The 144,179-nt window shown below is 41.0% G+C and overlaps 1 protein-coding gene, 1 long non-coding RNA gene and 1 other non-coding gene across 6 annotated transcripts; 1 reads left to right on the top strand and 2 right to left on the bottom strand.

Moving 5' to 3' along the window:
* The first annotated feature begins 32,229 nt into the window (after nucleotides 1–32,229).
* LOC106995713 (uncharacterized) lies at nucleotides 32,230–106,655 on the top strand. The gene is made up of 3 exons (XR_013412701.1): nucleotides 32,230–32,332; nucleotides 106,222–106,297; nucleotides 106,511–106,655. It is a non-coding gene; the product is annotated as an uncharacterized LOC106995713 (long non-coding RNA).
* Nucleotides 106,656–113,509: 6,854 nt separating this feature from the next.
* Nucleotides 113,510–120,864, bottom strand: LOC106996411 (melanoma-associated antigen D4). 4 transcript variants are annotated; one of them, XR_003726019.2, is made up of 14 exons: nucleotides 120,798–120,864; nucleotides 119,637–119,877; nucleotides 118,549–119,382; nucleotides 117,934–118,137; nucleotides 117,767–117,830; nucleotides 117,493–117,572; nucleotides 117,014–117,105; nucleotides 116,310–116,389; nucleotides 116,182–116,224; nucleotides 115,728–115,790; nucleotides 115,205–115,350; nucleotides 114,669–114,783; nucleotides 113,917–114,347; nucleotides 113,510–113,721 (listed from the first exon to the last, which is right to left on the bottom strand). XR_003726019.2 is itself a non-coding variant. In XM_015129476.3 (13 exons), the coding sequence occupies exons 2-13, from the start codon at nucleotides 119,844–119,846 to the stop codon at nucleotides 113,712–113,714; spliced, it is 2,226 nt and encodes a 741-aa protein (XP_014984962.1). In that variant the 5' UTR covers nucleotides 119,847–119,877; nucleotides 120,798–120,864; the 3' UTR covers nucleotides 113,510–113,711. The 4 variants fall into 4 exon arrangements, 2 of the variants coding, with proteins under 2 accessions (XP_014984962.1, XP_014984963.1); XR_013412700.1 differs by having other exon boundaries at nucleotides 119,637–119,847; XM_015129476.3 differs by lacking the exon at nucleotides 115,205–115,350.
* LOC114675244 (small nucleolar RNA SNORA11) lies at nucleotides 115,029–115,156 on the bottom strand. The gene has a single exon (XR_003726331.1). It is a non-coding gene; the product is annotated as a small nucleolar RNA SNORA11 (small nucleolar RNA).
* Nucleotides 120,865–144,179: the final 23,315 nt, after the last annotated feature.

Here is a 144,179-nt window from a genome sequence, read left to right as displayed (position 1 = left end):
TAGCTGGGACTACAGGCGCCCGCCACCTCGCCCGGCTAGTTTTTTGTATTTTTTTAGTAGAGACGGGGTTTCACCGTGTTAGCCAGGATGGTCTCGAACTCCTGACCTCGTGATCCGCCCATCTCGGCCTCCCAAAGTGCTGGGATTACAGGCTTGAGCCACCGCGCCCGGCCACATGTGGAAGTCTTAACCCCTAGTACCTCAGAATGTGACTGTCTTTGAAGAGGTAATTAAGTCAAATGGGGTAATTAGAGTGGGCCCTAATGCAATATGCCTGGTGTCCTTACAAGAGGAAATTGGGACACAGACATGTAGGTAGGGAAAACTATGATTGAGACACAAGGAGAAGACAGCCATCTACAAGGCAAGGAGAGAGGCCTTAGAAGAAACGAACTCTGCTGACACCTTGATCTCAGACTTTTCGCCTCTAGAATTGTGAGAAAATACATTTCTATTGTTTAAGCTACCCAGTCGGTGGTAGTTTTTGATGGCAGCCTTAACAAACAAACAGAAATACTTTTAGTGGCCTTCAGGAGGTATTATTATATCTATTATGTGTGCTAGCACTCCTCTTCCTCCTACTAATATAATGACCATGTAATGATGCCTGTATCTGAGCAGCTGAGCAGTGATGAGAAAACCTTAAAACCTTCTAAATTATTTTACCTTAAATCCATGACCATAAGAGCATAGCTTTTCACTTTCACTCTCATCCTACCTCCACCACTACAATACTCCCCGATAATGCTAGAATCTCTTCTCCATTTGAATGACTTCCTCTAATAATTCATTGAGAGGACAGAAGAAATCTGCTGGGAATTCTCAGAGCTTCCCAAATCCAGTCTACCCATGCCTGCTCTGGCATTCTCTGCCATCCTTCTGCATACAGTGCTCCTAACTGAAGCCAGTGGCCTCACCTCAGCTCAGGATCCCATGCCTCCCACCTTCTCAGGAGCTTTGCTCCTGCAATGATCACTCCTGCTCCTGAACCATCAATGGCCCCCTCTATATTGGATCATTCCCCAAGCTAAGGAGGAAAAACCTCATCCCCTTCTCATATGTCCTACTGCAGCTACTGACACATATATTTGGTTCCCTTCAAAGGAAAAACTGCTTCGTTGTGCTGAGACCATTCTGTCTTCAACCTACTTCAATAAAGCTGCTTCTCAAAACTGTACAGAAAGGCAAAGGAACTAAAATACCAAAAACAATTCTGAAGAAGATCAATGATGAAGAATTCACTCTACCTGATTTTAAGACTCACTATAATCCTACAGTAATCAAGAGGATGTGGAATTAACTAGGTGTGGTGGTGCTTGCATATAGTCCCAGCTACTCAGGAAACTGAAGCAGGAGTATTGCTTGAGCCCAGGAATTTGAGGCTGCAGTGAGCTATGACCATGCCACTGCACTCCAGCCTGGCTGACAAAGTAAGACTCCCATCTCTTAAAAAAAAAAAAAAAAAAAAAAAAAAAAAAAAGAATGTAGTAGTGACAAACAAAATCAGTGAATAGGGTCTAGCAATAGACTCATTTAATCAAATGATTTTCAACAAAGGTGTAAAGGCAATGGGAAAGACAATCTTTTCAACAAATACTTTTGGGGTATTGGATTTCATAAGAACAAGAAATGAACCTTTACTTATAATCCACACCACATACAAAAGTGAACCTAATTTGGACCATGGAGCTAAAGTTGTCACCAAAAGGAACAAAACTTCTAGAATAAAAATATATAAGATATTTGTGGCCTTTAGTTAGTGTTCACCTGAATGCTCAGAATGTGACCTTATTTGGAAATAGGATCTTTGTAGAATTAATTAGTTATGTTAAGATGAGGTCATGCTAGATTAAGATGGGCCTGAAATCCAATGAGTGCTACTCTTCTAAGAAAAGAATAGAACACAGAGAAACACAAAACACCATCTGAAAATGGAGGCAGAAATTGGAGCAAGAATTTCCACCAGAAGCTAGGAGACAGAAATGGAACGTATTCTCCCTCAGAGCCTCCAAAAGGAACCAACCTTGCTCACACCTTGATTTTGGACCTTTGGTGTCTGAAAGTGTAGAGAATACATTTCTGTTGCTTTAAGCCACCAATTTTATGGTAATTTGTTATGACAACCCCAGAAAATTAATAACGTTAGGCAAAGATTTGTTACATAAGACACCAAAAACACCATCTATGTGAAAAATACTGATACATTGAACTTCAACATTAAAACTTTGAAATTCAACATTAAAAAGACAAAATTAAGAGAAAGACAATACAAGCCACATAGAAAAAGAAAATATGTGCAAAACACATATCTGATAAAGTACTTGCTTTCAGAATATATAAAGAACACTCAAATATCAATAATAAGAAACAACCCAATTGAAATGAACCAAAGATTTGAACACTTCACCAAAGAAGATATATGGATGGCAAGTAAGCACAGGAAAAGATATCGATATCATAAATCATGATGGAAATGCAAATGAAAATCACAAGTACCTATTCTAAAAGCTAAAATGAGAAGAAAAATTTAAAAAGAACTTTGACAATATCAGTTACTAGTTAGGATACAGTGCAACTGGAACTCTCACATTGCTGGTAGGAATGCAAAATGATACACCCACTTTGGAAAACATTTGGCAATTTCTTATGAAGTTAAACATATGCTTACTATATGAACCAGCAATTCCGCTCCTAGATATTCATGCAAGACAATTGAAAAGTTATGTTCCACAGAACCTGCAGATGGACACTTATGATGGCCTTATTCATAGTGACCCAGAACTGAAAACAATTTCAAATATTTCAACTGATAAATGGATAAACATACCATATTATATCCATACAGGGAAATATGACTCAGTGATAAAAGGAATGAAATACTGATATGTGCAACAGCATAGGTGAATCTCAAATGTATTATGCAACGTGAAAAAAGACTCAAAAGGTAATGCATTTTATAACTTGATTTATATAACATTCTGCAAAAGGCAAGACTAGAGGGATGGAGAACAGATTGGTGGTCTCCAGGGACTGGAGCTTGGAGGAGTGGTTGAATAAAAAAGGAAGGGGGAAATTTGGGGAAGTGATATAACTATTCTATGTCTTATATAACTATTCTATATCCAGAGTCTTGGATACCCTGCTCACAGAGTTTTAATTTTCCTGCTGAGTCTCTTCCATTTTTTCTATTTTGTACTTAAATTCCTTTTCTGTTTATATGTCTGTCTGTTCCACCATAGTGTGATATGACCCCCATGTCAAATACTGAACACCTTTGGTCTTTTCATTTCTAGCATCCCAGATATTTCCTGAAACATGCTGTTGTAATGATCTTGGCAGTAAAATCATCTCCTCCATTTAGGAGTCACTATTGTAGATATTATGTTTGCAGGTACCACATATACAGCTTTTCACTTTGTGCCAGATGTAGAAGAGTGGCTTTGCCTTGGTGCCCTGGTGACATTGCATGTCCCCACATACGCCACATCAGCAAGGATTAACTGTACACTGACTAGAATCCTGTCAAACATGCAGTGGTTCCTCTTGGGGCAAGGGGGAATAAGCAACCTAGTGAGGAGTTGCCACAAGGAACTTTTCCACCTGCTTCCCTATTTTGCTAGAAGCTGACACAAGGTCATTAATCATAAGCCCAGGACATTCCTCCTTGCCCCATTTTAAGGTACAGCTGTGAGGTATAAAACTGCTTACCACCTTAGGGTACAGCTGTGTGCTCCTCACTGGTAGAGCAACCTACTATCTGTGCTGTCACTGATTCAGTGTCAAACTGTGGAACCAGGGAACAAGGGAGCTGACACAATGCTGATCTTGCTTTTGCTGTGTCTGTAATATACTGTTTGGATCCATTTGGGCTCAATTATCTTCTTACTGGCCGAATCTATGGAAGTGTGGCAAGCCAACCTAACAATTGCAGTAGTGATCCTTGTGGCCCTGTTAGCCACTGCAATGCTGCTTAGAAACTGACTGATCACTTGGAAGCCAGAATATTTTATTTTCCTTGACATCACACAGAACAAGAAGTTCTCAGCACATATCATGACTTAGGGAAGACTTCACCAGACTTTGGTTATTAGAATAGATGCCACGTCCTACACCAGCTACATTGCTATTAAATTATTTATTTAAAGTTTATGAACTCAAATTCATTTAAAAAGGTAACCTTATATTCCTACTCAAAATTCAAAAGCAGTATGACCTGTTAGAGATCTAACTGTGAAAGTAAATGACATAAAAATTTTTTCAAAATTTAAATGAAGTCTACGGTCTTACCACGTTACTGATCTCATCTGAAAATCTGAATGAAAAAAAAAAAGAAAACTAAAGGATGTGAAGGGTAGAGGGAAGGGAAGGATAGGGAGAGCTGTGTTAAAGGATATAAAATAACAGCTTGATAAGAGGAATAAATTCCAGTGTCCTATACCACTGTAGGATGACTATAGTTAACAAAAACATATAGTTTCAAATAGCTAGAAGGAGGAAGGAGAATTGTCTTGGGCCACACATAAAATATATGAACACTAACAATAGCTGATGAGCTATAAAAAAATCGCAAAAAAAACTCATAATGTCTTAAGAAAGTTTACGAATTTGTGTTGGGCTGCATTCAAAGCTGTCCTTGGGTACATGTGGCCATCAGGCCACAAGTTAAATAAGCTTGGTGTATCCCACAAACATGTACAGTTATATGTCAATTAAAAATTTTAAAAAAAGAAAAATGGAATAAAACAAGTCCATCTGCAAAGTAGTTCCTACTTCAAATGTTAACTCATTTATTCTTCACAGTAATCCTTTAGTGTAAATATTCTAATTTCTACTTTAAAAATAGGGAAACAGACCCAATGAATGTATCCTTCCCACCATCTCAAGGTCAGTGTGTCAGAGCCAGAATGGACACCCATGGTTATTTCATGTCATAGCTTATAGGCAGACAGTACAGCTAGGACCCAACTCGTTTTGCTTTAGCAAGTTGCCCTGGTTGCTTTCCCCTTTCTTCTACCTAGGCCCTAATTCTTTCATCCAGCTCAACAGCCTAGGGACTTCTCATATACTTTGTGGCAAACAGGATCCCCTACAGTTAGTCTCACTTTTTATTTGAACCCTAGCTTTTCAGTCCTTTTGGATCAGAAAACATTTTAAAATCTCTGTAAAAGGGAGAAATAATTGCTGCTTATAATCCCCTTCCCCTCCCTAAGCAGTGCAGATTCTGAGTAGGGCCTTTTGTTGCAGAATTATCTTTTGGGGGGGTGAGGATACGAACAGAGCTCAGAGTTGTAACTCATGTATTATCAATAGTAAGAGGGATATCAGGCTGGAATCAGGCAGCTGCAGGAGCTTCTGAATGAGATGTGGTGACTTTCAGGCTGATGGAATTATGTAGACGGAAAAAGAGGTTTGGTGCTTCTCTTTCTCCACCTCAAAGTTTTTAAAGAAAGGTCAGACATATTTGCAGATGTGTCATTTTTCCATGTGAAGACTGTGATATCAGTTGTTTTTTCCGAGTCCTCACAAACAGTTCCAAATGGCTTTAGTGTATTCTAGTTATATTTTCTTGTAACACAGTAGAAGATGTCATTATTTTTTTAAAAAATTAATGCTTGTTTTTGTACCATACATCTGGGAACCCATGTGAGATCTGTGTACCACATTTTGGGAAACCTTTCAAGAGATGAATAAACCCTTTTATGTTAAACAATAAAAAATAATATCAACTACCATAAATTTATGTGAAAACATCAGATTACCACTAAAGTCAACATATACAACCTCAGTTCTGCATTCAGCACTTTCAGAAGTATTTACTTTGAGAAAGAGCAAAGGCTTTGAACTTAGATTTTGAATTCCCATATCTGCTTCTTACTAGAGTTAGTTATTGTAAATTTTATGAAAACTCTGACTCACTTTTTTAAAGGATTAAATGAGATCAGAAAAAATGAAACCTCATACTGAGACATGGCTAACAGATACTACACAATAAATGTGAGTTATTATTCCTGTTATTAGGTAAAGAAACGAATAAATGGAGCTATTGGCATAACTATACACAGCTATAGGGTTGGTCAGCCCATCCATTCACAACCACATACCACAGATCAAAATTATGTAAACAAATTATTAGAGTGGCCATTTTTAACTTTCTGTGTACAGAAGTTAACATCTCTACAAAAACAAGAGCAGGTAGTTTTCAGAGTGACAGCATCATTGGAGGCATCTTGTAGGGAAGATAGGCACCTTACAAAGTTTGAAGGCATAGGAACCTAGAGGTGCTCCATCTGCCTCTTTAAGTAGGGTCCAAAGCTTAAAAAAGAGATGCAATCCAGAAACAAATGAACATGGAAAAACTTAGCCCTAAGTTATTCGTAGTCTTACAGAGACTTCAACTCCAAAGAATAGAAAGATGTTTTATATCCCAATTCATTTTGTAAAGCTAGTATAACCTTAATACCAAAGTTCAACAAAGAAAATACATGAATAAAAGCATAGGATGATGTCACTGATGAGGATATACATAAAATCATAAACAAATTATTAAGACATAGATTATTTAAAAATGATAATATGTCATGGAATCAACCTAAATGTCCATCAATAGATTAATGGATAAAGAACTGTGGTATATGTACACAATGGAACATTATTTGGCCATAAAAATGTATGATCTCACAGAGGTGGAGAGTAAAATGATAGATACCAGAGCATGAGAAGGATCTGTGGATGGGGAAGACGGATGAAGAGAGGTTGGTTAATGGGTATGAACACACAATTAAATAGAAGGAGTAAGTTCTAACATTCTATAACAGAGTAAGGTGACATAATTAACAGCAATGTATTGTATACAGGAAGTATGTATAAGTGTAGATATGACAAATACTTGAGATGATGGATACACTAAATACCTTGACTTGATCATTACGTGTTCTATATGCATGTAACAAAATATCAGAAAAAAAACCAATGGGCTTCAGGGAAGAAAAGAAAATATACCACATGCGCCCCATGAATATGTACAAAAGCTATGTATCGATTTAAAAGCCCCAAAGAATAATGTCATGACCAAATTTTCCCGTAAGGATGCAAGGTTGGCTTAAACATAGCAACTCACCAATGTAATTCACCATACTAACAGGCTAATGGAGGACAAAATTCTATGATCATTTAAATGGATGCACCACAAGTGCTGTTGAAAGTCAAGATATTCAAGATAAGTATTCTTAGCAAACGAGGAATAGAATTGAAATTCTTTATTGCGATAAAATATATCTACCAAAAAAGCACAGTAAACAGTGATATGTTTAAAATTGTCCATTTCCTAGCAGGCATAAGACAAGGATGTCCGCCAATACTCATTCTATTCAATACTGTACTGGATGGGTCCATCCAGTGTTGTAAAATGGGAAAAGGAAAAAAAGCATAATGTTTCATATGTCAGAAACAAGTTGTTATTATTAAAAAATCATATGATTTTACACGTTGAAGTTCTAAAGGGATCTAGAGGTAAATTTGGAATAGGCATATTTAGCAAGGTTGCTGGACAGAAAAGTGGTATCAAACATTATAACTAGACAATATCAGCTTGGTCAAAATAGGAAAATTTTTTAAATGATACAATTTTCAGTGGTATCAAATACCTAAGAATACATTTAACAGATGATGTACAAGACTTTTTTGGAGAAAAATTGTGAAACTTTATTGAGATAACTTTAAATCTCAAATATACATTATGAGAACACTTTGCATTGTTTCAGCTTGTCTTCATTTAAACCTGTGGTTGCCCTTCACCTATAATATAAACATAACAGGTGAGAACATTACTAACAAGAACTTTATTCAGATGACATTAAAGACATACAAAGGACACCAAAATTTTGGTTTTATAAAATGAACTAAGGCCAAAAGCCTAAGAGACCTCTGTAGAAACTTTGAAGACAGACTTCGAACCATATACAGTATCAATATTTTTGAAAACACCCTGCCTTCTAGTGGTACAAGGAAAGCAAAAGACTGCCTGAGGTCAGAACAGAATAAATCAAATGAACCTATTAAAAGGTGGTTTAAAGTAGAAAGCAAAAATTTTGTATAATTTAACTGAAAATCTAACCAACACACACAATCTTGGAAACAAAAGAAATTCGCGAACAAATGTATACTTTAAATGTTTTGACTTGAAATAATGCTCTGAATATAAGATAGGTAAAACAGTTAATTTTTTTATTATTATTATACTTTAAGTTCTATACATTTGCACAATGTGCAGGTTTGTTACATAGGTGAACATGTGCCACGTTGGTTTGCTGCACCCATTAACTCATCATTTACATTAGGTATTTCTCCTAATTCTATCCCTCCCCCACCCCCCACCTGCCAACAGGTAATCTTCCCTGCCCTGTGTCCAAGTGTTCTCATTTTTCAATTCCCACCTATGAGTGAGAACGTGCAGTGTTTGGTTTTCTGTCCTTGTGATAGTTTGCTCAGAATGATGGTTTCCAGTTTCAACCTTGTCCCTGCGAAGGACATGAACTCATCCTTTTTTATGGCTGCATAGTATTCCATGGTGTATATGTGCCACATTTTCTTAATCCAGTCTATCATTGATGGACATTGGGGTTGGTCCCAAGTCTTTGCTATTGTGAATAGTGCTGCAATAAACATATGTGTGCATGTGTCTTTATAATAACATGATTTATAATCCTTTGAGTATATTCCCAGTAATGGGATCACTCAGTCAAATGGTATTTCTAGTTCTAGATCCTTGAGGAATTGCCACACTGTCTTCCACAGTTGTTGGGAACAGGCCCCCCAAAATCTGGCCTTAAATTGGTCCCAAAACTGGCCATAAACAAAATCTCTGTAGCACTGTGACATGTTCATGATGGCCATAATGCCCACACTGGAAGGTTGTGGATTTACTGGAATGAGGGCAAGGAAGACCTGGCCCATTCAGGGTAGAAAACTGCTTAAAGGCATTCTTAAACCACAAACAATAGCATGAGCGATCTGTGCCCTAAGGACATGCTCCTGCTGCAGAAAACTAGCCCAACCCATCCCTTTATTTTGGCCCATCCCTTCGTTTCCCATAAGGGATACTTTTAGTTAGTCTAATATCTAAAAACAACGCTAATGACTGGCTTGCTGTTAATAAAAATGTGGGTAAATCTCTGTTTGAGGCTCTCAGCTCTGAAGGCTTTGAGACCCCTGATTTCCCACTTCACACCTCTATATTTCTGTGTGTGTGTCTTTAATTCCTCTAGCGCCACTGGGTTAGGGTGTCCACGACCGAGCTGGTCTCAGCACACAAGGGTTGAACTAATTACACTCCCACCCACAGTGTAAAAGCGTTTCTATTTCTCCACATCCTCTCCAGCATCTGTTGCCTCCTGACTTTTTAAGGATTGTCATTCTAACTGGCGTGAGATGGTACCTCATTGTGGTTTTGATTTGCATTTCTTTGATGATGAGGGATGATGAGCATTTTTTCATGCATCTCTTGGCTGCATAAATGTCTTCTTTTGAGAAGTGTCTGCTCATATCCTTTGCCACTTTTTCATGAGTTTTTTTTTTTCCTGTATATTTGTTTGAGTTTTTTATAGATTCTGGATATTAGCCCTTTGTCAGATGGGTAGATGGCAAAAATTTTCTCCCTTTCTGTAGGTTACATGTTCACTCTGATGGTAGTTTCTTTTGCCATGCAAAAGCTTTTTAATTTAATTAGATCCCATTTGTCTATTTTGGCTTTTGTTGCCATTGCTTTGTGTTTTAGTCATGAAGCCTTTGCCCATACCTATGTCCTGAATGGTATTGCTTAGGTTTTCTTGTAGGGTTTTTATGATTTTAGGTCTAACATTTAAGTCTCTAATCCATCTTGAATTAATTTTGTATAAGGTATATAAGGAAAAGATCCAGTTTCGCATTTTTACATGTGGCTAGACAGTTTTCCCAGCACAATTTATTAAATAGGGAATCCTTTCCCCATTTCTTGTTTTTTTCAGGTTTGTCAGATCAGATGGTTTTAGATCTGTGGTGTTATTTCTGAGGCTTCTGTTCTGTTCCATTGGTCTATATCTCTGTTTTGGTACCAGCACCATGCTGTTTTGGTTACTGTAGCTTCGTAGTATAGTTTGAAGTCAGGTAGCGTGATGCCTCCAATTTTGATCTTTGTACTTAGGATTGTCTTGGTAATGTGGGCTCTTTTGGTTCCATATGAACTTTAAAGTAGTTTTTTCCAATTCTGTGAAGAGTCACTGGTAACTTGATGAGGATGGCATTGAATATCTATAAATTACCTTGGGCAGTATGGCCATTTTCACGATATTGATTCTTCCCATCCATAAACATGGAATGCTCTTCCATTTGTTTGTATCCTCTTTTATGTCCTTGAGCAGTGGTTTGTAGTTCTCCTTGAAGAGACCCTTCACATCCCTTGTAAGTTGGATTCCTAGGTGTTTTATTCTATTTGTAGCAATTGTGAATGGAAGTTCATTCATGATTTCATTCTCTCTTTGTCTGTTGTTGGTGTATAGGAATGCTTGTGATTTTTGCACATTGATTTTATATCCTGAGACTTTGCTGAAGTTGCTTATCAGCTTAAGGAGATTTGGGGCTGAGACGATGGGGTTTTCTAAATATACAATCATGTCATCTGCAAACAGAGACAATTTGACTTCCTCTTTTCCTAGCTGAATACCCTTTATTTCTTTCTCTTGCCTGATTGACCTGGCCAGAACTTCCAACACTATGTTGAATAGGAGTGGTGAGAGAGGGTATCCTTGTCTTGTGCCAGTTTTCAAAGGGAATGCTTCCAGTTTTTGCCCATTCAGTATGATGTTGGCTGTGGGTTTGTCATAAATAGTTCTTGTTATTTTGAGATATGTTCCATCAATAACTAGTTTATTGAGAGTTTTTAGCATGAAGGCTGTTGAATTTTGTGGAAGGCCTTTTCTGCATCTATTGAGATAATCATGTGGTTTTTGTCATTGGTTCTGTTTATGTGATGGATTACATTTATTGATTTGCATATGTTGAACCAGCCTTGCATCCCAGGGATGAAGCCAACATGATTGTGGTGGATAAACTTTTTAATGTGCTACTGGATTCAGTTTCCCAGTATTCTATTGAGGATTTTCACATCGATGTTCATTAGGGATATTGGTCTAAAATTATCTTTTATTGTTGTGTCTCTGCCAGGTTTTGCTATCAGGATGATGCTGGCCTCATAAAATGAGTTAGGGAGGATTCCCTCTTTTTCTATTGACTGGAATAGTTTGAGAAGGAATGGTACCAGCTCCTCTTTGTACCTCTGGTAGAATTCTGCTGTGAATCTGTCTGGTACTGGACTTTCTTTTCATTGGTAGGCTATTACTTATTGACTCAATTTCAGAGCCTGTTATTGGTCTATTCAGAGATTCAACTTCTTCCTGGTTTAGTCTTGGGAGGGTGTATGTGTCCAGGAACTTATCCATTTCTCCTAGATTTTCTAGTTTATTTGCACAGAGGTGTTTATAGTGTTCTCTGATGGTAGTTTGTATTTCTGTGGGATCGGTGGTGATAACTCCTTTATCATTTCTTATTGTGTCTATTTAATTCTTCTGTCTTCTTTATCAGTTTTGCTAAAGGTCTATCAATTTTGTTGATCTTTTTATTCATTAATTTTCTGAAGGTTTTTTTGTGTCTCTATCTCCTTCAGTTCTGCTCTGATCTTAGTTATTTCTTGCCTTCTGGTAGCTTTTGAATTTGTTTGCTCTTGCTTCTCTAATTCTTTTAATTGTGATGCTAGGGTGTCGATTTTAGCTGTTTCCTGCTTTCTCTTATGGGCATATAGTGCTATAAATTTCCCTCTACACACTGCTTTAAATGTGTCCCAGAGATTCTGGTACATTGTGTCTTTGTTCTCGTTGGTTTCAAAGAACATCTTTATTTCTGCCTTCATTTCGTTATTTACCCAGTAGTCATTCAGGAGCAGGTTGTTCAGTTTCCGTGTAGTTGTATGGTTTTGAGTGAGTTTCTTAATCCTGAGTTCTAATTCGATTGCACTGTAGTCTGAAAGACAGTTGGTTGAGATTTCTGTTCTCTTACATTTGCTGAGGAGTGCTTTACTTCCAATTATGTGATCAATTTTAGAATAAGTGCAATGCGGTGCGAGAAGAATGTATATTCTGTTGATCTGGGGTGGAGAATTCTGTAGATGTCTATTAGGTCTGCTTAGTGCAGAGCTGAGTTCAAGTCCTGGATATCCTTGTTAACCTTCTGTCTCGTTGATCTGTCTAATATCGACAGTGGGATGTTACAGTTTCCCATTATTATTGTGTGGGAGTGTAAGTCTTTTTGTAGGTCTCTAAGGACTTGCTCTGTGAATCTGGATGCTCCTGTATTGTAATGGCCTTCTTTGTCTCTTTTGGTCTTTGTTGGTTTGAAGTCTATTTTATCAGAGACTAGGATTGCCACCCCTGCTTTTTTTTTTTTTTTCTTTTTTTTTTCTTCTTCTTTTTTTTTTTTTTCCATTTACTTGGTAGATCTTCCTCCATCCCTTTATTTTGAGCTTATGTGTGTCTCTGCATGTGACATGGGTCTCCTGAATACAACACACAGATGGCTCTTGACTCTATCCAATTTGCCTGTCTGTGTCTTTTAATTGGGGCATTTAGCCCATTTACATTTAAGATTAATATTGTTATGTGTTAATTTGATCCTTCCTAGCATTGATGGTCTTTACAATTTGGCATGTTTTTGCAGTGCCTGGTACCAGTTGTTCCTTTCCATGTTTAGTGCTTCCTTCAGGAACTCTTGTGAAGCAGGCCTGCTGGTGACAAAATCTCCCAGCATTTGCTTGTCTGTAAAGGATTTTATTTCTCTTTCACTTATGAAGCTTAGTTTGACTGGATATGAAATTCTGGGTTGAAAATTCTTTTCTTTAAGAATGTTGAATAATGGCCCCCACTCTCTTCTGGTTTGTAGGGTTTCTGCCAAGAGATCCACTGTTAGTCTGATGGGCTTCCCTTTGTGGGTAACCTGACCTTTCTCTCTGGCTGCTCCTAACATTTTTTCTTTCATTTCAACCTTGCTTTATCTGACAATTATGTGTCTTGGGGTTGCTCTTCTAGAGAAGTGTCTTTGTGGTGTTCTCTGTATTTTCCTGAATTTGAATGTTGGCCTGCCTTTCTAGGTTGGGGAAGTTCTCCTGGATAATATCCTGAAGAGTGTTTTTCAACTGGTTCCATTCTCCTCATCACTTTCAGGTACAACAATCAAACATAGATTTCGGCTTTTCACATAGTCCCATATTTCTTGGAGGCTTGGTTCATTTATTTTCCCTCTTTTTTCTCTAACTTGTCTTCTTGTTTTATTCATTAATTTGATCTTCAATCACTGATATACTGTTTCTTCCACTTGATCGAATCAGCTATTGAAGCTTGTGCACGCATCAAGAAGTTCTTGTGCCATGGTATTCAGCTCCATCAGGTCATTTAAGGTCTTCTCTACACTGTTTATTCTAGTTAGCCATTTGTCTAATCTTTTTTCAAGGTTTTTAGCTTCCTTGCAATGGGTTAGAACATGCTCCTTTAGCTCGGAGAAGTTTGTTATTACCGACCTTCTGAAGCCTACTTCTGTCAACTCGTCAAAGTTATTCTCCATCCAGCTTTGTTCCATTGCTGGCAAGGAACTGCAATCCTTTGGAGGAGAAGAGGCACTCTGGTTTTTAGAACATTCAGCTTTTCTGCTCTGGTTTCTCTCCATCTTTGTGGTTTTATCTACCTTTGGTCTTTGATGTTGGTGACCTACAGATGGGGTTTTGGTGTAGATGTCCTTTTTGTTGATGTTGATGCTATTCCTTTCTGTTTGTTAGTTTTCCTTCTAACAGACAGGTCCCTCAGCTGCAGGTCTGTTGGAGTTTGCTGGAGATCCACTCCAGATGCTGTTTGCCTGCGTATCACCAGCGGAGGCTGCAGAACAGCAAATATTGCTGCCTGATCCTTCCTTTGGAAGCTTCATCCCAGAGGGGCACCCACCTGTATGAGGTGTCTGTCAGCCCCTACTGGGAGGTTTCTCCCAGTTAGCTACACGGAGGTCAGGGACCCACTTGAGTAGGCAGTCTGTCCATTCCCAGAACTCAAACGCCATGCTGGGAGAACCACTGCTCTCTTCAGAGCTGTCAGGGACATTTAACTCTGCAGAAGTTTCTACTGCCTTTTGTTCAGCTATGCCCTGCCCACAGAGGTGGAGTCTATAGAGGCAGTAGGCCTTGCTGAGCTGTGGTCGGCTCCGCCCAGTTTGAGCTTCCTGGCCACTTTGTCTACCTACTGAAGCCTCAGCAATGGCAGATGACCCTCCCCCAGCCAGGGTACAGCCTCACAGGTTGATCTCATACTGCCACACTAGCAGTGAGCAAGGCTCCATGGGCATGGGACTCACTGAGCCAGGCACAGGAGAGAATCTCCTGGTTTGCCAGTTGCTAAGACCATGGGAAAAGTGCAGTATTTGGGCAGGAGTATCCCGTTTTTCCAGGTACAGACTGTCACAGCTTCCCTTGGCTATGAAAGGGAAATCCCTTGACCCCTTGTGCTTCCTGGGTGAGGCAATGCCCTGCCCTACTTCAGCTGGCCCTCCCTGGGCTGCATGCACTGTTCAACCAGTCCCAGTGAGATGAAACAGGTACCTCAGTTGGAAATGCAGAAATCACCCGTCTTCTGGTTTGATCTCTCTGGGAACTGCAGATTGGAGCTGTTCCTATTTGGCCATTTTGGAACAAAAACCCAAAACCAGTTAATGTTACATTTGGAATTATGTAAGTGAAAAAAAAAATAGAAAGGTCAGCACTGCATTTCTTCTTTTCTCTATTTTGCAGAAATGCAAAAATATTTCTCTGGGCTAGTATAACCCTTTTTGAGTCTTTAAAGTAGGGTAACCATTTGTCCCCAGTTTTCACCTATAGTCCTGTTGCAATTACGAGGAGTGCTTCTTTTTACACTTGAAAGCATTCCAGTTAGTGTAATAAATCATATGGTTACTACCATCATTTTTAACATAAAATAATGTGGAGATATATACCATGTCTCACAGTATGGCCAAAAAAAAAAAAAAAAAGAAAGAAAGAAAAGAAAAAGAAAAAGAGAAAAAGAGAAAAATAAATTAAATGAAGGAATGAATGGAGGGAGGGAGGGTGAGGGAAATGGATAGAGAGAGTAAGACACCTGCAAAAGCCAAGTATTTGTTCCTAAAAGTCAGTACTTTTGAAGAACATCTGACAAATTTCAGAAGTTCTTCCATGACACTTGTGATATTTAGATATTCAGGTATTACTGGATATATTACAGACTGTAGGCTTTCCTAGTATATCAATCATTTCATCCACATTTTGAAAATATTAGAGTTCAAGAATGTATTCACTTTCAATTATACCATACATTCAATATCTGTTAACATCTTGTTCATATTCCATGTTGGGTTTTTTCCACTTTCTTCAAGATTATGTAAATGACTGAATACTCTATTTGTACCTATTTTTAAAAGGAGTAATCTTTTTAAAATTTACCAGTTGGATTACTTTTCTTTTTACTAATAATTCATACCTGTCTTTTATTAAGTACCTCTTTCCTTTCCCCTTAGGTTTATTCTGTTGCTACTATATCATTATTTTTATATTGGATGTTCATGTAATTTATCTATTTTAATAACATACACATTTAAAGGCTATGATCTTCCTAACAGTGCATTTTAGCCATGTTCAGAATGCTGCTTGAAGTGGTCTGAAAACTGTCTTTTAATGTAAGTCATCTAATGGAATGGTTCAGCAGTGTAGAGCAAAAACATTTAGAAGACTAATACAAGGTAATTTTTTCCCTAAACATCAAATGCTTCCTTTAAATGCAGAATCTTTTGTAATGAGCAGTCAGCAATTTGGAAAACATGCAACACATACTTATGTTGACCACTCAGGAATTACTATGTTATGGTCTTTGAATCTCAAATCCTATCAATGGATGTCTCAAGGCAGAAACTTGTAATATGTAACATATGATATGGTTAGAGGTGATTATATCGTATACGTGTCTATAGTCTCATTAGAAATAGTAGCTCATAAAGACAGACAGTAGAGTAGGGAGTGTGCTTAGTACAGATATCTTGCACCCACCTTGGGCCTTACTGACCTCCATTCACTCTTCCTAACTCATCAGTGACAGAAACTAAAAACGAGACTATCTCTTGCCATCTGATTATTTGGTCATTTGAAGCTTCATTGGGGGAAGAACTTAAAGGGCAATTATTATTTAAGAGCCAGAGAATTCAAAAGTTGTTAAGATCCAAGAACAGTCATTCATGTCTCCATACACAAAAACAAACATCAAGCAGAGTGTGCACTCGTTTTCTTAGGAGCAATCAAATCTCAATTCAGATAGTATACCTTGCCTCAAGCTGATATTTTATGATAAACCAACCACAGAAAATGGAATATCTTTGTATTCTATCCAAAAGAATCAGAGAATACAGAAATCAGTATTGAAACTGATTTTAAAACATCTGGTTTGAATTCATTATTTTCAAAAAGCACAAAGATGGGTGTATAATTTATGGGATTCATCCAGAATCTCACAAATTATGGTGGAGCTAGTACTAGAATCTCCTTCAGGGCTCAGCATATTTCACACAAACTGGTAGTACAAATGCATTCTGTGTTTGTTAAAAGTAGAAATAATAAAATAATCTGAAAATTGTTAACTGTTAAACTCAAAGGTAAGAAAATGGTTGCATATTTTATGACTCAATATGGCTTTGATCCTATTTGTTTCTGTATGTGGTAGTGTATTAGTTATGTAATCAGGCATTTGGGATCAGAATTACCTTTCAAATACCCTTTGTAATTGAACTCTGTTACTTTGAAGTAGCAGTGCCATTATCAGTATATTATTATATATAATCTTGTAGAAAACAAATTCACATAAATTTGCATCTTAATGAATAGTGTGCCTGCTCCTGGCACTTGAGCAGGCTCTATATTTGACACAAACTCCCTCTTTATATCAGTACCATCTCCATGATGACCTGCATTCATCATTTGGGACAGTTCCTCAAGATTGGCTTCCAGGTCAGGTTCTTAAAAATGAAAAGATTATCAGTGACCATACTACCAAAAGTGATCTACAGTTCAAGGCAATCTTTATTAAAATATCAATTACATTCTTCATAGAAATGAAAAAAAAAGTCCTAAAATTCATATGAAACCAAAGAAGACCCCAAATAGCTAAAACCGTCCTGGGCAAAAAGAACAAAGCTGGAAACATCACACTACCTGACTTCAAAATATTCCACAAAGTCAGAGTAACCAAAACAGCATGGTGCTGGCATAACACCATGCCACACACAGACCAGTGGAACAGAATAGAGAACCCGGATTTAAATCCACATATTTAAAGCCAACTGATTTTTCACAAAGCAGCAAAAACATTCAGTGGGGAAAGGAAAGTTTCTTCAGTCAGTGGTGCAGGGAACACTAGATATTCCAGTGCAGAAAAATGAAACTAGACCCTTATCTCTTACCATATACAAAAACCAACTTAAGTTGGATTAAATAATTTAATATAAGACTTGAAACTAAGAAAATACTAGAAGACATTGGGAAAATGCTTCAAGACATTGGTCTGGGCAAACATTTTTTGGTTAAGACCTTAAAAGCAAAAACGAAGCACAAATAGACAAATGGGATTATATCAAGCTAAAAATCTTCTGCACATTCAAGGAAACAATCAACAGAGTGAAAAGGCAACCTACAGAATTGGAGAAAATATTTGCAAACTATCCACCTGACAAAGAATTAATAACCAGAATTTGTAAGAAACTCAAACAAGTAATCCAATTAAAAATGGCAAAAGATCTGAATAGAAATTTCTCAAAAAAAAAAAAAAAAAAAAAAAAAAAGACGCACCAACAGCCAACAGGAATATGAAAAAGTGCTCAATATCACAAAATGTCACAGGATCATTGGGTGTCACGTTTCCAGATGGAAACTTCTGTAGCCAATGGCACTTTTGTCCAAGTTTTGCTTGGGCCTGCTGAGGCTCACTCTGCCCATTTGGCCTGGGAGGCTGTGCTCAGCTCACACTACCAGCCCAGATTCCATGCCTGCCAAGGGCAAGACAGGCACAGAGCAGTGAGGGGTGCATGAGCAAGTGAGCACAGGGTCCGGCCACTGTGCACAATGCAGCAGGGGAGGCAGCACCAGTCGCCAGCACAGGTGCTAGCTCCATGCAAGCCTGCAACTGGATCAGATGCACCACAAGTGGCTTCTGCTGCAGGCACCTGTGTCTGCATGAGGGGAACACAGTGGCACCTGGGAGTTTGGAGATGTCAGAAACTGCAGAGTCTCAAAGAGGGTGTCATAGCCCTGGCTTGGCAAGCACCTAGGTCTGGGCTCCCCGAAGGGCCACAACTCTTCTCTCCTTCTTGTCACCCACAATGTGGCAAGTGGAAGGGCATGTTTCAGCCCTGTTTGTGTTACAATTTTTTCAGTCCCACCATTCAGCGGGTGGATCCTGAGTTCTTGTCCCATGTCCAGGAATAACAAGGTACACAGACAACTCAAGGGTGAGCAAGGCAGAGAGGAGTTTTACTGAGTCACAGAACAGCTTTCAGGAGAACCAAAGTGGGTAGCTCCTTTCTGCCAGCAGGTCATCCCAATGAGTTTCCAGCTTTCAGTGGAGAGGAGACCCATAGTGGGTAGCTTCTTGCCACAGGCAGGTAGTTCTGATAAGTGCAGCCCTCAGCATAGAGGAGACCTGGAGTAGGTAGCCCCTATCCACCAGCAGGTCGTCCCAACAAGTATCTAGCTAGTGGCAAGGAGACCCAGGGTGGGCAGCTCCTTTCTACAGACAGGTCATTCCAACAAGTGTCCAGCTCTCAGAAGAGAGGAGACCCATATTGGGTAGCTCCTTTCCACAGGTAGGTAGACCTGACAAGTGCAGCCCTCAGCAGAGAGAAGACCTGGAGTGGATAGCTCCTATCTGCACACAGGTTGTCCCAACGAATGTCCAGCTCTCAGTGGAGAGGAGTCCTATAGTGGGTAGCTCCTTTCTGCAGGCAAGTAGTCCTGATGTCCATATGAGTCTGGCTGAGTCTAGGGTTTTTATGAGCTCGGAAGGGAGGAAGCATGTGCAGACTGGTCCATGGGCAGTCATGGGCAGGCCCAGAAAAAGCACCATAAGTTCTCATTCCAGGCCACAGACTCCACCCAGAATGGGCAGCCTGGCCCCCAGGCTTCAGGCCACCTATGGCTTGAAAGTAGGACTTCACAACAGGCCTGCCCCTTTCTGCCCAGGAGCCTGTCTGCCTCCTACTGCCATCAACATGCCATCCATGCTGCCCAGGCTATTTGTGCTTAGGGGACTGTTCGGTGCTGCAGGCCTGCACCAAGCCACCCTCAGCACCCCTGGCCTCCCTCCCATTCTCATCAGTGCCCAAAGTCCAAAGAGGCCTGGGGGAGCAAGGTTCCTGCCCATTCCCAGCACCAACCGGCTCTAGGGAGTGCGCAGCCATTGCTGAGCCTTCCCTGTTGCAGCCAGTGTTTTCATAGCAGCCACTCCAGATGGGCTGCCACTGCCATCACAATCATCAGAGAAATGCATATTAAAACCACAATGAGATATCATCTCATCCTAGTTAAAATGGCTATTATCAAAAAGACACAAAATAGCAGATGCTAGAGAGGATGCAGACTAAGGGGAAAGGTAGTACACTGCTGACGGTAATGCAAATTTCCACTATGGAAAACAGTATGGAGGTTACTCAAAATAGAAAAAATAGATCTACCATATGATCCAGCATTCTCAATACTGGTATATATCCAAAAGGAAGGAAATCAGTATATAAAAGAGATACCTGCATGTTGATGTTTATTGCAGCAGTATTCACAATGGCCAAGATATGGACTCAAACTGAGTGTCCATCAATGGACAAATGGATTAAAAAAAATATGGTATATATACACAATGGAATACTATTCAGCCATAAAAATAAATGAAATCCTGTCATTTACAGTAACATAGATGGAGCTGGAGGTCATTATGTTAAATAAAATAAGTTAGAAAGAATAAAAAAGATCCAGTATTTGACATTACAACAGGGTGACTATAGCCAATAATAATTTAATGGCATTTTAAAAATAACTAAAACAGTATAATTAGATTGCTTGTCACACAAAGGATAAATGCTTAAGGTGATGGATACCCCATTTATCCTGATGTGATTCTTACATATTGTATGCCTGTATCAAAATATTCTATATACCCCCCAAATATATGCACCTACTATGTACCCACTATTGGGAGAACCCGCCGCCGATAATCCAACGTTACTTCATGTAGGTTCTTTTCGATTTCCCTAAGTGTCGGCCGGTCTGAGAAATAAAGGGAAAGAGTACAAAAGAGAGAAATTTTAAAGCTGGGTATCCGGCAGAGACATCACATGTTGGCTGGTTCTGTGATGTCCCCCAGGCCACAAAACCAGCAAGTTTTTATTAGTGATTTTCAAAAGGGGAGGGAGTGTATGAATCGGGTGTGGGTCACAGAGATCACATGCTTCACAAGGTAATAAAATATCACAAGGCAAATGGAGGCAGGGCAAGATCACAGGAACAGGGTGAAATTAAAATTAGTAATGAAGTTTCAGGCACGCATTGTCATTGATAACATCTCATCAGGAGACAGGGTTTGAGAGCAGACAACTGGTCTGACCAAAATTTATTAGGCTGGAATTTCCTTGTCCTAATAAGCCTGGGAGCACTATGGGAGACTGGGGCTTATTTCATCCCTTATCTACAACTGTAAAAGACAGACATTCCCAGAGCGGCCTCCCACTAGGAACGCATTATCTTTCAGATATGAGGTTTCAGAGACCTCCCACTAGGAACGCATTATCTTTCTCAGGACTGTTCCTTGCTGAGAAAAAGAATTCAGTGATATTTCTCCTATTCACTTTTGAAAGAAGAGAAATATGGCTCTGTTCCACCCGGCTCTCAGGCAGCCAGACCTAATGGTTATCTCCCTTGCTCCCTGAACATCGCTGTTATCCTGTTCTTTTTTCAAGGTGCACAGATTTCATATTGTTTAAACAATTTGTGCAGTTAATGCAATTATCACAGGGTCCTGCGGCGACATACATCCTCAGCTTACGAAGATGATGGGATTAGGAGATTAAAGTAAAGACAGGCATAAGAAATCACAAGAGTATTGATTGGGGAAGTGATAAATGTCCATGAAATCTTCACAATTTATGTTCTTCTGACATGGCTTCAGCTGATTCCTCTGTTCGGGGTCCCTGACTTCCTGCAACAACCCACAAAAATTAAAAATTTTAAAAAGTCATATTTAAGTCCAAAAGCCCTATAAGTAACATTTCATAAATGAATTCTATGTGAAACAAAGTACCAGAAATAACAGCAAAATTATTTGTGACTAACAGTGAATTTACTGTCTTAAAGTGAGAATAAAGTAGTAGAGTGGGAATAAATTAATGGGCGTTGTTGTCAGTCATGTTTTGGAAACTCCTTAACAGTGAATTGCTAAAATAATCCATGGACCAAATTATGTAAATGTTTAATTTGGAAATACTATATTTTGAGGAAATAATCTCTGTTTCATGATAATCTTATGATACTTTTGATTTTTCTAATTATAAAAGTATTTAAACAACTTTTAAAAAGCCTCTTAAAGTCATAGTGATATAACTGCTTATAGGTCAGTGTCTTGAATTATCCAACTTTTACCAAATTTACCACAAAAAATATCAACCAAAGGACAATGTACATCATTCATTGAGCTCTTTTCTGGAGTATCTTCATTGAACTGTGTCTTTTCCTGAGCCAGTACTGAGCTACCTTACAGTGCAGACACATTTGATTATTAAGCATTTTAAGCAAAACCATTCACTTTTTTCTTACAAAAACATAGAGGGGAAAAATACTATTTAGGGGATGAAGCACCAATCTGTCCCAACCAGTCAAGTGCTCTTTAGTAAGACACAATCTCAGAGCCTGAGTTGTCTTGTTTAGAAAGGAGTTAAAAACCCCATGTAAACAGGCCTTATCCTAGGTGTTATAAGTGTGTTGACTTGGTACTCTATACGTTTTATTAAAAGATGCTTATGTTTTTCATGCAATGACTAAGAGATAGTGCACAATTTTATGACTAATATTAAACATTGTTTTCTTGGATTTGCTAATGTAGAACACTGATGAGAAAGGTATTTTCAAACACAGAAAATAAGTCTCAAGGAAAAAGGGAAATTCTTTATAGTGAGGGACTGCACAAAACTGCATAGTATACACTTCACTTTTCCAGCCAACTTTCAGGAAATGTTTGAGATCCCTTCTTAATGTTTTCTTTCCTCCTGTTACCAGTTATGGCATAATGCAGGATGCACATACAGGCCTCCTCCCACTCCACCACAGACATTCCTTCTTTTCCTTCCCAGCACCTTGAATCTCAGCTGCACCCTGATCTTCTCTCTCACTGGGCTCCTGGGACTAGAGGGGTGTGTGTGTGTGTGTGTGTGCGCGCGCACACGTGCACGCATGTGCAAATAGAAGGTTTTGTTATTAAGACATGTCAATAATATAAATATACAGAATATATAGATATTTCTAATCCTAAGTAAGTCTAAAGACATTTCTTCAACATGATTCCATATGATGGCAGGTGTGGCCCATCTGGAGCAGCAGCTGCCATCATACTGGCTGCAACACTGCTCGGCCTCCTGTTCCACAGAGCAGGCAGGAGCCCTGCCCCCTGTATGGCTGCAACTGCCCTACTGTGGCTCCAGATCTGGGTGTCTCTGTGCTCTAGGGGGCCAAGGAAGGGCCCTCCCCACCGGCAGGTTTGAAAGTGCCTCCCTGACAGGTTTGGAAGTACCTGCTTCCACTGCCCGGTTTCTCCCCACTGTCAGTGCCCACTCCAATCTCAGAGGCATGGCCAGGGCTGCACACTGCATGAAACTGGTGGGAACTGAGGACTATTGGGAGCCAGGGACAAGTAGGAGTCCTACCCCTTCCAAGTTGGTGGGACAGGAGCTGCCCAGGTGCAGCTGCAGCCTGCTGAGCTCAGCTTTGGACCCAGGCATCTCTGTGCTCTTGGGGGACCTGGAAGGCCCCTGTTCCCCTGCTCAGAAGTGCCTGTTCCCACTGCCTGGCCTCCCCCTACTCCCAGTGCCAGCTCTGATTGAGGAGCAAGGTTGGGGCCTCCTGGGCACTGTCACAGCCTGGCTGGGTGGATGCATGCTCAGGGTAGTGCTGACCTGCCAGACACCTGCTGCCTGAGTTCCCCAGGCTTTAGGCACCAATGAACACAGGATGGAAACTGAGTGGGGGGTGGAGGGAAGGAAGCTCAGCACTAGCCTGCAGACACCCCTTGGCACAAACAGTCTGGGAGCCATGAATGGTGGTGGGAGTCCGACAGGCTCCTGGGCAGAAAGGGGGTCCCTGGTGAAATGCCACCTTTAGGCAGGGAAAGGCCTGAAGCCTGGGATCCGGGCTGCCATTCCTGCAGACTGGAGGGGGAACTCATGGTGCTTTTTGCCCATGGCTGCCCATGGACCAATCAGCATGCACTTTCCCCTTGAAGCCCATACAAACCCAAGACTCAGCCAGAGCAGCAGATGTCAGGACGACCAGTTGCAGAGGGGAGCTACCCTCCTCAGAGCCTTCTTTCCGCTGAGAGCTGCAGACAACAGGATAACAAGCTGCAGAGAGGAGCTACCCTCTCTGCTGAGAGCTGAACACTCATCAGGACGACCTCTAGGCAGAGAGGTGCCACTTACTCCAGGCCTCCTCTTTGCTGAGAGCTGAACACTCTAGGATGGGAGGAACTACGTACAGAAAGGAGCTACACACTGCGGGTCTCCTCTGAGCTGTTCTAACACTCAATAAAGCTCCTTTTCATCCTGCTCACTCTCCACTTGTCTGCCTACCTCATTCTTCCTGGACACAAGACAAGAACTTGGGCAAAGATGCCACCAGTCACAGAGGTTTCTGGCCAGAAAAGCAATACCCCAAAGATCCCATAAGACATATGCTTATTCTTCATAAAGTTACTCTTCCCATGGAGAGGTTACTCTAAGACAGAGACAGGGCTTTAGAAGTCATTTCAATCTCTGTTGGAATAGATGTGCGCAATCTGTTATCATTAAGCATGAGGAGGGAGTCATGGGCAAAATCTGGGAAACACAAGATCGTTAATCCAGGCAAAGCCAGAACATAATCCTCTTAGATTAGTCTTTCCTTCATGAGATGCCATGATCATTTTTTATCAGCATGGAAGTGTATCTATACTAGTTCAACAACACTATTACAAAAAGAAATTTCAGCTACTAAGAAAATATCAAATGTTAAAGTACTCACAACCACAGGCCTATCAGGCTGAGAAGATTCTTGTCCATTTCTTCTTGGTTTAGGCCTATTATGCTAATCTTTCTCACCCACTCACATTTCACACTGCAAACAGAATAATATGATTTGGAAAATGCACTTGAGAGGATAGTTATATTTGACTACTTCCATGGCCAAAGGTTAACCTGTAATTTTTTAAAACTTTGGAAATACTTTTGAAATAAGTCCCAGGTTAAGTATAAGTCTCTATACCTTCTGAATGTTTGCAAAGCCACTTAAGTTGGTCAAGCTGACAGAGCAATGTCTTAAGGCTCATGGCAAGAGACATAGGACATAGGACCAACAAGATTTGGTTTCACAACACAACGCTCTATATGGAGACATTCAAGAAAATATGGCTAGGGAATTAAAACTAGAGTGACCATTGCTTTAATCACACACTCATTTCCTAGGCCCATTTACCCCTTTAGACCAAAATCTGTTGAAACACACAGCCCCGCTCATTCAAATTACCATAGTTGAGTTGAGAATTCCCCACAGAGCATCGAGCATGCTCCTAACTGGACACCTCTGCAGTTACTCTACAGACCCTGGGGACGTGGTCACAATTCTGCAGTGTTCCCAGTTTTCCAGGCCCCTTCCTTACCATCTGCCCCATTTCTGCCTCAGTCCGCACTGAGGAGTCTGGAATTTGTACTTTATCAGGGGTTCCAGGCACTTTCAGGACGCCAATACCTCTAACAGCACCCTCAGCACTCATCCTATCTTCACCTGATCCCGCTCCATGGCCCACCTTCATCCCTCATCTAGCCCCACCAGGATGACAAGGCTCAGGGTGGAGGAGCCATGTGAGGACAATGACCCTGAGGCCCTTCCCTCTACTAGGCCACCAACCAAGGCACCCAAGCTACCTGAAGCCTGCTGGCTCCTCACACTTATGCACACTTTAACTTCAGGGAGGATTAATCTGTGGACCTACCAGCTGAGTCTCAGGTGGCCAGAAAGGGTCCCAACTGTAGGAATGTGACCAGCACCCACACACCTCATAGTACAAAAGGGGCAACTGAAAAATGCCCAGTGATAAGGCACACTGAGGTGGAGCACCCACCATGCATGCACACTGAGACCACCACATGCCTCATGGGAAGTGGTGCCCCAGTCCACCTTCTGTCTCCACCTTGGTCCCCACTGAGGACTCCGGAATCTGTTCTCTATGGGTGGTTTCATATGCCTCCAGGACTCAAATACCTCATATTGTATACTATTGTATCCCCCTCTAAAACTCACACCATCTTCAGGTGACCCTCCTCCCCTCAATGGCCCACGTTTCTTCCCCATCCGAGCCCCACCACAACTACAAGGCCATGGTAGTGTGGCAGTGTGTTAAAAGAACAATGACCTCAAGGCCCTTCTTTGTAGGAGGCTAGAGACTGCACACCCTGACTCGTCGAAAGCCCACTGGCTCCTCCTCACACTCACTCACATTTAAACTCCTGGAGGCCTGTTCTGCAGACCTACTGGCTGTGTCTCAGTCTGCCAGAAAGAGTCCAGACCTCAGGAAGGCGACCACACTCTCAGAGCTTGGTGGTGTTCACTATGCCATGCAAAGGGATAGATAAAAAGACATAACCAACTCCATCTTAGAAAAGGACTCCATCTTATATTTCACAGTGTACTTCGCCAACAAGAATAACATGTTTAATAAACAAATAAAGAATAAATACTGCATCCAACCAGATAAGGACACAAACAAGCACTCTTTAACTATGAGTTCTCACCAGAGGACTCCGTGACTATGAAAGTTTACACCTTCAGCAGCTCAAAACAGCCATCTTCACTGATACCTTCTTGCAGTCATTTATGATACGAACTTGGTGTCTGCTGCCAAAGGCTCTGGAACCACAAACACTCTTCCTTGCAAGACCAATGGACGGGCTGGCCCAGACCAGGATTCCTTTTGTCTTCTTCATTCCACCTAGACAGTTTCCTTAATCCTTTATCCTATCTCTTTTTCTTCTTGATGGTAAATTTTACTTTGTTTGTTGTGGAGTGTTTAACCTACAACACTTGTATATTGATTTGGCATACTGTTATGTATGGTTTGCAATACTGACTGACTTGTGGAGTGGCTTGAGTTTGTGTGCCTGTGGCTCTGACTACTAAGTGAACAGGAAGAACTAAGGAGAAGTGTCTCCTTGGGAACTCCATGTAGTTTGTGGCTTTTGTGATTGGATAGCATCAATAAAAGCCTGATATTATGGAAAGACACAAGCATGCGTGGACCTGGTTATTTCTAATCCAGTACTGCTCATGATAAGCTAGTATAGTCAGCTTACTGGGCACAACTGGCACAATTGGCTTACTTGGTATAATTGGTGTACTCAATTTTAAGTCCAAAGCCCCCACTAAAACTTCCATTAGAAATCATGCCATTTGACAAAACAAACTGCCATGCTCTCTGAGAACAGACATAATCTTGTCTCACCTTGAAAGCCTGGCTACTTGAGGAAAACCTTGGGTGATAAGACACCTTGCCCAAGTTGTGAAGATCCAATGGCTGACAAGGTCTTGATTGATGCCAAGCTAGGAAGCTAGTAGAACCAGGAAGGCTCATATTGAGCAGGTCTCAATTTATGGGATGCTGACTGGCAAAACAAAATTTTAATTTGGCCAAAAGAAGTCAATTATTACATAACTTCCACTCAGACAGTGGGTTAAGGTTGGAAATTGAAATATTATTAAGAAACTATATAAAGTAGCTACTAATATGGCATAATGTGGGTTCTAGTTAAGAAAATTAAGCAGGCATGCCAGAGGGCTCATCGCCCAAATACAGTACTTAGTGTTGAGAATCCTTGGTACCCAACAGAGTTGGAAGTCAGAAATACTCCCTGTAGGATCCCCTGAGGATGTATGGCCAGACTTGAGGGACCTGACAAAATGTTAAGCCTTTAATTACCAGAGCTCCCAAACAAGAAATCCCTGCACTTTTTTTTGAGACATATACAACTTTATTTAATAATCTGTAAAAAGTCATACTCTGGCAGAGTGATGCATTCCTTATCTCAGCAGAAAGCAAACAATGTGTCTGACAAGCCTCTTTCCAAGATTCAAAACTGTAATTCTGAGCTTACATTTCAATGCTCCCAAGAGCTGGGCTTTTGAAGAAATTCCTGCACTTTTAATGCAAAGTAGCTCACAGATAGACAGGGGTCCTCAGAAAGCCAAAGAGCTAGCTCACAGAATTTTAAGGAAAAGTAAATCCCTTTCAGATGTAACTTTTAAGGAGGAACCCCCGGGTCCTAAGGACCCCCATCTAGTGGACCTGGGAGACTATAATGATCTGGGGTGGGGGGGGGGGGTTGATATATGCAGCAAGACCTATAATAACTAGAAAAAGAGTTATAGATGATAACAATGGAAATGGCAGACCTCAGGACATCAGTGAGGACAGAGAATACACCACAGCAGAATTACAAAAACTAAGAATAAATTTTTGCCAAAGACAGACCACAGATGCAGACTGACTGCTTCCATTATGCAATAATGAAGCAAAGAACACAGCACTATCAGGCACAGAAATGCATCAGATCAATACACTAGCAGAAAACCCATTACTAAATCAGAAATTATTAGAACTAACAAAATGTGTCCCATCCATCTGGGACTGGATTACATTAGCCTGATATCTATCTAGCCAATATTTAAACCCAACAAAATTTGGAGATGGACTTAAATGGACTGATCTAACACAGGCACAAAAAGATACAAGAAAATTAGTTATTTTAGGAATGATAAATGATGGATATAATCAATACAGCATTCCATCTGAAATTCCAGCTACAAATGAAACTGAAAGAGCACTTGTAGGAGCACCACTTAACCTAAAAGTCTCCTACATGAATGCTCTTTCAGCATGCAGAACCATAGAAAGTATACCAGAAAATTTTCAACTTTCTGCCAAATTATCAGGAACTCACAAGGTAACATTTATGGCAAACCTAATTTAAAAAATACCAAGAGATAATCTCAGGAAGGCACCAAAATTCTTTACATTTAATAAAGTCTGAAGGTTTATTCAAAATAGACCTGGAGGACCTTGGGAAAAAAAAACCAAGGCAGACAAGTTGGCAACCCAGGCAAAATAATTGGCAACTAAGGACATGAGGACCAAACTGGTGTTAGGTACAGTAAGTTCCTCTTCAAAAAGTCAGCTTGTTCAACTTCTTTGTTCTTTGTTCTCTATTTTCAAAGCCTAACGTCCTCATTCTCTGTGCCTCCTTGCCCCCTAGCTACAGTAAACAACCTTCCCACCTGTTCTAATCAATAATTCACATCTGTTCCCTTGGTTACCCACTCTGCAACTATTCTTCCCACCAAAACCACCAGTCCCAGCCTGTAACTCACATCCCCCTTCCTTTCCCTTCCCTTATTTGGGAAAATATTCACAAATAGCCAATTGAGTCACCTTAGATTGTGCAGTCTGACCCCAGACCATGGGGGAGTGACATAGAGGTAGGCAGAGTGTTAGGGATAAAATCCCCTTCCCTCCTTTGTTCGGTGTGCTCTCACAGCAGCCAGAGGTGCAAGCAGCACCCTTCTGCATAAGGCTGTAAGGCAGAGTACTTCCTGAACAGGGTCTTAGTGGAGTCTCAGAGGTAGAAGGATTTGAGGGACACTTATTCATATTTTGAAATCTGGTGTAAAGCAGGTCTTTCAATGTAGGGGAAGGATGTGATTAGGATTGGGTGGGAATAGTGATATGCTGGTTTTAGGTTTGGTGAACACAGCAAGTCAAGGATTTTAAGGCAAGTGGTTCAAAGAGTCTTGAGGTTGTAAAATATCATTTGGCACTTTTTACTGAACAGTGGATAGGCCTTTTAAGCAGTTCCTAGAATTAGTAATAAAGTTATGTTTAACTTTTATCTTTCCAGGCAAGAGATTCTTGTAGTAATAAAGTTATGTTAATGAAGCCAGTGGAATAGTAAACTCTTGTTCATGCAGACAGTAAGCTGTGTGCATGGTTTCAGTTCTCATTACTTACTTTTAGATAACTTATGAGTGTGGTAGGTCATATATGAAAGGGAAGGAGAGGAAGGGGGCTTTGAGCTAGTAGCTTTTTGTTAGTAAATTAGGACATGTGTGTGTGTGTGTGTACATATATCCAATTCATACATAATTGTACATATTCACAGGGTACAGTGATATTTTGATACACATACGCAACGTGTAATGATCAAATCAGGATAATCAGCATATCCACCACCTCAAACATTTATCATTTCTTTGTGTTGGAAACATTCAAAATCCTCTTTTATAGCTATTTGAAAATACACAATAGATTATTGTTAACTATAGTCATCCTACAGTATTAGATGGACCACTAGAGATTATTCCTCCTATTTAATTTTGTATCCATTAGCTAAACTCTACCTGTTCATCCCCCACCCTTCCCAGACTCTACTGATCTCTATTCCACTCTCTACTTCTATGAAATAAAAGATTTTAGCTTACACATATCAATGAGAACATTCAGTATTTATCTTTCTGTGTCTGGCTTATTTCACTTAATGTCCTACAGGCTCACACATTTGAAGCCCATACGTGTTTCCTCAAATGATGGGATTTCATTCTTTTACATGACTGAATAGTATTCCATTGTGCATACATACACCACTGTAAATTAGATTGTATTTTGTTTACTTATTTCTTTTTTATTGATACATAGTTGTACATATTTATGGGGTACATGTGATTCTTTGATACACGTATACAAAGGATAATGATTAAATCAGGGTATTTAGGATATCCATCACTTCAAATTTATCATTTATTTGTGCTGGGAACATTTTAAATCTTCCCTTCTAGCTATTTTGAAATATATGATAATTTATTGTTACCATTAGTCACCCTACTGTGCTATCAAATAGAAGTTATTCCTTTTACTTAACTGTATGTACCCATTAACCAACTTCTCTTCATCCCACCCACCCCTGTTCCTAGCCTCTGGTAACCAAAATTCTACTCCATTAGATCAAAATTTTTAGCTCCCACATATGACAGACAAAATGTCTTGAACTCCTAAGTTCAAGCGATCTTCCTGGCTCAGCTTCCCAAAGTGTTGAGATTATACATGTGAACCACCGATCCCAGCCTCTGTTTTCTTTTAAGATGTACGTTAAACTCACATTTGTTAGTTTTCTCCTTCAGCCAGAAGAGGAACACTGACTCTTTCATCTGCCACTGGGAGGTAAATTTTTCTTTTTAAATAAACCATGACTCCATTGAAATTCTTATTTAAACCAAGTTTATGAAACAATGTCTCTTTCAAATTATCAGGACTGTATTATGGGAAGCTTTAGAAGATTTGAAGCTCCTCCAACCCCAAACCAACTGAACCTTATTTGGTGACCTGAACCCTCACCTCTCTTCTGATTAGGCTATTTCTGCTTTGGTTGAAGATGTTCATGGATCCTGCAAGGAAAATTCAATTTCCCTAATGTCTTGACATTTCCTATTATTACGAAACTTCTAACTATAGTGGATCCTACTCAGGATAAATGTGCTTTTAAGTTTACATCCTGTCGTAGGTTATTATATAAAAAATAACTACAGGTATTTGCTAATTATATCTCCATTGTCTAGGTAATACACTTGGGAGAGGAAAAAAACATTGCTTTTCTTGTTTTTAGAGTGCTGGCCTTCCTCCCTCTGGCTCCCCTTGAGCAAGGGATGAAGCCATTTCTGGGGTTTGGCAAGTTAGCCTTATGGGCAGGGCATGTGGCTATTTGCTCATGCGACGTGACACTCCAGTAGGGTTGAGTTTAGCTGGAGTCTGGGAAGACCATTTTATAAGGGAGTCTCCGTTGCCGATTCAGTTTTAAGGAGAGCTTCTTCCACTGTGCAGGGCATAACAGGGTAACTGGCTCTACCCCAGTAAGGGCTTCAGTTTTAAGAAGTGCCCAGTACACTGCCACATGGTGCCTCGCTCATGGTGAATATATTTGGGCTTATGCTGGGAGCCACTTACAGCAAAAGCTGGTGGGTAGGTGTTTGCCTATCCATTTGGTCCAGAGGCGCCTGGAAGCAAATTCGGCATGGCAGAAAATTCTCATTGTAAGTCATGCCTTTGGAGCACATGAGAGAAGTAATAGCTTCCTTTAGTTTCTCTATTGTCTGTTGCTCAGGTCCCCACTGGAAAGCAGAAGACTTAAGGGAGACTCCATAGATAGCATCCAGCAAATATTGGATGTGAGGAATGTCATGGTGCCAGAATCCAAAGATTCCTACCACATGTTGGGCTTCCTTAATAGATTTGGAAGGTTGGAGCTCTAGGAACTTGTGTTTCTACCATATTCGAAATAGTTTGCCTTATGAGTTCTAAATGTAGCTCCCAAATTCAACCGTTGAAGAGGTGTCTTGTACATTATGGAGAAGCAGTTGCCTATACCCTCACAGTGAGGTGCTCACTCATGGCTGCAAGGGTCTGTGGGACAGCGTCTTGTTTATGTTCAGTGAAGAGGATGTCATTAATATTATACGTTCCATGCTTTTCATGATCTGTCATGTGCCTACATTCCCACCTCATCCTCTGCCTCCCCAGTGTGTACCTTTGCCGTAGTCACTGTGCTCCTCTAGGGAGCAATGAGTGCTACTGAGCAAACACATATACACGTGTCTCTGCATGTGCAAGGACCCTTGTGACAAACACATCTATTGAGAGTCACGATTCCATGTCTGTGGGTGGCCTCCCATGATAATCCTCTTAGTTTCCACTCTTTTGTTTGCTATTCTCTGGAGTCAGATGGATAAAGGTTGTTTCCCAGGTAACCAACCATGGATCTGAGCTGAGTGACCCAGTGCCGATGTGAAGAAGAATGTTGCCAAGACAACAGAATCCATACCCCTTTCCAGCACCGAGGCCCTCCTCCCTCTCCCTGCCTGCTTGGATCTCAGGTGAGAATGGGAATTTGCTGTGGCTAAGAGCGAGGGGACAGATGTGTGACAGAGGGTTCCAGGAGAGAGGAGAAATCTTGGGATCCCCTCAGAAGGGACTGGAGGAGGGACAAGTCACCAAGAAAGCCTGTTGCTGGGCACTGAGATCCTAGGAGACAATGATGACTATGAAAATGCAGTGTTTCTAACATATGGTTCTGTGATTTTCTCTAGCAGTACACAGAGCTATGAATATTTTCTGACTCTAAGCTCCAGGACATAGACCCTGGGAAAGAATTTGTGTCCATAAAGGGCAGTGGATCCTGGTATCACTTGTGGAGGGCAGCTGCAAGCCTAGAGGAGGCCCTGCTCACCTCAGCAATAACTCTCATCTGTTACTCCACTCTGTGTCTCTCTTCTGGTCTTCTCTTTCTGTGCTCTGTTGTCAGGGTCAATTTATAACAGGTTAAAATTGTCCTGGGTTAAAGGAGAAGAGGAGGCAAGGATGTCCCAATCCTCTCTTCCATGAACTGATAAGACAGTGGGCAGAGGGGGAACTGAAAGAGATGGTATGCAGAGACCACAAATTAACTTGCGCTTCTCAGACCTGATGGGGGTTTGGTGCGTTTACTTGCTAATGCCGATCTGATCTTCATTATGAGTGCATAACCTCTGTACTGGACAGTAAGGTGAGAAAATACTGGAGTTATGTCTAATCTGGTGTCAGCTGATGCTATCACGTGAATGGTCCATTTGTACAAATGCTCAGCCTGTTTTGCTGAAAATGATCAGTCTCCCAGATTTCTGCCCCATCTCCCTACTCCTTTCCAAGATGATTAACGGTGTGTATGGCTTTCGAGTCTTCATAGTGATAACGAGAAGGGGTTGATGACATCTTATGTTGATGGCAGTGTTCTCGGTGGTTTGTAAGGGAATCTGGTGCTCCCGGGCTCATTCGGCCTCGGCCCACCCATGCTGGCATCAGCAGGCCCCTCTGAATCTGGGTCTCATCTCCCTCCCACATCTGGGCAGGGCTGGCCACATCACAGCCTCAGCTGCAGGGTCACCAAGGCTCTATCTGGCTTATGCTTGTTTCATGGTAGCTCCCCAGGCTCTTGAATCAGCCACTTCCACAGTCCCCGTCTCAGAGAATGTAGCTCACTGCAGGAACCAAGATCAACTCCAAAAATAGAAATTCCTAAACTCCAGCCATTATTCTAACCAAGGAGCTCACTATTTCATCCTGCAAAAGTAAACTTCTGAGTCCTAAATTTCAGTTGGGAAAAAATCTCTTTATTTGGAACTCCCTTCCACTTCTCTGACACACCTGTCACATGTAAAATAAGGCCCATAGAAGAGAGACTGGGATGAGAGTCTCTTACCTGCATCTGACACTGTCTCCATGCCTTCTACTCCCCCATGACTGGAACAGAACAGTTGTTTATTTGCCTTATCTTTCATCTAGACATAAGGATTCCCATAGTAAATCCAGATCATAAAGGGAAGTCTTTAGGATTTGTACTTTCTCTTGTAGAATTCAAATTCATTCGGAATGTTTGAAGGAGATTGACTAACAGATAAAGAAATACAAAGTGGAAGGGATTACCAAATACAAGTCAATACACCATCAGTAGCAGGACAAGCTCTCTGTAAAAGTAAACTTGGAGTTCAAAGGGAGTTGTATTAGTCAGGGTTCTCTAGAGGGACAAAACTAATATATATATATATGGGAGTGTGTTAAGTAGTATTAACTCACACAATCACAAGGTCCCACAATAGGCCGTCTGCAAGCTGAGGAGCAAGGAAACCAGTCCGGGTCCAAAGCTGAAGATCTTGGAGTCTGATGTTCGAGGGCAGGTAGCATCCAATATGAGAGAAAGACGTAGGCTGCGAGGCTGAGCCAGTCTAGTCTCTTCATGTTTTTCTGCCTGCCTTACATTCTGGCCGCACTGGCTGCTGATTAGATGGTGCCCACCCAGATTCAGGGTGAGTCTGCCTTTGCCAGCCCAATGACTCATATGTTAATCTCCTTTGACAACACCGTTACTGATACACCCAGGATCAATACTTTGCATCCTTCAATGCAGTCAAGTTGACACTCAGTATTAACCATCACAGGAGTCATCACGCTTTAAAAGGGGCCTACAAGGTGCTGCATCAGCAGTTTTAATATGTGTGTCCAGAGAGCGTCACTTCTAAGCTCTCTCTCCCCACCATTGTCTGGCAACTTCTGAGATTACTTGAGCATCAGAGACAAACTATCCTGAAGCTTGTGGTGTGTTCGTGGAGTTACGGGGGCAAGCTTAGGTGTATGTTCATGTCTGTATTAGTCCTGAAGCTTTGTGGAGGCCTACATGACCTACTCATTAGCTAACATCTTCCTCATTCTCCCTCAAATTTATTGTATTTATGCCACCTAAAACATCAATAAAATAATTTTATGATTAAGAAGAAAAACAAGGCAGGGCAAAGAGGAGAGAAGGCAGGGAGCGAGATAAAGAAGGAGGGAGGAGAGTAGGCTTTGAGAAGGAGGGAGGTGTCACATGTACTGAAGGCATCTAGACATAGTATAAAAGGATGAAGATGTGATCATAGGGTTAGGCAATATGAAGGCCATCGGTGCCTTTAACAAAAGCACTTTTCTGTTGGGAGGTGAGCAGGTAGAAGCTGCATTGAAGAGGTTTGTAATGATAATGATTATAGAAGAAGGGAAGACAGATTTGCTGCTTGGAGCATCAGGGAAATGTGTCATTACCTTGGAGAAATATGGGATAAGGAACGGCTTTCTGTTTTACTACATTTTGTATAAAATGTCAGAAACAAGAGCAGGTTTGTAGATGACAGAAGAATTTGGAATAAATAATGTGACAATTCAGGAAAAAGGGATAATCACTACAAAAGTCCCTACCTTGAGAAGGTAGAGGGCATAGGATTCAGGTGAAGGGCCGGCCTCAAGTAGGATCCTGTCACTTCCTCCATTGGGGCAGCTGAGATTACAAGTGCAGGCCCACTGCTTTTGGGAAGTGGTGAGAGTTTCTCTCCAATCGCTCCTGTTTTCTCAGGGGAATATCAAGGAATATCATGAGAAGAGTTGGTGCTGGTCCTTGTGGGGGCTATTGTAGGGAGAGGACAGAGAAGGTACACTTGTGGAGGGTGCACATTGTCTGTCTACTTGGTTTCGGGGGGGTGGAGGGGGTTGCCAGGAGAGTAGGGAGGAGGGAAAATGAAGAGATGCGTTTGAGGAGGGAGAGTTACTAGTTTTGGGTAAGCTGGGTAAGGAAGGTGAATGGTGAGGAACGCGGTTGGGGTCGGTGGAGAGGAGGCCTCCTTGAGGCTGAAGGCCGTGGATGCTGGAGCATTGGAAGGAGGGAGCTATTAGGACTGGATTGGGTGCTGCCCCTGGTGAGATTGCGGGATGCAGGAAACAGACATCCTGAAGGGGCTTGGTCTTTCCTGAGGCCCAGAGCATTACCGCGCGGAGGAGACTTAGGTGGGGAGGAGGAGGCCCCCTCAAGACGGAGGGGAGCCGGCCGTGGCCTTGTCAGCCCCGGGGGCGCTGAGGTCGCTGGGGGGGGATCCGCGGTGTGAGGGGTGAGAGGATGACAGAGCGTGTGTCACATGAGAAGCGTGTCCAGGGGCTGGGTGGGAGGAGAGTGTACATGGGATTGGCACAGGTCTCGAACCTGAGGCGGCTGGGGCAGTCGTGTAGACCCTGGCCCTCAGCGGTCGCGAACCTGAGCCATCAACTGTCAATAGCAAGGAAGGAAGCCTGTGGCTGACCCTGAGACAGAGACTGGCGCCGAACTCCCCGGACTCCGATGCGCAGGCCCAGAGCCCGTCAATCCTAGGCCAACCCCGCCCGGAGGGCTGCTTTTTCCGATGGCGCAGGAACTTCCTGCTGGGTTGCTATGGCTCCGAGGGCGGGACTATGGGAGGCTGCACTCTACGGCTGGTTAGTAGGGGCCTGCCTGACCGGTACTAGTCTATTCTCTTGTCCTCATCTTCATTCCGCGTGGCTTCCTCAGGTAGCTCTACCAGCTCTTGGCCGAAAAGCAGTAGAAAGGATGAATTTTCTTTCGTGGTTGGTAGCGCTTCGTTCTCGTGGCCTGCAGGTGGCAATGTTGCTCCGTGGCTACACCCTACTCGCCTCTCCCCCCGCCCTTCTTGCTTGAAAAAACTGCCGCGGAACCTTTTTTGAGAGAAGAGGTTGGTTCTTAAACCTTCCAAGTCTTGCTTCTGGGGCTGCCTGTTTTTTAGGGGGTGAGGCGGGGCGGGTGGCATCCCTTAAGAAAACTCAGAGCTGATGAACAAAAACTTTTTGCTTTTGAAATTGGCATTCCTCTTGAGATGCTGCCTAAGTTCCTTAGCAACTTGTATTTTGACTTCTCTCAATCGTCTTGTCATTCTCTGTCCCCAGGTTGTACTGGGCTTTGTGGACCTGCTTTTATATTGATAAATACACGCATTCTTTTATTATGGAAGTCACTCAACCTCACTATAGAAAATTTGGAGGACAAATACAATGTAATAAAGAAAGCCAGTCTTACCCTCAGTCCCATCACCCAGAAATGACCACTGATAATATTTGTTTCCTTAGAGTTTTTCATTCCCAAAGGTGCATTTTAAACACGAGTTCATATTCCATCGTTAGTTCATCTTTTTTAAACTCAGATTTTTAGTGTGAGTTACCGTGCCCTAAAAATCATTTGAAAAATGCTTGAAAATTTTTACTCATTTCTCATTCTAAAACAATACACAGTCTAGATGCGTCGAAAAAATACTTAGTAACTGAAATGGAAAGCAAAAATAACCCTGACCCCCTATCTCATCGGTAAATGTAATCATGTTACCTTCCTAAGAACAGGAACTATGATTGTTCTGCTTTGTTTTTGCTCAACATTGCCTTTTCGGCAAACTGACAAGACTGTACAGGAGTGTTCTCAACATACAGTTTTGAATAAATGAACAAATACCTTATTTCTTCCAGATGTTTATCTTTGTAAATACAGTGTATTTTTTCATAAGCTTAGATGATACTGGATGAAACAACGTGGCTTCCCCCTCACCCTTCCATTTGGCACTTTATTGTGAGCATTAAATTATTACCATTTTGAAAAAAGTTTTGCTGGCTATTTTACACTCTACCCAGTTTGTCTTTTATTTCATTCTTGCACTGGAGGCAGGAAAGCATTGTGTAAACCGTGTATAATCTTATGTATGATAGACCAATGACCTCAACGCCAGTGCCCTCTTTGAGGAACTCCAAGAACCTTGGCAATTTACTGCTTCTTCCTGTATCACAGTTTCCATGTGAGTAAAATGAAGGTTATAATAGCACCTGCTTCTTGGAGGATGGTGGTCACCGTAAATAGCACAACAGGTTCTTAGTTCCTGGCAACTGTAGACATATAATTATTGTTGTCGTTGTCTCCAGTATTTGCAACAATGTGTGTATTAGGATTTTCAATCCATGAGACTGAGTTTGATAAAATTTACTCTTCAGATTTACATAGAGCTGAAACCTTTCCCTCAATTTCCCATTTCTGCCTTCTAGTAGAAAATTCATGCTACTAGTTTTTAGGGCGATTCAGTCAAGGAAATGTGTACAAGGAAAGCACATTGATAGATTTTCTTAAAGTTTATCCCGTCATTAAATGACAAGAATATTTTTGCACACATATATTTTTTACCATCTCTGATTATTTATAATAGATTTCCAAAAATAGATTTACTGGTTTGAAAGGCATGAACACTTTAACTCTCTTGGTGCATTGCAAGAAACACAATACCCATTTATATTGCCACTGACATTATGTGAGAATTCTTGTTCTTTTATACTCTAACTAGCATTTATCAATGTTTTAAAGATAATTATCTAATTATCTTATTGATTGTAAGTTATATGTCAAGATACTGATCTTCCATTCTGTCACATACATTGCAAATACTTTTCCTGGTTTTTGCTTCCTAAATGTGTAGTTTTAAGATGCATAGATAATTGTATTTTTATGTAGTCCTCTCAATCTTTTTTTGTATAACTTCACTTTATTATTAATAGAAGGTTGAAAAGGCTCCCAACCACCTGTCCTGTTACTTATTTTTATCCCCATTCTTTGTGATTTCAGTTTCCTAAGTTACAATTGGCCTCCGACTACTTGGCAAAATCTGAAAGGATTTCTTACTGACTAAGAGGCTGACTGAAATGGCTTCCAGATTTGTATTAGTTAACACACCTTTTAGTAGAACCAGGAGGTGCCAGAACCTGGTGTGACAAGGCCAAATGGGTCAACACAAATGAGGATTTAGGCTAACCTTGATGCCTTAGAGATACAAGAAGGTCTTTTAAATGGTATATTGAAGTTTATCCCTCTCACAGTTGCTGGGGAACAGTCTAACCCTATTGACAGGGATGGAATGAATCTTTATTATAAATCACTTTAAAGAATGCTCAGGGTTGGGCATTAATGCTAACATCACCATTGAAATTACCACCTTTTTGGTTAATAGCCCTAAGCCTGAAATATCAGCTGCTGTTCAGAAGCAGAAAATAGGCTGGCATGCCATACCCATTCATGAGTCACAACAATTAGTCCAGCATTTTGAGGATACCCTGAAAAACAAAGACAAAACTACATCCAGAAACTTGCAACACTACAACTTAACTTGAGGGAAACAAAAGACCCTCCACAAATACAACACAGATAGGCAAGAATACTTGCATATATTGGGAGGGGGATGTCACTATGCCTACAATTTTATTGCTTTGACCAGGACACAAGCAGCCCCAAAAGCTGCTCGATTAGAAACAATATGACTCCCAAGGAATCTGTCTTTAGTGTCTCCAATTGCTTTTGATTTAGCAAGGAGAAATAACTCTGTTAGTAAATGGCCATTGTATTAATCACGATTCTCCAGAGAACCAGAACGTGTGTGTGTGTGTGTGTGTGTGTGTGTGTGTGTGTGTGTGTGTATTTTAAGGAATTGATACATGATTGTGATACTGTCAAGTCCAAAATTGCAGGTAGGCCAGCAGGCTGGAGACCCAGGGGTTGACCTTGCAGCTTGTGTCTGAAAGCTATCTGCTGGCAGAATTTCCTCTTCCTTGGGGAACATCAGTCTTTTTTCTATTAAGATCTTCATCTGATTGGATGAAACACACCACCTACATTATGCAAGGTAATCTGCTTTATTCAGTCTATTGATTTAAATGGTTAATCTCATTTTTAAAATATCATTATAAAAGCATCTAAAGTAGTGTTTCTATGGCCTAGCTAAGTTGGCATATAAAATTAACCATCACAGTCATCTACTTTTTTATAGACATTGGAGCCACAGTCTTCACTGATAATTCCTCCCAATTTCCTTCCAACTTACCTTGAAGTAATAAAGAGATTTCAGTGGTGTGATTTACCAGTTGAATATATTCTTTCTCTTTACACCTTTCCCCACCTGTTTAGGTCACTTCACATCTTAACATGCCTTTCTCCTCAGTCTTTCCACCCAGTCCAGCCTATCAGGATAGGATGTTTTAGCGTGATGAGGAGTCATGATTAGGTGCATATCTGAAAGATTTTTTCTTGATCTCCCTGAATGGGATGACCCAATGTACCATCCTATGGTGACCTCCCTTTTCTATCCTGCACTCTGTTTCCAACTCTCTTATCCCTAGAATAACCTCAATTTTCTGATTTGCTTTTTTCAGTACCCCATATTTTCTGGTCCACATCATCTGCAGACATGGAATAAGTAAGTAATATTAAAGCCATGCAAGTCAATACTGACACCATAATTCTTCTGCCTAAATTGTCCCAGTATCTCCTAAAACTGTAAGTATTGGAAGGAATACAGCCCATTGTTGTAGATTTCATAGCTAAGGGCTTACTCATTCCTTGTACTAGTCTCTGCAGCACCCCTATCTCCAGATAAGAAGTCCAAGTGAATGTGAGTAACTCTATGAATAAAGATTTAAGGGATATAAGTTACATAATATACACATTTCCCTTAGTCCCCAATGCAAATATTATCCTAGCTTTTCTATCTCAAAATTGAACATAGTAGTAGGTCTCTCTTTAGCCTTTTTTAGTATTCCATTTTCCTTACTCCCACTGTCTTTTTGCTTTCACATAGAATAAACAATATGCTTGGACTGTGATGCTTCAAGGCTTCACTGAAGTTCCCTGATATTTCTCTCAGGTTTGTAAACTCAGATACATATAAAGAAGGGAAAGGCATCAGAGAAGAAATAAGTGAAGGTAAAGTAACTTTATTTTCCTTATTGATTGGTCGAACAGATAACAGTTTGTTCAAAATAATAATACCAATAATATAACCAGTTATGTATGCTTATATGTAAGCACATATGCTTATGTGTGCTTATGTATAAATGAAATGAGTGATAGCTATTATAGAAGGAACCAGAGGAAATAATTAGAATATTTTATTATTATGAGGTATTCAGACTACCCATGAAGCAGTATAGTGTTATTTGAAAGTGGACTTGTATTAGTTGTAAGTACATATTGCAAACTCTCTGGCAACCAGTAAAAAAAGTTACAAAAAAGAAATATAGCTGATATATTAGGAAAGGAGAGAAAATAAAATCATATAAAATGCTCAAAGCCACAAAAAGTAGTAAAAGAGTGGAAGACAAAAATCAGAACAAAGAACAAGGGCAAGGAATAGAAAACAGTAGCAAATATGGTAAATGGTAATCTAGCTATATAAATAATCCCTGTGAACATCAACCTTCGAAATGCACCAATTAAAAGACAGAGATTAACAAAGTGGATCAAAAAACAAGATGCAAATATATATTGTCTCAAGAAATCCCCAATGAATATGATGACACATACAGATTAAAAGGATGGAGAATTATATGCCATGCTAACACCAATCAAAAGAAAAGAATAACTATTAATTTCAGAGAGTAGACTTTAGTGCAAGGAAAGTTATCAGGAATAAAATGGGTATTCCAAATTATGAAGGGCCAATTATTCCAGAAGACATAACAATCCTTATTATGTATGTGCCTAACAAGAGAGCATCAACATATGTGAGGTGAAAACCAATAGAATTGCAAGGAAAAATAGATGCATCCACTATTACAGTAAAAGACATCAACATCTCTGTATCACAACTGACACATTCAGCAGGCATAAAACCAGTAAGTGTATAGGTGAAGTCAATAACACCATAAATCACCTGGTATGGTGGATATCTATAGACTACTTAATGTAACATTAACAGAATATACCTTCTCAAATTTTTATGAAACATTCACCAAGCTAGACTCCATTATGGACCATAAAACATGCCTCAACAAATATAAAAGAATAGAAATCATACAAAGTATACTCTTAGACCAAATGGAATTAAATTAGAAATTAGTAACAAAAAAGCTGGAAAATCTTCAAGTACTTGGAGAATAAATAACATAATTCTAAATAACACATGTATCAATGAAGAAACATCAAAGAAATTTAAAAATATTTTAAATTATATGAAAATACAATGTATGAAAATTTGTGGGATGCAGTGAAAGCAGTGCTCAGGGGTAATTTGTAGTATTGAATGCATGTATTAGAAAAGAAGAAAGATCTAAAATCTATAAGCTTTCACTGTAGGAAACTACAAAAAGAGGAGTAAATTAAATCCAAACTGAGCATTAAAAAAATAAAAAGTAGTACAGAAATCAATGAAAGTGAAAATAGAAAATCAGTGGATAAATCCATGAAGCCAAAAGCTGGTTCTGTGAAAAGATCAATAAAACTGACAAGACTCCAGCTAGGCTAGGGAAAAAAAAAAGAGAGGAAACAAATTACTAAAATCAGAAATGAAAGAGGGACATTGCTATAGATGCCATGGACCTTAGAAGAATAATAAAGAAATACTATGAACAACTCCACGCCCACAAATTTGATAATCTAGAGAAAATGGACCAATTCCTTGAAAGATACAATTTGCCAAAACTCACAGAGGAAGAAATAGACAATCTGAATAGGCCTATATCTATTTTAGAAACTGAATCAATAACAACCTTCCAAAACTAAAGCATTAGATCAAGTTGAGTTCAGCAGTGAATTCTGCCAGACATTGAAGAAAGAAATTTTACCAATTATTTACAGTATCTTTTAGAATATAAAAGCACAGGGAATACTGGATAATTCATTCTATGAGGCCATCATAAACCTAATACCAAAGACAGACAAAGACATTACAAAAAAGAAAATTAAAGACCAATATGTCTCATAAACATAGATGCAAAAATTCTGAAATTTTTCAAATTAAATCCTACAATGTATCAAAAGCATTATACATCATGACCAAGTGAGATTCATCCCAGGTATGCAAGACTGGTTCAACATTCAAAAATCAATTAACGTAATTCATCGCATCGACAGGCTAAAAAAGAAAAACCGCACAATCAAATCAATAGACAAAGAAAAAGCATTTGACAATGTCTAACACCCATTCATGATTTTAAAAAAAACTCTCAGTAAACTAGGAATAAAGAGTAATTTACTCAGCTTGATAAAGAACATTCACAAAAACCTGCAGCTAACATCATACTGAGTGGTGAGAAACTACAAGTTTTCCCACTAGATCAGGATTAAGGCAAATAGTTCCCCCTTATCACTGCTTTTCAACATCATACTGGAAGTCCTAGCTAATGTAGTATGACAAGGAAAAGGAATAAAAGGTTTGCATAATAGGAGAGAAAAATAATTTTTTTGTTCACAGATGACATGACTATCTCCGTAAAAAATTTAAAAGAATTGACAGAAAAACTTCTGGGACAGCTAAGCAATTATAGCAAGTTGCAAGATAGAAGAAAAATCAATCACTTTCATATATATCAGCAATAAACAAGTGGAATTTGAAAATAAGAGCACAATATAACTTACATTAGTATCCATAAAAATGAAATGCTTACATATAGATCTAGCAAAATATGTAAAAGATTTATATGAGGAAATGTACAAGTCTCAGATGAAAGAAATCAGAGAACTAAATAAATGTAGAGATTCCATATTAATGGGTAGGAAGACAATATTGTCAAGATGCCAGTTCTTTTCACCTTAATCTATAGATTCAGTGCAATTCCAATAAAAATCCCAACAGGGCGATTTTGCTGGATTTCCATGGAAACTGACAAATTAATTCTGAAGTTTCTGCTGAGAAAAAAATGTTGGAAGACTACCAAACTTTAAGACTTACTATAAAGCTGCAGTAATCAGGACAGTGTGGTATTGGTAAGAGAACAGACACTTAGGTCAATGGAATAGAACAGAGAGCCCAGCAGTAGCTCCAACACAAGTATATTCAATTGATCTTTGACAAAGGAGCAAAGGCAATACAATGGAGTAAGGTAGTGTTTTCAGCAAATGGTATTGAAACAACTGAACATCTACATGTAAAAAATGAATCTATATACAGAAACTACACCTGCCACAAAAATTAACTGAAAGTGAATCACCAACCTAAAAGTAAAATGCAAAATTATGAAACTACTAGAAAATAACATTGAAGAAAATCTAGATAACCTTGGATTTGGTGATGACTTTTTAGATATAATGCCAAAGGTACATTCTATTTAAAAAGTATGGGTAAGCTGAACTTAATTAAAATTTAAAATTTCCGCTCTGTGAAAGACACTTTTAGTAGAATGAAAAGATAAGCCACAGACTGGGAGAAAGTATTAGCAAAAGAAACATCTGATAAAGTAATGTTATCCAAAATATATAAATAACTCTTAAAACTAAACATTCAGAAAAGAGACAACTCTATTAAAAAATGGGTGAAAGACTTTAGCAGATACCTCGCCAAGAAGATACATAGATGGCAAATGAGCATATGAAAAACTGCTCAACATCATATGTCATCAGGAAAATAAAACTTAAAACAACAATGAGATGTCATTATATACTTATTAGAATGACCAAAATCCAGAACATTAGCAACACCAAATGCTGACAAGGATGTGGAGTGATGGGAACTCATTCATCGTTGTTGGTATAGCCTTGGTAAGGCAGTTTGGCAGTTTCTTACAAAATTAAACATATTCTTACCGTATGATCTAGCAATCAGACTTCTTGTTATTTACTCAATAAGTTGAAAACTTATGCCCACGTAAAAGCCTGCACATGGATGTTTATAACAGCTTTATTCATAATTGCCAAAAGTTGGAATCAATGAAGATGTCCTTCAGTATGTGAACAGATAAACTGTGGTACATCCAGACAATGAAATATTATTCAGTACCAAAAGTGAGGTATCAGGCCATGAAAAGACATGATGAAGGAAGCTTAAAATGCATAAAACTAAGTGAAAGAAGTCAATCTGAAAAGACTACATACTGTATTAGTTTAAATATTTGATAGTCTGGAAAAGACAAACGAAGGAGACTGTAAAAAGGTCAGTGGTTGCCAGAGGTTAGAAGGAAGGGATGATAAATAGGCAGAACACACATTTTTAGAGCAGTGAAATTACGCTGTATGATACTATAATGGTGGACACATGTCTTTATACATTTGTCCAAACCTATAGAATGTACAACACCAAATGTAAAGCCTAATGTAAATTGTGGACTTTGGGTGGTAATGTGTCAGAGTAGATTCATTGGTTGTAACCAATGCATTACTCTGGGAGGGGATATTAATAGTCAGGGAGTCTGTGAGTGTGTATACAGAGTTCTTCCTGCTCCTTTTTGCTGTGTACCTGAAACTGTTCTAAAAAATAAAGCTGGTTAAAAAAAGTCACATACCATGAAGTTTTAAGTTTATCATGTGGGTGAGGTTTGAAAGAATTCTGATGGGAGTATGTTTTTAGAAAATTCCTAATATCACTCTGTAAGGAACAGACAAGAATTATGGAGACTTCCTCTTTCAGGTAGGGAATATTATAAACTGCTTTATTTGTCATTGCTAAAATGTTTATCTTGGGAATCTTTTGAATATTTCTTGATGAAGTATTCATGCCTTTTTCTGAGACACTGGAATGTTATCAGATCCCTTCTCTTTAGCAAAATTACTCATGCTCATATTTTTAATTTGTTGGATAAAAATCTACTAAATAGGCAACTTGCATTTAGGAGCCATGAATGTCTTAGTCCCCTGGCACAAGAAAATATTATCAACTCTAACCATTAAACACTAAGGTGTGTGTTAATAAAATAAGCTGCAATATGTTGTGAATGTTTCTCAAGTTATATGTTGTGTATATTATACTGACTTCACCATGAGTCAGTATAGTTAACACAGTCTGATATTGAGTCTTTTAGCCAAGTCTTTCTTGCAGTATTCAGATGAACTTAAATAGAAAAATGCATCCCATCCAGAAACCATTTTACCACATCTAAAGTTTGTCATGAGGTCTTTCGTTCTCATTTTCTGAGCATGTTTTATGGAATACTTAGTGTATTACCATTTCACTAGGGTTCAATTTGAGTGATGGCACCATGTGGTATGAGTATGATCTCAGTAGTGAATTTATTTTGGGATGGCAGATGAATGTGGGCGTGACCAGAGCCTATGGGAACAGAGAATTGATTTTCCAGTGGTGAACAAACTGTTATGGAGCAGGCAGCTTAGGATGGATTATAGAGACTGTAGAGAAGACACCACCTGTTCATGTGGAGGCATATTTGGAAACTGATCACCAAAGAGAAGCTTATCTCATCCTATTTTGACTCTATTCACAGTTGACATTGACGTGCATGAGATTTTGTGACAAGGAAAAAATTATTTATCTAATCTCTCTATCTACTTACCTACATACCTATCTTTATGTATCTATCAATTAATCATCTATCTATATTGGTAAGTGGTAATGATAATACAGGACACCTGGGATACCTCTAAGTAGGGAGAAAATTTGAAATACAAACTTAGTGATAGCTGGAAGGCATTTCTTAAAAGAGGAGTAGTGAGTGATATATGTTTTCTATGTGAAGGCAATTGTAAAATGTGAAGTACATAAAATAACATTGTATGCAAGGAAAGATGATGATTATTTAGATATGGGGAAGTAATTACTGAAGAGGACCGTAAGTGGCCAATTCCAGCAGAAGCCAGTGAGTCAGCCATGGGATGTATTTGCAATTTGGATCATGTAAATGTCAAGATCAAAGTTCTGACAGCTTAAAGGAGGCGCAAATGAGGACTGCCTGTTTTTGTGATATCAGTTTAAAAACCAGAATACTGGCTTCCTGTTATCTGAGGTTGATGCAGGAGCCCCTGAAGAAAGAGACAAGTGTGGGGTAACCACTGGAATTCAGGAGGCCTTGACCACCATCTTCACATCAACAGATATTTACCTTATCCTTTCATGTGTGGAATCCAGCAACCATGCCTGAAAACACCAAGTACTGACCTCTATATGGGAGCATGATTAGGGAATTGTTTCATGTGATGTTTCAATGTGGGTTACGACATTCGGGTCACCATCTACACCATCTAGAGTAGAACGAGAGACATCCAAATGTATAGTGTTAATGGTGAGAATCTGGCAGTGTGGGGCTAGTATTTGTTCAGAGGACACAAGAATGCCCCACTCTTACCCTACACTGCTGTTCTGTCTCTTCCCAGGATTTTCCCTGAAGGAGACATGCACACAAGGACCTGGAATATAATTCACGGGACCAATTCCCATGACCCTCAATGCAGAGATCTCAAGCCAAGCTGGGTTGAAGCACAGGCCCAGACTCAAGAAGGAAGCAGGGTCTCTCCAACTCTCTAACTCTGCATCTTATCACCAGCTGACCCGTAGTGTGTGGAAAACGGAGTGCCAAATCTCCAGTGAGAAGAAAGGAATAGGGAGTAATGTGGCAGAGCCCAGCCTTCACAGGAGGCACTGGCTCAGCTTATCACTTTGATATTGTGAGAGAGAAGAGCATGGCCATGTCCTACATGCATGAGTGTAATGTTAGACGGTGGTACTGCTGATAGTGCTCCTGAATCTGACCCATCACATCAGTCTTCCCTTGTCCAAGGGAGGAGTGACAAAAGGGCTTTGGAGAAAAGCGTTTTCTGTAAGATTAGGAATACTGAAAAGAGAAACCTGCCCCTACCTCCAGTGACCTGGAACTATAGATAGAAACTGGTCTGAACATAGAGAAAGTAGGATGTGTGTAAAAAATTCGTTTTGCTATTAAAATCTCAAATATATCAAATCTGAAAACTTAAAATGTGGGCCAGTTGACAAAACCAAAGGTAAATTCACAAAAGGAAATTTTCAACAGAAAATTAAAAAGGAACAAAATATAGTATAGTATATAAATGCCCAAGATGTTAAGGTTTTTAATCATAGTGTTAATAAACTACATGCTTTGATTGACAATATACTGTTACACTCACAATATATAACAGGGTGAGAGGTATATAAATTTAAAAACAGAGAAAAATGACTTCATAAATTTATTAGAACATTTTTATTGTTTTAAAAATAAAGCACTGGAATTATTTTAAGAGCTTGTAGCAAAAAACATCAAGTGCTGCAAGAAAATATGAAGACAGATAAATTATATTAAATCAAATTGCAACCACCAGAATTAGCTGTTTGGGACACTGGGTCAAAATCATTACAAATATCTTTCTATTCACTTATGAAATAAATGGAGAGGGGCGGAGCAAGATGGCTGAATAGGAACAGCTCCAGTCTCCAGCTCCCAGCGCGAGCGACACAGAAGACAGGTGATTTCTGCATTTTCAACTGGGGTACTGGGTTGATCTCACTAGGGAGTGCCGGACAATCGGTGCTGGTCAGCTGCTGCAGCCCGACCAGCAATAGCTGAAGCAGGGCGAGACATCGCCTCACCTGGGAAGCGCAAGGGGGAAGGGAATCCATTTTCCTAGCCAGGGGAACTGAGACACACAACACCTGGAAAATCGAGTAACTCCCACACCAATACTGCGCTTTACCAAGAGTCTTAGCAAACGGGCACACTAGGAGATTATATCTCACACCTGCCCGGGAGGGTCCCACGCCCACAGAGCCTCCCTCATTGCTAGCACAGCAGTCTGCAATCTAACAGCAAGGCAGCAGCGAGGCTGGGGGAGGGGCACCCGCCATTGCTGAGGCTTAAGTAGGTAAATAAAGCCCCTGGGAAGCTCGAACTGGGTGGAGCTCACAGCAGCTCAAGGAAACCTTCCTGTCTCTGTAGACTCCACCTCTGGGGACAGGGCACAGCTAAACAACAACAACAACAACAAAAAAGCAGAAGCCTCTGCAGACGCAAACGACTCTGTCTGACAGCTTTGAAAAGAGCAGCGGATCTCCCAGCATGGAGGTTGAGATCTGAGAAGGGACAGACTGCCTGCTCAAGTGGGTCCCTGACCCCTGAGTAGCCTAACTGGGAGACATCCCCCACTAGGGCCAGACTAACACCCCGCACCTCACACGGTGGAGTACACCCCTGAGAGGAAGCTTCCAAAGCAAGAATCAGACAGGTACACTCGCTGTTCTGCAATATTCTATCTTCTGCAGCCACTGCTGCTGACACCCAGGCAAACAGGGTCTGGAGTGGACCTCAAGCAATCTCCAACAGACCTACAGCTGAGGGTCCTGACTGTTAGTAGGAAAACTAACAAACAGGAAGGATACCCACACCAAAACCCCATCAGTACGTCACCATCATCAAAGACTAGAGGCAGATAAAACCACAAAGATGGGGAAAAAGCAGGGCAGAAAAGCTGGAAATTCAAAAAATAAGAGCACATGTACCCCTGCAAAGGAACGCAGCTCATCGCCAGCAACGGATCAAAGCTGGACGGAGAATGACTTTGACAAGATGAGAAAAGAAGGCTCCAGTCCATCAAACTTCTCAGAGCTAAAGGAGGAATTACATACCCAGCGCAAAGAAACTAAAAATCTTGAAAAAAGAGTGGAAGAATTGATAACTAGAATAATTAATGCAGAGAAGGCCATGAACGAACTGACAGAGATGAAAACCATGACACGAGAAATACGTGACAAATGCACAAACTTCAGTAACCTACTCGATCAACTGGAAGAAAGAGTATCAGCGATTGAGGATCAAATGAATGAAATGAAGCGAGAAGAGAAACCTAAAGGAAAAAGAAGAAAAAGAAATGAACAAAGCCTGCAAGAAGTATGGGATTATGTAAAAAGACCAAATCTACGTCTGATTGGGGTGCCTGAAAGTGAGGGGGAAAATGGAACCAAGTTGGAAAACACTCTGCAGGATATCATCCAGGAGAACTTCCCCAACCTAGTAGGGCAGGCCAACATTCAAATTCAGGAAATACAGAGAACGCCACAAAGATACTCCTCGAGAAGAGCAACTCCAAGACACATAATTGCCAGATTCACCAAAGTTGAAATGAAGGCAAAAATCTTAAGGGCAGCCAGAGAGAAAGGTCGGGTTACTCACAAAGGGAAGCCCATCAGACTAACAGCAGATCTCTCGGCAGAAACTCTACAGCCAGAAGAGAATGGGGGCCAATACTCAACATTCTTAAAGAAAAGAATTTTCAACCCAGAATTTCATATCCAGCCAAACTAAGTTTCATAAGTGAAGGAGAAATAAAATCCTTTACAGACAAGCAAATGCTTAGAGATTTTGTCACCACCAGGCCTGCCTTACAAGAGACCCTGAAGGAAGCACTAATCATAGAAAGGAACAACCGGTACCAGCCATTGCAAAAACATGCCAAAATGTAAAGACCATCGAGGCTAGGAAGAAACTGCATCAACTAACGAGCAAAATAACCAGTTAATATCATAATGGCAGGATCAAGTTCACACATAACAATCTTAACCTTAAATGTAAATGGACTAAATGCTCCAATTAAAAGACACAGACTGGCAAACTGGATAAAGAGTCAAGACCCATCAGTCTGCTGTATTCAGGAGACCCATCTCACATGCAGAGACATACATAGGCTCAAAATAAAGGGATGGAGGAAGATCTACCAAGCAAATGGAGAACAAAAAAAAGCAGGGGTTGCAATACTAGTCTCTGATAAAACAGACTTTAAACCATCAAAGATCAAAAGAGACAAAGAAGGCCATTACATAATGGTAAAGGGATCAATTCAACAGGAAGAGCTATCTTAAATATATATGCACCCAATACAGGACACTCAAAAGCTAGCAGAAGGCAAGAAATAACTAAGATCAGAGCAGAACTGAAGGAGATAGAGACACAAAAACCCTCCAAAAAATCAACGAATCCACGAGTTGGTTTTTTGAAAAGATCAACAAAATTGATAGACTGCTAGCAAGACTAATAAAGAAGAAAAGACAGAAGAATCAAATAGACTCAATAAAAAATGATAAAGGGGATATCACCACCGACCCCACAGATATAAAAACTACCATCAGAGAATACTATAAACACCTCTACACAAATAAACTAGAAAATCTAGAAGAAATGGATAATTTCCTGGACACTTACACTCTCCCAAGACTAAACCAGGAAGAAACTGAATTCCTGAATAGACCAATAGCAGGCTCTGAAATTGAGGCAATAATTAATAGCCTACCAACGAAAAAAAGTCCAGGACCAGATGGATTCACAGCTGAATTCTACCAGAAGTACAAGGAGGAGCTGGTACCATTCCTTCTGAAACTATTCCAATCAATAGAAAAAGAGGGAATCCTTCCTAACTCATTTTATGAGGCTGACATCATCCTGATACCAAAGCCTGGCAGAGACACAACAAAAAAAGAAAATTTTAGACCAATATCCCTGATGAACATCGATGCAAAAATCCTCAATAAAATACTGGCGAACCGGATTCAGCAGCACATCAAAAAGCTTATCCACCATGATCAAGTGGGCTTCATCCCTGGGATGCAAGGCTGGTTCAACATACGCAAATCAATAAACGTAATCCAGCATATAAACAGAACCAAAGACAAAAACCACATGATTATCTCAATAGATGCATAAAAGGCCTTTGACAAAATTCAACAGCCCTTCATGCTAAAAACGCTCAATAAATTCGGTATTGATGGAATGTATCTGAAAATAATAAGAGCTATTTATGACAAACCCACAGCCAATATCATACTGAATGGGCAAAAACTGGAAAATGTTCCCTTTGAACACTGGCACAAGACAGGGATGCCCTCTCTCACCACTCCTATTCAACATAGTGTTGGAAGTTCTGCCTAGCGCAATCAGGCAAGAGAAAGAAATCAAGGGTATTCAGTTAGGAAAAGAAGTCAAATTGTCCCTGTTTGCAGATGACATGATTGTATATTTAGAAAACCCCATCATCTCAGCCCAAAATCTCCTTAAGCTGATAAGCAACTTCAGCAAAGTCGCAGGATTCAAAATCAATGTGCAAAAATCACAAGCATTCTTATACACCAGTAACAGAGAAACAGAGAGCCAAATCATGAGTGAACTTCCATTCACAATTGCTTCAAAGAGAATAAAATACCTAGGAATCCAACTTACAAGGGATGTAAAGGACCTCTTCAAGGAGAACTACAGACCACTGCTCAGTAAAATAAAAGAGGACACAAACAAATGGAAGAACATACCATGCTCATGGAGAGGAAGAATCAATATCGTGAAAATGGCCATACTGCGCAAGGTAATTTATAGATTCAATGCCATCCCCACCAACGTACCAATGAGTTTCTTCACAGAATTGGAAAAAACTGCTTTAAAGTTCATATGGAACCAAAAAAGAGCCCTCATTGCCAAGACAATCCTAAGTCAAAAGAACAAAGCTGGAGGCATCACGCTACCTGACCTCAAACTCTACTACAAGGCTACAGTAACCAAAACAGCATGGTACTGGTACCAAAACAGGGATATAGACCAATGGAACAGAACAGAGCTCTCAGAAATAATACCACACATCTACAGCCATCTGATCTTTGACAAACCTGAGAAAAACCAGAAATGGGGAAAGGATTCCCTATTGAATAAATGGTGCTGGGAAAATTGGCTAGCCATAAGTAGAAAGCTGAAACTGGATCCTTTCCTTACTCCTTATACGAAAATTAATTCAAGATGGATTAGAGACTTAAATGTTAGACCTAATACCATAAAAACCCTAGAAGAAAACCTAGGTAATATCATTCAGGATATAGGCATGGGCAAGGACTTCATGTCTAAAACACCAAAAGCAACGGCAATAAAAGCCAAAATTGACAAATGGGATCTACTTAAACAAAAGAGCTTCTGCACAGCAAAAGAAACTACCATCTGAGTGAACAGGCAATCTACACAATGGGAGAAAATTTTTGCAATCTACTCTCTGACAAAGGGCTAACATCCAGAACCTATAAAGAACCCAAACAAATTTACAAGAAAAAAACAACCCCATCAAAATGGGCAAAGGATATGAACAGACATTTCTCAAAAGAAGACATTCATACAGCCAACAGACACATGAAAAAATGCTCATCATCACTGGCCATCAGAGAAATGCAAATCAAAACCACAATGAGATAGCATCTCACACCAGTTAGAATGGTAATCATTAAAAAGTCAGGAAACAACAGGTGCTGGAGAGGATATGGAGAAATAGGAACACTTTTACACGGTTGGTGGGACTGTAAACTAGTTCAACCATTATGGAAAACAGTATGGCGATTCCTCAAGGATCTAGAACTAGAAGTACCATATGACCCAGCCATCCCATTACTGGGTATATACCCAAAGGATTATAAATCATGCTGCTATAAAGACACATGCACACGTATGTTTACTGCGGCACTATTCACAATAGCAAAGACTTGGAATCAACCCAAATGTCCATCAGTGACAGACTGGATTAAGAAAATGTGGCACATATACACCATGGAATACTATGCAGCCATAAAAAAGGATGAGTTTGTGTCCTTTGTAGGGACATGGATGTAGCTGGAAACCATCATTCTCAGCAAACTATCACAAGAACAGAAAACCAAGCACTGCATGTTCTCACTCATAGGTGGGAACTGAACAATGAGATCACTTGGACTCGGGAAGGGGAACATCACACACCTGGGCCTATCATGTGGAGTGGGGAGGGGGGAGGGATTGCATTGGGAGTTATACCTGATGTAAATGATGAGTTGATAGGTGCTGACGAGTTGATGGGTGCAGCACACCAACATGGCACAAGGATACATATGTAACAAACCTGCACGTTATGCACATGTACCCTAGAACTCAAAGTATAATAATAATAATAATAAATAAAAATAAAAATAAAAAAAGAAATAAATGGATAGACAAGTAGATAGCCAGAAAGAGAGATAATTTTACAGAAATAAATTTTATAACGATGAACTTATACTATTTGTGCTATTCAAATTTTTAAAGTATTAGATTTTATTTTACTAGATTATGATAAAATAAAGGGAAGGAGAACAAGAAAGAGGTGAATCTTTGGTTAATAATTTCTCTAACTGAAAACATATTCATTCCTGAGAGATTCCTTCATGGTTAAGCTAAAAGAATTTCAAAAACAACACCAGTTTGGAACCACAATTATTTTTAATGATGTTTAAAAATTTATGGAAGAAAACAGGAAATTCCTTGCTTTGAAAGATGAAATTTAAGGAGGATAAGCTCCTTGTACTTTCTGCCACACTCTCCCCTGCCTTCCAATTTTTTCACATACATTTTGTCATTACAGTATGACATATATAAAAGTGTAGAAATTATAATTATATTGCTGAATGAAATTGCACAGTGAACATACCTATGTAATGACCACTCAAATTAAAAGTTAGTATAATGCATAATTCCCTACAAGTCCCCTTTGTGTCCCTTTGCAGTTCTCAGTTATCTTGATCCCTCTCCCACAAAAGTAACTACTATCTTTACCTCCAATGGCCTTTTTTTGTTTGATTTTAAATTTATATAAGTAGAATCATATGATATGCAGTCTTTTGTGTTTAGCTTCTTTAGCTCAACATAATTTTCCCATGTTTTATTTATGCCATTGCATATGGTAGCTATTCAGTCATTGTATTGCTACAATGTATTCCATCATATGAATGTAGGAAAATTCACTTATTAATTCTACTCATTATGTCTGCAATATTATATATTGTGCTGTATGAACAATCTTGCACATATTTTTTGGTGATAATTATACTCGTATGTGGATTTCCCTAAGTATTTATCTATATGTGGAACTACTAGATCATAGGACATTGCATACATCCAGCTTTCTTATATGCTACCAAAGTGGCATATAAGTCTCAAAATGGCCATATAAATTTACACTCCCATCAGCTGCGTATTACAGTTTCTGTTTCTCCACATTCACTAAAGTTTGGCATTTTTTTCCCTTTTAGCCACTCAAGTTGACACGCAGTGGCAATGCCATTATAAGTTTAATTTCCTGATGCCTAATGATGTAAAGCATGTTGTCACATTTTTTTTTAGTCATTTGGAATATTTTGTGCAGTGCCTGTTCTACACTTTTGCCATTTTTTCTGTTAAATTTTTGTCTTGTTTATATTGATTTTTGGTGTTCTTAACACATCCTTAGTAAAAAAAAATTTTTTTGGAGATATGTATCACATAATATATCCCATTCTGTGGCTTGTCTTTTCACTCTCTTAATACTATCTTTTGAAGAACAGAAGTTCTTCATGTTAATTGTAAGGAATACAATAACAATCCATTTTTATTCTTTATACCCTGCATATATGCATATAGAAACTTAAAAATCTTTAACTTTCTGAATGTTTGGGCTGTGTTTAATCTTCAAAGTGGAAATTTTACAAACAACATTACCCAATCACAATGTAATGAAACTAAAAATTGTAAATAAACTAAGAAAGCACACATAGCCTTCCAACTGGAATTTTAAGAAAAGTCTATTTAAAAACTCCCAGGTAAAGTGGGAAATACAAACAAAAATGATAGGATTTCTGAACAAAGAATAATGAAAACACTGTGTATGAGAATCTGTGGCATCCATCTAAAATGATGATCAAAGAAAAAATGTCATAGTCTTACACATTTTCATCAATAAAAATAAAGGAATGAAAATAAATTAATTGAACTCCCATCTCAAAAAGCTAAAAAAAGCAAGAAAATAAACCAAACAAACGCACAAGAAAGAAAATAATAAAGGAAAAAGGAGAAAGTAATGATAAATCCTAGACCTATAAATGCTAGATTTATTACTTAATAAATCAAAATCATAGATTTTTAGAAAAAATAAAGTAGGCAACACACTAGCTAACTTCACTGTATTAACAACCAGAGAAATTACAAATATACAATCTAAGCTATAATGGATAATAACAGTTAAAATGGGAGTACTTTTTAAAAAATCATAAATATTTCTTTCTGATACTCTATGCATATAAAATTGAAACCCAGATGAAATGTATAATTGCTTAGGAAAATACTGTGTGTCAACATTGACTCCATTAGAGATGGAAAATTTAGACAAGACTATTTTTCATAGAAATAATAAAATATAAATTTATAAGTATCCCATTAAAATCTGCAAGCCAAGATGGTTTTAAAGGGGAATTCTCCCTATGTTCAAAAACCAGATAGTCCCAATGCTTCATTAACTATTCCAAAGCGTTGAAAATTAAAGGAAATGTCATGGTTGTTTTTATGAAAGCAACTCAAGGATTGATACTTAAACTGGGCAAGACAGTACCAAAAAGAATAATACAGATAGATATCACTTATTAATATTGTATATTACACACACACACACACACACACACACCGTTCATACTTAAACTCATCATCTTTCTTAATGATGAAACACTAAATGCATTTCACATTAAGACATTAAGAGATCATTTCGCATTAAGACATTAAGAGATCAGGATACAGATAAGGATATAACTTGTTTCCACAACTATTCATCATTTTCCTGGAGTTATTAACTAATGCAATTAGAAGCATCAATTAGAGCTGTAAGATCACAGAAAGAATTGAAACTACTTCTATTAGCAAGTGTGATTGTTTATCTGGAAAACCCAAGAGAATCAACGATAAAGGCTACTCAAACAACAAAACAATTCAATACAATAAATAGGATAGAAAATTACCACATAGCTCTTAATAGTTTTTATAGAAGCAAATTAATTAGAGATTATAATCCTGTAGGGTAAATCCATTTGAAATAGAAAAAAACACGATAAGATACTTAAATTTATTGAGAGGCCGCGTGCAGTGGCTCACGCCTGTAATCCCAGCACATTGGGAGGCCGAGGCTCCCAAAAGAAAATAATAGCGATCCTCCGTGGATCACTAGAGGTCAGCAGTTGGAGACCAGCCTAGCTAACATGGTGCAGCCCCATCTCTACTACCCCTGGAGAATCACTTGAACCTGGGAGGCAGAGGTTGCAGTGAGCCCAGATTGTGCCATTGCACCCCAGCCTGGATGACAGAGTGAGACTCTGTCTCAAAAAAAATCATTAATTAAAATTTCAATACTTGTGAAAGACACAAGTAAACTTGAACAAATGGAAAGACTTCACATTTTCTTGGATAGAATTATTCAGCATCATAAAATTACAATTTTTTCTGTAAGTTAATTCATAAATTTCAGTCAATCTCAATTAAAAATGTCAGTCACCATTTTGATGCATCCAGACATTTTGGTATAAAACTCCATATGGAAAAATAAACATAAAATAATATACAAGAATACACACTAAAAGAAAAAGCTACAACTGGGCATGGTGGCATGTACCTGTAATCCTAGCTACTTGGGAAGCCGAGGCAGAAAGATTGCTTGAGCCCAGGAGTTCAAGTCCAGCCTGGACCATATAATGAGATCCCAGTCTTTTAAAAAGAAAAAGCTGCAAGGGGGGAGGGGGACTAGCCCTTTAAGACTTTTAAGACGTAAAACACATTATAAAGTCACTATGATTAAAACTGGTGCTGGTGCATGAATAGAAAGACCAGTGGAATAAAAGAGAATTTCCATTATGTAAAAGTACATGTAGAACTTCAGTATGAGATGAAGAAGGCATTTCAAATGGCTAAAAGATGAACTGTTTAATAAATTTTGCTTAGATGACTGGTTTTGCCAAATAGACCAAAAATGATCATACAAATACCAGAAGAATGTGTATAAATTCCTCTTTAACCTACGTATAGTGAAAGGATTTCCAACTAACATCGAGAATCCAGAGGCTGTAAAAATGGACTCATTTGAAGTTACAAAATATAAGTTCTATAATTAGATATTATTATATCAATATTAGTTGTCTGATTTTTCTAATTGAACTGTGATTAGAAAAGAGAATTTCCTAGTTTTTAAGAAAATATGCAACAGGGTATTTAGAGATAAAGGGACATCATGCCTACAACGTACTCTCAAAGGCTTCAGAAAAAATATATATACAGATATATACACAATTAAAGAGAGAGGAGAATTTAGGAAATGACATATAATATTAAGATGTATATAGGCCTTTTAGTGTTGTTCTCGTAACTTTTCTGGAGGTTAAATTGTGTCGAAGATTTAAAAATGAATAAATAAAAGGAATACAGAAATTTTAAGACACATTTGATACTGCAAGGTTGTGGTCATTTTCTTCTATGTTTTCCTCTAAAATATTTATTATTTTACCTCTCACATTTAGATCAAAAATACTTCTAGAACTGATTATTTTGTATGTTACGCAGAAGGAGTTAAGATTTGCTTTTTTCCATAGCAATATTCAATCGACAAAGCACAATTAGAAATACTTTTTGCCACTGCAGTGTTATGGTACTGTGTCATAAATCAAGTGACCCTATATGTGTATGTGTGTTTCTGGGCTGTCTAGCCTGTTCATTTGGTCTAGTTCTTATTCTTTTACCCATAATACAGTCTCTTAATTACTACACTTTTTAAATAAGCGTTGCTATCTGTTAATGTGAACCTTTCAGCTTTAGTATTTTTTTTTTATTATTATACTTTAAATTCTGGGGTACACGTGCAGAACGTGCAGGTTTGTTACATAGGTATACACGTGCCATGGTGGTTTGCTGCACCCATCAACTCATCCTCTGCATCAGATATTTCTCCTAATACTATCCCTCCCATAGCCCCCCAACCCCCAAAAGGACCTGGTGTGTAATGTTGCCCTCCCTGTGTCCATGTGTTCTCATTGTTCAACTCCCACTTACGAGTGAGAACATGCGGTGTTTGGTTTTCTGTTCCTGTGTTAGTTTGCGGAGAATGATGGTTTCTAGCTTCATCCATGTCCCTGCAAAGGACATGAACTCATCCTTTTTTATGGCTGCATAGTATTCCATGGTGTATATGTGCCACATTTTCTTAATCCAGTCTATCATTGATGGGCATTTGGGGTGGTTCCAAGTCTTTACTATTGTGAACAGTGCCGCAATAAGCATGTGTGTGCATGTGTCTTTATGGCAGAATGATTTATAATCCTTTGCATGTATACCCAGGTGGTTCCCCTAATGAAATTGCTGGGTTGAATGGTATTTCTGGTTCTCAATCCTTGAGGAATCGCCACACTGTCTTCCACAATGGTTGAACTAATTTACACTCCCACCCACAGTGTAAAAGTGTTCCTATTTCTCCACATCCTCTTCAGCATCTGTTCTTTCCTGACTTTTTAATGATCGCCATTCTAACTGGTGTGAGATGGTATCTCATTGTGGTTTTGATTTGCATTTCTCTAATGACCAGTGAAGATGAGCTTTTTTTCATATGTTTGTTGGCTGCATAAATGTCTTCTTTTGAGAAGTATCTGTTCATATCCTTCCCCCACTTTTTGTTGGGGTTATTATTTTTTTTTTCTTGTAATTTTGTTTAAGTTCTTTGTAGATTCTGGATATTAGCCTTTTGTCAGACGGATAGATTGCAAATTTTTTCTCCCATTCTGTAGGTTGCCTGTTCACTCTGATGATAGTTTCTTTTGCTGTGCAGAAGCTCTTTAGTTTAATTAGATCCCATTTGTCTATTTTGGCTTTTGTTGCCATTGCTTTTGGTGTTTTAGTCATGAAGTCTTTGCCCATGCCTATGTCCTGAAGAGTATTGTCTAGGTTTTCTTCTAGAGTTTTTATGGTTTTAGGTCTTACATTTAAGTCTGTAATCCATCTTGAGGTAATTTTTGTATAAGATGTAAGGAAGGGGTCCAATTTCAGTTTTCTGCATATGGCTAGCCAGTTTTCCCAATACCATTTATTAAATAGGGAATCCTTTCTCCACTGCTTGTTTCTGCCCTTTCTTGTAATGTTCTCATGATTTACACCCTATTTGGGGAAAATAAATCATGTAGAAACTTCTTGGAGTTGTTCATTAAAAGAAGAACCTACAGTGGAATTTGGCAATATAGGAGAAAATAAACTGGTAGCACACTTCTGGAGATTAATCCTAAGGAAAAAATCAGAGATTAATGATAATTTATATTTATATTTATATTTATTTATTTATTTATTTTTAGAGACAGGATTTCACTCTGTCACCTGAGCTGGAGTATAGTTGCATGATCATAGCTCATGACAGCCTTAAATTTCAGGGCTCAAGCAATAATCCCACATCAGCCTCCTGAGTAGCTAGGACTACAAGTGTGTGCCACCTTGCCTGGCTATTTATTTATTTATTGTAGAGATGGGGTCTCACTATGTTGTTAAGGCTGGTATCAAACTCCTGGTCTTAAGTGATCCTCCCACCTCAGCCTCCCAAAGGATGGGATTACAGGTGTGAGCCACCATGCCTGGCCTAATAAGAATTTTATGTACAGTATGACCATTACAACAGTATTTGGAATAAGATATTATAAATTGTTTGTCTAAGACTTCCGAAGTATTCCCATTCAACTAACTCTGAGTAAATTGATGATCTTTGGCAGCAGCAAGAGGCAAGAAGATAAGTCAAGATAGTGGACTGAGAACAACTGACAACTCCCATCAAAACAAGCCACCACCCACTCCCAGATATAGCTGCACCCAGGCTCTCACTCTCCTCTCCTCTCTCCTTTATTCTCTTCTAAATATAATAGAAATATGCAGTCTGGACTTAAAAAGACTTGGTTGCCAGGCGCGGTGGCTCACGCCTGTAATCCCAGCACTTTGGGAGGCCAAGGCGGGCGGATCACGAGGTCAGAGGATTGAGACCACCCTGGCTAACACGGTGAAACCCCCATTTCTACAAAAAAAAAAATACAAAAAATTAGCTGGGCGAGGTGGTGGGCGCCTGTACTACTGGGGAGACTGAGGCAGGAGAATGGCATGAACCCGGGAGGCGGAGCTTGCAGTGAGCCGAGATCGCACCACTGCACTCCAGTCTGGGCAACAGAGCCAGACTCCGTCTCCAAAAAAAAAAAAAAAAAAAAAAAAAAAAGACTTGGTTATTTTACCTTGATCCTACTCCTTGCAGATGGGGAGATGACAGGCAGATACAAAGATTAAGAATTTCTCAAGTTTGCAGGTTCAAAATACATCTTGTGTTTAGCTTCAAGTCCTTCTCCATAGAATGTCACACTTTATTCCTTTATACTCTAGTCAAACATCTCCCAAATTCTCCCCTTAAAGTTCGTAAAAGCCGTGTATCTCTGCTCTTCATTTCTACTTATTTAACTTGTGACTGGATTTGCTTCATATAATTTCAACAGCAAATGTGCCCTTGGGGGTGGTTGGGGAAAGGTCAGGAGATGGTTCTCATAAATGGAAAAACCTGAAGTAGATTCGTCCCTTCAGTTTTACATGAAACATGTCCCCCACTCTCTCAGATTCCAGCTATATCCTCAGTTCAGTTAAATTTTGTGGTCCTGAGCCTTGAGAATATTTGTAGTCTTCTTTTTCTTTTCTTTGAGATGGAGTTTCACTCTGTTACCCAGGTTGGAGTTCAGTGGTGTGATCTTGGCTCACTGCAGCCTCTGCCTCCCGAGTTCAAGCGATTCTCCTGCCTCAGGTTCCCAAGTAGCTGGGACTACAGGCAGGCGCCACCACACCCGGCTACTTTTTGTATTTTTAGTAGGGATGGGATTTCACCATGTTGGCCAGGCTGGTCTTGAACTCCAGACCTCAGGTGATCCACTCGCCGTGGCCTCCCAGAGTGCTGGGATTACAGGCATGAGCCATCGTGCCTGGCAATAGTCTTCTTTTTTTAAAAATCTCATCTCCGTCTCCTCATATTTTATTGACTAAGAGTTTTTCTACTAAGTACATTAATTTAGTCCTTTAAAATACTTCTAACATAAATTATAATCTTCAAGAATAATTAAGAACATGTCTGTGCTTTAAAAAAACTACCTAACCAATTATATCGTCTGTAGCTATTGCTCAAACCTGTAGGCTTTCTTACTTATCACCAGGAGAAAAATCTAAATGACCACCAATAGGGGAGTGTTTAAATAAATTATGGTACATCCATATGGCATTGTAGTATACAGGCATTAATAAATATATACTTAAAGATTATGTACAAATATCCAATATGTCAGTAATACATAGAATATAAAATTTACAAAAGGTTTTATGGAGTATTATTTTGATATTTTTTCAAAAAATAAAAATTAAGGCGTCTAGTCAGCAATAATTTTTGGTGGCTTTTAGTTAGAAATGACTTGTTTCAGGCAGTCCTTAATGTACCTTCTTTGACCATACCACTTAAATAACTATTAATAGATGTGTCACTTCCACTTCTGAGGTAGAATATCTTTTTTTTTTCTTTTTTTTAAATTATACTTTAAGGTCTAGGGTACATGTGCACAACGTGCAGGTTTGTTACATATGTATACATGTGCCATGTTGGTGTGCTGCACCCATCAACTCATCAGCACCCATCAACTCATCATTTACAGCAGGTATAACTGCCAATGCCATCCTTCCCCACTCCCCGCTCCCCACAATAGGCCCCGGTGTGTGATGTTCCCCTCCCTGTGTCCAAGTGATCTCATTGTTCAATTCCCACCTATGAGTGAGAACATGCAGTGTTTGGTTTTCTGTTCTTGTGATAGTTTGCTGAGAATGATGGTTTCCAGCTGCATCCATGTCCCTACAAAGGACACAAACTCATCCTTTTTTATGGCTGCACAGTATTCCATGGTGTATATATGCCACATTTTCTTAATCCAGTCTGTCACTGATGGACATTTGGGTTGATTCCAAGTCTTTGCTATTGTGAATAGTGCCACAATAAACATATGTGTGCATGTGTCTTTATAGCAGCAAGATTTATAATCCTTTGGGTATATACCCAGTAATGGGATGGCTGGGTCGAATGGTATTTCTAATTCTAGATCCTTGAGGAATGGCCCCACTGTCTTCCACAATGGTTGAACTAGTTTACAGTCCCACCAACCGTGTAAAAGTGTTCCTATTTCTCCACATCCTCTCCAGCACCTGTTGTTTCCTGACTTTTTAATGATCACCATTCTAACTGGTGTGAGATGGTATCTCATTGTGGTTTTGATTTGCATTTCTCTGATGGCCAGTGATGATGAGCATTTTTTCATTTGTCTGTTGGCTGTATGAATGTCTTCTTTTGAGAAATATCTGTTCATATCTTTGCCCACTTTTCGATGGGGTTGTTTGTTTTTTTCTTGTAAATTTGTTTGAGTTCTTTGTAGGTTCTGGATATTAGCCCTTTGTCAGATGAGTAGATTGCAAAAATTTTCTCCCATTGTGTAGGTTGCCTGTTCACTCAGATGGTAGTTTCTTTTGCTGTGCAGAAGCTCTTTAGTTTAATTAGATCCCATTTGTCAATTTTGGCTTTTGTTGCCATTGCTTTTGGTGTTTTAGACATGAAGTCTTTGCCCATGCCTGTGTCCTGATTGGTATTACCTCGGTTTTCCTCTAGGGTTTTTATGGTATTAGGTCTAACATTTAAGTCTCTAATCCATCTTGAATTAATTTTCGTATAAGGAGTAAGGAAAGGATCCAGTTTCAGCTTTCTACTTATGGCTAGCCAATTTTCCCAGCACCATTTATTCAATAGGGAATCATTTCCCCATTTCTGTTTTTTCTCAGGTTTGTCAAAGATCAGATGGCTGTAGATGTGTGGTATTATTTCTGAGGGCTCTGTTCTGTTCCATTGGTCTATATCTCTGTTTTGGTACCAGTACCATGCTGTTTTGGTTACTGTAGCCTTGGAGTAGAGTTTGAAGTCAGGTAGCGTGATGCCTCCAGCTTTGTTCTTTTGACTTAGGATTGTCTTCACAATGTGGGCTCTTTTTTGGTTTCATATGAACTTTAAAGTAGTTTTCTCCAATTCTGTGAAGAAAGTCATTGGTAGCTTGATGGGGATGGCATTGAATCTATAAATTACCTTGGGCAGTATGGCCATTTTCACGATATTGATTCTTCCTATCCATGAGCATGGTATGTTCTTCCATTTGTTTGTGTCCTCTTTTATTTCACTGAGCAGTGGTTTGTAGTTCTCCTTGAAGAGGTCCTTTACATCCCTAGTAAGTTGGATTCCTAGGTATTTTATTCTCTTTGAAGCTATTGTGAATGGGAGTTCATTCATGATTTGGCTCTCTGTTTGTCTGTTACCGGTGTATAAGAATGCTTGTGATTTTTGCACATTGATTTTGTATCCTGAGACTTTGCTGAAGTTGCTTATCAGCTTAAGGAGATTTTGGGCTGAGATGATGGGGTTTTCTAAATATACAATCATGTCATCTGCAAACAGGGACAATTTGACTTCTTCTTTTCCTATCTGAATATCCTTTATTTCTTTCTCTTGCCTGATTGCCCTAGGCAGAACTTCCAACACTATGTTGAATAGGAGTGATGAGAGAGGGCATCCCTGTCTTGTGCCAGTTTTCAAAGGCAATGCTTCCAGTTTTTGCCCATTCAGTATGATATTGGCTGAGGTTTTGTCATAAATAGCTCTTATTATTTTGAGATACATTCCATCAATACCGAATTTATTAGGAGTTGTTAGCATGAATGGCTGTTGAATTTTGTCAAAGGCCTTTTCTGCATCTATTGAGATAATCATGTGATTTTTGTCTTTGGTTCTATTTATATGCTGGATTACATTTATTGATTTGAGTATGTCGAACCAGCCTTGCATCCCAGGGATGAATATCATGACAGACCATTGTGACGATTGTATCAACTAAGACAAAAAAGTGACAAAATAAAAGAAAACGCAAAAAGGTACTCATTTAGAAAGACACAAAAGAGCTGTGTAAACAAATAAATTTATTGAAACTAAATTCCATAACAGGACATGTCCTTGTTTGGTGAACAAAGATCACTAGCTCCTAGAGTTGTGTGATGAGTCTGTGCAATGGTGGACAAGGTATCAGAACAATCATAGGCAAAGGAACTTTACTGGAGTAAGAAAAAGCCAGTAGAACTTTTAAGAGCATGTAGAGTAAATTGCCAGATTGATGTCTTCAAGAGGCCCAAACAGTGGATAGTAATAAGATAAGGATGTACAATCATGTGTTGTTTAATGATGGGGATATGTTCTGAGAAATGCATTGTTAGGCAATTTCATAATTGTGCAAATATCATAGAGTGTGCTCACATGACCCTAGATGGTATAACCTACTACACACCTAGAGTATATGGCTTGCTGTACACCTAACCATATTTCTCCTGGGCTACACACCTGTACAGTATAATACTGTACTGAATATTATAACTGATTGTAACACAGTGGCAAGTATCTGTATACATAAACGTATATAAACATATAAAAGGTACAATAAAAATACTGTATTATAATCTTATGGGTCCACCATTATATATGTGGTCTGTCATTGACTGAAATATTGCTATTTGGTGAAGGACCATATATGAAGTCTGATAGGGATCGAGGATCAAATTTCTTTTCATATTGATATTCAACTGATCAGCACCATCTTTTAAAAAGATTTTTGCTGAGCGTTTATGGTTGGAGCTCAGAAATGCCCAAAACTGTCAGGAGCATCATTCCTACTCATAAAACAAGAAAAAGAGGTGGAAAAACTGCAAATTAATGACTTCTTGGGAACCCTTCAGAGAACTGAGGTCTCATGAGATACATTTCACTTAAAAATTAGTGAAACTCAGGTGCTTGCAGGTGGAAAGAGGACATGAGCATTTGCTTGCCTGGGACAGACACTGCCCAAATGCCATATAAGCCAGGGGTCCCTAACCCCTGGGCCACGGACTGGTACTGGTCCCTGGCCTGTTAGGAACAGGGCTGCACAGCAGGAGGTAAGTGGAGAGTGAGTGAGCAAAGCTTCATCTGTGTTTACATCCACTCCCCATCACTTGTGTTACGCCTGAGCTCCACTTCCTGTCAGATCAGTGGTGGCATTAGATTCTCATAGGAATGCGAACCTTATTGTGAACTGTGCATGCCAGGGATTTGGTTGCACGCTCCTTATGAGAATCTAATTCCTGATGCTCTGTCACTATCTCCCATCACCTCCAGAAGGGACTGTCTAGTTGCGGGAGAACAAGATTAGGGTTCCCACTGATCCCACATTATGGTGAGTTGTATAATTATTTCATTATATATTACAATGTAATAACAGAAATAAAGTGCACAATAAATGTAATGCACTTGAATCATCCTGAAACCATACCCCATGCCCAGTCCGTGAAAAATTGTCTTCCGGCCAGGCACAGTGGCTCATGCCTGTAATGCCAGCACTTTGCGAGGCCGAGGCAGGCGGATCATGAGGTCAGGAGTTCGAGACCAGCCTGACCAACATGGGGAAACCTGTCTCTACTGAAAATATGAAAATTAGGCATGGTGGCACGCACCTGTTATCCCAGCTACTCGGGAGGCTGGGGCAGGAGAATCTCTTGAACTCAGGAGATGGAGGTTGCAGTGAGTCAAGATCACGTCATTGCACTCCAGCCTCGGTGACAGAACGAGACTCCATCTCAACAACAACAACAACAAGAACTATATATATATATGTGTATATATGTATTGTCTTCCATGAAACTGGTCCCTGGTGCCAAAAAGGTTGAGGACCACTGACACTGACATAAGACATTAAGAAGATTAAAATAGAAAATTTCAAGAAATGGCTAAAATTTCAAGACAAGGCTGAGTGTGGGCTACCAGGAGAGTATGAAGTCCCTGGAGGGGTCTCACATTGTCTCCTGAGCTTTTTCTCCAAGAACCTCTCTAGATGCCCACAAAAAGATCTGAGAGGATCCTTAGAAAGAACACCAATAGAGTTTGCTGGGAGAGAGAAACAGAAGCCCCTACCAAAAGTTCCAGCTGACTCGTCTTCCCTATTTTCCTTATAGTAAAAAAGGTTTAATCTACAGAGAAAGAGGTATCAAAACTATAACCTGGCTGTACGAGGGGAACATGGAAAAAAGAAAAGCAGTGCTACTCCTTGGGAAGGAGCAGGAGGAGAAGTTTTTTTGTCTTGTTTTTGTCTCCCTACTCCTCTTTTCTTTGCATCTTCCCTTTGTCCTGCTTCCCCCAGAAGGTGTCTCAATGTATCAATCTTAAATCTCTGGTTCATGTAGAGTAACCATTGCAACAAGGAACTTCAAACCTAAGTCAACTCCTTACTATATTAGCAAACTCCCCATAATAAAGTTCTAGTAAAACGAAAGCCATACTCATGTCCAAGCATAAAATGTAGTATTTATGTTCATATCTCCTGTCCTATTTACATGTCCTGCTTTTAACAAAAATTATGAGGTATACAAAAATCTCACATTCTGAAGAGACAAAGCAATAATTAGAACCAGACCCAGGTATGAAACACATATTGTAACTATCAAATAATTAAAAATAACTGTGATTAATGTATCAAAATCTCTAATGAGAAATGTAGACAACATGCAAGATCAGACAGATTATTTTAGCAGAGAGATGAAAATGATGATAACAGGTCAAATGTAAATGGTAGAAATAAGAAACATAGTAGCAAAGATGAAGAATGCCTTCAGTGGGTGTATCAGTAGACTTAATATAGCCAAGGGAAGAATCACTGAGCTTGAAAAAATATCATGCAAAATTTCATAAACTGAAACATAGAATAAAGAGTGAAAACAAAGCAGAATAGAGTTTCCAACATCTGTTAGACAATATCAAATAGGTCAATATATGCATAATTGAAATCTTAGAAGAAGGAAAGGGCCATAAGATAAATCTGAGCAGAAAAATAGCCCCAAATTTTCCAAAATTAATGACAAACAACCCCTCCCCACACAGGTCCAAGAAGCTCAGAAAACATCAAACAGGATAAATACCAAAATAAAACCACATACAGTCAAGTCATATTCAAGTTTTTGAGAACCAAAGAAAGACATTCTCGAAAGTAGCCAATGGATAGGAAGGGGCACATTATCTATAGATAAACTATAATAACAATTACAGCAGACTTCTCATCAGAAATCATACAAGCCAGAAGACAATGAAGTTAAATATTTAAAGTGCTGAAAGAAAAAAAATACCCTTTCAACCCAGAATTCTATCCTTCATGAAACTATTCTTCAAAAGTAAAAGAGAAATAAAGGCTTTCTCAGATAAATGTAAGTTGAGATAAGTTATTGTTAGCAGACCATTTGTAGAAATGTTAAGATAAATTCTTCAGGCAAAAGGAAAATGATAAGGCCAGAAACTTGTATCTACACAAAGAAATGTAGAACAATGAAAATGGAATAATACATGAGGATAAAATATAATCTTCCTTTTCTTATATTTACTAGAAAATAGGACAGATTATTTAAAACAACAATAGTAACAAAATACTATGTGTTGATAGCTTATGTAAAAATGAAACATAAACAATGCCACGAGGTATGAGAGGGGACAATAGGGAATATACTGTTATAAGTTTCTTACACTACACAACAATTCATATAATAGTATTTGAAATTGGACTTAGGTTATTTAAAAACGTTCATTGCAAATATAAGAACAATCATGTAGAAAGCAAAATAGAGGTATAAATAATAATTCAATAAAGCATATAGAAAAGTCATAAACACATCAGTTAAACCCAGAGAAGGTAGATATAAAAGGAAAAAGGCAACAAAAAACAAATGAAACAAATAGTAAAGATCTAGAAAGGTTACATATTTTAATCCAACTGTATCAATAACCACTTCAAATGAGAATGATCTAAATATACCAATTAAAAGATGGAGATTAAGACCTTAAAAGCACAAGCAACAAAACCAAAAATAGACAATGGGACTTAATTAAACTAAAGAGCTTCTACATAGCAAAAGAAATAATCTTAAAAATATTCTCAGTGTCTTTTGTGTGCATGCAGCATGTACATTTGGTGTTATGTGAATGTTAAGAGTCATTTCTTCTAATTTTCACTTCAGCAGTGTTTAGGGCTTTCAGATGCCTTATTCCAGTGGGAACAGAAAAAGTTCATATTTTATGTGGTTAATGCTTTGATGTGTCACATAAAGAGTAGTTTGTAGAAAATGTTGGCAGAATTTTAACTGCTTAGTGACTTGTGACATTATTTTACATATATATATATATGTACATATATCTTTATAACATTCCTGTGTTTAGTAGTGTAAATGTTCTGGGCACGTTTTAACATTTTGAATGCCTTTGGATATTCCAGTGATAAAGGCTTTATGTTCTGCAATAGGATTTCTTACTCATTTACCTATTTTAACACTAAAATAAGCCATAACTGAGCACAAATTCTTTTTATAAATGTTACAGAAGCAGGGAAGAATAATAAACAAATTTGTGAATTGTGGTTCAGTTTATCTTTAGGGAAGGCTGATCATTTATCTTATAGCAGATATACCAGCCTCTTATTCATTAAGGTTAACTTTTATAATTTATATTATTTTATAATTTAAGAATGTAGTACATATCAGTTGGGTTTGGTTTTAGTCATTGAGACCAAAAGTTCCATCAAAACAGAACTTTGTGTTTTCTGCTGACTTATTTAATGACACAAGTTTTAAGAGAACCACAATTCATTGATTCACTTATTCTTTTCCCTAATTGTGAATTTTAGTGATAAATACACTTGTACTACTGAGAAAAATATTTTGACACCTCACATGTGCAAAGTATAGAATTGACAGTGTCAGTTTCAGATTTTGTAAGTACGATTTCTGGCTTATATATCCAATTCTGCAGATTTTGAAATTTGTAAGAACAAAATCTGTTAAGAAAAACAACTTGCTCTAGTTTTGTGACCTTGTGTACTTTTGAAATAAAATAAAAAAAAAAAAAAGAAATAATCAACAAAGTGAACAGAAAATTTGCAGAATGGGAGAAAACTGCAAACTGTGAATCTGAAAGGGGACTGATATCCAGAATTTACAAGGAACTCAACTCAACATAAACCCCCAAATAACTCCATTAAAAAGTGGACAAAGGACATGAACACATATTTTTTAAATTATACTTTAAGTTCTAGGGTACATGTGCACAACGTGTGGGTTTGTTACATATGTATACATGTGCCATGTTGGTGTGCTGCACCCTTTAACTCATCATTTACACTAGGTATATCTCCTAATGCTATCCCTCCCTCAGCCCCCCACCCCACAACAGGCCCCAGTGTGTGATGTTCCCCTTCCTGTGTCCAAGTGTTCTCATTGTTCAATTCCCACCTATAAGTGAGAACATGCAGTGTTAGGTTTTCTGTTCTTGCGATAGTTTGCTGAGAGTGATGGTTTCCAGCTGCATCCATGTGCCTACAAAGGACATGAACTCATCCATTTCTATGACTGCATAGTATTCCATGATGTATATGTACCACATTTTCTTAATACAGTCTGTCATTGATGGACATTTGGGTAGATTCCAAGTCTTTGCTATTGTGAATAGTGCCGCAATAAACATACGTGTGCATGTGTCTTTATAGCAGCATGACTTATAATCCTTTGGGTATATACCCAGTAATGAGATGGCTGGGTCGAATGGTATTTCTAGTTCTAGATCCTTGAGGAATGGCCACACTGTCTTCCACAATGATTGAACTAGTTTGCAGTCCCACCAACCGTGTAAAAGTGTTCCTATTTCTCCACATCGTCTCCAGCACCTGTTGTTTCCTGACTTTTTAATGATCGCCATTCTAACTGGTGTGAGATGGTATGTCAATGTGGTTTTGATTTGCATTTCTCTGATGGCCAGTGATGATGAGCATTTTTTCATGTGTCTGTTGGCTGCATAAATGTCTTCTTTTGAGAAGTGTCTGTTCATATCCTTTGCCCACTTTTTGATGGGGTTGTTTGTTTTCTTCTTGTAAATTTGTTTGAGTTTTTTGTAGGTTCTGGATATTAGCCCTTTGTCAGAGAGTAGATTGCAAAAATTTTCTCCCATTCTGTAGGTTGCCTGTGAACACACATTTTTAAAAGAAGACATAAAAATGGCCAATAAGCATGTGAAAAAATGCTCAACATCACTAATTATCAGAGAAACGCAAATTAAAATCATAATGAGATATCACCTTACACTACTCACAATAGCTATTATTAAAAAGACAAAAAAGAAAACCCACAGATGTTGGCGAGGATGCAAAAAAAAGGGAACACTTATACACTGTTGGTGGGAATGTAAATTAGTACAGCCTCTATGGAAAACAACATGGAGATTCCTCAAAAAACTAAAGTATCATTTGATGCAGAAAAATCCCACTACTGAGTATCTACCCAAAGAAAACGAAATCATCATTTCAAAAAGATACCTGCACTCATATGTTTATCACAACATTATTTACAATAGCAAAGATATGGAATCAACCTACATGTCCATCAATGGATGATTGGGTAAAGAAAATGTGATATATATACATACACATATACATATATATCTCACAAATATATGTATATATAAAACTGTGATATATACATATACATATATATACATACACACACATAATGGAATACTACTCTGCAATAATAAAAAGAATAAAATCATGTTTTTAGCAGCAATGTGAATGGAATTGGAGGCCCTAATCTTAAGTGAAACAATTCGGAAACAGAAAGTCAAATAACACATGTTCTCCCTCATAAGTGGGAGCTAAATAACATGTACAAATGGACAAAGAGTGTGAAATGATAGTCACTGGAGACTTGAATGATGGGAGGGTGAGGGGGGGATGAGGGATGAGAAATGAGAAATTACTTAATGGGTACAATATACACTGTTCAGGTGATGGTTACACTGAAAGCCCAGACTTCATTGCTATACAATATATCTATGTAACAAAATTGCACTTGTATCTCTTAACTTTTTACAAATAAAACAAGATAGAGATTATCAGATTGAATTAAAAGCCAATACCCAGCTATTTGTTGTCTACAGAGAGCCACTTTAAGTATAAAAACTTAGGTTAAAAGTAAAGGGATCAAGAAAGGTATGCAGTGCTAATACTAAAAGGAAACTGGAATAGCTATATTAATTTTGGATAAGTAGACTTCAGGTCACATAAGATTATAACAGATAAAGAGGAACATTGCATAGTGATAATGATGTTGCTTCTCCAAGAAGACATAACAATCCTAATATGTGTGTGCCTAACAACAGAGCTTTATGTAAAATACATGAGGCAAAAATGGATAGATCTGAAAGGAGAAACAGACAATTTTGGAGTAATAGTTGGGGAGTTTAAAACTCATTTCTCTGTAATCAATAGAACAAGTAGGCAGAAAATTAATAAAGGTATAGATTACCTGAATGACACTTCTAACCAACTTGACCAATTGAACATTTTCTAGAGCACTCTACACAACATCAGGACAATATATATTCTTCACCAAGAGACATCACATTCCGGGCCATAAGTCTTAACAAACTTAAGAGAATAGAGATCACACAAAATACATTTTGTAAAGTAGGGGAAAAAAAAACTAAACAAGCTGATTGTTTTTCCCCCTATTATACTCCCAAGACAGATCACTTCTGTGACCAGATGTGTAGGGGCTTACCCCCACACCAAACAGTTCTTCAGTGGACACTAATCATGTGTCCTATGATTTAATTCAATTCTGACATTATCAACCTGGAGTTAGATTCAGATCCCTCAGATTGAGGGCATGCCTTAACACTGGTCATGAAAGGAAAAGTTCACTTCTCATTGCATTACATCAAGCGTGATGTTAATATTGATCACTTGTTTAAGGTGTTGTCTGCCATGTTTCTTCACTGTAAAGTTGCTATTTCCCTTTTCCATAATCTGCTGTTAGGAAGCAAGTCAAAAAATTCAGCCCACACTCTGAGGGAAGAAATTAAGCTCCAGCTTCTGGAGAGAAAGATGCAATAGAAGGAAACCTCACTTTTTCTGATATTCTTCTCCCAAAATTATAACCCCATTTAATCATGAGAAAACATCAGTTATATTCAAATTGAGGAACATGCTGCAAATTACCTTAACAGTATGCTTCAATTGTATCAAGGCCATAAAAAAAGAGAAACAATAAAAACTATCACTGAGAAGAATACAGAGACACAATAACAAAATGTAATGTGATATACTGTATAGTATCAGAAAAAGGATATTAGTGGTGTTAAGGCTCAGAAAATAATACCCCAAAGTATGGTGCTTTTGCATGATGAGTACTTTGAACTAAAGGAGATCAGAAGACCTCAGAAGTAGCCTCAGAAGCAAAGTCTCTCTGACCTTCTCCTGCCCTGTCTCTCACCCTTCTTTCTCCCCCCAAACAAGTTATAGAAACAAAATTATTCTTCCCCAAGGATAGTTATAGAAATTACACCTCCTCTCCCCCAAAGTCAGCCATAAAACCTAGAAATTCTACTCTAACCTACCCCCTCCTTTCTGTGTAAGGGCTGGCCATAAAGAAATTCTCTGAACTAATTTGTCTGACGGTAGGTCATAAGACCTCCATTCCAGAAGGGTCTTGCCCCATACCCTGGAGGAAGGAATGCTAAACAGAGAGGCCAAGAAGAATCTGGACAGGCCTTGCCAGGTTCCCCCTATTGGCCTATTATCATTAGGTTATACCTTTTTGTCCACTCATGTTTCCATATGGCTGTCCATTATTCATAGAATCTAAGCATAAATGTGGGCAGTTTTCCCTGGGTCTTTGAGCCTTCATTTCTGATTTCTCCCATGTCATGTAAAACTTTGATTAAATAAACTTGTTATGCATTTCTTTTGCTAATCTGTCTTTGTTACAAGAATGTTGGCCATGACTGTTATGATGGTTGAAGAAAGGTATCACACCTTTTCTGCCCCTACATTAGAAAATTAGTGAAATCTGATAATGTCTATAGCTATTGATATTGTACCAATGTTAATTTCTTAGTTCTGACAAATGTATCATTGATATGTTAACATTAAAGGAAACTTGGTAGAGGCTATACAAGAATTCTTTGTACTATCTTTGGAACTTTTATGTAAACTTAAAATTATTCACCCCAAAAGATTATTAAAACTAAGACTTTCTTTAAGAAAGATACAAATAGTAGCTCCTAACATCTAGAAATTGGTTTTAAGAAATCACATGTGTGTCTTAAATTGTGTCAAAAGTTTTCTCTTAATCTACTGAGATAGTTACACTATCTTTCCTTTATTCTGTTAATGAGATATATTACATTGCTTGATTTGGAAATACTTAAGAAACTTTACATTTTATCTAGTTGATGCTGGTCTCATCGAATGAGTTGGGAAGTTTTAAATTCTATTCAATTTTCTGAAAGAAATTCTGTAGAACTGGCATTGTTTTCCTACTTATTATCAAGAGAATACACTGGTGAAGCTAACTAGGATAGAAGGCTTTTGACTAAGTTCTATATGGGACCATTTACATGTTCTATATTTTCATGTGTAAGTTTGTTATTTCGTATTTTTAAAGAAATTTTGTTCATTTTATCCAAGTTTTCCAAATTTTTGTTATCCAGTTTTTATATGTTTTTACTTTCCTTTAATTTCACTGGAGTCTACAGTAATTTCCACTTTTACATTCCTTATGTTGGTATTTTGAGTCATTTTTGTTCTTAATCACTCTGGCTAGGGTTATATAAATTTTACTAATATTTTTTAAATGGCCTTTTGAATTTTTTTTTATTTTTTATATTTTCTCATGATCACATCTACTGTTTTAATTATTTATTCTTTTATTTATTTTGGATTTAATTTTCTATTCCTTTTCTTGAGTCTTAAGGCATAAGATTATTGATTTGAGATCTGCCTCAAAAATTTGATAGCAATTCAGTAGAAAATATTTTATAAATTCCCTATGGTTTATTCCTGAATTGATTATTTATTTAAAAGTGGATTAATTTCCAAATAGATATTAATTGATATTATTATAGATAACTCATTTAATAATGATTTGATCAGAAAATATAATCTGAATTTCAGTCCTCTGATATTTACTGAGACATGCCTTATAGCTCAGAACACAGTCAATCTTGATAGATGTTTCTTATGGACTCACAAAGAATGTATTCTGAAGTTGTTAGGTGCTATGCTTTATAAGCATCAATTAGGTCAAGTTGGTTGGTAGTGTTTAGTTTTTAAAATGTTCTTTCTGGTTTTCTTTTGTCTACTTGTAAATTTTTGGCAGAAAGATGCTGAAAGTCTTCAGTTATATTTGTAGATTTGTCTATTTATTCTTTTATTACTGTCAATATTTTATTCATGTATTTTGAATCTCTGGAATTAGCTGATAACATATTTGGATGGTTATGTATTTTTGATGAAGTGACACAAGATTTCTTCCTGCTTCTAGATTTACTGAAGTACAATTGGTATATAAAAACTGTACCTAATTAACGTGTACAATTTGATGAGTTTGGACATATGTATACACTCATGTTGCCATCACTACAATTAATGGGGGTGGCATAAGAAAAGTTAACATGATATATACCCTTTTAACAAATGTTTAAGTGCACAATACCTCATTGTTAATTATAGACACTATGTTATGCAGGAAATCTCTGGAACCCACTCATCTTGTATAAATGTAACTTTATAACCACTGAAAAAAGAGCTCTTAATATCCCACATCCTCATCTCCTGGTAACCACCGCTCTATTTTCTACTTCTACATGTTTGACTATTTTTTGATGCCTCATAGAAGAGAAAGTATGCAGTATTTGTCCTTCTGCAACTGATTTATTTCACTTAGCTAGTATCTTCTGGGTCCATCCATGTTGTCATGACAGATAGAATTTCCTTTTTTTATTTTTAATTTTTGTGGGTATATAGGTAGGTGTGTATATTTATGGCATACGTGAGATGTTTTGGTACAGGCATGTGCTGTACAATGATCACATCATAGAGAATGGGATATGCATGCCCTCAAGCATTTATCCTTTGTGTTATAATAAAATAAACCAGTTATACTCTTTTAGTTATTTTTAAATGCACAATTAAGTTATTATTGACTACAGTCACCCTGTTGTACTATCAAATAGTAGGTGTTATAAATTCTTTTTATTTTTTTGCACCCAATAATGATCCTTACTCCTCACCAGCCCCCACTACCCTTCCCAGCCTCTGGTACTAGGCTTCTATTCTCTATGTCCATGAGTCAACTGTTTGGATTTTTAGATCCCACAGATAAGTGAGAACGTGCAATGTTTGTCTTTCTGTGCTTGGCTTATTTCACTTAATATAATCATCTCCAGTTCCCTCCATGTTGCAAACGACAGGATCTCATTCTTTTTATGGCTGAATAGTACTCCATTGTGTATATGTACCATTTTTTTTATCCATTCATCTCTTGATGGACACTTAGGTTGCTTCCAAATCTTAGCTATTGTGAATAGTGCGACAATGAATATGTGAGTGCAGATATCTCTCCGATATATTAATTTTCTTTCTTTGGGGGTGTATATCCAGCAGTGAAATTGCTGGATCATATGGTAGCTCAAGTTTTGGCTTTCTGAGGTACCTCCAAACTGTTCTCCATAGTGGTTGTACCAATTTATACTCCCACCAACAGTGCACAAGAGTTCCCTTTACTCCACATCCTCACCAGCATTTGTTATTACCTGTCTTTTGGATAGAAGCCATTTGAACTGGGGTGAGATGGTATCTCATTGTAGTTTTGATGTTTGCATTTCTATGATGATCAGTAATGTCGAGCATCTTTTCATATGACTGTTTGCCATTTGTATGTCTTCTTTTGAGAAATGTCTATTCAAAGCTTTTGCCCATTTTTTGATCGGATCATTAGAAGTTTTCCTGTAGAGTTGTTTGACCTCCTTATATATTCTGGTTATTAATCCCTTGTCAGATGGGTAGTTTGCAAATATTTTCTCCCATTCTATGGGTTGTCTCTTCACTTTCTTGATTGTTTTCTTTGATGTGCAAAAGAAGCCTTTTAACTTGATGCGATCTCATTTGTCCATTTTTGCTTTGGTTGCCTGTGCTTGTGGGGTATTGCTCAAGAAATCTTTGCCCAGTCTGGTGTCCTGGAAATTTTCCCCAATGTTTTCTTGCAGTAGTCTCATAGTTTGAGGTCTTAGATTTAAGTCATTAATCCATTTTGATTTGATTTTTCTATGTGGTGACAGATAGGAGCCTAGTTTCATTCTTCTGTATATGGATATCCAGTTTTCCCAGCACCATTTATAGAACAGACTGTCTTTTTCCTACTGTAGGTACTTGGCACCTTTGTCAAAAATGAGTTCACTGTAGGTGTGTGGATTTGTTTATGGGTTCTCTATTCTGTTCTATCGGTCTCTGTGTGTCTTTTTATGCCAGTACCATGCTGTTTTGGTTATTATATCTCAGTAGTATAAATTTTAAGTTCATAATGTTTTATTTTTCTTTGTTTAAAATAGTGTTGCTATTCTTGGTCTTTTTTGGTTTCATATAAATTTTAGAATTGTTTTTCCTATTTTTGTGAAGAATGCCATTGGTATTTTGATAGGGATTGCACTGAATCTGTAAATTGCTTTGGGTGGTATGAAGATTTTAACAATACTGACTCTTCCAATCTATGAACATGGAATATTTTTCCATTTTTTCGTGTCCTCTTCAATTTCTTTCATCAGTATTTTATAGTTTTCTTTATAGAGATCTTTCACTTCTTTGGCTAATTCCTGGGTATTTAATTTTATGTGTGGCTATTGTTAATGGGATTACTGTTTTTATTTCTTTTTCAGATTGCTCACTGTTGGCATATACAAATGCTACTGATTTTTGTATATCGATTTTGTATCCTGCAACTTTACTGATATTGTTTATTAGCTCAAATAGTTTTTCGTGGAGTCTTTAGATTTTTTCATATATAAGATCATATTTTCTGCAAACGAGAATAATTAAACTTCTTCCTTTCCAACTTGGATGTCCATTATGTCTTTCTCTTGTCTGATGGCTCTAGCTAGGACATCTAGTACCATACTGAATAGCAGCGGTGAAAGTGGGCTTCCTTGTTGTGTTTCAGATCTTAGAAGAAATGCTTTCAGTTTTTCCCCATTCAGTATGATGCTAGTTGTGGTTGTGTCATAAATGACTTTAATTATGTTGAGGTATATTCCTTCTATTCCCAGTTTTTGAGGGTTTTTATCTTGAAGGGATGTTGGATATTATCAAATGCTTTACATAGAAATGATCAATTGAAATGGTTATATCGTTTTTATCCTTAATTCTGTTGATAGGATGTATCACATTGATTGATTGGCATATGTTAAATCATCCTTGCATCCCACAGAGAAATCCCAGTGGGTCGTGATGACTGATCTTTCTAATGTATTGTTGAATTCAGTTAGCTAGTATTTTGTTGAGGATTTTTGCGGTAATATTCCTAAGAGGTATTGGCCTGTAGTTTTCTTTTTTTGATTGCTGGTTTTGGTATCAGGGTAATACTGGCCTCGTAGAATGAGTTTGGAAGTAGTCCCTCCTCCTCTATTTTTCAGAATAGTTTTGAGTAGGATTAGTATTAGCTCTTCTTTAAATGTTCAGTAGAATTCAGCAGGGAAGCCATTGGGTCCCGGGCTTTTCTTTATTGGGAGACTTTATTATGGCCTCTATTTTGTTACTTGTTATTGGTCTGTTCAGGTTTTGGATTTCTTCCAGGTTCAATGTTGGTGAGTGTATGTGTCTAGGAATTTGCCCATTTCTTCTAGATTTTCCAGTTTATTGGCATTTAGTTGCTCATAGTAGCCACTAATAATCCTTTGAATTTCTATAGTATCAGTTGTAATGTCTCCTTTTTCATGTCTGATTTTCTTTATTTGGATCTTCTCTCTTAGGCTGGCTAGAGGTTGGTCAATTTTAAGTTTTCAAAAAAGCAACTTTTTAGTTCATTAATCTTTTGCCTTCTTTCTTCAACATTTTTTTCTGCTCTGATATTTATTATTCCTTTTCTTCTACTAATGTTGGTGTTTGGTTTGCTCTTGCAAACTGTTAGAGCCATTTGATCTATAGTAAAGATTAAATCTGATGTTTCTTTCTTGATTCTCTCACTGGAAGATCTATCCAGTGCTGAAAATGGGGTGTTGAAGTTTCCAGCTATCATTGTATTGGGGCCTGTCTCTTTCACTCTAATAATATTTGTTTTATATATTTGGGTGCTCCAGTGTTGGGTGTATATATACTTGAAATTGTTATATCCTCTTGCTAAGTTGAACCCTTCAGCATTATACAGTAACATATTTCTTTTCTTATAGTTTTGGTCTTGACATCTATTTTGTCTGATGTAAGTATAGGGACTCCTGCTGCTTTTTGGTTTCCATTGCTATGGACTATCTTTTTCCACCCTTTTATTTGCAGTCTTTGTGCGTCTTTATAAGTGAAGTGTGTTTCTTGTAGGCAACAGACTGATGGGTGTTGTTTTTTTATCCATTCAACTAGTCTATGTCTTGTGATTGGAGATTTTAGTCCATTTTCATTCAATATTGATATGTCTTGGATGTGTCCACACCCAAATTTCACCTTGAATTGTAGTTCCCATAATCCCCATGTCATGGGAGGGATCTGGTGGGACATAATTGAATCATGAGGGTGATTACCACATGCTGTTCACATGATAGTGAGTGAGTTCTCACAAGATCTGATGATTTTATAAGGGGCTTATCCATGTAATTTAACAATCTGAGTTCTCCCAATCCCTATCGTAGTAGCAATTTGATCTAAATAAGGAGTTAGAGTCCGTGAATTAGTATGTGGAAGAAAAAGCCACTCTACTAAGTCCTGTTCTTGGACAATAACACCAGTAGGTGAATGCTGAGTTGAAAAAATTAGCAAATGTAGAGACTTCTCTGGATCTATTCTGTTTATTTGAGCTTTACGGATTTGCTTCTCAATCAGTTGTAATGTTGCCTCAGCCTCCTTTGTTAATTGTCGAGGGCTAGTGAGACTAGGATTTCCTCTAAGGATAGAAAACAGATTACTCATGGCATAGGTAGGAATGCCTAGAGCAGGTCATATCCAATTAATGTCCCCTAGTAATTTTGAAAGTCATTTAATGTTTTTAATTTATCCCTACATAAGGTTACTTTCTGTGGCATAATGGTAGTGTCATTTACTAAGGTCCCCAAGTAGGAGTAAGGAGTAGTAGCCTGAATTTTGTCAGGAGCTATAATTAAACCAGCACGAGAAATCGAATTTTGCAAGTGATCATAACATTGGAGTAATATTTCTCGAGTGGGGGCAGCACAAATTATATCATCCATATAGTGAATAATGTAACACTGTGAAAAATTTTTACAAGTAGGCTCAATTGCTTGCCCCATATACGTCTGGCAAATGGTGGGACTGTTTAACATGCCCTGTGGCAACACTTTCCAATGATAACGCTTAGCAGGCTGCAGGTTGTTTACTGCAGGAATTGTAAATGTAAACTGTTCACAGACTTGCTCAGCTAAAGGGATAGTAAAGAAGCAGTCTTTTAAATCTATGACTATTAGAGGCCAATTTTTTGGAATTACAGCAGGAGAAGGCAATCCTGGCTGTAATGCTCCCATAGGTTGTATAACTGAATTGATAGCTCTTAAGTCAGGTAACATTCTCCATTTACCTGATTTTTTCTTAATTACAAAAACTGGAGAATTCCAAGAGGAAAATGTTGGAGCTATGTGCCCATTTTTTTAATTGTTCAGTAACTAATTTCTCTAAAGCCTCCAGTTTCTCTTTACTTAGTGGCCATTGTTCTATCCAAATTGGTTTATCTGTTAACCATTTTAAAGTTATAGGTTCTGGAGGCTTAACAATGGCCGCCATCAAAAATGATACCCTAATCTTTGGCAGGAACTTGTCTTTCTGCTTGAAGTGGTTCTTGAAAACCTTGCAAATTTTTTTCTAGTCCCATACCGGGACATACCCCATTTCATGCATTGTATGTTGATTTTGAGGGCTATATAATTGTTCTGGAATTAGAACTTGTGCTCCCCATTGTTGTAATAAATCTCTTCCCCATAAATTTATAGGTACAGAAGTTATAATTGGTTGAATAGTCCCAGGTTGTCCATCGGGCCCTTCACAATGCAAAAAAATAACTACTTTGGTATACTTCAGGGGCTTTACCAACTCCAACTATGTTCAATTGAGCGGGTTGAATTGGCCATGTGGATGGCCAGTGCTGTAGAGAAATGATTGAAATGTCCGCCTCCGAATTTCTTTTCCTGAATAGTTATTTCACAGGTAGGACGTTTATCAGTAATTTGATTTACCCAACAAGCTGCTTTGCCTTGTTTATTTGTGCTTCCAAATCCTCCTGTTCATTTAATTTCACTTTTACCCATTCCCACATACGGCACAATCAGGAGCTGTGCTATGCGCTCTCCTGGCTCTGCTTTCCAGGGAACAGAAGTAGATATAACAATTTGAATTACCCCATTATAATCTGAATCAATGACTCCTGTATGTATTTGTACGCCTTTTAAACTTGAACTAGACTTTCCTAAAAGTAATCCTATTGTCCCTGCTGACAAGGGTCCACAGACTCCTGTTGGGACCTTTTGCGGGCGTTCCCCAGGCAAAAGGCTCACAGCTTTTGTGCAGCATAAATCTACTGTGGCACTACCTGCTGTGGTGGGGGACAGACATTGTACAGGGGTGAGGGAATGGCCTGAGCTGGAAATACCCTGGTTTAGAATGGGGCCCGGGACGGGCCCCTCATGGCCTTTCCTGAAATCGGGTTCCCTTCTTTATCAAACTTATAGTGACACTGATTAGCCCAGTGTTTTCCTTTTTTACATTTTGGACATATTTCAGGCTCAGCAGTTTTCTTTTTTCCCCTATCTGGCGGCCTGACTCGCTGATTTTTTCTACATTCTTTTTCAGTATGACCCTGCTTCCCACAGTTAAAACAAGCTCCAGGAAATGGAGTATTTCCATTATCTACTCTCAGTCCTGCCATTGCCTGTGATAGCAGAGTAGCTTTATGGAGATTACCTCTGATACCATCACAGGCCTTGATATAATCAAATAAATGTGCTTTCCCTCTGATAGGTCGCAGAGCAGCCTGGCAATCGGGACTAGTATTGTCGAAAGCTAATAACTGCAACACTATAGCCTGAGCAGATGAATCTGCAATCATCTTTTTTTGAATCTCTTTTTTTTGAACCTTTTTTTTTTTTTAAATATACTTTATGTTCTAAGGTACATGTTCACAACATGCAGGTTTGTTACATATGTATACATGTGTCATGTTGGTGTGCTGCACCCATTAACTTGTCATTTACCTTAGGTATATCTCCTAATGTTATCCCTGCCCCTCTCCCCACCCCACGACAGGCCCTGGTGTGTGATGTTCCCCTTCCTGTGTCCAAGTGTTCTCATTGTTCAATTCCCACCTATGAGTGAGAACATGTGGTATTTGGTTTTCTGCCCTTGCGATACTTTCCTGAGAATGATGGCTTCCAGCTTCATCCATGTCCCTACAAAGGACTTGAACTCATCCTTTTTTATGGCTGCATAGTATTCCATGGTGTATATGTGCCACATTTTCTTAATCCAGTCTATCATTGATGGGCATTTGGGGTGGTTCCAAGTCTTTGCTATTGTGAATAGTGCTACAGTAAACATATGTGTGCATGTGTGTTTATAGCAGCATGATTTATAATCCTTTGGGTATACACCCAGTAATGGGATGGCTGAGTCAAATGGTATTTCTAATTCTAGATCCTTGAGGAATTCCCACACTGTTTTCCATAATGGTTGAACTAGTTTACAGTCCCATCAACAGTGTAACAGTGTTCCTATTTCTCCATATCCTCTCCAGCACCTGTTGTTTCCTGACTTTTTAATGATCGCCATTCTAACTGGTGTGAGATGGTATGTCAATGTGGTTTTGATTTGCATTTCTCTGATGGCGAGTGATGATGAGCATTTTTTCATGTGTCTGTTGGCAGCATAAATGTCTTCTTTTGAGAAGTGTCTGTTCATATACTTCGACCACTTTTTGATGGGGTTGTTTGTTTTTTTCTTGTAAATTTGTTTGAGTTCTTTGTAGGTTCTGGATATTAGCCCTTTGTGAGATGAGTAGATTGCGTAAAATTTTCTCCCATTCTGTAGGTTGCCTGTTCACTCTGACGGTAGTTTCTTTTGCTATGCAGAAGCTGTTTAGTTTAATTAGATCCCATTAGTCAATTTTGGCTTTTGTTGCCATTGCTTTTGGTGTTTTAAGCATGAAGTCCTTGCCCATGCCTATGTCCTGAATGGTATTGCCTAGGTTTTCTTCCAGGGTTTTCATGGTATTAGGTCTAACATTTAAGTCTTTAATCCACCTTGAATTGATTTTTGTATAAGGTATAAGGAAGGGATCCAGTTTCAGCTTTCTACTTATGGCTAGCCATTTTTCCCCAGCACCACTTATTAAATAGGGAATCCTTTCCCCATTTCTTGTTTTTGTCAAGTTTGTCAAAGATCAGATGGCTGTAGATGTGTGGTATTATTTCTGAGGGCTCTGTTCTGTTCCATTGGTCTATATCTCTGTTTTGGTACCAGTACCGTGCTGTTTTGGTTACTGTAGGCTTGGAGTATAGTTTGAAGTCAGGTAGTGTGATGCCTCCAGCTTTGTTCTTGTGGCTTAGGATTGTCTTGGCAATGCGAGTTCTTTTTTGGTTCCATATGAACTTTAAAGTAGTTTTTTTCCAATTCTGTGAAGAAAGTCATTGGTAGCTTGATGGGGATGGCATTGAATCTATAAATTACCTTAGGCAGTATGGCCATTTTCACAATATTGATTCTTCCTATCCATGAGCATGGAATGTTCTTCTATTTGTTTGTGTCCTCTTTTGTTTCATTGAGCAGTGGTTTGTAGTTCTCCTTGAAGAGGTCCTTCACATCCCTTGTAAGTTGGATTCCTAGGTATTTTATTTTCTTTGAAGCAATTGTGAATGGGAGTTCATTCATGATTTGGCTCTCTGTTTGTCTGCAATCATCTTTTTAAGAGACTCCTGTAGCCGAGCTATAAAATCAATGTATGGTTCTCTTGGTCCCTGTTTTATAGCACTAAAGGAAGAGTATTGTTCTCCACGTGAACTGATTTTTTCCCAAACTCTAATACACACTCCACTAAGCTGTTCTACAGCATCATCCTGCATGACCACTTATGCATCTAAACCAGCCCAGCTGCCAACCCCCAAAAGTTGATCTGCAGTTATATTAATTTGAGGTTGGGCCTCTTTGTTGCAAGCAGCCTGAATGGATGCTTCCTCTGCCCACCAAGTTTTAAATTGTAAGAACTGAGCAGGAGTTAGACAAGCTCGAGTAAAAGCATCCCAGTCAGTAGGAATCATCCGACTGGAAACAGTAGCATTCTTTAACTGTCCCATTACAAAAGGAGAACCTGGTCCACACTGATTCATAGCTTGTTTAAATTATTTGAGTAATTTAAAAGGAAAAGGCTCAAATGTAGCTATAATATTTCCCTGTTGATCTGGGGGGTGTATTCTAATGGGGAACTGCCAAGCCTCTAAATCACCCTCTCGTCTAGCTTGCTGAATTCCTGCCTGAGTAGAACTAAGAGCAGTCACTTGAGGCGCTGCTCGAACAGTCACTGGGGCAACTACTTTTTGCCCAGAGTCCTCTGGAAAAGAAAGATCTGGGGGGTCTTTTTCCTCAAAATAATAATGAAGGGGGTGCAGAAGGGTAGGGATGAACCTCTCCCTCCTTTGCTTCTTTAGCTTTAGCTGACAAATAAACCTGGTCTGTAACCTCTTCTGTTACTTCATTATACTCTTGTTCCTTCTCATCATCAGTGTGAAAAAGTTCCAAGGTGAAACGAACCAGAGTCCACACTTGTCCCATTGTTACCCTCATGATTCTGAGCTCCCCTTCTTACTCACCACTGGGATTGCTTTAAGAGTACTCGGGTGTCCTCCAGCTAGTTTTCTGTTCCAACCATTGCTCCAGTGACCCTTCGACCTGGATTTGAGCCCCCATGATGGACACCACTTGCCGAGACAAGCTTGGTTGGGGAGACCCTAACCCAGTGGTGCTAGAGGAATTAAAGACACACACACAGAAATACAGAGGTGTGAAGTAGGAAATCAGAGGTCTCACAGCCTTCAGAGCTGAGAGCCCCAAACAGAGATTTACCCACATATTTATTAACAGCAAACCAGTCATGAGCATTGTTTTCATAGATGCTAAATTAACTGAAAGTATCCCTTATGGGAAACGAAAGGATGGGCCAAATTAAAGGAATAGGTTGGGCTAGTTAACTGCAGCAGGAGCATGTCCTTAAGGCACAGATCACTCATGTCATTGTTTGTGGCTTAAGAATATCTTTAAGCCGTTTTCTGCCCTGGGTGGGCCAGGTGTTCCTTGCCCTCATTCCTGTAAATCCACAACCTTCCAGCTTGGGTGTTAGGGCCATTATGAACATGTCACAGTGCTGCAGAGATTCTGTTTATGGCCAGTTTTGGGGCCAGTTTATGGCCAGATTTTGGGGGGCTTGCTCCCAACACTTCTCCCTCCTGCTGCCGTGTGTAAAAGGATGTGTTTCCTTCCCCTTCTGCTATGATCACAAGTTCTCTGAGGCCTCCCTAGCCCTCTGGAACTGTGAGTCAATTAAACTTCTTTTCTTATAAATTGCCCAGTCTCAGACAGTTCTTTAAAGCAGCATGAGAATGAACTAATATAGGTATTACTGATAAGTAAGAACTTATTCCTGCCCTTTTGTTATTTGTTTTCTGGTGTTTTTGTGGTCCTTTCTTCCTTCTTTCTTTCTTTCCTGTCTTCCTCAAGTGAGGGTGATTTTCACTGGTGATATAGGTCGGTTTCTTGATTTTTATCTTTTGTGTGTCCATTGTATACTTTTTTTGGTTTGAGGTTACCATGAGGCTTGCAGTTTCTATCTTGTTACCAATTGTTTTAAGCTGATAGCAACACTGTTTGCATAAATAAGCAAACATGCAAAAAGAAAGCTAATGAAAATGCTATGCCTTAACTTTGTCCCCCTACTTATTAAATTTTTCTTTTTTCTCTATATCTTATTGTACTGTTGATATCTTGAAAAACCATTGTAATTATTATTTTTGATTGGCTCATCATATAGTCCTTCTACTTAGGAAAAGAGTAGTTTATACACTGCAGTTACAGTGTTATAATATTCTGTGTTTTTCTGTGTATTTACTATTACCAGTGAGTTTTGTATCTTTAGATGATTACTTGTTGCTCATTATTGTCCTTTCCTTCCAGTTGAAGTACCTCTTTTAGCATTTCTTGTAGGACAGGTCTGGTGTTCATGAAATCTCTCAGCTTTTGTTTGTCTGGTAATGTCTTTATTTTTCTTTCATGTTTGAAGGATATTTTTTGCCAGATATACTATTCTAGGGTAAGAGTTTCTTTCCTTCAGCACTTTAAATATGCCACGCAACTCTCTCCTGGCCTGTAAAGTTTCTACTGAAAAGCCAGCTACCAGAGGTATTGGAGTTCCATTATATGTTATTTGTTTCTTGTCTCTTGCTGCTTTTAGAATGCCTTTATCCTTGATCTTTGGGAGTTTGATTATTAAATGCCTTGAACTAGTCTTCTTTGGTTTAAATCTACTTGGTACCCTATGATTTTCTAGTACTTGCATATTGATATCTTCCTCTAGGTTTGGGAAGTTCTCTGTTATGTTCCCTTTGAATAAACTTTCTACCCCTATCTCTTTCTCTACCTTCTTTTTAAGGCTAATAACTCTTAGCTTTGCTTTTGTGAGGCTATTTTCTAGATCCTTTAGGTGTGCTTCATTGTTTGTTTTTCTCTTCTGTGTATTTTCAAATAGCTTGTCTTCAAGCTTACTAATTCTTTGTTCTGCTTGATAAATTCTGGTGTTAAAAGACGCCGATCTATTCTTCAGTATGCCAATTGCATTATTCAACTCCAGAATTTCTGCTCAATTCATCTTAATTGTTTCAATATCTTTGTTAAGTTTACCCAATAAAATTCTGAATTCCTTCTCAGTGTTATCTTGAATTTCTTTGAGCTTCCTCAAAACAGCTATATTGAATTATCTGTCTGAAAGGTCACATATCTCTGTTTCTCCAGGATTGGTCTCTGGTGCCTTATTTAGTTCACTTGGTGAGGTAATGTTTTCCCTAATGATGTTGATGTTTGTAGATGTTCGTCAGTGTCTGTGCATTGGAAAGGTTTGGTATTTATTGTAGTTTTCATTGTCTGGGCTTGTTTGTACCTGTCCTTCTTGGTAAGGCTTTCCAACTATTTAAAAGGAGTTGGTGTTGTGATTTAAGCTGTATCTGCTTTAGGGGGCACCCCAAGCCCATTAATGCTATCGTTCTTGCAGATATGCAGAGGTACCACCCTGATGGTCTAGGACAGATTTTGGGAGAATTCTCTGAAATACCAGGCAGAGACTCTTATTTTCTTCCCTTACTTTCTCCCAAGCAAACGAAGTCTCTCTCTGTGTTCCAAGCCACCTAAAGCCGGTGGTAGACACAAGATGCCCTGTGGCCACCACCACTAGGACTGCACTGGGTCAGATCTGATGCCTGAACAACACTGAGTTTTGCCCAAGGCCTGATGTAACCACTCGCTGGCTACTGCCTATGTTCACTCAAAGCCCTGGGATTCCACAATCAGCAGGTGGCAAAGCCAGCCCGACTTCTGTCCTTTCCTTCAAGGCAGTGAGGTCCCCCAGGCTCCAAGTGGGTCCAGAGGTACCATCCAGGAATTAGGGATTAGAGTCAAAAACCTTAGAAGTCTACCTGGTGTTCTATTGTACTGTGGCTGAGCTGGCAATCAGACCACAAGATGCAGCCCTTCTCACTCTTTCCTCCTCTTTCCAAATGCAGAGGAGCCTCACCCTATAGCCAATACCACCACAGGCCACAGGGAGTGCTGCCAGACTATCACTGATGTTCCTGTAAGGCCCAGGGGCTCCTAAGTCAGCTTGTGGTGAATGCTGCCTGGCCTGGAACTCACCCTTCAGGGCAATGGGCTCCCATTTGCCCCAGGGTAGGTGCAGAAATGTCATCCAAGAGTCAAGTCCTAGAATCAGGAACCCCAAGAGCTTGCTTGGTCCTCAACTCCCCTGTAGCCAAGCTGGTACCTAAGGCAGAAGGAGTTTTGCTCTCTAGCCACCACAGCTAAGAATGTGCTGAGTCTCTCCTGAAGCCAGAAAGTCTCAGAGACTTTCCCAAGGCCCTCAACGTAGTACCTGGGTATCACTTCTGGTTTTTAAGGGCCCAAGCACACTTCAGTTAGCAGGTGATAAATGATGCCAGGACTGGATCCTTCCCTTTAAGACAGTGGGTTCCCTTCTGGCCCAGGGAGTGTCTAGACATGTTGTATGGGAGCTAGTGCCAGGAAGCCAGGAATGGGGGCCTTATGGCTCTGACTGGTACCCTATCCTGCTGTGGCTGAGCTGGTATCCAAGATGTAAGACAAGGTCCTCCCGTCTTCCCTCTCCTCTCCTCTCCTCTTTTGGAGCTGCAAGCTGTGCAGCCTGGAGTTCAGGGAGGGTGATGCCAACACTCCCTTAGCCATGCCAGCTAGTGTCTCAGTAGGTCACATGCCCTCCCAGTCCACTGTCTCTGGGCCCAATTCAGCACTAGGACTCGCCTTAAGAGTTGCAGTTCTAGTGGCCTAGACTGCCTTCCAAGTTTACTTCAAGACTCAGAACATGTTACTCCTCAGTGGCGAGGTTTGTGGGAACTTGAGTTCTGACTGCTAGGATTGGCAATTCCCCTCTGGCTAGGCTGGTTTAAATGCTCCCTTTGTAGGTAGGCATCAGCTGAGTTGATGGTCCTGTTTTCCTTTCTGCTCTAACAGGACAGCATTCAGTTCAATGCCTCACAATTGCTGTGCTCTCCCTCCACCAGGATGCAAAAGTGCTCTCCACACTATACCACTGCTGTTGGGAGGTGTGTGATGGGTTGTGTCAGCAATTCAAGACAGTCCCATTTACATCTTAAGTGCATCTTTCAGTGATACAAAATGAAAACCAGGTACTGTGATTTTTGGTTCTCATGAACATATTTTTGTGTGTAGATAAATTGATGTCCTTGTGGAGTAGGGGTTGAGGGGTCGATCAGAGGAGCCTTCTATTCGGCCATCTTGTCCTACCTCCTCCACAGGAAGTCTTCCTTCTTCAAGTCTGAATAATATCCCATTGTGTGTATCACCACATTTTCTTGATCCATTCAGCTGTCAATTGACATTTGTGTTGTTTCCATCACTTGATTATTGTAAATAATGCTGTAGCAAACATAGAGTGCAGATATCCCTTTGAGATCCTGTATTCATTTTTTTTTATATATCTAGAACTGGGATTGCTGGATCATATGGCAATTTTTTGTGGAACCCCATAATGTTTTTGATAATGACTGCATCATGTTATATACCTACCATATTTTAAAAGGGTTTCAATTTATCTGCAATATTATCAATACATATTGCCCTTAGTGTTTTTTTGTTATTACAACTATTCTAACAGGCATGAGGTGATATCTCCTTCTGGTTTTGATTTGCATTTTCCTGATGCTTAGTGTTATTAAGCATATTTTCATATACCTGTTGGCCATTTGTTTGTATTCTTTGGAGAAATGTCCATTCAAGTCTTTGCCATTTTTAAATTTTTAATATATGTTTTGCTATTGACTTTTAGAAGTTTCTATAGATATTGGAAATGTATAGAGCACAAGATGTCTTTCCATTAATCTCTGTCTTCTTTAATTTATTTCATCAGTGTTCTGTAATTTTCAGTGTACAGGTCTTAAACTTCTTCAGTTGGCTTTATTCCTAAGTATTTTATTATTTAATTATTTTTGTTACTGTTGTGAATGGGTTGTTTTCTTAACTTCGTTTTTAGATAGTTCATTGTTTGCATGTGGAAATGTGACTAATTTTTATATATTGATTTTATATCCTGCAATTATACCGAATTGGTTTATGAATTCTAATGTTACTTTTGGTTGAGTCTTTATGGTTTTCTTTGTTTATGATGATGTCAAAACATCATCGTTTTACAAACATTGTTTAAACAAAACATGTTTATGATGATGATGATGCTGAAAACAGAGATAATTTTACTTTTTCCTTTCCAATTTGGAAACATTTTATTTCTTTTTTGTATCTCGTTGTTCTGGCTAGAACTCTAAGACTTCCAGTACTCTGTTGAATAGAATTGGTGAGAGCGGGCATACTTGCCTAGTACCTGAACTTGGAGGGAGAGATTTTAGGTTTTCCCTATTGATTATAAAGTTTGCTGTGGGATTTTCATACACGGCCTTTATTGTGTTGAGGTAAGATCCTTCTACATCTATCTTGTTGAGAGTTTTAATCATGGATAGATTAATCAAATCAATGTTGAAATTTGCCAAATGCTTTTTGTACATCTATCAAGATAATCATATGGGGTATATTTATGTTCCTTTTGTTAATGTGATGTATCACACTGATTGACTTTAGCATGAAGAATCATTCTTGTATCCCAGAGATAAATCCTACTTGGTTGTGACGTATGTTGCTGTAGAATTCAATTTGTTAATATTTCATTGAGGATTTCTGCATCTATGTTTGTCAGGGGTATTGGTCGGCAGTCGTATTTTCTTTTGGTATCTTTGGTGATCAGGGAGATGCTAACTTTATAAGATGAGTTTGCCAGTATTCCATCTTCTATTTTTTGGAAGAGTTTGAGAAGGATTTTTAGAACTTTTTCTTTGAATGTTTGGTAGAGTTACCCACGAATCCATCTGCTTCTGGGGTTTTATTTGTTGGGCTATTTTTAATTAATAATGCAATACCCTTACATTTTTGGTCTGTTCAGGATTTCTACTTCATCTTTATTCAGTTTTGGAAGGTTTTATGTTTCTAAGAATGTATCCATTCTAGGTTATCTGATCTGTTGGTGTATATACATTGATAATCTTCCCTTATGATATTCTTTATTTCTGAGTCATCCATTGAAATGTCTTCTCTTTCATACCTGATTTTATTTATTAGTGGCTTCCAGCTATAGGCTTATCAATTTTGTTAATCTGTTCAAGAAGGAAACTCCTAATTTTGTTGATTTTCTTTACCATTTCTCTATTTGACTTGTTATTTATTTGACGTATTTCTGCTCTAATTTTTATTATTTTTTATCATTTCCTTTTGTTAACTTTGGACTTAGTTTGTACTTTTTATTCCAGTTCCTTGAAGTGTAAAGTTAAGTTGTTCATTTGTTATTTTTCTACTTTTTAATGTAGGCATTTATTACTATAAACTTTCCTCTAAGGATTGCTATTGCATTTATTTGCTAAAGACCATGAAGAAAGGCATGTTTAAAGGTCTGAAGGGGATACAAGACATTGAAGGTGGAGATGAGGAAGTGGTGACAACCAGTTTAGACAAGATATCAGAAAAGTTTTGCTGTGAACGGCAGCAAATATATGGAACAGTAAGTGGTGGGGAAGCGTCAACAAGGGAAGGTATTTAGGATAGAGGATGGCGGAATATACTGATGTTAAGTATCAGTGGAGCAGAAGAAATTGAAGATGCAGAGAAACAATGGTCATCTTCAGAAATAAAACTTTTAAAACAGTGAGAGGTAAAGATGAGATCAACCGGAGAGGCTAGCTTTGTTTAATTAAAAAAAAAACAAAAACAAAACTCACCCCACCAGCCCCACACTTCATGCTATTGGTTAAAGACATGCTGATAACCTGTATCCCCAGGGAGGGCCAAATTGAGAATAAGGGATTGGCAGGGCAGAGATGTCTAGAGAATGAGGAATTGAACTTTAAAGATTCTGAGACTCAGACTTAGTAATGGAGGTTAACCTATGCTGACAAATTCAGATTTTGCAAAGTGAATTAGGGATTATTGTGGTTAGGGATTATTATGTGACACTAACCCAAAGTGGTTAGGGATTATTGCGTGACACTCATCGTTTCTTAGCGTTTGTGTGAGTATCCCTGTGTGTACATATGTTCATAGGGAGGTAGAGATGTAGACAGATTCCATTGTTGAGACATAAAGAAATCTACAATGAAGCAGATTAATGAATGGGACTTTCTCCTTTACAGGGTGAGAAAAGGGCAGTGCTCAAAACAGGAAGAAAAGCCATGAACAGGGATTCACCCAAAATGAAGTGTCCCTAGAGAACCTTACCTTTTCTGTGAGATGGGTGGTTCTTTGTGGACTCCTGGGGCAATGATATTTAGCCATTGCTCACTAGTGGTTTGTCCCACTATCATTTCATATAGAAACTATTGACCCTTCACTGGAGTCTGTAACTGGCATAGAGTCTACAGTCTTGTAAACAGTGGTGTTTTGGGGGGACTTAAGAGCAAAGCAGTCAAGTGAAGCATTACCTTCCTCACATAACCATTTCCCATTGGCCCTTCTCTAAGGGAGACTGGTCCTAGTCATCCAGACAGAGACCAACACAAAGTGGATCTGGGATTCCCTGAGAGGGGTGTGAAACACAGAGGAGTCACTGGTGGGTGGGTACCCAGGAGTGCATATGAGACAAAGCCCCTGATCAAAAGGAGACTGGACGTCACCTACTGTCCATGGAGGTCAGGAAGATGGGCAGACCTTCATGTGGTTCCTTCTGGTGGAGGGCACAGCTATGGGTGTGGGTTGCTCCATTGCAGTGAAGATGAGGGATATGGTTTGGACCTGTGTCTCTGCCAAAATCTCATGTCCGGTTGTAATCCCCAGTGTTGGAGGTTGGGCCTGATAGGAGGTGATTGGATGATGGGGGTGGTTTCTAATGATTTAGCATCATTTCCCTAGTGCTGTTATCAAGATAGAATTCTCATGAGCGCAGGTTGTTTAACAGTGTGTAGCATCTCCGCCTGACTCTCTTCCTTCCGCCCCGCCCATGTGAAGTGCTCCCTCCCCCTGTGAAGTGCTCCCTCTTCCTTTGCCTTCCACTAGGATTGCAAGTTTCCTGAGGCCTTGCCAGAAGCCGAGCGGATGCCAAAAATCAGGCTTCCTGTACAGCCTGCAGAACTGTGAGCCAATTAAACCTTTTCTCTTTATAAATTACCCAGTCTCAGGTATTTCTTTACAGCAATGCAAGAAAGGAATAGTACAATGAAGTTACTTGGATATTTCGGGCCGAGAGTTTCCAGGACATGGGAAATGGCAGCTGGGTCCCAGGAAAGGAGAGTGCAGGTGGACAAAGGGACTTCAGAGACTCGCTGGAATAAATGGAAGGAAGGGAGTGGAAGTTGGGGGCCTATGCCCAGCTTTTGCGTGGTTTTTCTTCACAAATTTATGGTGTGGAATGTGTCATGTCCTGCCTGGAACCCTGTTTGTCCAGCCTCTGATACAGGGAGCCAATACAAAGGAGATAGCTACTCAGGAAAAAGGGATGGGGAAGAGGCCCCTCATTAGTTTGGCTGCTTCCCAAAGCAAGAGACTGTCAGAAACTTCCCTCCTTTGGGTCTCCCCCCAGGCCCTGGTGGAATGGGAGTCTGGCAGGAAGGGGGAGCCCTAAGAACTGGTCCCATGATCTGGCTGAGGTCTCCCAGGCCACAGAGGAGAAAACGGAGGGAGTCTGTTCTGTTCTGTGTGATCTGGCAGGAAGGGTCAGGGAACCTTTCTGGGGCAGCATTTCTGAAATCGGGCTGGAACTATCTGACGTAAAATGGGGATGGCTGAAAACCTCCCATATTATGATAGAGGCTAGTGGGTGGGGAACCGGGCAAGTGGATTGGGATAGCAAGAATCCTAGATTCCACGGGCATGGTTTGGAGGTACAATACATTGTTGGTAAGATGGTGGCTAAGGGACAAGGAAGCCTGGATGTAAACCCTTAAGATTGGTATTGGATCCCTCTGCCTTTCCGTTCTCCTCCACCCAGCAGTGAGGGGAGGTCAGGGCAGAACTGAAGTGAATGTTCTTTTCATTTTCTGAATAGGGGCTTGTGTACCTCAGAGGAAGACAGAATGTGCACATTTCTCTGTGTTTCTCTTTGTCTCATTCTTAGTCCCGAGACCGTTAGTCCTAGTTACCATGGAAACTGAAGCTGAGTGTCTGACGCATTCATCGGACTCTGGGAGAAAATTCGAGTTGGTCCCTGATTTCAGTAATTATCCGTTTACTACCTTCACTCTTTTTGCCATATTTAATTGTGATAAAACTATTATAATACCAAATGCTTCCGATCTACATTAATACTTCACTTGCATTTCTTATAGTTTGCTTAGAATTTTAATTCATTAATATCACATGCTATCTTCATTGTCGTGTTTAGAAGGCATAGTGTTTTCCTTTGAACAAAATAGTTTTTCATCAGTAAGTATATTTTCAAAGGAAACCTAATATCACTACCATAAGTGGAAATCCAGCATCACTTGTCGTAAATAGAAAGTTACTGTAAAAAACAAACGCAAGTGAGGCAAAATGTATCATTTAGGAAAAATTATTTAACGTGTTTTAAAATTGTCAATGTTTCATTCAAATGATGCACCTGACCTCATTTTGTGTACCATATGGGTATAATTTTGGTAAATTTTATCAATGTGAGGCAGTCTTCTGTAGCCCAATTCCCTCTGGATGTGTGGACAATGTTTAATTGCTGGACCTACAAAACTGGGAATAATGGTGAAGGTAGCATGGTACTGACTTCCCCGGTGGGGGACCTGACTGAATGACGAGATGGCCTTCCCCAGGCATCCCTGGAGTCATTATACCTTTTAAAATGATGAGAACTGGTTTGTGAATGTTTCCCTTGCCAGCTCAGGGTACATGGATTCATTAGTGATCTGGACAGAGGCATTGTTGATTTCCTCTCTAGCTCTCAAACCTTGCACAGTATTTGGGGAAGACAGAGTTCTCAAAAAATGTGTGTCCAATAAGCTTCCTTCTTTGCAAATTCTGTTCCTTCTTCCCGGAATGTCATTCCCACAGCTTTGATGGTTGATAACCTGCAACTCATCCCTTAAACTTGGAGTAAGTGCTTCTGACTCCCTCAGGAAGTTGTTTCTTCCCTCCTCTTTGTTCCTGTAAGAAAGGTAATACTGACTATGATAAGTATCATTGTCTATGAGCCTTATCTCTCCCACCAGACTCTGAACTTCTCAATGGCAGTGACTAATTCTCATCCATCTTTTCGAAGGCTCTTCAACTTATGTAGCACCTTTCATTATATTGAATAATGTCATGTATGAGTCCCCTTTTTCAAACCAGATTGGGAGTTCCCATGGTAAGAGGAAGCCTGATCATCCATTCTGTATGGCGTGTGATTCTACAGTCATCAGTCTTGCTCCTAGTGCCCCAGCAAGCCCTTCCTTAGCCAAAATGCTGAAGCCTCAGTGAAGCCTCTTCGTTGCCCCAGGTTTCATTTTCTGGACTCAGGGATTTTATTACCCACTATAAAGACTAAATAAGCTTTTCACTGTGTGGAAGAAAGAATAGAAGTTCAATGGCGGCACATTGTTTCTTCATCATCCTACGTTCTCTGAAAACTATTTGGGTTCAGAAATATTTTGTGTGCCTCTTATCCAATCCACTTTTGGAGAAAGAGAAATTTCACCTAAAGTTCCGCAAACTCCTTCGAATTCCTTGTGGTAGATGTAAATGGGGAGGGAGACAGGATGTGCAAGAAGGTGAAGGGAGGACCTGGGAGATAAGGGGTGCACAAGATGATATCTGACCCCACTATCCATCCGCCCCGCATTCTACTCCTAGCAGGTGCCTCCGCCCCACCACCACCTGGAGAAGACCGCTTAGAGAAAAGAAAACCTTCCAGACTCAGCCCATTCACATCCCTCTTAGTCTTTGAGGTTCACGAAAGTTAAGTAACTTGCTCAAACTCACTTAAGTCAATCTATGAGACCAATATTACCCAGAAACCAAAGGCAGAAGAGGACATCACAAGGAGAGCATACCACAGAACAATATCTTTTATAAATGTAGGTGAAAATGCCCTCAACAAAACCAAAAGGAGAGATTGGCAGAACAGATTTTTTATTTTTTATTTTTTTAATTTATTTATTATTATTATACTTTAAGTTGTAGGGTACATGTGCATAACGTGCAGGTTTGTTACATATGTATACTTGTGCCATGTTGGTGTGCTGCACCCATCAACTTGTCATTTACATCAGGTATAACTCCCAATGCAATCCCTCCCCCCTCTCCCCTCCCCATGACAGGCCCCTGTGTGTGATGTTCCCCTTCCTGAGTCCAAGTGATCTCATTGTTCAGTTCCCACCTATGAGTGAGAACATGCGGTGTTTGGTTTTCTGTTCTTGTGATAGATTGCTAAGAATGATGGTTTCCAGCTGCATCCATGTCCCTACAAAGGACACAAACTCATCCTTTTTGATGGCTGCATAGTATTCCATGGTGTATATGTGCCACATTTTCTTAATCCAATCTGTCACTGATGGACATTTGGGTTGATTCCAAGTCTTTGCTATTGTGAATAGTGTTGCAATGAACATACGAGTGCATGTGTCTTTATAGCAGCATAATTTATAATCCTTTGGGTATATACCCAGTAATGGGATGGCTGGGTCATATGGTACATCTAGTTCTAGATCCTTGAGGAATCGCCATACTGTTTTCCATAATGGTTGAACTAGTCTACAATCCCACCAACAGTGTAAAAGTGTTCCTATTTCTCCACATCGTCTCCAGCACCTGTTGTTTCCTGACTTTTGAATGATCGCCATTCTAACTGGTGTGAGATGGTATCTCATTGTGGTTTTGATTTGCATTTCTCTGATGGCCAGTGATGATGAGCATTTTTTCATGTGTCTGTTGGCTGTATGAATGTCTTCTTTTGAGAAATGCCTGTTCATATCCTTTGCCGACTTTTTGATGGGGTTGTTTGTTTTTTTCTTGTAAATTTGTTTGAGTTCTTTGTAGGTTCTGGATATTAGCCCTTTGTCAGATGAGTAGATTGCAAAAATTTTCTCCCATTCTGTAGGTTGCCTGCAGAACAGATTTTTTAAATGCTCCAATTACATGCTGTCTAGAAGAGGTGTGCTTTACTTTCAAAGACATAAATTGCTTAAAATAAAAGCATGAAAAAAGTATAGTGTGGAAACAATCATGAAAAGAGAGTTGGAGTGGCTCTACTAATATTCTCTGAGACAAAAATATACTTCGAGACAACAATTCGATTTAGATACAGAGAAGGACGTTTTAACATGGTAGAGTGCTCAATCCATCAAGAAGATGTAAAGATTGTTATAAAAATATATAGACACATAGCAATAGTGCCCCCACAATACATGAAGCAAAAATGGACACAACTGAAGGGAAAAAGATGCACACAAGATCCCAGCCTTGTAGGATGTGGCTAAATTAGCTCTTAGATGCAAATGTATAGCTATAAACGCCTATATTAAAAAAAAGGAGTAGTGCTCTCAAACAATTCTCCTAAATTTTTATGTTAAGATACAGGAGCAAGAAAATTAAACTAACCCCAAACAAGCAGAAGGAAGGAAATAAGGACTGTTAGAGTGATAGAAATAAAAAGAATATAGGAAATAATAGAGAAAATTAAAAAAACCAGCAGTTGGTTCATTAACAAAGATCAATAAAATTGACATGCTTTTGCCAGACTACAAAAGAATAGAAAAGATGCATATTACAAAACTCAAAACTAGAATATAGAATATTAATACAATCTTACAGAAATAAAAAGGTTATGGGAAATACTGTGAACAACAGCATATCAACAAATCAGATAATCTTGTGAAAAGGACAAATGTCCAGAAACACACAAATTACTGAAACTGCCTAAAGGAGAAGTAGAAGATTTGAACTGATTTACAACAAGTAAAGGGATTGAATTACTAACAGATATATTTCCCCAAAGAAAAGTCCAGAGGTAACTGGTGGAATTCTACCAAATATTTAAAGAATGCTTAACACCAAGGCTTCACAAGATTGCTCAAGAACAGAAGGGTAACCTTCCCAGCTAGTTTTTTGAGCCCAGCTTTAACCAAACTCCAAAATTAGACAAGGCATCAGAAGGAGATCACCAACATAATTACAGATGAATATCTGTTATGTATACACAAATCTCCTCCACAAATTACACACATACCTAATTCAGCAACACACACACGTGCGCGTGCGAACACACACACACACACAAAGATTTCACACAAAGACCAAGTGGAACTTGCTCCAGGAATGTAAAGTTGGTTCAACGTACAAAAATCAATCAATATAATATACCACACTAACCAAATAAAAATCCCATATCATCATTTCCATAGACACAGAAAAACTTGTGACAAATCCAAAACCATTTCACAATTTAAAAAAATACGAAGAAACTGGAGAAAAAAGGCACTTCTGCAACTCAGTAGACTCTATGAAAAACCCGCAATTGCCATCATGATTAATGGTGAAAGGCTGAAAACTTTCACCCTCAACAAGCAACAATGTGTGCTCTCACCATTTCTATTTAACATTGTACAAGAGCTTCTAGCTAATGCATTTAGGCAAGAAAAAGAGATAGAAGACCTCCAGACTTGAAAGGAATAAGTAAAACTCTCTCTGCTCACAGATGACATTATCATGTATGTAGAAAACACTAAAGAAGCCAGAAAATAAAATACTATTAGGACGAGTCATTGAGTTTATTCTATATAATATCTATATCAATGTAAAACACACAATTTTATTTCTTTATACTACCAATGAATAATCCAATAAAGGACATTTTAAAAACAATTCCATTTATCATAGCATCCAAAGAAACACAATAGTTAGAAATAAATTTCACAAAAGAAGTGTAAGACTTGTACAGAGAACACTACAAAACCTTATTGAAAGAAATTAAAGGAGACCTAAAGAAATGTGAAGGTGTCCCTTATGCATGGATGGGAAGACTGTGTATCATTAGAATAGCAGCAGTCCACAAGTGGATCTACAGATACAACGTACTCTCTGTTTAAAATCCCACCAGGATTTTCTTGCCATGATTGACAATCCGATTCTAGCATTCTCATGGCAATGCAAGGGACCCAGAAAAGCCAAAACAATCTTGAAAAAGAGCAACGACGGAGGACTCACACGTCTCTATTTCAAAACTTACTGCAAAGCTACAGTAATCAATGTGTTGTGGTACTGGCATAAATTTAGGCATATGTATCAGTGTCATAAAAATGCAAATTTTAGAAATAAACCTCTTCTTTTAAGTTCAATTGATTTTCGACAGGTGTCTCAAGGCAACTCAAAGTGAGAAAGAATAGCATTTTCCACAAAGGGTGCTGGGACAAATGGTTATGCCCGTGGGGAAGAATGAAGCGGACCCACCATCTCATGCCATGTCTGAAAATTAATTCAAAATGAATGACAGACATAAACCTAAGGGGAAAAAACTATGTAACTTTTGGAAAAAAACTTTGGGGGTAATCTTCATGACCTTGAAATTGGAATTGGCTTTGTAGATATGGTACCCATATCACGGGTGAAGAACATGAAACACAGAGGAACTGTACTTCATTAAAATTAAATACTTTTGTGCTTCAAAGCCCACCATCAAGGACAAGGAAGACAACTTATGAGATGAGATGATTGAAAAGACTGGAAAATCATATATCTCATATTTGACTCTATTTGCAATATCTAATAAACACTTACGACTGCCTAATAAAAAAGACACAGCCCAAATAAAAGTGGGCAAAGGATTGTGATAGATGTTTCTCTAAAGAACATATACAAACGGCTAATAAGCTCAAGAAAAGATGCTCAGTGTCATTAGTCATTAGGGAAGTGCAAGTCAAATCCACGTTGTGATACCGCTTCCCACTCACTAAGATGGCTGAAATCAAACAGACAATGACAAATGTTGGCAAGGTTGTGGAGGAACTGGAATCTTAAGACATTTCTCATGGGATTGTAAGATGGTTCAATCACTTTGGGAGAGGGTGCAGCAGTTCCTCCAAAAGTTAGAGTTCCTTTAGGACCCAGCAAGTCCACTCTAGGTATTCACCCAGGAGATTTGAAAAAGTAACTCAGGTAAAATCCTGTACAAGAGTGTCCATACCAGCCTCATCCATAAAAGCCAAAAAGTGAAAGAATCTAAATGTCCATCAACAGTTGAATGAGTAACCATTATATGGTAGTTAATCAAATGTACGAGCCACAACATTGATTAATCTGGAAAACATAGCGCTTACTGAAAAAAGCCAGTCAAAAAGGTCATGTATTGTATGATCTGATTTATGGAAAACATTCACTACATGCAAAATCAGAGAGCCAGAAGATAGATCAGAGGGTACCAGTGGTTTGAAGAAGAGGGAAGATTAAGTCACTTAAATACATACAGTGTGTTTTTTTAAATAAAACAGTTTTTAAATTACATGGTTGTGATAGTTGCACAACTTTCTGTTTTCTAAATTTTATTTTATTGTACTAAGAACACGTAACATGAGATCCGCCCTCACTAAAATTTTAAGTGCAGAATGCCATATTGTTAACCATAGGCACAGGCTTGTACAGGAGATCTCAAGAATGTATTCCCCTTGCACAATGGAAACTTTATACCCATAGAACAGCAACTCCCTGTTTCCCCCTCCCTCAAGGTTCAAGCAGCCGACATTGCACTCTGGTTTTTAAGATTGACTATTTTAGACAGCTGAAATATTTAGAACCCACATTATTTGTGTGTGATGGCAGGAATTCCTTCTTCATGGAGGCTGAGTAATGTGCCATTTTATGTATATACCACATTTTTAATATGCATTCATCTGTCAATGAACATTTAGGTTGTTTCCATATTGTTTTAAAATTTTGACTGTTAGATGTAATGCTTCAATAAAGGTGGGAGTGCATATATTCCCTTCAAGGTCCTGATTTCAATTCTTTTGGTTATATACCCAAAAGTGGGATTGCCAGATCATATGGTCATTCTATTTTTAATTTTCTGAGGAACCACTATGGTGTATTCCATAGTGGCTGCACCATTTTACGTGCCTACCCCAGTGTGCCCGTGTTGGAATTTTTACACATCTTCTCCAAAACAACACTTGTTGTTTCTTTCTTTCTTTCTTTCTTTCTTTCTTTCTTTCTTTCTTTCTTTCTTTCTTTCTTTCTTTCTTTCTTTCTTTCTCTTTCTTTCTTTCTTTCTGTCTGTCTTTCGTTCGTTTGTTCTTTCTTTCTCTTTCTTTCTTCCTTCCTTCCTTCCTTTCTTCTTTCTTTCTTTTCTTTCTTTCTTTCTCTCTTTTTTTCTTTTTCTTTCTTGTTTTGATAATAGCTATCTTTCGAAGTGTGAGGTGGTAGCTCATTGTGGTCTGTATTTGCATTTCTCTGATGAGTAGTGATGTTGAGCACTTTTTCATACACTGTTGGGCATGTGCACGTCCTCTCTGGAGAAACGTCTATTCAAGTCTTTTGCCCATTCTTTAGTCAGTTTGTTGTCTTCTTTTTTGGTATTGAGTTGTAGGAGTTCCTTGTATAGCTTGGATGTTAATCCTTTATCATATCTATCCTTTTCAAATATCTTTTCCAATAAATCTCCTAGAAGAGAACATAGGTGAAAAGTTCCATGGCATTTGACTTGGAAATGACTTCTCGAATATGACAAAAAGCACAAGCAGCAAAAGGCCACATTAGATAGGTGAGACTATGCCGAACCAAAAACCTATGGCGAACCAAATGAAACAATCAACATGGTGAAAAGGCCACCTACAGAATGGGAGTTGCTCAACTTTTTGAATATACTAACAAACACTGCACTGTACTCTTTTAAAGGGTGAGCTTTGTGGTATCTGAATTATATCTCAGTAAAGCTGTTTCTTTTAACGAAGGAGGAAAGAATCGCTGAAGGAATTCAAAATGTTCATAACTTATTCCTAAGTTAACATACGTGCTAATATATTAGGATACAAGTTGGAGGGATATTTTTGAATTATTACAAAATGAAACCTATACGAAGACTTCCAGAAGGCTGAAAAATTAAATGTGGTAGGAGGCTTCCAAAGCGGCCTCTCTGGCAGAGTAGCAAGGTTCCAAGAACCATGTCAAGACAAAGCTATTTCTCAGGCATGACCTTCGTGATTGTTTTTATGTCTCAGACTCCCATGAATCCTACCTGCTTTCCAATCCTGGTTATGCAGCCCTCTTACTGATTCCATGTGCAACCTGGTATTCTTGCAGCCGGTTTTTTCTTTTGGTTGAGCAATCGTGAGTGTTTTTCTGTTGTTTCTAACCAAACATACTGATGGATACAGGAGGTGGCAGATGTAGGTGTTACTTACGTCTATAAAGTGAAAGGAAATTTCTTAGAGAAAAAATGTAGAAAAGGAGGAAACAAGGCCACAATCTGGAGCATATCAACAAGTAGAGGAGTTTAGAAGAAGAGGAGACAGGAAATAACTCAAAGAATAGGATCTATCCTGGAAGGAAGATCACCAGAAGAGGATGGTTTCATGGAATCCACAAGATTTCAAGAGATCGATAGTGGCCAGCACGTTCAATGCTACTAAGAGGGCAAGCCAGGTCAGAGGGATGATCATTGGATTTGACATCGTGTAAGTTACTAAAGAGCATGAAAAACAAAAAAAGCATATTGGAGGACAGAAGGCCATGCAAGACGTCAGAGGTGGAGATGAGGAAGTGGTGACAACCTGTTCAGACAACTTACCAGAAAAGTTTTGCTGTGAAAGGCAGCAGGTATGTAGGAGAACAGCTGGTAGGGAAGTGTTGCCAAGGGAAGGTATTTGTTTAAAATGGAGGACAGTGGAGCATAATTATATGCTGATGGGAATAACCGCTGGAGCAGGAGAATGTGAAGATGCAGAGAAACAGTGGACATCTGCAGGAATACAAACTGTGAAACAGTGAGGGGTAAAGATAGGATCAACCAGAGAGGCTGACTTTGTTGAAAATATGAGCCACCAGCCCCATGCGTCATGCTCTCAGTTAAAGCCATACTGATAACCTCCATCCCCGGGGATGGCCAAACTGAGAATGAGGGATTGGCAGGGCAGACATGTCCAGAGGATGAGAAAATGAAGTTTGAAGTCCACAGGATCCAGGCTGAGTAACGAAGGTTAATGTAAACTGACAAATTCAAATTTTGAGAAATGTATCGGTCAGAGATATTTTTAATTTTTTAAATTTAATTTTATTTTTTTTCTGCAGATGGGGTCTCGCTGTGATGCCCAAGCTGGTCTTGAACTCATGGCTTCAAAGTGTAGCCTCCCAAAGCTCTATGCAGTGGTGCTGTCATAACTCACTGCAGCCTCAAACTCCTGGGCTCAAGTGATCCTCCCGCGTGAGTCTCCCGAGTAGCTGGGACCACAGATGCGTGCCACCATATAAGGCTAATTTTTTCGATTTTTGTAATTTTAGAGATGAGGTCTCGCTACATAGACCAGGCTCGTGTCCAACTCCTGGCCTCAAACAATCCTCCTGCCTCAGTGTCTTGCAGAGCTGGGGTTATAGGTGTGAGCCACTGCACAGAGCTAGGTGAGGGATTATGTGACACTCATAGCTCCTTAGTGTTTGGGGATTGTCTCTGGCTGTTCATGTGTTCACAGTGAGGTGGAGAGATAGACAGATCCCATTACTGAGAAATAAAGAAATCCCTACAATGAAGCAGATTAACGGAGGGGACTTCCTCCTTTCCAGGGAGGGAAAAGGGCAGTGCTCAAAACCGGAAGAAAAGCCATGAACAGGAATTCACCGGAAATGGAATGTCCTCAGAAGATCTTATCTTTTCCGTGGGAGGCAGGGGGTGGGTGATTCTTTTTGGATTCTAGCAGCATGGATACTTAGCCATCGCTCGCCAGTAGTTTGTTCCACTGTCATTTCATGTAGTCACTATTGATCCTTCACTGAAGTCTGTAACTGGCATAGCGTCTACAGTCCTGTGAGTGGTGTTTTTGGGGATTTAAGGAGCAGAGCAGACAAGCGAAGCGTTGCCTTCCTGGCATTGCCATTCCGCATTGGTCCTTCTCCAAGGGAAACTGGTCGTGGTCATCCAGACAGAGACCAGCAGCCGAGTGGATCTGAGATCCCCTGAGAGGGGTGTGAAACACAGGGGAGTCACTGGCAGGTGAGCACTCAGGAGTGCATATGAGACAAACCCCCTGACCCAGAGGAGACTGGATGTCGCGCAACATCCGTGGAGGTCGGGAAGACGGGCAGGACTTCATGTGGTTCCTTCTGGCGTAGGGCATGGCTATGGGTGTGGGTTGCACCATTGCAGTGAAGTGGAGTTTTTTTAGATATTTTGGACTGAGGGGTTCCAGGACATGGGAAATGGAGGGCGGCTGGGTCCCAGGAGAGGAGAGTACAGCTGGACAAAGGGACTTCTGAGACTTGCTGGAATAGACGGAAAGAAGAGAGGGGAAGTTGGGGGCATTTGCCCAGCTTTTGAGTTGTTGTTTATCACAAATTTATAGTGTGGGACGTCTCATGTCTTGCCTGGCACCCTGTTTGTCCAGCCTCTGGTAAGGGGAGCCAATACACAGGAGGTGGTGGGCTTCTCAGGAAGAGGGGCAGGGAAGAGGCCTCTCATTAGTTGGGCTGCTTCCAGAAGTGGGAGACTACCAGAAACCTCCCTCCTTGGAGTCTCCCCAAGGCTCGGCGGAACAGGAGTGTGGCAGGAAGGGGGAGTCCTAGGAACTGGTCCCATGGTATGGGCGGAGGTCTCCCAGGCCACAGAGGAGAAGAGGGAGGAGGTGTGTCCTATGTGACTCTGGCAGGAAGGATCAGGGAGCCCTTCTGAGACAGCGCTTCTGAAATCGGGCTGGCTGGAACTTTCTGTCAGAAAATCGGAATGACTGAAAAAACTCGGCTACTATGATAGAGGCCAGAGGGTGGGAAAGAGGAAAGTGAGTTGGGGTAGCGGGAATCCTAGGTTCCACAGGCATGGTTTACAGGTACAATACATTGTTGGTAACATGATGGCTCGGGGACAAACAAGCCTGTCTCCAAGCCGTGCAGGTGCATTGAGAGGATGTAGAAATTCTGGATTCATATCGGGCCCGTCTGCATTTCTGCCCTCCTCCACCCAGCATTGAGGGGAGGGCAGGGTAGAACTAAAGCAAATGTTCTTTTCAATCCCTGAATAGGGGCTTGCGTACCTCAGAGGAAGACAGAACACGCACATTTCTCTGCGTTTGTCTTTGTCTCATCCTTAGTCTCTAGACCATTAGCCCCTGTTGCCATGGGAACTGAAGCTGAGTGTCTGATGCATTCATTGGGCTGTGGGAGAAAAGCAGAGTTGGTCCTTGAAATAAAGGCCCCTGGGAGAGGGGATTCTAGCAAGGCAGTCACATCGAAAGAATTCACAATTCCCACAGAGGTATTGATCCCTGCGATTATTAGTACACACACACACACCCCACACACACACACACTCCCACCCCATACACACACACACAGGCTTCATCCTGAACAGAGATGATGTACGGTGCATCACACTGGCTGGCCCGTAGGGCTCTTGTGGGAGAGGCCAGGTCTCTGCCACCGTGAAAGGGGTTGCAACTGATACAGTCAGGGAGGGATCCCAGGAAGGGGAGTGATTCCCTTAAATTTGCTTGTTGAAACAGGCAGGGTAAAGGAGGATCCGGTGCAGAGCTTGGATTCATCAGAGGTGGCGGTTGATGTGACCGGTCGCCCTGTTTGGGTGGGAAGGCCCCGAATGACACATGCAGCCAGGCAAGAGCGGTCCCGTGCACCCTTTGCTCTTGGCTTATCCAGCTCCTCCCTCTGAGATAGTCCCACAGGGAGCCCCAGATTGACCTGGGATGGGGATCCCCTCTTTCCAGAGGCACAGTAGAGTTCTCAACGCTGGCAGTTTTCTCCTCCTTACCCTTTCTCCCTCACTGCCCCTTCATCTTGCCCCCCGCTCATCAATCACCCTTTGGTAAAGGACCTCTCCCCTTGTTCCTCTCTCTTTACTCCCTCATCCATTCCTCTACACTCCTTTCCTCTTTCCTCTCTCTTCCTACCTCACTTCAGCCTCCGTCATCACCCCTCATCTCCCCTCTCTGCTCTCTCGCCTCCATGCCTTGTCTTTCCCTTTGTCCTCCCTCCGAGTTCCCATATCCCTCACTGCCCTTTCTCTCCCTCTTTCCTTTCGCATGTTGTCCTCCCTGGTTTTCCCCTCCTTTTGCTTTTTCCTTCTCTCTACGCCGTTCCTTCCCCTCACCCTCCCCACCCTCCCTTCCCCTGATACTTACCCAGTGACTAATCCTTAGTTCCTTAAGTGGCACTGGGCGTAACGTGGGCCCTATGTGTTTAGCTTTCAGCCTCGGAGGGCAGTACATCCTAAAGTGAATCACCAACTTAATTATTCCTCTGCAAATTATCATCAGTGATATGAGATTCAACGACAAGGAGCTGTGAGAGTGCACAGGAAGGGAGCTCATTTCTGGGGTGGGCTCAGTGAAGAAAATGTCATTGATGATAGTCTCTGTTCTGCCATCCACCATCCTCTGCTTGCCTCTTTCTGTCACTGCCTTCCCTTTTATGTTGGGGACAACTCTCCTCTTCTATCTTTTGCAGCAGGGTGGGACTCCTCTCATGGTGTCCTGCCCTCCACACCCCAAAGTGTGAGTTCTCATGAAGTCCAACCGGATGCCCATTCCCTGCAACCGGAGCACCCAACAGACCAAAGAGCACGAGGGGTAGTTTCAACTCGCCCGGGGACCCTTGTTCTTGCTCCCAGGTTCCCCAGGGCACCTTTGGTCATGTACTTCACTCACCTCTTCTCTTTTTCACCTTCACTTCTCCCTTCTCTTCCCCCTCCCTCTTTCCTGGCTGCATCCTTCTTTCTTAAGGCTTTACCCCATAAAGACAAAGAAACTGGCTGAGGAGACAAAAGAAAGAAAGTAGCAGAAGCTGGTAAGGAAACAGGTGAGTGACATCTGACTTAGCTGATTAAGAGAGCTTGATCCTTTTGGAGGGCGTGGCGGGTGCTTGCTCTGTCGCCCAGGCTGGAGTGCAGTGGTACGATCATAGCTCCCTGTATCCTCGAGCTGCTGAGCTCAAGGGATCCTCCAGCCTCAGCCTCCAGAGTAGCTGGGACTACATGTTAATTTTTTTTTTTTTAATGTTTTGCTTTTTTAGAGACAGGGTCTCACTTGTGTTGCCAAGAGAGCTTGAGCATCAACTGGCAGTGAGGACAGCCGGAAAGCAACCGACTTACCCCTCTCACCAGACCTTCCAACTGTCTGCCACACTGGCATTGCCGTGTATCCCTGCATCTTGTTGGTAATGGTGGGGGCTGTAAATTGCATGATTGCTCTAGAAAGTGTAGTTAAAAATCACTTAGACACCCAGATCCCCTCTCAGCTCCTCGTAGCATGACAAATCACTCTCCCCCAACTCTGGGAGTTGGAGGACAAATGTACTGTCTGCACAGCATGAACCAGCAGATTTATGGGCTTTGGAACTTCAGACTCACTTGAAGGCATACATCCCAACCCAGCGTAGGGATTTCAGTTGCTGTCTACAGCAATCTGCAGTCCCTCACCTCCGCTGGAGTTTGGCGTCCAGATTGCTGGCATCTTGCCCCTTCTCAGAGACGCAGGAGAGTCTTCCTGTGTAATCTAAACTTCCCTAGAGAGGAGACTTAGTAATATTGGCAGGCAAAGACCTCTGGAGTTTGCTTCGTTAGTAAGCTCAAAACATTTTCTCATTTCAACGTTAGTTTTTCTTAGAGCCATGGGTTACTAAGGAGGATGTTTCTTAATTTACAAACACATATGGGGGTTTGTAATGATCTTTTGTTATTGATTTCTAGATCCCATTGTGGCATTGTGGTCAGAGAATATACAACTCGCTGAAGAATCCATTGTTTATGGACATTCCTGGGATTGTATTCATTTAAATATCTTTATGTACATTGTAGTGGAATATAATACAAAAATGGAGTTGCATGAAAAATGAAGGTACCGCTCAGTAAATGGTTCCACAGGGACATCTGATCCCCTACGATCTGGGTTAAGAAATGGTGTACTGTATTGCTGGCAGCTCAAAAGCACTCTCATGCCAGTCACTCTTGTCTTCCACCTCGGCCAATCTAACCACTCTTGTGACTTTTAACACTTGAAGATAATCCCGCCTGTTTGTGAACGCATTACACGTACGTAGAATCAGTACAGTACATATTTTACAGTACATATTTTATAATCTGGGTTTCTCTTGGTTTTTCAGTAAGGTTTTTCTCCTTACTATTGACTTCTGTCGTGCTGTGTAGCTGAATTTCGTTTCTTTGCCTTCCTGCGCAGTATTTTGAATTGTATGACAATGCCACAATTTATTCGTGCCTTTTATTGCTAATGGACTCTTTAGTAGTTTCCAGCGCTGGAGTGTTAGTGTTATTATTGTGGTGCACGTTCACAAGGATGTCCTTTGGTTGACATGCTTATGCATTTAAGGCTGTGCTTGCAGGACTGCTTTGATTACTTTTTCTTCCTTCATGGCACTGTAAGTGGTGACAGTGGATGTAGCGGTTTGTATTTATTTATTTATTTATTTATTTATTTATTTATTTATTTTTCCCTGATCTCAGAGGGAAAGCTGTCAACATGTCACCAGTAAGTATCGTTGTTTTCGGAGGCTTTTAAAAAATATTCCAACTGAATCAAGAGCGTTTCCTTTTATTTGCAGTTGGCTAAGAGGTTTTATCATAAGTGCGTGGTCATTTTAAAAAATCAAACCCATGAAATACCCTTCCTGCATCTGTAGGGAATATCCTATTTTTTCTCTTTCACACATTACTTCTGAGAGATAGATTTTTCAAGCGCTGAACCGCTTCATTTCTAGAATACTCGACTTGTTTGTGATACGTTTTCATTTTTGGAGATTTAACTGATTTGTTTTGCTAATGCTTTATCCAAGATTTCTTCTTCTGTGCTTATGTGAAAGATAGGCCTGTGCATTTCATTTCTTACCATGCCCTTTAAGGTTTTTGCCTCATAAAATGGGATGGGAAGCATTTCCCCTTTTTTATGTTACCTGGCAAGAAGGTAAGATTGACATTCTTTCCTTCACAAATGTTTTGTAGAATTAATCGGTGGCGGCATCAGAGTCTGTAGGTTCTTGTGGCTGCTGCTGTTGTTTCCTTCAGATTCCGCCCGTTTAGAATTTGTAGGACAATTCAGATGTTTAGTCTGTTTTCTGTCATTTTGTTATCCAAAGTATCACATTTGTGGGCATAAAGCTGTTCATGATTTTGAATAATGATCTCTTTAATATCTTCGTTGCCCATAGTGATGTTTTCTTAGCCACTCCAGACACTGGTTGCTTCATTATTTCTCTCCTTTTTGTTCAGGCCCACACAAGGCATGTCTTAATCACATCATCTTTACAAAAAACCACCTCTGGCTGTGTTGTTTTATCTTTAACTGATTTGTACTTTTATTGTTATTTCATTTCTTCTGCTTTCTTCAGGTTTAATCTGTTGCTCAGCATGGTTGGGAAAGATGCAAATGTTGTGTCTTTCTTTTTCATGCAATCTAGACAATTAAAATATATCCCATAAGTTTTCATCAGGTTCAAAATACTTTGTGATTTCATTGGTGATGTTTTCCTTGAGCTACGCGTTATTTAGAAAACAGGAAATTAAAAGGATGCCTTTTCTAAAGATAAAATGAAGTGAAATAAAAAGGATGCCTTTTTTATTTCATTTTCTTGCCTAATTGCCCTCCGAACTTCCGGGACTATGTTGAGAAGAAGTAGCAAAAGCGGGCATCTCTGCCTTGCTCCTGATCTTGGAGGAAAAGCTTTCACTCTTTCGGCATCTAGTACAGTGTTCACAGTGAGTATTTTATATAGGACTTTTGTAACGCTGAGGTTGTTTCCTTCTGTTCCAAGGAGTTTGAGTGTTTTTGTCACGAAGGGAGCTGACTTTTGTCAGATGCTTTTAGTGCATCAATTGAGCCGATCATGTGGTTTTGTCCTTCATTTTGTTGATACCGTACACTAAATTAGTTGATTTTCATTGATCGAAACTTCCTTGCATTCCACGAATAAATCCCACGTGGTCATGGGCCTTTCATGTGCTGTCGAACTCGGTGTGCTAGGCTTTTGTTGAATATGTATGCATAAACATTCTTTTGGGAAGTGTGTGTGTGTGTGTGTGTGTGTGTGTGTGTGTCCGTATGTTTCTGGTCCTAATTCTTCTTTAAATGTTTAGTAGAATTCTCCACTGAAGCCATCTAGTCCTGGGGTTTTCTATGTTGGGAGGTTGATGAATACTGGTTAAGTCTCCTTACGAGTTGTCGAGATCTGCTGAGATTTTTTACTTCTTCAGGAGTCAGTCTTGGCAGCGTGTATGTTTCTCAGAATTTATCTATTTCTTCTAGAGTATCAAATTTGTTGGGGTAGAGTTGTTCCTGGTCTTCTCTTTATAATCTTTTTTGTTTCTGTAGTATCAATTGTAATGCCCCTCCGTCGTTCTGAGTTTAGTTATTTGACCCTTCTGTTTTCCTCTTAATCTGCTTAACCTATGTTGACCTTTTCAGAGACACCAGCTCTTAGTTTCACTGTTTTTTTTTTCCCCTATTATTTGTCTATTCTCCATTTCCTTTATTTGTGCTCTAATCTTTATTACTTCCTTCCTTCTGCTAACTTTGGGTTTACGTTGTTCTTCCTTTTCTAGTTCTCGAAACATAAAGACAGGCTGTTGATTTGAGGTCTGTCTTCTTTTTCACTGTAAGCATTTACCACAATAAACTTCCCTCTTAACACTATGCTTTCCCTGCATCTCCTTAGTTGTGGTATGTGGTGTTTTCATTTTCATGTGTCTCAAGATGCTTTCTAATTTCCTTGTGGTCTGTTCTTTGACCCATTGGTTATTGAAGAGAGTGTTGTAATTTCCACCTATTTGTGACATTTTCAATTCTCCTTCTGGTATTGCTTTCTAGTTTCATTCCATTGTGGTCAGAAAAGATAATCGGTATGATTTTGAACCTCTGAAGTTTGTGAAGATCCTAAATGTCAACACAAAAGCTAAAGCATAAGACCTCTGGAAGAGAATTCAGGATAAAGCCTTGAAAAACTTGCTGTAGGCGAAGGACTCTTCTAGCTATGACACAGAAAGCAATAGCCACGCAAAAACACGTTAAGTGAATTTCATCAAATTTAGAAATCTGGCTTTTCATCATTAGAGAAATGAAAAAGCAAACCATTCATTGTGGCAATGTTTGCAATATATACTACCCGACAATGGAAAAGTTTGCACGCAAAAAAGCACTCTTATAATTCAGTATTAAGATGACAAATCATAATCAATGTGCCAACCATGTGAATGGTTCTTCACATGCCACACCAAACGATATGCAACTGGTCAAGAGAAGAGGCTGGGCCAAGGTCACTAGTGGAGGCAGCGGCAAAGCTGGGTCAGAGATCTCAGGCAAGTCACCTCCCTTCTCTGAGTCTGTTTCCTCAAATGCACAGTAGTAGCTCAGACGATCTTTGAGGGTGTCATGAGGTAGTGGGCAAAACGCCCTTGGCCCAGGGCCTGATGACGACGAAAACAAAGAGGAGCAGCAGGGTGGATGCCCAGGAAGGAAAACACCCAACCTGATGTCTCAGGAGGCTGGGAGGGCAGTGGCAGGCCTCAGAAACCTAGGGTGGAACCTGTCGTTCAGGGAAGCCGTGAGGGGTGGCGATCATGCGCAATGAAGGGAGATGGGGAGCGGTATGTGCACATGGGCGGGAGGGTGGGTGTCAGGAGAGAGTGCCCAGCAGGTGGGTTTATCACCCCCAGGACACTGCGAGCCCCTGGATGGCAGGAGCGGCCCACAGCAGGGCCCAGTGCACGTACCCCGACCTCAGAGGGCCCCAGGTTCAAGTCTGTGCTCTGCCACTTCCTGGCTGTGTGACTTGGGGAGAGCGTCTTCCCTCTCGGAGCCTCAGTTGGCTGAGACCATGAAATGGCCTTACTGCCCCCACCTCTCGGGCTTGCCCGAGAAATGGAAACATAGGTCCAGACAAGAAATTGTACATGAATATTCAGAACAACTTTATGCATGATATCAATAACTGGAAATGAGCGAATGCACCAATGCTCGTCTATCGCCAGGCGTGGGACAGGAGCGATCAGAAGAAGCAGGCCTGGCTGGGAGAAGGTTGTGAGTGCTGTCCACTGCCACAGCAGGGCCTCAGAAAACACTTGCTGACATGGACTGTGGGCCTTTGCGGTGTGGGGTCTACAGAAGGTCCCAGGCTGGGGGCAGGAGGGAAGCCTGCCTGGGTCTCCTGTTTGCCATGTGAGTGAGGTGGTGGCCATCTCCAGGGTGGCCGGTCTGACCCTCCTGCAGGACGCGCAGTCCAGTCCACCCCCATTTCCCACCAAGGTGCTCCTGCCTCCCTGCTCTCCTCCTCTCTTCCCAGGTGCCCTCAGCGCTGCCCCTACAGGGTAGGGGGAGTGGGTCCCTGGTGAGGCCCCACCGCTGCAAGGTGACGTGAAAGGGGGAGTGTCCAGCAAGCCTGGAGGCCTGAGGAGGCCGTGACCTGGCCAGCACCCTGCCTCTGAGGGCTGCTTCTTGTTCCTTTCCGGTGGAGCTTTCGTATCTCAAGTGCCTTCCACACACAGTGCTCAAACTCACTCCTGTGGCTTATGGTGACGACCCCCACCCCGATCCAAGGACAGGCATGTGCCCGCTATGTGCACAAGGGTGTCTGGGGAGGTCCTGGACAAATAGCATTAAATTTATGATGCCAGGGGTGGTGTCCCAGGCATCCCTAATCTCTTCCACAGCCCAGACCACAGACCAGGAGACATAAAGGGAAGGGGACTCCATTTTGTGTGTGTGTGTGTGTGTGTGTGTGTGTGTGTGTGTGTGTTCCAGTAAAGCTTTGGGACTGGATTTCTGTCAGAGTCCCAGAATGTCAGTGTTGCCAAGCATGGACCCAAGCACCAGAGAAGCAGAAATCACAGCGACAGCCAATGTGGAGACCCACCCAAAGCCTTTCTGACGGACAGCTTCTGGGGTGTGCAACCAATGCAGTCCAACGCTCACCAGGGCTCCCTATGTGGCTCCATGCTCTGCTGTTGCTGTTTTGAAATCCTTCATAGTTTTTGACAAGGAGACTCATGTTTTCATTTTCCACTGGGCCTCCCAAATTAGGCAGCCCGGTCTGGGTCAGGATCTGGCCATGGTGGAGATGGCAGCCCCTCCTGGGGAAACAGAAGCTGGGGCTGGGTGGGGAGTGGGAGGCAGGGAGCCTTCCACTGCTATGTTTTCCCTCCTTATCTAGGGCTCTGTCCTCCCAAGCCCTGGACACTACCGGGGAACTCCAGAAAGCCCTGGACACTGTCCCTGCCTGCCACTGAGCCCTTCCCAGGAGACCAAACTGTCTCTGCCCTCACTGTCTTGTACCTGAAGCATGTGCAGCCCTACCTCAGACCCCTCCAGACGTCACCCAGCCCTTGAACACACCAGGATCTAGGTAGGCCTGGTGGTGTCCTCACTGGGAGAGCCCTGCTGCTGGGGGAGAAGGGCTGTGAAGCCCCAAACAGGCCGGCGTTCCATCACCGGCAAGGGGCTGTGTACGTGTGCACCGTGCGTTGTTTTTATTACATCCTGCTCCCTCAGCAATCACGGCCCCTCCTTCTACCCACTGGAGGGCTGCGAACATCACTGCGGGGCCCACCTCATTGTCTGTCAGACTCGGTACCGAGGACGGGGTCCTGAACTGTGTGGATGATGAGCCAAGGGTTCCAGAACATCGTCTCCAAGGAGGGGGTGTGGGAGGTGGATCCTGGTGAGAGCCTTGGACCCTGTCCCTCGGCGGGAGGGGCAGTGGCACCAAGCTGCAGTCTTCCACCCAACCCCTGCTCTGGCCGCCCCCCTTGCCATGTCCCTGGGGCTGCTGAGCAAGGAAGGCTTCTAGAAAATCACATAACCGTGAGCACTGGGGCCTCTCCAAACTCCTGGTCGCACACTCAAGTGTAACCAACCTCTGCACCTCCCAGCATCCCACCTGTCCCTGTGGGTCTTTTTGGCAGAGGTGGGGCCCACCTATCCCAGAGAGCCTGAAGAAGTTTCCTTGCTACAAGCCCAAGCACGGCCAGGTATAGCACCGGGTGTGCAGGTAAAGGAAGAAACGTCCAAATTAATTTTGCAACTTTAATGTAACACTGATACCCAAAACATGAAAGCGCAAGGAAAAGCACAAAATGAAAGCAGGAAGAGCAAAGAGAGCTTCATCTTGCATGCCACCTCTGACTGACAGGAAGAAGCTGCCTAGGGTGCTGTGTCGAGAAGGAATCTGAGAGGAGGCACTCTGGCTTGGCCAGTAAGATCGCTGCAGTTCGTCAACGGTGCCTGTAAAAGCACAAGAAACCAAAGTGACAACATCCATGGACACATGCGAACCAGGGAGGGATATACGTAACAAAATAAGTGTCCGTCCATGCTGTTGCCGTTGCCCGCAACGCCCCCATCCCGGCCCTCCCTCTGACATCTCACCCCCCTCCGCAGCCCTCCTGCAGAGTCTCATTTCTCTGCTGAAACTCTTACTGGATCCAGGAGAAGAAGCTGGCGCCAGCTCTGGCGGCATTTCTGGTCCGGATGGTGGAGCTGGTGCTAGGGCCATCTAGGACGCTGGTGCTGGCCCCTCCATTGGTGCCACTGCTGACACCAGCTCTCCACGTGGCCCTCCTGTTGGCACGGTTGCTATTCAGAATGTACTGATGGTATCTGGCCCAGAAAGCAAAGGGGATCCTGGCCCAGGCGTCGCCAAAATCTCCGTCCTCATCCCAGGTCAGGAGCTCGACTTGTATGTCATCCCAGCTCCACCGTCCAATCAGAGCTTCGTCCCCGATATTCATCTGGGCCCTCATCTGGGCCCTGGCATGTTCCTCGGCCATATCCACATCCATTGTCTTGAAAGCATCATCCACAGCCTCCAAGAAATGAGCCTTCCATTCCCGGGGGTCTCGGTTCTGATTCTGTGGAGGAAAAGGGCAAGCATAGACACAGAGCTACCCCACAGTGGCTGAGCACCCACGGCCCGCCTCACCCCATCCCGTGTGCTTTGCGCAATGACGGCAAAATCAGGACCACAGGGATCAGGGGCTCCTACTATCCTGTGCCAGACCTGGGATTTTACCCCATCTGTGACCTTGCGTAGGGTGTTCAGGTGCCTCTGTGAGTGTTCGGTACCCTCACTGGAATATGGGGTAATGGGAAGGAGGCCTCGACCAAGAAACAAGCAAGGTATGGAGAGCACCACCCCCGGTGCCGGGCACCCGACAGAGGCTCTCCCTTACCTGGGCGATGAATCTCAGGACCCTCATCTTGCTGGTCTCATGGCGGGCTCGCAGGCCCCAGAGGAATTCATACTCAGGTGGGTTGCTGTTAGGGATCTTCTTGTATTCCAGGTACCTTGGCATGAGAGGAAAGTGAACTTTGCTTCTAGCCAAGCAGACCTGTTGCTGAACGGATGGGTTCCAGGGGGCCCCTCCTCAACCCGATGCTGCAGCTCAGCTCCTGGAAGAGGACTGCCCTGCCCCTCCAGCCCTTCACTCATTCCCAAACCCACTCCCAGGACTTCTGCCTGCAAAAGTGAGGCCTTCAAAGCCTTTTGCCATTGGTCCTCCCCGGAAGCCATGCGGAGGTGCAGGGGGGCCACATGTAGGGCATTTGTCTGTAGGGAGGCCACAAGTTTGTGCCCCTCATCACCATGGCCCCAGCTTCCTGTTGGGTGTGTTGTAAACAGAGGAGCCATTCTTCAGGCCGCCTGCTCTGAGCACACCCCACCTTGAGGGTCTTGGCCACACCCCGGCGGAGCCCTGGAGAGGCCCACCAGAGGAAACGACTGGAAAGGAAGAAACAGTCAGCCAGGAGAAGCGTGCTCCAGGCATCCTCCTCAAGTCCTGACCCTTTGTTGGTGTGCATGCGCGCCTGTGCGTTGGCAAGTCCTCCAGGGACGGGGAGAGGGTGGGCCCTGGCCTGAAAATCAGGAGAGTCGGGCTGAGGCCCTTACCAGCTGGGAGCCACGCTCAGAGGCGTCCCCTCTCTGAGCTCCAGGTTCCTTGGGTGTAAACCAGGGGGAACTCTCGTGTCAGTCTACAGGGCAGGTGCTCAAGGAGATGGTGGCCGTTATCACACCCCACACCGTGTTCTCAGGTGACGTGCGCTCCCTTTTCCCAAGACCCCCCTGACCTTCGGCTCCCCACACGCTCGCATATCCCCACTGCCACTCACTCCCAGGCCAGAGGCACCCATCCCTCCAGTTGAAGATGTGGGATAGGGAACTGCTTTCTCAGCCAGACCAGCACACAAGGGATGCTCGAGTGAGAGTCGCAGTTAGCTCAGGTGATACTTACTTCTGCTTCACAAAGTCATCTGTGATGAGCTTCCTCAGATCGCCGAGGAATGGGTGCCTCACCCTGAGGGCAAGGAAAGGAATCCATGAGCAGAGGCGGTGGCAAGGGCCCTCCCTAGCATGACTATGACTTCCCAGCCCACGGGGAGTCGCCGTGGAGGCCTGGGCATGGAGCAGAGGCCAGAGGACTGTTGGTCAGGGATGCCCCGGGTAGGGATTTGATGGAGCTCCTGACTCTGACTGTCTCTCTTAGATGTCATCTGGGGCCACAGAGCAGAGAGGGGACCGAGCAGCGTCCGGCACTGCTTCCCCGTCCGCCCCGGTGAGACCCTTTGCTCTCTACCGAGCCCAGGGCGCCCCACACCCTTGCGCCAGACCACCAGGCTATTGCAATCCCGGGACCTCTTTGGCCAGACGATAGCACCGAGGGGAGGAGCTGGAGAGGCCAATCATACCCAGGGCGCAGTCCCATCTTGCGTAGTGCCTCCCAGAGGACAGCTGCGAGGGGAGAGGAGGTACGAGAGTTTGGCACCCAGAAGATGAGACTATGGGCAGCCCCCCAGTTGCAGGTCCAGCCACTCACCCTCGCTGGCACGGTTGCCATTCATGAAGATGACGCCCAGAATCACCAAGAGGAGACTCAGCCTGGGAGTGTCCTTGGTTCTAAAGGTGTAGAAAGAGAAATCCTGTGTAGCAGCTATTTGCCTGAGAGACACCACCAGGCTCTCCCAACTAGCCTCTCTCAGGTTTCCCAGCTTGAGGGGAACTCTTCCCAGGACAGGCACAGTTCACTAGCTGCTGGCAGACCATTCGCACCTCCGCCTGAGACTGAATCACCTCCTCTATAACATGGGTACTAACACTTCCCTGACAGGGTTCCGCAGAGGACAGGGCGAGGCAGGGAGCCGAAGCTCTGCAAATGGCAAACGTGTGTCCAGAGATGGCTCCAGACCTTTCCTGCTCCTTCCACATCGGGACCTACACTGAAGAGGAAGCTCTCCCGTAGGCCAGCTCTGCCTGGTCCAGGCCAGGCAGGCAGGAGGAAGAGGCAAGCCACTTTCCTCCGAAGCTTTGGGGGTAAAGCCCGGCAGCAGCTTGGGGAGACCTGACGGCAGCAAGGCCTCACCCCAGGCTATCATTCCTTTCATCCAGCAGTCACCAGGCAGCCCTCACTGTGTGTGGGAGCCGTGCACCGCACTCAAGCCCCGTCTTCCTGCTTCACTGAAGGGGTGTGGGCAGGGAAGGGACACCACCGAGGAAGGCCACAACCCGCTTTCCCTTTCTTACTTTCCAAGGAGGCGAGCTGAGGAGTCCCGTGTGCAGACAAGAATATACAGGTGTTCTTCCTTGTCGATCTCCTTCAGGTGGATCCCAAACTTCTACATGGGGGAGAAAACAGAGTGTGAGATCCAAACCCCATGCTGGGCAACCTGCCGGCAGACAGTGATTCCCTGTTAGAACTGCTCCTCAGCAAGGAATCCAAACTCGTGAGCGAGGGCGGAAGAAGACAGCACACGGAGGACCTTCGCTGTGGGAGCTGACGCTGGCAGAGGCCATGAGACCCACCTCGCAAGATGGCGAGACACTCAGAGAGCATGAGAGAGAGAAGCCAAGGGCAGGAAGCACGAGTCAAACCGCCAGTGCAGTGGAAGCTCAGAGTCGGAGAGGTTAGAGATGGCTCCAGAGACTGGGCCTTGAGGGGCTGCAGGGTCGCCCCACCCTACGCCCGCTCTTCCTCCACAGAGCTACTCCCATCCCGCACCCACCTTTTCCAGGGTGTACGTTGCTCGTTCAATGATCTCAGGGAAATGTTCATCATATTCTCTGATGACATCCTTCAGCATGTCTGCAGGAGGGGGAAGAGTTGGAGAAAGCACCTGGGCTGAGCAGGGGTCATAGAGCTGTAGCCCCTTGGTCAACCCTGCCGAGGGTGGTGCAGCCAGGAGCCCGTCCTGTGGCGACAGAGGGGACCAGCCGCAGCACCCAAGCAAAGGGATGCCCACAGACTAGGGGATGGCGAAGGGGGCACAGGCTGCCTACCTGCACGCTTGATGGGGATCTTCTTGTAGTCCTTAATCATCAGGTATTTTACCAACTTATTTGCCTGGAGAAGGAGGAACATGCGGGGAGGTCAAGGCATGGGTGAGGGCAGAGACATGGCCCACGAGGGAGGAGAGGAGGGAGATGGGGGAGGGTGGGCTTCTTACCCTCTCTTGCAGAAGCGTCACGTTGCGGGGCGGCAGGCACAGTACGTGCCTTGAGGGTATCTGGGACCTCGGGGCCACCGGGCGCCGAGGGGCCAACTGAGCCCGCACGGTCAATGAGGGCTGTGATGCTCTCCAGGTGGGTGGGACCGCAGGAGGCTCTCTCTCCTCCTCGCTGCTCTCATACTCATCATCCAGGTGCTTGGACTGTATCATTGGAGAGAGGAGAGACCCAGGGCTACCAGGCTCCCCGCGCCAAAGCGCCCCGCACGCACCTCACCCGTAGCAGGCTCTTGGAAATGAGAGCAGTACCAGCAGCGGCTGGCATGTGCTGCATGCTTACTAAGTGCCAGGCACTGAGCCAGCCTCTTCTCCCACCAGTCCTGAGGGTAGGGACTACGTGGAGTGAAAACATGCTCAGCAAACTTGTGTTGGAGAAACATGGACTAGCTGAGAGGAGAGGAGGGGAGGAGAGGGGAGGTGAGGAGAGAAGGAGAGGAAAGAGGAGAGGAGAGGAAGAAGGGGGAGAGGAGAGGGAAGAGAGGAGCAGGAAAGGGAGGAGAAGGAAAGGACAGGAGCAAGGGGGTGTGGAGGTGGCAGGGGGCAGGGGGATCTCACCTTCTTGGTCCTCTTGCCTCCCATCCTGGCCCAGGGCTCAGCACTGTGCTGAGCAGTGGCAGCAGCTGCGCCCTCCGGCTCAGGGATGCTCGTGGCCATCTTGGCCTTGGCAGCAGCTGCTGCCACAACGTTCTGAGGCTCCACCCACCGAGTCTTGGCCAGCGCCTTCCCTGACTTGGTGGTCTTGGGCCGGGTGGCTGCCACCTCTCTGCCAGGTCCAGTCTGGGGCACACCGGAGGCAGCACTGGAGCCCTCCGTGGCAGCCTCTTGGGCTGGGGCAGGTCTCTTGGGGCGTGGGAAGGCCATGCCACTGACCCCCGCCGGCTGAGTGAAATCAAAGACATCATTCTGACCCAGGAAGGCTGTGCTGGGCCGGGTGGTGTCCACCTCCCTGGCACACGGAGCCTGAGAGAAAGCACAGGCGCTACTAGGGCCCTCGGTAGCAGCCTCCTGGGCCGGGGAGCCTGTCTGGGACTTTGTGGAGGTTACTGGGGCCCCGGGGGCAGCCATCTCACTGGTGACTAACATCTGGGAGGTCTGCGGAGAAGCAAGGGGTGGCTCAGGGGTGGGCCCCTGAGCCTCGGCGGCGTAGGTCGTGGGCTGGGTATCCTCTCCTGAGACCTGCGGCGTGGCCACCCGGTGGCTAGCGACCACCTGAGTGAAGGCGGTACGGGCAGCGGCGGCAGCGGCCCGAGCCGCACGGTTGGAGGCGGCGGCGCGGGCTACATTGGCAGCACGGGCGGCGGTCTCATTGGCAAGTGTGTCCGGATCCAGTTGCAATGCCTCCACCAGGGTCTGGGCCAGCACAGGGTTTTCCAGTTCCCAGGGCTCATTCTGCAAGGCCAGAGAGAGGGGTTGGGGAAGGCAGGTCACTCGACGACACACTTGTGTTAGCTTGCCTGTGCTGGCCAGCCTCTTCCCAGCAGTCAGCCCTGAACATCCCAAGACCTTCCCAAATCCTCTTCTTCCGAGCAGGGGAGGAAAGATTTGGGGAAGCTGGGCAGTCCTTTCCCACACAACCCTCCTTGCTCCCCCCTCCTCCCTCCCCCATTCACAAGGGAAAGGCCCAGGCCAGCAGGTGGCCTCACCGATAAGATGCGAAGGCCGGGACCCAAGCTTCCGAAGGCTCTGAGGATATGGATGTCAAAGCTGGTGAGGGTGCCGTAGCCACCAAACGCACCGAATTCTTCATAGTCGTTGCCTTCAACCATCTCTTCCTCCCGGACTTCGTCGCTACCCTCATCCATGTCTTCAACACTGTAGCTTTCCGATTGCACGCTGAAGCTTCCCTCAGCCATGCTGCGGGTCCCAGGGAGATGAGAGCTCAGCCTGAGAGGGAGAGTGAAGCAGCTGCAGGGGGAGGGGGCGGGATCCAATGGGAGGCGGGATCTCCCGGGAGGTGAGGGGCGACAATCATCAGGTTACTAGGCAATATTAGGCAGTAGGGGGCAGGGGGGGAGGTGGGGGGAAGACGGTTTGGCTTTCTGATGGGGTAGACCTGGTCAGGGACAGAGCCCAAGGAAAGGGACAGAGGAGGTCGCAGGAGGCGCCGCACCGAAAGCGGAGTTTAGGATGGGCAGACTCGCCATCCCAGCGGCTAGATTTGAAGAGGGGCTGTTCTGGAGGGCTGGGGTCCGAAGAGTCCCGAAGGGGATGCATTGGGGAAGAGAGAAACAAAGGGTTTGGATTTAAGGGCCAGAGAAGGGGACCGGGATGACGGGGGAGCAGATGGGAGAGCTCAGACAACGGGGACAGCGGCAAGCGGCAAGCTCTGCCAAACAGAATCCCAGGGACCTTTTGGCTAGGTCCGGGCGGGGGGCCTAGGTGGGGCTCAGACTAGAGCACTAGAGGCGGATGGAGTGGGGGCCTCAGACCTAGGTGAGGCTCCAATCGGAGCGCTGGAGATCTCAAACGCGAGGACTGGGCACTCCAGGAAGGGGGCAAGCGGTCAGCTCGGTTCGAGTAATCTAGGAGTGATTGGGGTGGGGGTGGGGCCTCCGCTCCAAGGCAGCTCAGCTCGCAGCACAGGGGTCCGCTAAAGGGGTGAGGATCCTGGGCTCCGGTTTCAGTAGGGCTCAGATCGGGGCGCCTGGGTCTGACCGTGATGGGGGCTCCTATCTAGACCTTGGGTCTAATGGGGTTCCGGTTCTGAGTGCTTGGGCTTTGTTCAGATCCGGAGGCGGAGGGAGGGCGCAGCGTGTCGGGTTCCACTCGCCCTCTCCGGGTCCTGTCTGGGGCTGGATCCTTACCTTCTCTGGGGCTCCAATGGCGTCCGTCCTCAGCACCAGGAACCCCGCAGCCGCGCCCTCGCCTACTGCTGCCAGCACAGCAGCCCGGACCACCCCGCCCCTTTTCTCCGTGCACCCCCCGCGGCTGGGTAGCCTGCGCATGCGCGGACCCCTCCAGCCCGCCCGCTTTCCCAACAAAAGCCCTTTCCTCCAGGTCTCCAGTGCGCATGCGATTCCGCGGGTGGGTGGGCGGTGGGGTCGAAGGTAGGGTGGGGGCGCTCTTCCCGCCAGACCCGCTTCACCTCTCCTCCTCCTCCTCCTACTGCGGGCGCGCACACTCATACCCTGCAGTGCAGCTCGACCCACCCAATCATCTCTTCTCAATCCCCCCACTTTTGCACAACGCTTCTCTGTCCTGCCCTGCCCTTTCACCCAAACTCCTCCAGCCTGGTCTGGGATACACTATGCCCCGTTTCCCCGGCACGACGCCTTAGGTCACAATTAGCGAGGTCTCACAATTAATAAGCTGGGTCTCTAAACTGCAACAAGTGGAAATCCTCAACCTGCGGGGCTACGAAACGGACATGGCCAGAGGATGGCACTTCGCTTTGTGTGCTTCTCCACTAGCCAACTCTCTGGCCCCCAGACGTCCTGGGAACATCTGCTTCCTCAGCTACCCTTTATGCAGCTTGTATGTCACAGAGGGATCTGTGCTGGGGCTTTTCTTCCTCTCACAACAGTGCTGGGAGGTGGATGTCAGCACCCCCATTTGACAGATCAGGAAGCTGAGGCACAGACACATTGCATGAACTAGACCACAGACCCAGGAAACAGAAAATGCAAAATTTGGGCCTGGATCTTCCGGACTCCAAAGCCCACCTCCTGCTCCTGCTGGCCTGGGGACTGAGGCACCTCCGTTTGAGTGACAGACCTCTCCCACCCCAACATCTGTCCCAAAGAAGCAAGGTTTGTGCTGTAGAAGGCCTAAGCTCATGCTCTGCATTCAGGACACAGGGAGACAGAGCCCCACCTCCTCCCCTCCCCGCCCCCCGCCTCTGCGGCTCTACGTGGGTCCATCCAGGTATGAGAATTGCTCCACCGGGTCCACTCTCTGCTTAGATTGTCAGGCCTCTTCCTTATCAGTGATACAATCACGCTGCCGCTGAGACCCTCCTGGTATCCGTCAGGACAATCGGACACCTGTGTGTCTGACTAATTACTCCACAATCTACAAGCCCAGTTCAAACTTCACTTTTGAGGTCCAAGTGCATAGTACATTCACCCTCCTATGTGACATCTCCGCTCGGATGTCTTTTGAGGCAGAAAATGCTGTGGTCTCATCTGCAGTCGAACCTGGGCTGTTTGTAAAATTTGTAGTAGATTTTTATATTTGTTTTTATGTCAGCCTCACCAGAACCCCTGTGTATGAATGGAAGGTATTGCTAGGACCGCAGCTTTTACTCTCCGCTGACTGGTATCCATTCTGCCTGTCTCTGTGGCTTTCTCCAGCTGTTGTATATCAATCTCTCCTGTCATCTGCCTGTGTCTCTTTAGCCCTTCCCCTGTAACATGTCCTCTGCGGGAGAGAAACACACCCTACAAACAAAAGCCTTCAGAAAGTGCTACGTGCTAATCACTCCAAAAATCTACAACCCCAGTCTGAACTTGACTTTTGAGGTCCAAGTACATACATTCACCCACCCACGTGGCATCTCCACTTGGATGTCTCAAGGGCTCTTCATGGTTCACCTGTCCAAAACTGGTCACTTGGTATACTCACTCCTCCCATACGCTCACACATCCCCCCGCCCCACCCATCTTCACAATCTCAGTAAATGGCACCATTATCCACACAACCACTCACTCCAGAAACTGGGAGTCATCGATCACCACTCCCCCCTTTCTCATACACTGCATCCAGACAGGCTAGCTCTGAAGGGTCTCCAGAGCTGCCTCTCTGTGCAGCTGTCTCCTCTCCATTACTCCCGGCAAATTCTGGTCCTATGGACCTCTTGAGCTCTCAACTCTGTCTCCTTCACTCAGACTGTCCGCCAGGCTCTGTCCTGTTCTGCTCCCCTGTGCTGCAGCCTGCAAACTCTATCTGGGCAACAAGTTGGTGGAATTGGGTGATCAGAGTGCTCACCTGGTCAGGTTCCCTTTCTCTCCGCGATCACTGTCCCATATGCAGGTGGTGCCATAACGTCAAGCCTTATAATTTTTTTTGATTTGTACGTATTTAGGCGAGACGGTAAATCCGGTTCCTGTTAATCCATCATGGCTGGAAATACAAGTATTTCACTGAGCCCTGTGCTTTCAAGATGCATCCATGTTGCCACGCATAATCTAAAGTATATCCAAGGGGCTATGCACAGAGAATCCATGGGACGCATTCCTGACATTTTACCTATCTGCTCTCCCAGAGATATATCCTTTCTCCTAAGTAACTAGAAAATCCGATAAAAACATAAGAAACATTTAGATGTCCAAAGAAATGAATGACAGCACACTTCTCATTAGCAATGTGCAAGTCAGAAGTCATGTGGCACACCATCTTTAAAATCGTGAAATAGAAATAAATGTCAACTCTTAAGTCTGTACTCAGTGAATACCTTTTTAAATGAAGTTAAAATAGGTGTTTAGACATACAGAAGTTGAAAGAATTGATCATCAATAGACTTGCACTGTAACATTTTTAAAAACTTTTATGTTTGGGGGTACATGTGAAGGCTCGTTACATAGATAAACATGTGTCACGGGGGTTTGTTGCACACATGACTACGTCACCTGGGTATTGAACTCAGTATCCAATAGTTATCTCTTTTCTGCTCCTCTGCGTCATCCCACCCTCCCCCTTAAGTAGACCCCAGTGTCTGTTGTTTCCTTCTTTGTGTTCATAAGTTCTTATCATTTAGCTCCCAATTATAAGTGAGAACATGTGAGATTTGCTTTTCTGTTCCTGCGTTACTTTGCTGAGCTTATAGCCTCTAACTCCATGCATGTTCCCACGAAAGACATGGCCTTGTTCTTTTTTATGGCTGCATAATATTCCATGGTGTATATACACCACATTTTCCTTATCCAGTCTGTCATTGATAGGCATTTGGGTTGATTCCATGTTTTTGCTATTGTGAACAGTGCTGCAGTGAATAGTCCGGGTGCATGTGTCTTTATGGTAGAATGCTTTATATTCCTCTGGCTATATACCCAGTAATAGGATTGCTGGGTCAAATGGTAGTTCTGCTTTTAGCTCTTTGAGGAATTGCGATACTGCTTTCCACAATGGTTGGACTAATGTACGCTCCCGCCAACAGTGTGTGTGGGTTTCTTTTTCTCGGCAATCTCGCCAGCATCTGCTCTTTTCTGTTTTTAGTAATAGCCATTCTGACTGTTGTGAGATGGTATCTCGTTGTGGCTTTGATTTGCATTTCTCTAGTGATCAGCGATATTGAGCTGTTTTTCATATACTTCTTGGCTACATGTATGTCTTCTTTTGAGAAGGGTCTGTTCATGTCATTTGCCCCCTTATTAACGGGGTTGTTTGTTTTTCTCTTGTACATTTGTTTAGGCTTTTTATAGATGCTGGATATTAGACCTCTGTCAGATGAATAGTGCTGCAAAAATTTTCTCCCACTTTGGAGGTTGTCTGTTTGCTCTGTTGATAGTTTCTTTTGCCATGCAGAAGCTCTAAGTTTAATTAGATCCCATTTGTCAATTTTTACTTTTGTTGTGATTGCTTTTGGTGCCTTTGTCGTGAGATCTTTGCCCGCTCCTATGTCCAGGGTGGTATTGCCTAGGTTGTCTCCCAGGGTTTTTATGGTTTTGGGTTCTGCATTAAAGCCTTTAATCCACCTCATGTGGATTTTTGTATATAGCGTAAGGGAGGGGGTCCAGCTTCAATCCTCTGCGTATGGCTAGCCAGCACCATTGATGGAATATGGAGTCCTTTTCCCACCTCTTGTTTTTGTCAGCTTTGTCAGAAAAACAGAAAAGCTTGTTGTAGATGTGCGACATTATTTATGGCCTCTCTATTCTGTTCCATTGGTCTATGTGCCTGTTTTTGTACCAGTACCAGTACCATGCTGTTCTGATGACTGTAGCTTTGCAGTACAGTTCCTTTTGCTTACGATTACCTTGGCTATCCGGGCTCCTTTTCTGGTTCCATATACATTTTAAAATAATTGTTTCTAGCTCTGTGAAGAATGTCCTTGGTAGTTTGATGGGAATAGCATTGAATCTATAAATTGCTTTAGGCAGTGTAGCCACTTTAATGACATTTGTTCTGCCTTTCCATGAGCATGGGATGTTTTTCCATATGTTCTTGCCTGCTCTGATTTCTTTGAGCAGTGTTTTGTAATTTTCATTGTGGAGATCTTTCACCTCCCTGGTTAGCTGTATTCCTAGGTGTTTTATTTTTGTGTGTGTGGCAATTGGGGATGGAATTGCCTTTCTGATTTGGCTCTCAGTTTGGTTGTTGGTGGTGTATAGGAATGCTAGTGATCTTTGTACATTGACTTTGTATCCTACAACTTCACTCGAATTGTTTATCAGCTGAAGGAGCTTTTGGGCCGAGACTATGGGGTTTTCTAGATATAGAATCATGTCATCTGCAAACAGAGGTGGTTTGACTTCCTTTCTTCCTATTTGGATGCACTTTGTTTATTTCTCTTGCCTGGTCGCCGTGACCAGGTGTTCCAATACTATGTTGAGTAAGAGTGATGAGACAGGGCAACCTTGTCTTGTGCCGGTTTACAAGGAGAATGCGTCCAGGTTTTGCCCATTCAGTATGACACTGGCCGTGGGATTGTCACAGATGGATTTTTATTATTTTGACGTATGTTCCTTCAATATCTGGTTTATTGAGAGTTTTTACCATGAAGAGATGTTAACTTTTATCAAAAGCCTTTTCTGCATCTATTGAGATCATCATAGGTTTTTCATCTTCAGATCTGTTTATATGATGAATCACATTTATTGATTTTCATATGTTGAACCAAACTTGCATCCCGGGGATGGAGCCTACTTGATCGTGGTGGATTAGCTTTTTGATGTGCTGCTAGGTTCGGATTGCCAGTGTTTTGTTGAGGATTTTCGCATCGATGTTCATCAAGGATATTGGCCTGAAGTTTTCTTTGTGTGTGTGTGTGTGTGTGTGTGTGTGTGTGTGTGTGTATGTCCGCCAGATTTTGGTATCAAAACGATGCTGGCCTTATAGAATGAGCTGGGGAGAAGTCCCTCCTCCACAGTTTTTTTGGAATAGTTTCTGGCACCACCTCTTCTTTGTACATCTGGTAGAATTAGCTGTGAATTCCTCAGGTCCTGTTGTTGTTGTCATTGTTGTTGTTGTTGGTAGGCTATTTATTACTGAATCAATTTTAGAGCTCATTATTGGTGTGCTCAGGGAACCAATTTCTTCCTGGCTCCGTCTTGGGCGTGTGTATGTATCCTGGAATTTATTGATTCCTTATAGGTTTTCTAGTTCGTGTTCATATATAGATGTGTCCATAATAGTCTCTGGGGATTTTTGGTATTTCTCTGGGGTTTTTTGGTATTTCTCTGGGGTTAGTGATAATGCCCACTCTGTCATTTCTGAGTGTGTTTATTAGGATCTTCCCTCTTTTTTTTTTTTTTAATTGATCTAGCTAGTGGTCTATCAGTCTTATTTTTTCCTTCAAATAACCAACACCTGGTTTCATTGATCTTTTGTGTGCTTTTTTGCAACTTAATTTCATTCAGTTAAGTTCCGATTTTGGTTATTTCTTGTTTTCTGCTAGCTTGGTGGTTGACTTGCTCTTGTTTTTCTAGTTCCTCTAGGTATGATGATAGATGATTAATTTGAGATCTTTCTAACTTTTTGACGTGGGCATTTTGCACTAAAAACTTTCCTCTTAACACTGCTTTAGCTGTGTCCCAGAGATTCTGGTATGTGGTAGCTTTGTTTTCATTAATTTCAAAGAATTTATTGAGTTCTGCCCTGATTTCATTGTTTACCCCAAAGTCACTCAGGAGCAGGTTGTTTAATATCCTTGTTATTGTGTGGTTTTCAATGATCTTCTTAGTATTGATTTCTGTTTTTATTGTATTGTGGTCTGAGAGGGTGGTTGGTAATTTTTTGGTTTTTTTTTTCTATTTTGCTGAAAATTGATTTATGGACAATTGTGTGGTCAGTTTTACAGTACGTTTCATGTGCAGATGAGAAGAATGTACATACTGTTGTTTTGGGGCGTGGAGTCCTGTAGAATAGTCTGTTCAGTCTATTTGGTCAAGTATCGAGTTCAGATCCCGGATAACTTTGTTAGTTTTCTACCTGATGATCTGTCGAATACTGTCTGTCAGTGGGGTGTTGAAGTTTCCCACTATTATTTTGTGGTTGCCTAAATCCCTCTGTCAGTCTCTAAGAACTTGTTTTTTGAATCTGAGTGATCCTGTTGTTGGGTGTCAGTGCTCCTATTGTTGGGTGTGTATATATTTAGGGTAGCTAAGTCTTCTTGTTGAATTGAATCCTTTACCCTTATGTAATGCCCTCCTTGGGGAAATTCCAACTTTCTTCATCTTTTTGGTTTAGGCAAAGATTTTCAAAATGAGACACCCAAAACACAAACTATAAAGGAAAAAATATTAATACATTTGATTCCACCATAAAAGAGAAATCCACAGTCTGTGATAAAATATTTAGAATTCATATATCTATATCCAACACAGGACACTTCTAGACTCTAAAGAAGTCTTATAACTCAATTATAAGAAAGCAAATACTCAACCATAAATACGGACAAAAGACTCCAACAGACTACCTCACCAAAGAAGATACAGATGGCTAATAACCACACAAAAAGATACCATCATTTATCATTCAGGAAATGCAGATTAAAATCAAATGTAAATACCGTTGTAGATACACGAGCATGATTGAAATTAAAATAACTGATTGTACCCAGTGCTAGCAATGATGTGGAGCTTCTGAGTCATGAAAACACTTCGGAAAATGGTTTGGTAGTCGCTTACCCAGTTAAATATTCACCTCCCATAAACCAGCCATTCCATTCCAAGACATACACAGGAGAAAAGAAAATATATTTTCATATGATTACTTGTTTGTGAATATTCATAGCAAGGTTATTTGTAAGAGCCGAATCCTGAAGACAACCCAAGTGTCCATCAACAGGGAGATGAATTATGAAATTGTGCTATGTCCATAGAATGGAATATTACAGCGCATTAAAAAGAAATGAATTGTTGACACTTACGACAACATAAATGCATCTGAAAATATGCTGTCTGAAAGAAGTTAACCAAAAAAAGGGTGCAGGAATAAGATTACGTTTATTAAAATTCTGGAATTTCAAAGGAGCCCGAGGATATTTTTGCTTGTAATACAGATGTTCATTATCTTTACTATAATGATTGTTTCACAGGTGTGATACCAAAACTTATTAGATCGTATATGTGAAATATGCTCAGTCTAACATAAGTCGATTATAATTAATAAAGCTGTAAAGAAGCCAGGCATGGTGGCTCACACCTGTTATCCCAGCACTTTGTAGGGGTGAGGCAGGAAGATCACTTGAGGCCAGGAGTTGAAGATCAACCTGACCAACATAGTAAGACCCAGTCACTACGAAAAATTTAAAAATTAGCCAGGTGTGGTGGGACATGCCTGTAGTCCTTGGGAGACTGAGGCAGGAGTATCATTTGAGCCCAGGAGTTCCAGGTTGCAGTAAGTTAAGAGGATGCCACTGCATTGCAACTTGGTTGACAGAGTGAGACCCTGTCTCTAAAAAAAAAATAGACACAGTGTGAGATATCCATATCTATCTATATATCATATTATATAACACGCATAATAATATAGCTAAAGATAATCTTACATAAAGTAAGAACACGTCACACATTACATGTTGTTCATCACATAAGAAAAATGATAAATGATAAACATATTAGAATGGTACATTTAGATGAGCAGTACAGAGTGGGAGTAGAGAATGCAAACAAAAGGATCATATAAATGAATGGCAACAAGAAGGGGGCCTTGCCTAAAAGAATGGCAAGAACAGTGATATGAGCTGGAAATGGTTTTCTCAACCCTCTGACCCTACCATATCCCCACCTTCCCCTTGCTTGAACTATTCTGACCTTCTCTTAGGCCCCTGTTGAAGCCATGCTTGTTGGTCTTAGTGACTAACTTTATAGTTTTGCTCCCAATACCCCTGAACTGATCACCCTCTTTGCTGTTCACCTGTCTACCTCATGCTTATTTCCAAGTCCTCAGCTTAAATGTCACTTCTTCATGATAGCATTTTCTGGCCACAAACCACTTTACCCTCAATTTAAATGATTTTTACTCTTTTACTTTCACTTAGTGCTCTGGAAACTTCCTCTATACCATTTATCCCAATATATGTCATAATGATATATATTTTTAGAGGGATTCGTTTTGAAACATCTCTCTCCCCATTGCAGTGAAAGCCCCAGGGTGAAAGTTATCATTGTCGTTTTCTTCTCTACTGTATACCCTGAGAGCCTGCCTAGTCCAGTGCTTGTTATATATTAGAATCTCAAATATGTTTATTGGAGGCATGAATGAATGAATGAATGAATGAATGAATGAGTTGAAAAACCAAATGGAAAAGATGCATGGTTTGACAGAGAGACTGGTGGACATATGTATGTACTGATGGTCTTCCCACATGTTGGCTTCCCTGGTAGTGGGGAAACAGACAGGGATGTATGTGGGAGAGCAAAGTGATGAAAGAGTCCCAAACCTGGAATATAGAAGGAGAAAACATGGATGGGAAAAGGATGGAATGAAAAGCCAGTTGGAGGACTGAAACGATGCAGGAAGGAGGGGAAGAGAGAGAGAAAGAAAAGGAGATAGATAGATAGATAGATAGATAGATAGATAGATAGATAGATAATTGATAGATAATAGATAGCAACAAACAGAGAGAGCAGAGGCAGGGGAGATGAGGGAGCGATGGAGGAGACAGGAGGTTGTACCACAAGGTGATAAGCAGAAAGCCAGGAGCAGGAGGAAAGCACAGAAACGTGTCTTCCTGATGGCTGTGCAGTGATCAAAATATGAAATTCCACAAGTTCCCCTTTTCTTTTCCTTACCACAAGCTCTTAACATTAGCTATGAGAAATTAAAGCTGTTTGTAAAACTTAACATAAGAAAGGTCCCACTTTAGGCATTGCTTTTGGTGAAAAGCTAGTTGCTGACATCTCACCAGTAATAAAGCTGCAGGGAAAGGGACAAGGACAAGAAGGCACTCCACTTTCAGAAGCAAGCTGCATTCATGTGTCTGTGTGAGAAACACATATTGCAAAGGTAGTAGACTGATGTATGCATTGCTGTTAAAGGAAAAAAGGAATGAAATATTAACGCTTTTGTATAATATTCTATGGAGAATTCCTCACCATGGGGCACAGGGGGTGAAACAGAATCATCTTCTCAGGGACATAACAAGGAATTTCAGATGGAATTTGCCCTGCTGCTGGTTTTGGAAATTCATTATAGCAAACTTCTAAAATGAAATAGAGAATTTAATTTCACAAGACATAAAAATGTTGGATCCATGTTCATTAGATACCGAGGACGATTTTGCAAGTGCTGTAGAGTAATGAAACAGTGGAACCCGTGTATTTCAGAATTTTAGTGATATATTTCCCAAGATGTATGTTTTGTTATAATTCAGTGTGTGCCTGAATTGTTATCAAGCTGGTAGAAAATTGTAAGCAACATTTTGATTTTGAATGAAGTGAAATGAAGACGTTCTTCTCATATTGAAATCAGTGTAATGTTCTGATTTCTTGCCATAAGTTCTTTCCTTCCCCTCTCCTGAGACATGAAGTGGGTAGAAATTTGCAATGATCCCACTGTGAATTACTTTGCATAGTGGTGCATACAGCATTGGAGTGGCCTCACTATGGGATTTACTTGGGGAGGACAGAGGAAAAGACTATGATGAGAGCTTATGTAAAGTGCAACATTGGTTTTTCAATGGTAACCAGCAGCTCTAGGACAGCTAATACAGGCCACAGTGAGACACTGATTAACTAGCATACTTGTGAAGCTTATTCAGATGGTGGTCATAAAGGAAAAATTTGTCATCAGATAAATCATTTCTCTCTGCAGATCCTTTCGTTTGGGTATATAGGGCAGTTTTTTTCTAGGTACCACAAGAATGTGCCAAAATATTTTCAATATACAACTTAGTAACAGCTGAAAAGCAAAAAGACAGTAGTGATGTCTGTTGCCTATCTGAAGGTAAAATGTGAGGGTAACTGACCCTTGAATAACACAGGATTAGGAGCACTGACCTCCCCCACCGTGCAGTTGAAAAATCTGTGTATAACTTTTGATTCCGTGTCAAAATTAACTACTAATAGCCTACTATTGAGCAGAAGCCTTTCTGATAGCATAAGTAGTTAATTAACACATATTTTGTACGTTATACCTATTATATAGTGTGTCTTACAATAAAGTAAGCTAGAGAAAAGAAAATGTAAGAAAATCATAAAGAAGAGGAATAAATTTACTATTCATTAAGTGAATGTTTGAATATTGATCATCATAAAGGTCTTCACCCTTGTCATCTTTACAATGACTAGACTGAGAAGGAGGAGGAGAAAGAGGAGTTGGTCTTTCTGTATCAGGAGTAGTAGAGGTGGAAAAGGTGGAGCAGGTGGAAGGGGAGGCAGGAGAGGCAGGCACATTTGGTGTAACTGTACAGAAACACATTGTAATTTCTGTCTGACTTTTTTGTTTTTAATTTTTCTAAAAATGTTTCTATACTGTACCAATCCTTCTCCCACTGTTTGCTTTCATTTCAGTGCCTGTATCATAGAAGGTCCGTGTCCTAAAAGAAATCAAAAGCAATCTTAAATAATTGGAACTCTACTGCCATATTAGCTAATGTCAATTAGTTTTATTTTATTTATTTATTTATTTATTTTTTATTATACTTTAAGTTCTGGGGTACATGTGCATAACGTGCAGGTTTGTTACATATGTATACTTGTGCCATGTTGGTGTGCTGCACCCATCAACTCGTCAGCACCCACTAACTCGTCATTTACATCAGGTATAACTCCCAATGCAATCCCTCTCCCCTCCCCACTCCCCGTGAGAGGCCCCGGTGTGTGATGTTCCCCTTCCCGAGTCCAAGTGATCTCATTATTCAGTTCCTACCTATGAGTGAGAACATGCGGTGTTTGGTTTTCTGTTCTTGCAATAGTTTGCTGAGAATGTTGGTTTCCAGCTGCATCCATGTCCCTACAAAGGACACAAACTCATCCATTTTTATGGCTGCATAGTATTCCATGGTGTATATGTGCCACATTTTCTTAATCCAGTCTGTCACTGATGGACATTTGGGTTGATTCCAAGTCTTTGCTATTGTGAATAGTGCCACAATAAACACATGTGTGCATGTGTCTTTATAGCAGCATGATTTATAATCCTTTGGGTATATCCCCAGTAATGGGATGGCTGGGTCATATGGTATTTCTAGTTCTAGATCCTTGAGGAATCGCCATACTGTTTTCCATAATGGTTGAACTAGTTTACAATCCCACCAACAGTGTAAAAGTGTTCCTATTTCTCCACATCCTCTCCAACACCTGTTGTTTCCTGACTTTTTAATGATCGCCATTCTAACTGGTGTGAGATGGTATCTCATTGTGGTTTTGATTTGCATTTCTCTGATGGCCAGTGATGATGAGCATTTTTTCATGTGTCTGTTGGCTGTATGAATGTCCTCTTTTGAGAAATATCTAGAAATATCTATTCATATCCTTTGCCCACTTTTTGATGGGGTTGTTTGTTTTTTTTCCTGTAAATTTGTTTGAGTTCTTTGTAGGTTCTGGATATTAGCCTTTTGTCTGATGAGTAGATTGCAAAAATTTTCTCCCATTGTGTAGGTTGCCTGTTCACTCTGATGGTAGTTTCTTTTGCTGTGCAGAAGCTCTTTAGTTTAATTAGATCCCATTTGTCAATTTTGGCTTTTGTGGCCGTTGCTTTTGGTGCTTTAGACATGAAGTCCTTGCCCATTCCTATGTCCTGAATGGTATTCCCTAGGTTTTCTTCTAGGGTTTTTATGGTATTAGGTCTAACATTTAAGTCTCTAATCCATCTCGAATTAATTTTCGTATAAGGAATAAGGAAAGGATCCAGTTTCAGCTTTCTACTTATGGCCAGCCAATTTTCCCAGTACCATTTATTAAATAGGGAATCCTTTCCCCATTTCTTGTTTTTGTCAGGTTTATCAAGATCAGATGGCTGTACATGTGTGGTATTATTTCTGAAGACTCTATTCTGTTCCATTGGTCTATATCTCTCTTTTGGTACCAGTAGCATGCTGTTTTGGTTACTGTAGCCTTGGAGTATAGTTTGAAGTCAGGTAGCGTGATGCCTCCAGCTTTGTTCTTTTGACTTAGGATTCTCTTGGCAATGCAGGCTCTTTTTTGGTTCCATATGAACTTTAAAGCAGTTTTTTCCAATTCTGTGAAGAAACTCATTGGTAGCTTGATGGGATGGCATTGAATCTATAAATTACCTCGAGCAGTATGGCCATTTTCACGATATTGATTCTTCCTATCCATGAGCATGGTATGTTCTTCCATTTGTTTGTGTCCTCTTTTATTTCACTGAGCAGTGGTTTGTAGTTCTCCTTGAAGAAGTCCTTTACATCCCTAGTAAGTTGGATTCCTAGGTATTTCATTCTCTTTGAAGCAATTGTGAATGGAAGTTCATTCATGATTTGGCTCTCTGTTTGTCTGTTACTGGTGTATAAGAATGCTTGTGATTTTTGCACATCAATTTTGTATCCTGAGACTTTGCTGAAGTTGCTTATCAGCTTAAGGAGATTTTGGGCTGAGATGATGGGGTTTTCTAAATATACAATCATGTCATCTGCAAACAGGGACAATTTGACTTCTTCTTTTCCTATCGGAATACCCTTTATTTCTTTCTCTTGCCTGATTGCCCTAGCCAGAACTTCCAACACTATGTTGAATAGGAGTGGTGAGAGAGGACATCCCTGTCTTCTGCCAGTTTTCAAAGGGAATTTTTCCAGTTTTTGCCCATTCAGTATGATATTGGCTGTGGGTTTGTCATAAATAGCTCTTATTATTTTGAGATACGTTCCATCAATACGAATTTATTGAGCATTTTTAGCATGAATGGCTGTTGAATTTTGTCAAAGGCCTTTTATGCATCTATTGAGATAATCATGTGGTTTTTGTCTTTGGTTCTGTTTATATGCTGGATTACGTTTATTGAATTTCGTAGGTTGAACCAGCCTTGCATCCCAGGGATGAAACCCCCTTGATCATGGTGGATAAGCTTTTTGATGTGCTGCTGGATCCGGTGTGCCAGTATTTTATTGAGGATTTTTGCATCGATGTTCATCAGGGATATTGGTCTAAAATTCTCTTTTTTTGTTGTGTCTCTGCCAGGCTTTGGTGTCAGGATGATATTGGCCTCATAAAATGCATTATGGAGGATTCCCTCTTTTTCTATTGATTGGAATAGTTTCAGAAGGAATGATACCAGCTCCTCCTTGTACCTCTGGTAGAATTCAGCTGTGAATCCCTCTGGTCCTGGACATTTTTTCATTGGTAGGCTATTAATTATTGCCTCAATTTCAGAGCCTGCTATTGGTTTATTCAGGAATTCAGTTTCTTCCTGGTTTAGTCTTGGGAGAGTGTAAGTGTCCAGGAAATTATCCATTTCTTCTAGATTTTCTAGTTTATTTGTGTAGAGGTGTTTATAGTATTCTCTGGTGGTAGTTTTTATATCTGTGGGGTCGGTGGTGATATCCCCTTTATCATTTTTTATTGAGTCTATTTGATTCTTCTGTCTTTTCTTCTTTATTAGTCTTGCTAGCAGTCTATCAATTTTGTTGATCTTTTCAAAAAACCAACTCGTGGATTCGATGATTTTTTGGAGGGTTTTTGTGTCTCTATCTCCTTCAGTTCTGCTCTGATCTTAGTTATTTCTTGCCTTCTGCTAGCTTTTGAATGTGTTTGCTCTATCTTCTCTGGTTCTTTTAATTGTGATCTTAGAGTGTCAATTTTAGATCTTTGCAGCTTTCTCTTATGTGCATTTAGTGCTATAAATTTCCCTCTATACACTGCTTTAAATGTGTCCCAGAGATTCTGGTATGTTGTATCTTTGTTCTCATTGGTTTCAAAGAACATCTTTATTTCTGCCTTCATTTTGTTATGTACCCAGTAGTCATTCAGGAGCAGGTTATTCAGTTTCCATGTAGTTGAGCGGTTTTCATTGAGTTTCTTAGTCCTGAGTGTTAGTTTGATTGCACTGTGGTCTGAGAGACAGTTTGTTATAATTTCTGTTCTTGTACATTTGCTGAGGAGTGCTTTACTTCCAATTATGTGGTCAATTTTGGAATAAGTGTGATGTGGTGCTGAGAAGAATGTATATTCTGTTGAATTGTGGTGGAGAGTTCTGTCGATGTCTATTAGGTCTGCTTGCTGCAGAGATGAATTCAATTCCTGGATATCCTTGTTAACTTTCTGTCTCGTAGATCTGTCTAATGTTGACAGTGGGGTGTTCAAGTCTCCCATTATTATTGTATGGGAGTCTAAGTTTCTTTGTAAGTCTGTAAGGACTTGCTTTATGAATCTGGGTGCTCCTTTAGTGGGTGCATATATATTCAGGATAGTTAGCTCTTCCTGTTGAATTGATCCCTTAACCATTATGTAATGGCCTTCTTTGTCTCTTTTGATCTTTGATGGTTTAAAGTCTGTTTTATCAGAGACTAGCATTGCAACCCCTGCTTTCTTTTGTTCTCCATTTGCTTGGTTGATCTTCCTCCATCCCTTTATTTTGAGCCTATGTATGTCTCTGCATGTGAGATGGGTCTCCTGAATACAGCAGACTGATGGGTCTTGACTCTTTATCCAGTTTGCCAGTCTGTGTCTTTTAATTGGAGCATTTAGTCCATTTACATTTAAGGTTAAGATTGTTATGTGTGAACTTGATCCTGCCATTATGATATTAACTGGTTATTCTGCTGGTTAGTTGATGCAGTTTCTTCCTAGCCTCGATGGTCTTTACATTTTGGCATGTTTTTGCAATGGCTGGTACCGGTTATTCCTTTCCATGTTTAGTGCTTCCTTCAGGGTCTCTTGTAAGGCAGGCCTGGTGGTGACAAAGTCTCTAAGCATTTGCTTGTCTGTAAAGGATTTTATTTGTCCTTCACTTTTGAAACTTAGTTTGGCTGGATATGAAATTCTGGGTTTAAAATTCCTTTCTTTCAGAATGTTGAATATTGGCCCCCACTCTCTTCTGGGTTGTAGAATTTCTGCCGAGAGATCTGCTGTTAGTCTGATGGGCTTCCCTTTGTGGGTAACCTGACCTTTCTCTCTGGCTGCCCTTAAGATTTTTTCCTTCATTTCAACTTTGGTGAATCTGGCAATTATGTGTCTTGGAGTTGCTCTTCTCGAGGAGTATCTTTGTGGCATTCTCTCTATTTCCTGTATTTGAATGTTGGCCTGCCCTACTAGGTTGGGGAAGTTCTCCTGGATGATATCCTGAAGAGTATTTTCCAACTTGGTTCCATTTTTTCCCTCACTTTCAGGCACCCCAATCAGACGTAGATTTGGTCTTTTTACATAATCCCATACTTCTTGCAGGCTTTGTTCATTGCTTTTTCTTCTTTTTTCTTTAGATTTATCTTCTCGCTTCATTTCATTCATTTGATCCTCAGTTGCTGATACTCTTTCTTCCAGTTGATCGAGTCGGTTACTGAAGCTTGTGCATTTGTCACTTATTTCTCCTGTCATGGTTTTCATCTCTGTCCATTCGTTTATGTCCTTCTCTGCATTAATTATTCTGGTTATCAATTCTTCCACTCTTTTTTGAAGCTTTTTAGTTTCTTTGCACTGGGTATGTAATTCCTCCTTTAGCTCTGAGAAGTTTGATGGACTGGAGCCTTCTTCTCTCATCTCGTCAAAGTCATTCTCCGTCCAGCTTTGATCTGTTGCTGGCGATGAGCTGCGTTCCTTTGGAAGGGGTGATGTGCTCTTATATTTTGAATTTCCAGCTTTTCTGCCCTGCTTTTTCCCCATCTTTGTGGTTTTATCTGTCTCTGGTCTTTGATGATGGTGACATACTGATGGGGTTTTGATGTGGTTGTCCTTTCTGTTTGTTAGTTTTCCTTCTAACAGTCAGGACTCTCAGCTGTAGGTCTGTTGGAGATTGCTTGAGGTCCACTCCAGACCCTGTTTGGCTGGGTGTCAGCAGCAGAGGCTGCAGAAGATAGAATACTGCTGAACAGCGAGTGTACCTGTCTGATTCTTGCTTTGGAAGCTTCCTCTCAGGGGTGTACTCCACCGTGTGAGTTGTGGGGTGTAGGTCTGCCCCTAGTGGAGGATGTCTCCCAGTTAGGCTACTCAGGGGTCAAGGACTCACTTAAGCAGGCAGTCTGTCCATTCTCAGATCTCAGCCTCCGTGTTGGGAGATCCACCCCTCTCTTCAAAGCTGTCAGACAGAGTTGCTTGTGTCTGCAGAGGTTTCTGCTGTTTTTTTTTGTTTTGTTTTGTTTTGTTTTGTTTTGTTTTGTTTTGTTGTTGTTGTTGTTTAGCTGTGCCGCGTCCCCAGAGGTGGAGTCTACAGAGACTGGTAGGCCTCCTTGAGCTGCTGTTAGCTCCACCTAGTTCGATCTTCCCAGGGCTTTGTTTACCTTCTTAAGCCTCAGCAATGGCGGGCACCCCTTCCCCAGCCTCGCTCCTGCCTTGTGCTTAGATTGTAGACTGCTGTGCTAGCAATGAGGAAGGCTCTGTGGGTGTGGGACCCTCCCGACCAGGTGTGGGATATAATCTCCTGGTGTGCCCGTTTGCTTAAAGCGCAGTATTGGGGTGGGAGTTACCCGATTTTCCAGGTGTTGTGTGTCTCTGTTCCCCTGGGTAGGAAAAGGGATTCCCTTCCCCCTTGCGCTTCCCAGGTGAGGCGATGCCTCGCCCTGCTTCAGCTCTCGCTGGTCGGGCTGCAACAGATGACCAGCACCCATTGTCCGGCACTGCCCATTGAGATGAACCCCGTACCTCAGTTGATAATGCTGAAATCACCTATCTTCTGTGTCGCTTGCTCTGGGAGCTGGAGACTGGAGCTGTTCCTATTCGGCCATCTTGCTCCGCCCCCTGTCAATTTGTTTTCTGGCATTGCTTCTTCTGTCTTCTTTATCATCATTTGGCATTGAAAGCACTTGTCTCCATCAAATTTTATTCTGTCAATTCCTCTGTGTGGTGTCCATTAGCTCTTGAATTTCTCTGAGATCCATATCCTGAAATCCATCACCTCCCACCCTGTTTTTTCAATATTCACAATCTCTTTCATGATGTCCTTGATTGCCTCCACGATAAATCCTTTTGAGTCTTACATGAAATCTGGACAGTTTTCTCCAGCAGGAATTTATTGTTTGAGGCTTGATGGCTTTCATAGCTTTTACTGTAACAGCGATGGCATCTTCAATGATGTAATCCTTCTAGACTTCCATTATATTCTTTCTATCAGGATTTCCTGCCACAGTGTTGATCATCTTTTTCTTAGAGTACCATACATAATGACTTAAAGATCCTTATGATCCCCTGATCTAGAGGCTGAATTAGAGACATTGTGTTGGGGAGCAAGTAGACTACTTCTACGCCTTTGGTATTGTACTCAGAGGATTCTGGGTCTCCAGGGACATTGTTCAAAATAAAAAGAACTTTAAAAGATAGTCTCTTACTAGCAAAGTACTTCCTGACTTGAGGGACAAGGTGTAAATGTAACCAATTCAGCGAAAGGTCTCATTGTCCAGGCCTTCTTGTTGTACAGTCAAAAGACTGCCAACTGTTACTTATTTTTTCCCTTCCAGGCACAGGGGTTAGCAGCAGTTCCAATTATAAGGCTGACTGCATTTGCACAAAACAGTAGAGATAGCCTGTCCCTTCCTGCCTTAAGTCCTAGTGCTCATTTATCTTCCTTATTAATAAATGTCCTTTGTGACTTTTTTCCAGAATAGGGCACTTCCATCTGCATTAAAACCTGTTATGACAAATACCCTTTCCCCTCAATGATTTTCTTTCTCTTTTCTTTTCTTTCCTTTCCTTTTCTTTTCTTTTCCTCTCTCTCTCTCTCTCTCTCTCTCTCTCTCTCTCTCTCTCTCTCCCCTCTTTCCTGAGATGGAATGTCACTCTGTCATCCAGGCTGGAGTGCAGTGGTGTGATCTCAGCTCACTGCAATCTCCACCTCCCAGGCTCAAGCGATTCTCCTGCCTCAGCCTCTCAAGTCACTGGGATTACAGGTGTGCACCACCACGCCTGGCTAATTTTTTGTATTTTTACTAGAGACTAAGTTTCATCATGTTGGTCAGGCTGGTCTCAAACTCCTGACCTCAGACGACCTGCCCGCCTTGACCTCCCAAAGTGCTGTGATTACAGGAGTGAGCCACTGTGCCCGGCCACCCCCAATGATTTTCTTAATAGTGTCTGCGAACTCACTTGCCTCTTGGTTGGCAGAAGCTGTTTCTCCTGTTATTCTGACTTTTTTTTTTTTTTTTTTTTAAGAAAAAGCCAAACCTCTTTCTAAAATGATAGCCTATCATTTGCTGGCATTAAATTCTGCAGATTTAGATCATTCTCCTTTTTTTTTTTTCTTTAAGTTGTCATATAATCACTTCACTTTTTCTGGAATCCCTTTCTTAGAGCTGTCCTGCACCCACATACAAGCTGCATTTTCAATACAGGATAAAAAGGTATTTTGCCAAAAGTGCAAGGTTTTAGTGCCTGCTGGCATACCTGCAGTGACAACTTCACAAATTTCCTTTTCTTTTTTTACACTGGTCCTTATGCTGAATTAATTTATCTTGAAATGGCGGACAACCACACCTTCAGACCTCAATCTATGGTACATATCAAGCAATTCAACTTTTTCTTGGAATGTCATGACTCTTCTCTAAATCTTGGGAGAACTTCCAGAATCACTAGTAGCACTTTGTGTAGGTTTCATGGTGTTATTCAGGGTTTAGGATATTGCACTAAACATGATGAAAAACATGCAAGAGCCATGAGAGACTACTTTTTCTGTGATACATAGTTTACTAGAGGAAGAAATTGCTCAAGTGGTGATTATTATCATCACATGGAGTTTTAAGCTGATATTTTAAAAACTTGAGCTCACCACAATAGCATCATAAGGTGGATAAGAAGTTATTGCAGTAGTACAGTATGTGCTACAGTTAATTTTATGCAGTCATGATTCGATACTACATCTCTACCTTTGTTTACATTTCTCTTGACTGCGAGTGGTACAATGTATGTTCTGTTTTTGTGTGTGCATATTTTGATAACTTTTAATTTTTTATAAGATGTTTATATATATTTTATGATAGTGAATGATGAAATAGACTAGTTATCTACATACATTTTATGCATGTGTGACATACTTAATTTTTTTTCCCAATATTTCTTTTTTTTTTTTTTTTTTTTTGAGACAGAGTCTCGGTCTATCGCCCAGGCTGGAGTGCAGTGGCCGGATCTCAGCTCACTGCAAGCTCCGCCTCCCGGGTTCACGCCATTCTCCTGCCTCAGCCTCCCGAGTAGCTGGGACTACAGGCGCCCGCCGCCTCGCCCGGCTAGTTTTTTGTATTTTTTAGTAGAGACGGGGTTTCACTGGGTTAGCCAGGATGGTCTCGATCTCCTGACCTCGTGATCCGCCGGTCTCGGCCTCCCAAAGTGCTGGGATTACAGGCTTGAGCCACCGCGCCCGGCCTTTTTTCCCAATATTTCTAGGCTACACAGTTCACTTTTGAGTTTTCTCAAATTGTCACAAATCTCCAGAAAATTTTCCAATATACTTATTTTTAAAAATCCACATAGAAGGAGACTTAAAGAGTTCAAACCCTTTTCAAAGGTCAACTTTATATAAAATAACATTCTATGTAAAGAAAGATGATGATGATGATTTAGATATGGGAGAATACTTACTGAAGATAAACTAAAGTGGGCAATTCCAAATGAGAAATGGCGGAAGCCAGTGAGTCAGCCATGAGATGTGTTTGCAATTTGGACTGTCTAAATGTCAAGTTCAAAGTTCAGAGAGCTAAAATGAGGTCCCAATGAGGAAAACCTTTTTTTTTTTTTTTTTTTTTTTTGTGTGTGTGTGTGTGTGTGTGTGTGAGAGAGATCAGTTTAAGAAGCAGAACACTGTCTTTCTGTGACTGAGGCTGATGCATGAACCTCTGAGGGAAAAGACCGGTGTAGGGGAACCACTGGGATTCAGGAGGCCTTGACCATCCTCACACCAACAGACATTTACCTTATCTTTTCACGGATGGAATCTACCAGCCATGCCTGAAAACAGCAAGTACTGACCTCTGGATGGGAGCATGGCAAAGCCTGAGGGCATACTTATCTTAATGGGTACAATGTAACGTTTCAGTGTCACTGAGATACATCTGAATATGTGGGGTCACTGGTGAAAATCTGACAGTATGGGGCAAGTATTTGTTTGGAGTAGACAAGAATGCTTTACTTTATGTCTTACACTGCTGCTCTGCTCTGTCACAAGGCTTTCCATAATGCAGACATATACACAGATACCTACAATATCCCTTACTGGGCCAGTTTCTATAGCCCCTCAACGAAGAATCTTCTGGTCGAGTTGAATAAAAGAACAAATTTAGGCTCAAGAAAGAAGCAGGATCTCTTCCACTCTCTAACTGCAACTTATCACCAGCTGACCCCTAGTGTGCAGACAACAGAGCCCCAAATCTCCAGTGAGAAGAAAGGAATAGGGAGTAATGTGGCAGAGCCCAGCCTTCACAGGCAATCACTGGCTCAACTTATCACTTTGGTATTGTGAGAGGGAAGAGCATGGCCATGCCCTACATGCATGAATGTCACGTTGGACGGTGGTACTGCTGATAGTGCTCCTGAATCTGACCCATCACATCAGTCTTCCCTTGTCCAAGGGAGGAGTGACAAAAGGGCTTGGGAGAAAAGCGTTTTATGTAAGATTAGGAATACTGAAAAGAGAATCTTGCCCTCACCTCCAATGACCTGGAAATATGGATAGAAGCTGGTCTGAACATAGAGGAAAGTAGACTGTGTGTAAAAATTGATTTTACTGCTAAAAGCCCACATCCACCAGTTCAGGAATCTGTTAAAATGTGGGTCCATAGACAAAAACGGATGTAAATTTTTAAAAGTGAATTTTCTTTTTTACAGATCTATTGAAGTATAATTGACAAATAAAATTGTATATCGGTTTTTTGAAAAAATCAACAAAATTGAGAGACTGCTAGCAAGACTAATAAAGAAGAAAAGAGAGAAGAATCAAATAGACACAATAAAAAATGACAAAGGGGATATCACCACCAACCCCACAGAAATACAGACTACCATCAGAGAATACTATAAACACCTCTATGCAAATAAACTAGAAAATCTAGAAGAAATGGATAAATTCCCGGACACATACAATCTCCCAAGACTAAACCAGGAGGAAGTTGATTCCCTGAATAGACCAATAGCAGGCTCTGAAATTGAGGCAATAATTAATAGCCTACCAACCAAAAAAAGTCCAGGATCAGATGGATTCACAGTCAAATTCTACCAGAGATACAAGGAGGAGCTGGTGCTATTCCTTCTGAAACTATTCCAATCAATAGAAAAAGAGGGAATCCTCCATAACTCATTTTATGAGGCCAACATCATCGTGATAGCAAAGCCTGGCAGAGACACAACAAAAAAAGAAAATTTTAGACCAATATCCCTGATGAACATCGATGCAAAAATCCTCAATAAAATACTGGCACACCGGATCCAGCAGCACATCAAAAAGCTTATCCACCATGATCAAGTGGGCTTCATCCCTGGGATGCAAGGTTGGTTCAACATAGGCAAATCAATAAACGTAATCCAGCATATAAACAGAACCAAAGACAAAAACCACATGATTATCTCAATAGATGCATAAAAGGCCTTTGACAAAATTCAACAGCCATTCATGCTAAAAACGCTCAATAAATTCGGTATTGATGGAACGTACCTCAAAATAATAAGGAACTATTTATGACAAACCCACAGCCAATATCATACTGAATGGGCAAAAACTGGAAGCATTCCCCTTAAAAACTGGCACAAGACAGGGATGCCCTCTCTCACCACTCCTATTCAACACAGTGTTGGAAATTCTGGCCAGGGCAATCAGGCAAGAGAAAGAAATAAAGGGTATTCAATTAGGAAAAGAAGAAGTCAAATTGTCCCTGTTTGCAGATGACATGATTGTATATTTAGAAAACCCCATCGTCTCAGCCCAAAATCTCCTTAAGCTGATAAGCAACTTCAGCAAAGTCTCAGGATTCAAAATCAATGTGCAAAAATCACAAGCATTCTTATACACTAATAACAGACAAACAGAGGGCTGAATCATGAGTGAACTCCCATTCACAATTGCTTCAAAGAGAATCAAATACCTAGGAATCCAACTTACTAAGGATGTGAAGGACCTCTTCAAGGAGAACTACAAACCACTGCTCAATGAAATAAAAGAGAACACAAACAAATGGAAGAACATTCCATGCTCATGGATAGGAAGAATCAATATTGTAAAAATGGCCATACTGCCCAAGGTAATTTATAGATTCAATGCCATCCCATCAAGCTACCAATGAGTTTCTTCACAGAATTGGAAAACACTACTTTAAAGTTCATATGAAACCAAAAAAGAGCCCGCATTGCCAAGACAATCTTAAGTGAAAAGAACAAAGCTGGAGGCATCACCCTACCTCACTTCAAACTACACTCCAAGGCTACAGTAACCAAAACAGCATGGTACTGGTACCAAAAGAGAGATATAGACCAATGGAACAGAACAGAGCCTTCAGAAATAATACCACATATCTATAACCATCTGATTTTTCACAAACCTGACAAAAACAAGAAATGGGGAAAGGATTCCCTATTTAGTAAATGCTGCTGGGAAAACTGACTAGCCATCAGTAGAAAGCTGAAACTGGATCCCTTCCTTACTTCTTATACAAAAATTAATTCAAGATGGATTACAGACTTAAACGTTAGACCTACACCCATAAAAACCCTAGAAGGAAACCTAGGCAATACCATTCAGGACATAGGAATGGGCAAGGACTTCATGTCTAAAACACCAAAAGCAATGGCAACAAAAGCCAAAATTGACAAATGGGATCTAATTAAACTAAAGAGCTCCTGCACAGCAAAAGAAACTACCATCAGAGTGAACAGGCAACCTACACAATGGGAGAAAATTTTTGCAATCTACTCATCTGACAAAGGGCTAATATCCAGAACCTACAAAGAACCCAAACAAATTTACAAGCAAAAAACAAGCAACCTCATCAAAAAGTGGACAAAAGATAT

The sequence above is a fragment of the Macaca mulatta genome, chromosome X (assembly GCF_049350105.2).
Source record: "Macaca mulatta isolate MMU2019108-1 chromosome X, T2T-MMU8v2.0, whole genome shotgun sequence".
Lineage (NCBI taxonomy): Eukaryota > Metazoa > Chordata > Mammalia > Primates > Cercopithecidae > Macaca > Macaca mulatta.
This window is presented reverse-complemented; position numbering and strand designations above follow the sequence as displayed.

Excerpts from the sequence above, each read along its gene's own strand:
- LOC106996411 (XM_015129476.3), bottom strand. The coding sequence starts at position 119,846 with ATGGCTGAGGGAAGCTTCAGCGTGCAATCGGAAAGCTACAGTGTTGAA. Across the intron at positions 117,573-117,766 it reads GATCCCCATCAAGCGTGCAG|ACATGCTGAAGGATGTCATC; the intron begins GTAGGCAGCCTG and ends CCCCTCCTGCAG. Across the intron at positions 117,106-117,492 it reads CAACGTACACCCTGGAAAAG|AAGTTTGGGATCCACCTGAA; the intron begins GTGGGTGCGGGA and ends TCCCCCATGTAG.